This window comes from Panthera pardus, unplaced genomic scaffold, assembly GCF_024362965.1.
Source record: "Panthera pardus isolate Hobbes unplaced genomic scaffold, ASM2436296v1 HiC_scaffold_12, whole genome shotgun sequence".
In the NCBI taxonomy this organism is placed as follows: domain Eukaryota; kingdom Metazoa; phylum Chordata; class Mammalia; order Carnivora; family Felidae; genus Panthera; species Panthera pardus.
Window position 1 is genome coordinate 25,955,385 of NW_026526677.1, and position 123,505 is coordinate 26,078,889.

The 123,505-nt window shown below is 43.2% G+C and overlaps 1 protein-coding gene across 4 annotated transcripts; it reads right to left on the bottom strand.

Moving 5' to 3' along the window:
- Positions 1–589: 589 nt before the first annotated feature.
- Positions 590–110,742, bottom strand: TRIM44 (tripartite motif containing 44). 4 transcript variants are annotated; one of them, XR_008421160.1, is made up of 6 exons: positions 109,709–110,739; positions 87,742–87,819; positions 65,344–65,583; positions 53,831–53,850; positions 8,961–9,144; positions 590–5,216 (listed from the first exon to the last, which is right to left on the bottom strand). XR_008421160.1 is itself a non-coding variant. In XM_019470117.2 (5 exons), exons 1-5 carry the CDS (start codon positions 110,375–110,377, stop codon positions 5,189–5,191), a joined length of 1,035 nt encoding a protein of 344 aa, XP_019325662.1. In that variant the 5' UTR covers positions 110,378–110,736; the 3' UTR covers positions 590–5,188. The 4 variants fall into 4 exon arrangements, 2 of the variants coding, with proteins under 2 accessions (XP_019325662.1, XP_019325663.1); XR_002086062.2 differs by lacking the exon at positions 8,961–9,144 and adding an exon at positions 17,400–17,603 and having other exon boundaries at positions 109,709–110,737; XM_019470117.2 differs by lacking the exon at positions 8,961–9,144 and having other exon boundaries at positions 109,709–110,736.
- Positions 110,743–123,505: the final 12,763 nt, after the last annotated feature.

Below are 123,505 nucleotides of genomic sequence, written 5' to 3' on the forward strand. Positions count from 1 at the left end.
AGCGTCCGACTCTTGATCTCAGTTCAGGCCTTGATCTCAGGGTCATGAGTTCAAACCTGTGTTGGGCTTCATGCTGGGCGTGAAGCCTAAATATATATACATATATATAAATATATATACATATATATATCTCTCTCTCACATGTATAGCTCCAAGGTTCCACAAAGATGTTTTTGCTGGCCTACCTGTAATTTTCTCTACAAAGATTTTTTATTTCTAGAAAATATAAAAATTAAAATCTGATGTGCCCCCTGGTTAATCCAAATTGTAAAGCTTTAATATTACTTGAAAACATCATTCAGGATCAAGTATTCTTTGGGTTATAATCTAACTCTGCTCAGAAAATTTAACCTAGGCCTGGATTGTTTTACTTTGAGGAGAAAACATATCTGTAAATAACGACTTTAAGTGTATCCGCTTGCCCCTTCCCAGAGATCTCCAAAACCACTCTGGAGAAGTCAGGAGTAAATGAGCGTCCGTATCTAATAACCACACATCACCGTCTCCAACATCCCCACAGTTAAGGATGGAGATCATCATGAATATTTACACCTAGCAGGCTCCTTTGTGCACAACTCTCAGAGACGAATGGTATTTCCAGTAATAGTTTATTGATTTCCAAATGCACAGGGGCGCTGAGTCCAAACATCCTGGGATAGCGGTAAATCTCTCTTACAAAATAATTTACAGTATGAAAATGATATACTGAAACATTAACTCAAATGTGTAATTCCCTTGGAAGAGCGAGTGTTCCCTTGTTTAACGTGAAGGGTGGAAGGAGAAGGTAAGGAGGGAATGTGACTGTGCACAGGAAAACAGGCAGAGGACAACGGATTCGTTGCTTGTCCCCACCCATGCAGTATGGCCTGTCACTGTACAAAGACTGGTCAGGTTTGATTCCTGTTAATATAAGTCCACTGTCCCCTCAAGGTCCTATCAACCCCAGCATGGGCTCTGTGGCATGTTTTGCACCTTTATACCCACAAGTGTCTCAATTTGTTTTCATTTTCCTGCCCCGGCACTCCTTGTGCTGCTTCTGGTGTGTTTTCAGTTCCAAATGCTACTCTTCCACCAGGCAGGCCCCCTGGGCCTGAGTCTGGGAATGGGCTGGGTGGGGGCTTCAGAGCACTGCTGGGTGTAGGCCATATTAATGAGATCTCAAGTCTCTTCTCTCTCTCTTAAGTCTGGGCTGTGTCATCCCTAAAGAGATTTGTGTTTTCAACGAAAGTCCAGATGGGCTAGGCACACAGCAAACATGCAACCAATTTTCTGATTACGAAGCATGTACTAAACAGCCATTATGTGCGTATGAAACTTCAGGTGTTGGCAAGAGAACACTTTCTGGGTGGGGGGAGGGGAGGACTTCCTATACCCTGCCACCAGCACAAGTCACAAACTCTGTAGCTGTGCCCTCAGTCCGGACTGGAGTGGGCAGACTCCTGGGTCCTCAAAATGGCTGGGTTATCGTTTCCCATATCGTTAGACATCTCGGAGCAGGGCTGGAGCCCACCTTGGCCCTGTGCTTTAGGAGCCGACAACCTCTGCCAAGGAGCTGTTCTTCTCGTGAGCACCTTGTAAGCAAGCTCCTGAGCTCCGACTATGTGGTGACACTTGTGATCGGGGCTGGCAGAAGCCTCCGCGGTGGTGCTGTGGTACACAAGATCAGGAGGGGGCCTCCCCGGTCTCCCCTGAGTTCCCCCACTATGTGTGTGTGAGGGTCTATGCATGTACCCTTGTCATTTACATAAACATATGTACTCAGTGTGTGTGTGTGTGTGTGTGTGTGTGTGTGTGTGTGTGTACACATGTCCATAGCAGGTATCAGCAGGAAAGTCTAGATTCACCGAACTTTGAGTTAACACATCGTCAAAGAGCACAGGACAGGCTGGGCTAAAATAGGAAGACTGCCTTCTCTGAGGCAGTGCAGCAGCAGACATTTTCAAATAAACTTAGCAGAACCCTCTTCACTTGGACCATTTCTAAGAACTTCTATACTCTTGAAGGCCTAGAAAAACTCTCATTTCTGGGGGATGGCGCCAAAAAGGAAAGGCTCCCCCAACTCCTGGGGGCAGGCTCAAGTTAGCAATGTGGACTTCACGTATCTGCTACAGTGGCAGAATGAGGCTACCTCGATGCCATTTCTGAGCCCAAAGGATAGCCGTGAAATGTAATTTTGGAAAAGAATCCATAAAGTGGGATGGTCGGATTGCAGTGGGGGGGGTCTGAGGCCTCCTCCTCCCTCTGTATCGTCGATGTGCCACCGACCACCACAAAGTGAGGGAGAGCTGGGCTCAAAATCTGGCTCTAATACTTCTAACTGTGTAACTCAGGGCAACGGGGTCTTCCACTCCACATCCGTTTTATCAGCTGAGAAACTGGGGCCTAGGGCAGGGCCTGGCTCACAGCTGGTCCTCAATATAGGTCACTTCCCCCCCACAGCTGAGACTCTAAGGACTTCTTAGAATCGGCCTGGATTCAATGATATCAAATCAAAGGACAAACCCACTCTCAGCCTCCAGAGAACCAAAATTTGGAAAGCAGCCAGGGATCGCTGTGGGGACCCAATTCGTTCTGGACACACTCGTGACCTGCCTCCCTCGGTGACTTCTCCCCGGGGATTTCTGCAACACCCACCCCTCCCCCCACAGCCTGCAGTCGGTCAGCACACACTTTCGAGCACTCTGTTACTGACCTGGCAGTAAGGCCTCATCCTGCTGGGGCTTGAGTCTGAGCAGCGTGCTCTGGCTCCAGGGGGGGGCTGGTGCCACTGCAGGAAGCATCCTCGTTCTTACATTGATAAATGCTGCTGGCAGGAACTCAGGAGCCTGGGCAGAAGCTGTTGCACCATGTTTAATGCTTCCCTGGTTAAAGTTTTATCAGGTGCTGAAGACAGCAGGAGCCCATCGAGCAAATCTGAAATCCTAAGTAAAAGCAAAAGTGCTTTCCTTGAGGATTACAGAGATATGATAACATACGGAGATAGGCTGGCATGTATTTTTATACTTCTGTTCGTATCTACCGCATACATGCTCGAGTTCCCCAGAAACTGACTTTAAGTAATAACATATAATCAGGTATGGAGGAGCCAATGGTCTGTCCATTGCTAAGATAAGGCTACTACTTGGGAGATTCAACAATAATTATTGGGGAAAGACAAACACAAGCATCCAAATCCTCAAGTGTTCTTAATCTGTTGGTTTTTAAACTCTTGTAAGAGTGGCCCCTGGTCCTTTTTGGGGAGTTCTGTTGGGTGAGGCTGGGGGTCGTCATTAGTGGTATGCCAAATTCTCCAGTCTTTGCAGGCAGGTAGGGAAAGCACCAAAACTGTCTTAGCCATTTGTTGACCACCAGTTTGAGAGAAAAAAAATATATATATATATATTATTTTTTTTTAACTGCCCAAAGGACTCCTGGTCCCAACATCCTAACATATGTAGTGAGTCAGGGTAATCCTAACCCAGAAGCAGATATGCCCAGTAGCTTCCTGGCCTCAAAGAAATAGTTTCATAGCAAACACAGGATTGGACAATGACATAAATAGGCTTCCTACAGTAAGTATTGCTTCGGCCTCAAACCCGCCCCCCCCCCCCCCCCACACACACACAAGCCAGCTGGCCCTAAAGCTCTGTGATAGGTACACAGGTCACAGGCAGGCAGGAGGAGAGGGATTTCTCCAGGGCAGATGCCTTCAGCTCTGCTGCGGAGGCAACTAGAAGTCGAGGCCCTGAGTCAGCTGCGTGGATACGGTTCCGATTGTACTTCTCGGGAGTGGACACCAAAATACCGCTAAAGGCAGAGGACAGGGAACACATACATCCCACTCGCAAATAAGAATTCCCTGGGAAGTGTCCCATTTTACCTTAACTGCGTGTACGAACATTCTATTTCATAATTAACTGTTTTATCTAAAAGTAAGGGCATCCCCTAACTCCAAACCATAAACTGATGTCTGAGAAAATGCAGGTTCTTTAGCTTGCAGGTTTGCACTCCCTAGAAATCATGGCTTACTTGGGAATAGAAAACCTGATGGTAAGGAAATGTGACTCGGGAGTGGGGAAGGGCTGGAAGGGCAACCACGGTGTGCCTCTGCTCATGGTACTCGAGAGGGGAGAGCCTGGCTGCAGGAGAGGGTCCAAAGGCCGGTGGGTGGGATGCCATGGGAAGAGGGGTTCCAGCTGGAGTGAAAGGTGGGTGCACCTGCTGGGAGACGGGGCTTGACTCAGCACACCAGAGCGATAAGAACTCTCCCTACACTGCATTTAAGCCAAATGAGGCCACGAGGGTTGGGGCGAGGGCACCAAAAACCTACACTGAAAAATTCCCACTTTGCAATATACATTGCAGACTTCATGTTGTGACAAGACCCAGAAAACTGGCAGAATTCACCCAAATAACTCAGGCTCCATCAGATCCTTTAGTGACTATTTTGGAAACTCAGGCAATTTGAGTTCAGAAATACTGATTTCAACTTTTAATCAGATCTCTTTGGTCCCTTTTTTTTTTTTTTTTAAAGTCATTTCCTTTCCACCTCTTCAATCATTTTTTTCATTTCCACAGCACTGAATTATGGATCTGAAGTGCTGGATAACCTCATATACTAAAAATATCTCTGTATTTCAAACTTTTAACTCTTTCTCCAACCCCATCTTCAGGCCACCCATCTCACTTCATGGAACCACATTTTCACAACTGTATAATGGGACTTTCAGAAACTATCTACAGAGCCCTGCTTTGCCCCTCCCCCATTATTTCATGCTTCAGTATAAATAAAGTGGGGTTTTATTCGCAGGTAGGGAAAAAGTTCTGACTGCCCTTCAAGATTATTCCAGATCCTTCCAGATGAAGCGATGCTGTCTGGGTATACGATATTCCAAGGGCTGGCTTTCCTGAGTAAGTTCAAAGCAGCCATTGAGGGACTACCTGAAGGACGCTTCTTAATTAACTGCTCCTGGTTGATCACAGGGGCACTTTTCCTTGACCTACCATGACAAGAGAATGACAAGCACAGTCAGTGACAATAAAGTTGGTCATCCCTTGGACAGATGTGTGCCTGCTGTGGACCTGGGGATGGATCCGGTGGAAGGACGTTTGTTGCTGGGCAGCTTTCACAGAAATCAGAAGCCGTTACATACACGCCGTCACATACACACAGGGAGAGGGAGGAGTTTCCACTGGGGACAGCAAGCCTTCATGTGTCCTCGTCTTCACTGGCACCGCTGCAGAGGAAAGGAGAACCAGGTGAGTTACGACCTCACAAGAAGGGGGGTAGCCTAGTCTACTGGCTGGGGGCACAGGCCCTGTTCTCAGACCCACCTGGACCCCAGTCCTCAGCTACCACCGATGGGCCGTTGGCCATGGGCAAGTTAGTTAGCTTCTCTAAGTTCTGATTTCTTTGACTACAGGGATAACTTTGATGATAAACCCTGCTTTACTGGGTTACTGGAGAATTAAATAAATAAGATAATATATGTAAAGTACACAATGCCTGTACACAGTAAGTGAATAGCTATAAAGGCGCAGGTGAAGGTCGTAATATTTTTTAAGCTTACTTGACAAAAAGCTAGTAAAAATCAGCAGTTTGACTTCCCCTAAGCCTTAAATCCTCTATTGTTAGGAGAGAAAAACAAAGAGAAGCTCTGTCTCTGCACTGGCCAACAGCACGTCTCATTTGGAATCAAGCCAATGTGTCAAGTCGCGCCCCAGGACAGTCACAGGGCTCAAATGTCACCTCTTCAGGGAAGGTACTCCCTCTATCGAAGTCGGATCCCCTGGTCATCCCCCCATTTTATTTCTTTAATTGCCCTTATCACATCCTATGAATTGTCTGCTATTTACTCTCCACTCTACCTCTGACTGGAGCCTACAAGAGTAGCCACACTGTTTCTTTTATTAGCACGATCTAATATTTTATTAGCAGTATCTAGCATTGGTATTGTGCTAGGCACAGAGAAGTGCTCAAGAAATAGTTGTTGTCAAAAAGGGAGTGAGAAGTAAAAACAACAGGAAGGGAGGAAAGGAGGGAGCTGAAAGGAATACTTATTACTGCCCTGACCAGGTGGTCCTAAATGTCAGTGATATTTCAGGCACCAAAAAAGTGAGCTGTGAGTCCCAGAGGCATGGCTAGGACCTCGGGCGCCTGAGGTTAGAGCCTCCCTGGCTCGGTCCCAGAAGGGAACACTGTTGATATAGGGACTGGGTAAGAAAAGGGCAGGGACAGAAGTGAGCCCACTACAAAGGGCATAAGGAGCAAACTTGCCTGGTTTCTCCTCCTCTGTTTCTAGAGGCCACTGTCCTTAAAATCAGACGAGTCAACTTGATCATGTGCCTACTGTGTGCCAGGGACCCTGAGCTAAGCGCTGCTCATGATGATCCCAGAACATAGGGACGGATGGCGTTATCCCCACTTTGCAGATGAAGAAAGTGAAGCTGAGAGGTGGAAAATCCTCAGTCACCAGTGAGGTCTGTGTCCTTAAAACTTCATGATTAGTATGGGCTGGATGAAATCTGAAGTAGTGAAGTGGGGGGTGGGGGGTGCTTACAAGGGCAGAAAAAAATCTTCCTCTGGTAGAGATAGGAGCTGGAGAAAAGGGAAGGTCTGGGGTGCATCCACTCCCAGCTATGACCTAGAAATGTTTTATCTCGTGACAGATTATCTACGTCCATATAAAATCCGTGCTTTCTTGCATCCATTTGGGAGAGAGGAAAATATCCCAGGCAACAGACTTGTAGTGCTTCCGCTAAGAGCAAAAACATTTCGAGACACAGAGCCTGAAATTAATGTAAGTGTACTCTAGGAGCCAAAAACTCAGCAACCTGCACTATCCAAAACTCTGCCTTATTTCTCCCCTTTTCCTGCCTGTGGTCCAATCACAGGATGAAGGGTGCACGCTAGGAAGGGCTGGACAGTGGACTGTCATTCAGGAGTAGTGTTTGGTGGCATCTGTCCCAAAGGGAACAAAGGGTCTTTTACGAAAGTGTCTCACCAGAAACGAGGCACGGCTGGAACCGGCGCCATAGTCTCCCCTTTGGTACTATATCCAAAGCAAGCTCTTATTGTTCTCTTGTCAACTTTCCTTCAAATATGAGAGGTCTAGCAGGGTGACTGTGCCCTTTCCTTAAGCTGCATTTCACTCTTTAGCATTCTTAACTTGAGATGCATAGTTTAAAGGTTCATGAACCTACTTAAATTGTACATCAAATTTTGTCTGTGTGTTCCTTTGTTTCAGAAAGGCCGTAATTTTCATCATATTCACAAAAAGGTCAACAACCCTTCCTCCCAAACTGAGTATAATAAAATTAAAAATAAATTGAGTGCTTTTCTAGTTGCTAGGTTCTTTATTCTAAGACTTGCAGGGTTGGCTTGGGGAAAGGATCAGAAGCCCTGACTGACAGAATCTTTTCTCATGACCCTAAAAGAGATCTATTCTGGAGTCTGAAAGATATAGTTCATCTCCTAGTTTAGAAGCATGAGATCTTAGATTCTGGCATATCACTGATTCTTTCATTTGCTAAATACTTATTGACTGTCTACTATGTGTTAGGCATGATGCTAGGCACAACAATGAATGATGGACACAGTAGCTGTCCTCATAGACTTTACAGCCTTGCAGATGAGGGGCGGGGGGAGAGGAGGGAGAGGGGAAGGAGAGAAATGTGGGGAAGGGAGAGAGAGAGAGAATTTTTGTATCTTCAAATACAGTATATTTATTTTCACCATTAACAAACAAGCTCTTTTTCACAATAATGAAGAAGAAAAAGGATCTGAAGTGAATCGGCGACACAGAACTTTGCTCACTTTGTGTGTGGTCTCTTCTGGAAAGTTACACAATCCAATTAGTATGAGATAGCATCTCCTGAACGCTTCTTCACTTTGTATATAAGCTGGTATGTGTTCATAAGACTTTATCTCAAACAGTCTATGAAAGTCTTTACTCTCTCCTAGGGAAGTAACACAGCCTTCTACCTCAGCCACTTAACATCTTCCTCTTGAAACATCTGCTGATCACATTTAGATTTAGATTTATAATTGGATTGGTACTTGCATGTTACGGAGATTCCTCCTACTGTCCGCGTTGTTACTGATGTCATTGTTGTTGTTTTGAGAATGAACTAAGGGTGTTAGAAAGACAGCCCGTTCACGTGAACTACTCCAGAATAGTTAAATAAAATAAATAAAATACTTAATTAAAAAAAAAAAAAAAGGAAAGACAGCCCACTCTATCGTAGGTATTGACCAATGGGAGAGGCAGCATTACAGGACTTTGAAGTCACCAAGACTGAACTAGGTTCAAATCTCTGCTCTGGCACTAATGAGCTGTGGGCTTGGGTGAGTTACTCAACCTCTCCGAGTCTGTTTTCCTCATGGTATTTCTATCTAATCTTACAGGTTTATTGTGAAAGTTCTATGTATTTCATGTAATATAAATGATTAAAAACGTGGGCTCCCTTCTTCAACCTACCTTCCTTCTGTCCCTGAATCAATACCTCCCACCTCCTCCTAACTCCTTCAATGTTCCTGGTCCTGGCATCTGAAACGCTACACTCCGGAGCAAATGTGTCCCTATCTGCAAATGCCCTTACGTTTCTGGAGAGCGACAGTGCCTTTCTTTGCTTGTTTGAGGAGTTTTGTTTTTATTTTAATGACAGCTTCAGACCTGACGAAATACAGGTACTGAATAGAAAGAAAGGCTGAGTTCTGTGGTTCTGACCCTTCCAGCTGACAGGTCTCTGCCAAACAGGAGTGAAGACAAATACCGAGTGAAGCTTAGTTCACTGGCTGCAGTCACAGACTGACGTAGTTGGAGAATGCTGTTGTAGCTAAAAGCAGGGGTTTTAAACTGGGGCACACATATCCTTGTGGTACATAATGATTCTCCAGGGGGTATGAGGGCATGTGTGATTTTTAAGGAACTCCAGGTCTAGATCCTTAACTTCCATGTGTACTCTTTCTTAAAACTCACTTGTCGGGGCACCTGGGTGGCTCAGTCGGTTGAGCGTCCGACTTCAGCTCAGGTCACGATCTCGCGGTTCGTGGGTTTGAGCCCCGCGTCGGGCTCTGTGCTGACAGCTCAGAGCCTGGAGCCTGCTTCGGATTCTGTGTCTCCCTCTCTCTCTGCCCCTCCCCTGCTCATGCTCTGTCTCTCTCTGTCTCAAAAATAAATAAAAACATTAAAAAAAATTTTTTTAAACCCAACAAACCTCACTTGTCGAAGAACGTGCCCGTGATCTCTTAAGTCCCCACTGTAGGCCACTCCCGCCTGCACAATCACCGTCCTGCCCTTCAGAAAATAAATGCACGCCTCTCACCCTCCTGACTCTTACCAGGGGACGATTTTCAAATTCCTTGCCTCTAAGAGAGTCCTAGGAGAGCAAGGCAAGACACAATCAAGGACACAATCCTTCATTTTGCCCAGGCGACAAACTCTTGGCCAGGTTGTGTGCTCCTGTCTGTCTGTCCACAGACCTAAGGGTTCACATTCAGAAGTCAGATGCTTGTCACGATGTATGTACTGCTATTTGATTGAAAAAGGTATCCAACTTGGATCTGACAGAAAGCAAGACTGATCTGGCTGGACGGTTTGACCACAAAGACCTCTGCCAGTTAGATTAGGTAGCGAATCTTGCCCGTCAACTTCATAGGCAGTGCCAGAGTTTTGTCAAAAACATGGGCAAGGCTCATCCCATGTCACATGTCAGATATCACACCCTTTGAACTATCTATACTTGATGTGTAATTTCAGGAGTTAACTTTAAACTGGACAAGGAGGCACGTAAGTTTTCTTTTTTGAGAGAGAGAGCGAGAGAGCGAGACAGCACGAGTGGGGGAGGGGGCAGAGAGAGAAAGAGAAAAAGAATGAGTGGGGGAGGGGCAGAGAGAGCGAGTGAATCCTCAGCAGACTCCACACTCAGCGCGGAGCCCAACACGGGGCTTGAGCTCACCGCCCTGGGGGCATGACCTGAGCCAAAATCAAGGGTCGGACGCTTCACCGACTGAGCCAACCAGGCTCCCTGGCACCTAATTTTTTCTAAATAATTTTAGCAGGTAGGAGACACAGTTTCGCTAAGGAACCGAGAGCCCCTAAATCCGGACTGGGAGAGTGGCATGCCATCTGGCACACCCCTGGCCGGGGAGCCAGGGTCGCGGCGGGTTGGGGCTGGGATGGGACTAGGAAGCCCCAGCCAGCAGAAGGCCGTGCCCCCTCGGTCAGCCAGGCACACTGTGGAGGAGGGATTGCGTGAAATCGAGGGATCTACCAGGGGTACAACACAGCCCCCGGCACACGCAGCCCCTGAACACCTGCTGACAAGAGTGGCGATTCTTCAGGCAGTCCACACAGATAGGAGCTCAGCCTCTCCACTCGTGTCCCCGGAGATGGCAGCTTATGAGAGGACGTTAATAAATGAGGTGTGCGGCACTCTGACCTCGCGAGTTTAATAGCTTCTTTTCCTGAGAATATAATACAACTTAATTTGATTTGGCATCGCTCCTATCTGCTGAGTCCTTGGCTATTTATTAATTCATTATTGCCGTAAAAGGATTATTCAACTCGAGAGGATAGAGAAATTAAGAGGTATCAACAAGGGAGGAAGGTTAGATTTGAGAAGATAGATTTAGTAGTCTCCGAGAGTGAAGCCACACAGGCATCGTCACGGAGCTCACCGGCAGCCTCCATTAGCCACCTGAGGCTGTGGCTGCCCAGTTCCAGTAAGCGTGTGGCCGGTCTGGCTTCGGGGGTGGACCGCACGCCCAGATCCAAGAACACTCCTCCACCAGACGGAGCAGGACAGCCACATCTGTGCCCCTTGTCACCTGCCCTAGCCTGCCAGTGAGCAGGGGTCACCGTGCTGTAAAGAATTAGAACTTCGATTTTTAGCCGCTGCCTATGGAACTAAGTGAGGTATGAATATAACAGGAAGTGAAATGTCCTCAGTTTATCCCGGGTTAACTGAGAAAAACACGAGAGGACTTCAAAGTTTTAGTCCTGGCTTTGCTGGGGGACTCTGGGCAATCAGGATGCATTGCGTTCTAAGTGAAATTTAGGAAAATTCCAAACCGGACAAAAGCCAAGCTCCTTTCTGACACACAGGCTCGCTGAGCTAATTAACTGGCTCTCATTTATACTGTTTTCTCTCTTGCTTCCTGTGTACGTCCCTCTCCAGCTCAATCTGAAGGCTGGCCTAAATGTTCCAGGTTCCTTCACCTCTTTCTCTGGCGGGGTCCAAACAGCAGGTTGTTGAATAGCACTGCTTGATTAGGACCCACTACAGAGAGCCAAGAACTAAAGCCTGGTGGGAGCAAAAGCCCTCTGACTCGTCAGTTCATCATGGCTCTTAAAAAAGTCTCAGGTGGCTCCAGCCTTGCTGTATCTTCCTTCTCAAATCACAGGAAAGACGGGGAAAAGGATCCTTCTCCCCAGATCGCATTCTACTTTATCCCATGAACCTTCTCTTCAATAATAACCATTATTCACAGAGCATCAACTTAATGGTCCATGCGCTGTGCTAAGCAATTTATACACACAATCTCACTAAACCCGAATAGTAGCTTTTGGATGGGTATTATGATCTTCATTCTACAGATGAGAAAATGGAGGCCAAGCAAAGGTACATAACTTCCTCAGGGTAAACCCAGTTGGTAAATGGTGGATCTAGATTATGCAGATTCCAGAACCCTGAGATATGCAACTGGGCTTGGGTAAGAGGTGTGACATAGGCCTGTATCTTTTAACACCCTGTTATGCAGTCAGTAAGTGATAGCCATGAAGTCTTCTGAGGCTTAATTTTTTTCCCCTGAAAAATGGGATGATACCTACTTCCATGGGTTGTTGTAATACGATGGAAGGTACACGCAAATTCTTTTTAAGACGAGACAGTGCCAGGTAAGGGTAGGATTACTACAGGAGGAGAAGGCAACAGACACTGGGTTTGCATCTCAGCCCTCCAGCTGCCTCTGCCTTTACAGACCAGTGTGGGCGCCTCTGAGAGAGGCTTGGGTCTCCAGCCTGGCCTCGGGTCCACCCTCTGACCACAATGCCAGCTCTGATCTCCCTGCACCCTGCAACCTGTGTGCTGTTTTTTATAGGTGGCTACCCTTCTTACACTCCACAGGGGCTAGTGGGTGGTGGCCTGTTTCTATGGGAGCCAGGGCGGGGCGGGGGGGGGGGGGGGGGGAGGGGGAGGGCAGTTCCAGCAGGTCTGTTCAGGTGGTGCATGTCTGTAGGGAGACACTCACTAGCCTGCCAATGCCCCACCTACTCTCAGAACTCCCTTCTTAGGATGGAGTCTCCTGTTGCTGCGGCTGGATTTATAAAGGAATCATTTCCAGCCTTCTTTTTTCTTTTTTTTTTTAAATTCAGAAAGTAACATTTTACTTTTTGCTGATCTGTACTTTCTGTAACAAATACTGCTTCCATGAAAAGAAAGAAAAATCCATAGCATTATGCATCAGTGATAATTACCTTTAACACACTGAAAGGTATTTATCTTTACCTCTTCATGCATATATAAAAATACATGCTTCACAGGCTCTTTCAGAATCTGCTTTTTCCACTCAACTAGCAATCATAAATACCTTTTCTTATCAAGAAAATATATATCTAGGGGCGCCTGAGTGGCTCAGTTAGTTAAGTGGCTGGCTCTTGGTTTCGGCTCAGGTCATGATCTCACCATTCTTAAGGTCAAGCCCCGTGTGGGCTCTGCCCTGTCAGCACAAAGCCTGCATGGGATTCTCTCTCTCTCTCTCTCTCTCTCTCTCTCTCTCTCTCTCTCTCTCTCTCTCAAAATAAGTAAATAAACTTAAAAAAGAAAGGAAATACATGTCTATAAGATTGTGATCCATGACTGAATTGTATGGATTTACTGTACCTGGACATTTAAATTATTTCTAATCCTCACTTGTTATCCCACACCTCTGTGACACATATCTATGTGGATGAATCTGCAGGTTCATCCTTAATTATTTCCAAAAGGAGAAGGAAGGGAAACACCTGGGTCACAGGGCATGTTTTTAAAATAAACTTTATTTTTTATAGCAGCCTTAGATTTACAGAAAAATTACAAAGATAGTCCCAAGGGTTCCAACATGTAGTTTTTCCTATTATTAACATCTTACATCAGTAAAGTGTGTTTTTTACAATGAACCAATATTGGCACACTAGCACTAAATGAAGTCTGTATTTTATTCAGATTTCCTTGATTTTTCTCTGATGTTCTCGTGCTGTTCCAGATTTTACCCAAGTACCACATTTCATTTGGTCATCATGTCTCCTTAGTCTCCTCTTGGATGTGACAGTGTCTCAACTTTCTTATCTTTGACAACACTGGCAGTTTCAAGGAGTACTGGCCAGGTATTTTGTAGACTGTCCCTTGGCTGGGATTTGTCTGATGTTTTTGTCATGATTAAGCCATGGTTTTGGGCCTTTGAGAACTATAGAGACGCCTGTTATTCTCATCACATATCCAGGTCGCCAGCAATAGGACTTAGCACTGCTGATGCTGACCTTGATTGCTTGGCCCAGGCTGTGCTTGTTAAGGTTTTTCACAGGAAAGCTACTCTTTCCCTACTTCCCATACTGTACATTCTGGAAGGAAGTCACTATGAGCAAACCACACCTACGGAGTAAGGAGTTGTTTTCTCCCTCAATCAGGGCAGAGTGCCTGCACACATTATTGTAAATTCTTCTGAACATGAGATTTGTCTCTTCTTTCTTTATTCAATAGTTTCTATCAGTATGGACTCATGGATATTTAGTTTTACACTTTGGATTATAAACCAATAAATACTACTCTGTTTATTATTGGTCAAATTGTTCAGCTCTGGCCTTTGGGAGCTCTTTTCATAAGCTCCTATGGCCCCTGACATGCCCTCATCAGTGAGGGGTTTGCTGGGGGTTTGTTTTGAGCACTTCCTTACTTTCTGGCACTACAAAATGCTCCAGGCTCATGATGTGTATTTCCTTCCCCAGTCCTAGAATCAGGTATTTCTCCAACAAGCAAAGAAGATGTACTTTTAAAGGCATTTGATATACGATTGTTACATTGTCCTTCAGAAATCATCTGAGGCTGAGTTACAATCATTACTCATATAGGTATGAGAGTGCCCCTTTCCCTACACTCTTGCCAACACTGGACAGTTGCAAAGTGTCTGAGAATGGGGGTGTGTGTGCACACAGCGTACATGAGTGTGTGTGTTTATCTCGTCTCTGAAATGGCTTCCATGTTATTATTCAGTTTCCCATTGAACTTCAAGAGGAAAATGCCATGGGGGCATTTCTCTGTCTTTCTGTGGGCCTCCCCCAGCCTCCCTTTCTTCCCCCAGCACAACTGGATGTCACATAACTGATGACCTCCAGTGGTGGGGACTGGAAGGGAACCTTTCCTAAACCCCTATTAGGAGCCAGGCAACTCTAGAGGGTGGGGTGGCTGGAAGCAGAAAATAGCCCAAGGGCTTACCTTCCCTGCTCCCTGCCCCTTCAGGAAATCCCCCTGACCCCATTTTCTCATCTTTTCTTGCAAGTGAATAATGGAAACCAAATCTCACTCAAGCAGCTTCCTTCCACAGAAATCTTAAACATAAGATTTCATAAAACGCTGGACTTCAAATTTCCTGTTGCCTCAGCTGCTGTATCTTACAAGTTACCAAAGGGAGAGGGAGAAAGGATCAATAAATAAATACATACTTGACACTAATCTCTAATCTCTGTATGAATTGTGGGCTTTTTTTTTTTTTTTTTTTTAAGTATTCCAGATTAGTTCTCAGTAGTTTTGAGTCCCACGGTGACCTTGAATTGAGGTCCGGAAGTTGAAAACTGGAAGCAAACCAATTCTCAAGACCCACTGTGGCTTCTTATATCACAGAGGGTTATAAATGTGGATTTAAGGGAAGAAGCACCTAGGTTTGAGTCACAGCTTTGCCATTTACTAGCTGTGGGATCGTGAGCTCAGTGTTCCTACCTGGAAATGGAGAACAATTTAGTGCTCTCCTGGAAGAGTTGCAGGGAAGATTAAGCGGAGATGAGCATATACAGAGTGCTTGGCGTGGCATGGTACCTGGCACACAGAAAGTGCTCAATACGTTTCATAGTTCTAGATGAAGAAATCAAGCCTAAGAGAGGCTGACGCTCATACAGTGAGTTGATGACGGTGAGATGAACTGGAAATCAACATTTCTGGTTCCTGAATACACTGTCAAACTTGCAGGCCCTGTTTTCTCTAAGAATTCCATCTATTAACAAAGAGAAGAGCCAACATGGACGTCACACATGTGCTGTAGGCGTCATGCCATCATTTGAATGGGTTCAAGATTCCTTGAATTCCGGGCCTGTTCCCTTGGTGTCCGGTAACTGGCCATTTGTCAATGATGGCAGCAAACAGCTAGAGCCTATTAAGTGCATCATATGTGCTGACCGTTGTGCTCAGAACATTAGAAGCACCCTCTCCTTATCCCATCGAGTCCACCAGCAAGTTCTGCTGACTTGCACTGCAGAATCCATCCCATGCTGGTTCCCTCTTCTTCTCCACGGCCACCACCACCTCTTGCTTGACCTACTGCCCTCGCCTTCTGACTGGTCCTCCTACTTCTACCCTTACTTCACTACTGCTTAGTTTTCAAGCTGCATTCAGAGTAATACTTCTCAATGTGCAACAGATTATGGCGCTGCCGCACTTAACTTAAACTCCTTAATGGCCTCCCATATCCTTAGAAGAAAGCCCACCGTTCCCAAATCCCTGAACGATTTGGCCTCTGCCTCCCTCTCTAACCCGTTTCAAGCCACCTGCTGGCCACACTGGCTTTGCCTGTTCCTGCAGGAAGGCTTTGGCATTGCTCTTTGATTCCCTAAGTTCTTCCCTTCATGGCTTGGAGTGACTGGCTCCTTAACATTCAGGTCTTGGCTTCAATGTCACCTTCTCAGAGGCTTCCCCTGACCAAGCAGTCTAGAGCAGCCACCCCAGCCCTGCACAATTACGTCAGACTGTTGTATTGTCTCCATGGCACCTGTCACTACCTAAAGCTACTCTAAGATGCTAAGCGGCCTTAAGTATTTTGTTCCCTGCTGTATCACCAGTACCGGATAATGTGCCTGACACCAGGGAAACCTCACCAAATATTTTTTGAATGAATGACCCAGTGAATTATGAAAATAACTCCTTGAGGTATTATTGTTCTAGAAACCTTCCAAGCCTTCCCAGGTTAACTGCGGGCAGCTTGCCAGTCTCAGAGAAACTTCCCAGGAATCTCACAGACAGCTGATTTCTACAGGTGAGCCCGAGCTCTATCTCTTTTCTGTCACTGCAATCACTGGGCACACAGAACCACAAGGGGGTGGGGGGAGGCACCAGGTGTGGCTGAGAATGCTGTATCAGACATGGTTACTCTTACAAATGACTAAGCCTTACTGGTAAAGGATGGGTATGTCCAAGGAATGCTGTGTCACTGAGGGCAAAGCAGAAGCAAGCTCAAGTCCAGTCCTCCCCAAGCAAGGAAATCTGAAGGGCCAATTCCTCCGCGTGAGGAAATGTTCTCATCTGGCCTCCTTATAAAACAGCTGCATGTTTGGCAACTTCCAGCCCTCCACAATCCAGCTGTGAGCTGTGCTCAAGGCAGGTCTGGGTTCTCAACTTTAGCTATCCTCCCTTCCCCTAATGGTGTGCAGAGGGAGAGAGTCAAGCAGGCCAAGGTGGAAGTAAAGGGGGCCTTATTCGTGGTTCTCCTCCCTCCCTCTGTAGAAACACCAGCTGAGGCATGGGTCCAGAAGTGGGAGAGCAGGGATAGCCACTGTGATGGTAGGGACGGTGGGAAAAGCACACAGCTAAGAACCGGAGACAGGGCCTCAAGGCCCCAGTCCACACACATCAGCATGAGACCGTGGGTGGGAGGCCTCTTTAAACCGACGTCTCCACATCTGTGAAATGAAGATAGTGACACGTGTAAGGACTCACTAAGTGGACGCCATCGTTATTATCTGCTGGGCACTGAACTAATCCCTCTCCAACATGTTCACGTTCAGTTTTTGTAGCAAGAGCCCTAACAGCACTAGCAGTCCATTTTACAGACGAAGAAACACGAGGAACAGAGAAACGAAGTGACATCCCCAAGTCCCACAGGTAGGTGGAGTTGGAACTGCGACCAAGGCTGGGCAGGGGACTCGGTGATGGGTGACAGCGGCACAGGAGGGTGCACGTGAAGTCAGCCTGGCTGTGTTCCTCGCTCCCAGTGGCGCGGGCGGTGAGCTCTGCTGACCGCTGAAGATCTGTCCAAGGTCTTGGACACTGACACTCCAGTTTGGACATCAAAGACCAGAAACCTTCCTCCCTGCTGTAAGGCATCCCGACAGTCTCTCCGCCTGTGACCTCCCTGTAGGACCCTGGCTGCAAGTTCGCTATTTCCCTCAGATGCTCACCTTGGTTCTTGTGGGCTCCAGCCAACAGTCGTGCCAAAGGGCCCGCCACCAAGACACCGTCCCGGGGACTTAGGGCAGGATGTCTCTGGGTCAGACACTGGTTTCAGTTTCAATCCTGTCTGTCCTGAGGTCAGAGGCATCCACCTCTTACCCTTTTAATTAGGATGCTCCTTTCAAGGTTTCAGCCGATTTCCGCTCTACCCCCTAGAGGAGAACATCTGAGTTAAGCTGGGCTGACACCCCCTTATCTGCCTGCAGGGAGCCAGTGATGAAGGTGGTCTGACAGATCTCTGCTTCTCCCCCACAGCCTCCAGGGGTTCAGGGATTCAGCGCAGCCCTCATGCGGTTGTATTATAAATGTGTCTTTGCCACTTGAGCTCCTGGGAGGCTGAATCTGTTTCTCATTCGCCATTTTATCCCCGGTGTTTAGCAACACGCCTGGCACTTAGGAGGCATCTGACGGCTGGCACACAGCACCTCACACAACCTGCACTGGCCTAGGAGAAAGGATTTAGCAGGTAAAGTGGAAGATGGGAAAGAATGGCCTTCAAGGCAGTAACTGTATCCAACAGAAAAGCAGACTTTCTCCTAGGAACACGAAGATCTGTCTCCTTGGAAAATGCCTAACGAAGGTCATATCATCTGTGAGGATCGTCCACTTTGGAATAAAACCAGGATTCCCATCCAAGCCCTTCTAAGCTGGGTGACTTTGGCAAAGCTATCTGATAACCTCTCTAAGCCTTAATCTGCTTATCTGTGACACGGGGCGTCTTCATTCACTCCTTTGCTCTTTCAGCGAACAAACGTTCCCCAAGCGCCCACGGTGTATTAGGCACTGTACTAGTGCTGGCATTGCAGCAGTGAGCACGACCGACAAGGTCCCCATTCTCATGGAACTTCCTGTCTGGTGAAGGAGACAACCGAGAAACAAGGAAACAGATCGTTTCAGATAGAGGAAAGTACTGTGAAGAAGGTAAGCAGGACGCTGGGGCAGAGAATGACGGGCGCATGGGTGCCGGAGGGCAGCTCAAGAAGGGAAAATACCAGGATCTCCCTTCCAGAGTTGCCAGGAGTGTTAAATGAGGTCATAGGTAGGGCGTTTAATGTACTTACTGACAAGTAACGAGCACTCAACCGCCTTCAACAGTTTTCATAGTACTCCTATCCCAAAGCCAACTGCTTCTATTTCATCTCACGGCGGCTGAGCCCCTACTGCCTGCCGGTGATGGAAAAACAGGGGGTTTGGCTGGAGCTCACGGACTGGCAAAGAATGCAGCCTATGCGCTATGAGACAAGGAAGAGATGGTAAATTCTGCTCACAGAGACCGAAAAGACCGCCACTCAGTGCTGACAGATGGACTGGTAGTTTCCAGGAAGCCTACGGGGCCAGAAGGAGGGCACCCCAGGTGGAGGCAACAGCCTGAACAAACTCCTGAAGATGTGGAGCAGCTCGGCATGTCCAGGGAGCTGTGGGAGGTTCCCAGCGGCTGGAGATAACGTGTGAGAGGGTGCATGAGGGAAAGAGCATCTCAGCAGCAGCTCCTAACACTTATCTTCATGGGTCATGTTCAAAGCATCTCTCAAGAAGATGGGAGGGATGTGGGTGGGGAAAAGCAGGAGACAAGAAGGGGGTCAGGGCTCCACATGGCGTCTGCCACACGGCCAGCACTCCACAACGTGAACCAGGGCTATGTTTAGAATATTCAGCCTGGGTTCCGTGTGACACTCTCCAAGGCAGCGCAAGCAGAATTTTAGGGGAAAAAACACACCCAGCAGTAACTCAATATAAAGCCTGCATGGGGGCCAGGCAGGCATCAAGCTGCTCACATGTGATTATGCACCATTAGAGCAAGTCCAAGACTCCCCTTGGATGGACACTACAGTTGCCAATGTATGATGCTGGGGGTCTGGAGTGAACAGACGCTTGCTCCCAAGCAGAGCCCACGACTCCCTCTTTGCCAAAGCCAGACTCACTTGTCCAGGAGTCGAAGGCCTGTGCCAGGGACAGTGAGGGGGCTCTGAAATAGGGAAACAGTAAACTACAAGGTGGTGTCTTATGCCTAATGAACAACTCAGGCATCTCCGGCCAGCTTATATTCTCTGAAATGAGCATAACTAAGAAGAGGTTTAGAAAAAGGAACCCGTCAGACAGAGGCCTGGCTCCCTGCCTCTTTATTACTCTGTCCTATCCCTGCCCTTGCAGTAAACACTCTTGCTAGGAGTCCCCCCGTCCCCCAGGAAGTGGAGAAGGTAAGAAAGCTATCCCTACCCCAATGTTCCAAAAGCTCACGGTACAGCCAAGATCTGGACTGTAGGAATCTGCTCCATTGATGCAGACAGACAGCCAAGGAGAACATCCCATCCAATTTACGTTCGGCGAATCCTGCAAGAGGCTCTCCCCAGGTTCCATGTCAGTGCCGTCAGATGAGAGAGGGCACCAGTCTGGCCAGGAGAGAGGAAGATGACCCAAAGCGCACGGACACACCACACCGGAGAGCCAGACCAAAGAGAGAAAAGAGGAACGAGTGCTGCAGGTCTCCGCTCTTTGCATGCCATCACCCACTCTCAAGGCTGAACAAAGCCCACTGCTCTGAGTCAAAGGGCTGCCCTAGGCACCGGGGAAAGTCACAGGTACCCAACACGACATCATGGAAAAGGCAGCTACGGCCCCTGTCATGTTCAAAAGATCTCCCCATAAGCCACTAAACCTGAAGACCTTATCGACGTTGTTCCTTTAGTCTGAGGTACGACACTTTTGGCTGAGTCCCTAGAGTGAAAAACTTAGTAGCTATTGTAAGACAAAGGTAGGTCATGGGACCACTGCATGCCACTTGAGCACAGATGAGTTTCTGGGTGAGCCAGCTGACATCTTAGAAGCTGACGGGACAAGGTAGCTGGTTAAGTTTTGTGAGAGAAAGAGAAATTATCATCTTTTACAGGGCCAGGACTAGGGTGTAAGCGCAGGGTGCTGAAGGATGCAGATAAAGATTATTAAAGGCATCTTCTGCCTTCCTCCTGTTTTCTTTCTGAAGTCAGCTCTGCTGTAACACTCAAATGACACAGTCCCACCTCGTCAGACCTGTTCTATCCATCTGCAGAACATCTTGATTATGGCCCAACATAAATCAGATGTCGGAACATTTATTCATGATACCTGAAAAGCAACTGTTCTCCACTGGGGCCAGCCAGAACAAGATAATCCAAATGCCCCAAAGCATCAGGGGAATGTTCCCCTTAGTATCAAGGAAGGCCCAGTCACCCTCCAAAGCTGCAGAGTTGAGGGGCATCTGTCCGCAATCTAGATGGCTCCCTGCTGTCAGACTTTTTCCACCCTGGCTTTCACACTGAGAGGAGCAGGAAGGACAGAGAAATCAGGGTTTGAATTCAGTCGTTCCACTTATTAACTGGGTCCCCTGGGCAAAACTTACTCCACTGGGCCTCAGTTTCCTCATTTGTAAAATAGGACCGATGATTCCAGGTCCTTTATGAATGTAAAAGCATATGGCACATGGTAAATGCTCATTAAGTAACCGCTCTTCTCAGGAAACGGTGTGCAAGATAGTGCCTGACCTAGCAGACTTTCACTCCACGTTGCTCCGTTCCCTTCCTCCTTCCTGGATCAGATGACAGCTCAGGCTCTCACTTCTGCGTCCCAATCAGAATTCTGTTTTGTATAGGATAGTACACATGTCTGATGGCTCTTCTACACCAGCATGAGACATTACCAGGAAGTGTAGAGAGCTTGTGCTTTCCCCGCCCACTCACCCACTCACTGTTTAAAACATTCCACTGCGATCTTCACTCCACCCGGCACTGAGGGGTGGAGGGAGGGAATGACAATGAAATAAATATGCCAGCTAACCACTTTGGGGAAAAGATGAGAGAATTCTTTCAGGGCCTGTTTTTAAATTAAAAAACATTTGCTGGGAGACAATAAAGCCACTCCTCTCTAAAAACTATTTTTAGGGCCCTTGACTGAAATATACACGAGAAAGAAAAAAAAAGGTTAAAAAAATGACAATTCTGTAGATAGAGTTTCAGCAGAGCCTATGGAACCACTTGCTTTATGCTCAGCTGGAAGACAGTGCTTTCCCAAACTGCTTCCCCAAGCTCTCTGGAGTCTGGTCCCCCCCCCGCCCCGCCCCAGCTTTATCGAGATATAATCGACACGTAACACCGTGCAAGTTGAAGGTATACGCTGTCATTATCGGGCACGCGTAGATGTTGTAAAATGTCTGCCACAATGAGGTTAACCCATCCTTTGCCTCTTGTTGTTGCTCTTATGATGTCATCTGATGTCCGACAGGCCTTGGAGCCCTGCGGGGCCGGAGGACTCTGGTGGCTAATCACATGCCTCTTCCTGCCCAGTGGAGAGGATGGCAGACCAGGCTTTGGAAACGGGGTGAGATTATCTGTAGGGGCCTAGCAACCACCGCGGGAACCACGGTCCATGTTAAAGAAAAGATGATCACCCACTTAGCTCTTACTCATCTTAACTGGAATGAACGGTCATATCAAGGCTTTATAAAGGGCACTCCTGCCAGGGGTTAAGACCAGACTCTCAAATCAGGCCTACCATAGGAATGCAAAAACTGTCTGGGGGAGGAGTGTAAAACTCCATGAATCTGACATAACTCTGCACTAGAGGCTTTATTTTCTCCTTCGTTCCAACCTCCCCCCTTCCCTTGCCCTCCAGTAAAGAACAGTAATGGCATTGAAATCCACAGATAATCCTTAAATCTCTGTGGCAGCTCCAGTTCTAAACTCCTCCTTCACACTGACGGCTTTAACAGCTGTTAACAAGTCATAACAAGGGCCTCTCTTGCTCCAGCCTGGAATAGCAATATCCTCTCCCTTTCCCTGCCCAAATCAGAACCAGCCTTCCAGGCTACGTCTTCCATGCAGGGTGTTCCGACCCTTCTGGCCTGCACAGGCCATTCAGCATTCAGCTCTCGGGCTCACAGAGCCTGGGACTTGGCGGTGACCCTGCTCACGGTAGGGGGGCGGGGGGTGGTACAAATGTAGAATCCCAGGGGCTGGTGAGACCAGCAGACCTAGGAGCAGCCTGCGTGGGGAAATATGCATGAACAACTGCCACGGACGCAGGGCAAGGGTCGGAGCTGGCAAGAGGGGCAGAGGGACAGCCTTGAGTCGTGAGCCAGGTCCATGAACAGGACAATCCATTACAAGGTCCAAACTTCAGAAGGTCCAGGAAGGCTCGGGAGTGGACAAGGTGAGCAGGGCTGAGAGGTCAGGAAGGAGGCTGTGAACAGTGGTGGGCACAGAGGCCTCTTTATAAAGTCCTGGCTGTGTGGCTTAGGGCACAGCCCAGCAGGTACAAGAGAGTCACACACGACTTAATGTGACATCTGTTTCCCCGGCACTGGTCGCTGGCCACCACACGTGTCTCTTGGGGTGGTATTAACCCCGTATGATACTTGGCTTTTTCTCCTCTAGACAGTGAGCTGTTGCTCGAGGGCACGTATTATGACTAACCGCTTACAACCCTGTTTAGCAGCTGTGTGTCTATTTGCGAAATGAAGACACAAGGGATTTGCATTTTTCCTCCATTTCTTGCACCTCATCACCTTCCCCTTGACGAAGCCAGTCATACTGAGAAGGCTAAAAAAGAGTGGGAGGCAGTGTGGGCCCCCAGGTGGCAGGCGGTGGAATAATGGCTGGCTGGCGCTGGCGACTGCAGATGACCCTGAGGACACCGCACCGCTCCTCACAGCGCCGACCCAGAGCCACCGCGGAAATGTACTTCCAGCAGCCCTCTGTGCACTGTTTTTGTTTTTGCTCTGTTTGTGGCTGGTGTCAAGAATGTGGGGGTCTACCCATACCATAATCCTCTGCCGAGGACACTTCCGGACGTGCAGGAGAGAGGTGGCAAAGGTGTGAAGCAAATGTCTGCGGCCATTCCTCCAGCTGCCTGCCGGCTGCTCAGGGACCCACCACCCTGCTTTGCTGGAGCAGAGCCTGACTCCCTGCTCACCCCCCACTGCTCTCCCAGAGGTCAGCCGCAAGTTCACATCAGCAGCCATTACAGATGGAGTGCCTGCTGGGAATCTCTTTCTAGTGTCAAGCGGCCATTAAAAGCACTTAAGGAAATCACAAAAGGGAGGTGGGAGAATTCTTCAGGGAGGGTATAGGATAGAAAGGGCAGGAGGGAAGGCTTCAGCCTACCTCCCACCTTGGAGGGAAAAACAGGCCATAAAAATTAGAACTGGTTCTGAAGAATGAACCCGCCTCTGGGGAAACTGCAGAGCACTGGATCGCACCATTCTCCGGCCGGGGCCAAAACGCTTCAGGGTGCCTGGGAAACCTTCTGTTAATACACAGTAAAATGACATTTTAAGCAACCATGTATTTAAAAAAATTTTTTTCTAATGAGGGGCACCTAGGCGGCTCAGTTGGCTAAGCGTCTGACTCTTGATATCAGCTCAGGTCATGATCTTGTGGTCATGAGACAGCCCCACGTTGGGCTCCATGAGGAGCATGGAGCCTGTTTGGGACTCTCTCTCTTACCGCCTCCCCACCCCCCCTCCCCGCCCCTCCCATGCTTGAGCTCCCTCTCTCTCAAAATAAATAAATAAACTTTAAAAAAATTATCCAAGGAGCACGCATTACAATTGGCAGCGACATACACTCTCCCATCCCATTTGGACCACATCTCTGGGAAGAAGGCATTATGATGCCCTGTTTCACAGATGTGGAAAACTGAGACTCAGAGAGGCCAGTGACTTGATCACCTCTGGGGCCCGGATTTGCCCAACTGCAAAACCAATGTTCTTCCCACCAAAAAGAATGTCGGGCGGGGCAGCGACCCTCGCCAGGTGTGCATTGTGCTGACCTACCTGTTGGTACCTGTCACCCCTGGGTTAATTAGCTCTAGCACCATGGCCTTTCCTGTCCACCTGATTAAAGTAAGAGGAAACCTATCTATCTTAAGTGGGCTAATAGAATCTCTTTGATGACATCTTTCTTCACTCTTCTAGTTGGCAATAACCATCTGAAAGGGAAGGACTGGGTTCTGAAGTAAGTAGATACTAGAATCTTGGGAAAGTCACTTTCCTCTCTGCGTTTTAATACCCTCCTGTAAAATGGGTCCAAGAACCCCTACGTCGTAGAGTAGTTGTGAGTACTAAATAAAATAACTTATTAAAGCCCTCAACATGTATCTGGCACAAGGTCCATATAAATGATGGCTATTATTATAAATGGTTTTATTTCAGTGAACAGTTTTAGAAAATACAAAGATTTGGTGTCAACCTGTTCTTATTCAGTAGGTGCCACTTGTTGTTGAGGAAAAATGTAAAGACCCTGAATTTGTTTCATGGCTAAGGACAACTGTAACCAAAGGATGGCAGTGGAAGTACAGACAACTTAAGTCCAGGGAAGAGGGAGCCATAGTCTCTGTGGGGCCGGTCCCCCGGCTGTCCAATCATCTTAGAGTGGACTACGCGCACAGCTATTTAGAGACCAGACGCTTGTGTCTGCATATGGCAGGAACCTTGAACATTTCAGGAGGCAAAAGACATGTGTAGGATGAATTAACGCAAATGGCTCTGCATCTGGTTATATGGTCCCCTGAAGGCACATTTGCTAGAGGAACTCTCTTAAGATCAGCAGCTCCCCCAGAGAGCAGTTCAGGCTGCTTCTCGGGCTTGCCCGCCAGCTTAACCGAGCAGGTAGCAGCGAACTGAAGAGAACCAGGCTGATACTGTGTCCTCACCCCCGCTCCTCACTCTGGCCCCACAGCGGTGCAGAGACCCAGAGGTTCTTGGGCTTCGGTCTCCTACACTTCAGATTCCAAAGCGCTCTGGTGGTAAACTGCAACTTCTTCTGCCGTCTGTCTGAGGAGGAGACGTGAAGCCATTGCTCTAGGAGACAGCTTCTATCTGCACCCTCATTTCTGCACTCCCTTCAGATCAACCCCGCCCCCGGGGCAGAAGTGAAATCACTGCCCCTCACCTGGGTGACTCAGTCAGTGAAGCCTCTGATTGCTGATTTTGGCTCAGGTCACAATCTCCCGGTTTGTGAGTTCGAGCCCCATGTCGGGCTCTGCGCTGACAGCGCGGAGCCTGCTTGGGATTGTCTCTCTCCTTCTCTCCCTGCCCCTCCCCTGTTCTCTCTCTCTCTCTCTCTCTCTCAAAAAATAAATAAAAACTAAAAACAAAAAACAAAACAAAAAAACAAGTCACCACCCCTGAGGAAATGGTGAGCAATGGGGCAGACTGCCCAGCCTTGTGGCTCTGAAGTGTTCGCCTCTTGCTGTGTTCTTGGAGAGGATGCGGCGAGCAGTATGGGCATTTGACTTTGTAATAATAGAGAATGTGGGACTCAGAGATTCAACTCAGAGCTGGTACGTTCATGGTGTTTTCTTTTTTTCTTTTTTAAGTGTTTATTTATTCTTGAGAGAGAGAGAGGCAGAGTGTGAGCAGGGGAAGGGTGGAGAGAGAGGGAGACAGAATCCGAAGCAGGCGTCAGGCTCTGAGCTGTCAGCACAGAGCCTGACATGGGGCTCGAACCCATGAACTATGAGATCATGACCTGAGCCAAAGTCGGACGCTCAACCAACTGAGCCACCTGGGCGCCCCAAGGTACATTCGTGTTTGAATAATGTATTTGGTCCAACAGAATTTCCTGTAAAATGGAATTTTCCATAGAGGACAGTGTTAGTAGATTTTTGTCATCAAGGAAGTAAAGAACAATAACTTCTTTAAGATTACTGCACTGGTCTTCTCTGGGTTCGTATTTCTAGAAAGATTTGGAAAAACTAGTTCTTTCGAGTCTGTGTTCTAAGTATTGACAGAAGAGTCAGGTGATGAATTGTGCAAAAATTAAGGCTGCAGAAACTTGGAGGGGAAAGCACTGCCTATGAAACAGAAAAGGACAAATATTGAAATGCTACAGTCTAGATTCTGATAGATTTTCTTTTTTAGCAATAAGAAGCTAGTGAGATTTAAGATCACTTAGATATAAAAATGTTGCTCTCCCCCACACCAAATTTTAGAAAGGGTCTTTCCCTTTTTTGCTAAAAGAAAAACATTTCCAGACCCCCCAATCTATGTGCATACTGTATATACATGCGTATATGAAGTCAGGAGTCCTGAACTGAGCACACAACTTTTACTAAAGGGCAACTGGAATAGGTGTGATATAAAAATGTGGGATTTGACAGAAATTTAGGCTACTCTTCTGTAAACCACCAAGTCAGCTTCTTTTGAATTCCTAGAAGCCCTGAATGAAGATTCCTAATAATGGGGCTCACATGCTATCTTCCAGGGTGCCCTGTAACCACCTCAATACCAAGCCTTGGAAAGGGTATGTTTGGCATAGATGTATCTGAAAAGATACCACCCTAAGTATCCCCAACAGACAGGTCCGATGTCTAGAGACTTATGGCCCACATATTGTTTCAAACGTAGGGAAAACCATTTCTTGGACAGCTGAATACTTCAGCCTCTCTCCACAAAGAAGCCACACTCTACCACAATTTGGCATTTCAAACTCTATGCCTACCATCATCCCTCCATCTCACAGATAGTCTCTCAAGGTAAGGATCAGTTCACACAACTAGCCCCGAACCAAGCACCTTCTGCTCCCCAGTGGGCCTGTCTCATTACTCACCCTCAATGTCAAAAAGGCTATAACAGTGTGTGGCTGGCTGATGGGGTGATTTGTTGGCACTGAACACATCAGCAACCTCGCAGGCTGTGCACATGAAGGCAAGCTCTCGGGATACCCCAGGACCTGGATCCCTCAATCAGCTAAGCTTTCACTCTACCCTTTCTAACAAAATCTGACTATAATTTGTGTCCCTTCAGTAGGCCCAGACACTCATTCATAGAGAAACCTGCTTGCACAGGTTTGCCAATAGGCACAGCAAATTACCTCCAGTGTGTCCTTCCAGGAAAGGGCCAGACTCATTTCAGGCACACAATTCATTCTGACCAAAACATTCTATCTGCTGCATGAATGCAAAAACATATGCATACACACCGGGTGTCCCTCATTTCCTCTGGAGTAATGGGAGCCTGGGCAATACTTTAAGTATTCATTTTCCAACATAAATTAGAATGGAGCATCGAAAACACCAGTGACATCTGCACGAATACAAAATGTACTCATTATGGTCGGTGCTATTACAATGAAAGGAAATGCATTCATAATGGCAGAACATTTGAAATAATGTGTTGCTGGATTCTCTGTCCATAAAGGCAATAATGAAGAAACAGGAGTGGCTCAAATAAATTAACAAGACTAACAGGGGCATGGGATGGCTTCAAGGGCTCTGGGCAATGTCAGTGAGATGGCACATTTACTGGATCCGTGGGGAGAAAGTTCGGAGAGTTTCCAGGTAGAAGAGGCAAGAAGAGCATTAGGAGAACTGAGGCTGGAATCCCGGCTCTGCTCCAGGCTAGCTCTGTGACCCTGTGCAGGTTATGTCAACATCTTACACCTCAGACTGCTCATCTATCAAGTAAGGAGAGCCTGCCTCTTGGGGCTGCGAGGACGAAATGAGAGAACAATGTAAAGTGCTTCGCATAATCTGGTGTGTAATAAGCACACAATCAACATCAGCCTTCATGCTGTTGTTGTTATTGCTAAATAAAGGTACAGCTCTGTGATTTCACGATCTCAGTTTCTTCTTCTGTGAAGTGGAGCCAAGAACACCTGCTTCTCCTACTCTTGAGCTTATCATGAGGAAAAGTAAAATGAAATGTGTTTGGCAGACCACTGTTTGGTTGATCTAGTCATTGCTAACTTGCTTCCCTTGCTGGTTTCCACTCTGGAGGGTGGAAGGGTTAAGTATGTGCATACACTGCAGGGCGAGGCGGGGGAAATGTAGCCTGGTCTAAGCCCATGACACAGAAGAATAAGTCTTCTGCTTTGGGTGGGGGATGTTCACTTTTCTGATTAAGACAGACATGGCCGTTTTTCTGACCCCTTTTTCATGCTTGAACACAGATATGATACCCAAAGCCATAGCCCCGTTTTGATCGTATGGCAACAAGTCCAGGGAGTCTCAGAGACATGTGGCAGACTGATATCATTAGCTACTGAACCAAAGCCAGCAGTCACCTCCCTCCAAACGTAATACGTGTGACAAATAAACCTCTGTTTGCTTAAGCTACTGATACCAGAGTTTTACTCAAAGCCCGATACAATTCTGATACAATGCATAAGCACTCTAGAGAATTAAAAGCCTTGCATCTAAGTATATGATCCTCCCAGTGCCAAGAATTTCATTCCCTTGGACCCATCTGGCTAATTTATATACGTCCTTTAAACTTAGATTTAGTGATCCCTCCTCTAGGAAGCTTTCCAAGACCCTATGGCTAGCATTTGCCCCACTGTGTGGACTTCTCAAAGCACTCCATAAACACCTCTATCAGTACATGTTATAGTGCTTTGTAATGATCCATTTACTTGTCCCTTTGCTCTCCAGACGCTTAAAATGTCTCCACAGCAAGGATTCTTATTTTAGTCATTTAAAAAATTTCCTAGCACTTCGCATACTACCTGGCACACAGTGGATAACTCATTAAGGATTTGCTGCAATACGGAAGGAACCAATGTAAGAGTGACCGAAAAGGGCGCGGAGTGAATGATAGCCTGTCTAACCTTATTAGCCATTCATATTCCTGAAACGCTGCAAATAGCTTTCTAATTCCTATTACTACGTTCAGGGTGTAGAGGCTGGGAACACACTGGTCAAGGCAGTGATTCTTAATGTTTCGGAAGTTATTCCACTTGAACCTTTTTGAGTTCATGGCATTCCTTCTACTTCCTAAATTATTTTATGCTCTGTATTTAGTCCACGCTTTCCTAACAAAAAAAAAAAAAAAAAAGTGTTTTTTGTTTTAATTTCCTTGTTGTTTTAGAATTTACCCATTGGGATAACCAAAAACATCCCGGGAATGACCTCGTTTGGTACCAAAATAAGTGTTCTCATCATCCGGCGGCTCCCTTCCTAGATGTCCGAGTGCTGTCTGTGTGATAGGGGCTCCTGGAGGCCTCCCCCTGATCCTGCCATATCTGGGTCCTTACCATCCCCGAATGCAGTGTGACACTGTCCAGGCAGAGCCTAAGGTATGTGGGTCTTTGCCAGGAAACAGAGGTGTCTTCTTCCTACAAACCAGCTTGTGTCCCTGACTTGTATAGCTCACAGGCTTTTTAAAGTAAGTTTACTAGGCCCACTGCCGAAATATCTAGAAAAATAATATCAAATAATATAATATTGTCATTCAAATTATAAATCAGAAACATTGCTCCACTGTTAAGCACATTACATTAAAAGAAAAAAAGTCTAAAAGGTGAAGTGGTCTTCCTGTGACAGTCCCCGGAGGCCGGCCTCTAATCTGAACTTCCTGTTCCCTTTGCCTGCAATGCTCCCCACGCCCATTTGTGCTTGACTGGCTCCTTTGTGCAGCCAGCTTTCAGCTCAGAAGTGACCTCCTCAGCTTTTCTTTGAACACCTTATCTACAGTAGTGTCTTCTCCCCAGTCCTTTTCAATCAAATCCCTTCTTTCCTTTCCTAATACTGACATCTGAAGTTATTTTATTTAGTGGTTTACTAGTGTTTTTGGTTTTTTGTCTGCCTCTTCCCACTAGAGTTAAGGAAGGGACCTCCTCTTATCTGGCTTGTTCACCCTGTATCCTCTGCAACAGCAGCTATTCCTGGCATAATGTAGCTGCTAAATAATCATGCGTTGAAAATGAGTAAGAAGAAAGTGAGCAGTGTGTATTCACTTAGTAAATCTACTTTGCTGGCCTTTGCTTGAGCTTCCTTTTGGGAGCAGGGATGAGAATGGGTTGGATGGCCAGAGTGAACCCTTAGAGATGGTGAGGTTGGCTCTGAGAGGCTCTGTGCGGTTATGGAAAGAGCCAGAGTCCTGTCCTGCCGCTTACAAGATGTATGAGAATTGGAACGTGTCTCTTAATCTCTCTGAGCTTCAGTTTTGTCATCTGTATAATAAACTGTTTCACAGGATCAGTGTAACAGTTATATGAGACAGTAATAACACAGAGTAAATAAGTCCATTCCCCTCTGCCTGTCCCTTAAGGCTGTGAAAAAGAGAAGCAAGCAGTCCAGGAGCCCTGGGAAAGTGGCCTAATGCTTCTTCCCATTCGGGCCGTCACCTTAGCAACCACGATGCTTGTTCACAGAGATAATGTCAACCTGCTGTTTCGGGGAGTCTTAGCCTACAGGCCAACTCTGAAGTCCTGGGTACATTCTCAAAACACTAAGCACAAGTCTACCTTGCAAGATTACTGGAGATTTATTCCTCTCTTCTCAACTTTGTATCACCTTGTATTAACCTGGGATTGATATTATTCCACAGAGGTAAGCTTATAAATGTGTTTTACCGCAGTTTGGGTGCTGATTCTGCCACAACATGCACTTTCTCTAGGCTCATTAAAACCAGAACATTCAAAGCCATCAAAAATCTGTGGTTTCCAGGCCTGCCAGAGACACTTTTGGTGACATCATCCTTGACAGCTATTTGCCTGTTTAAACACATTTAATTCTTTACACTTTATTCCGCCCACTCACTTGTTAATTCAACAAGCATTAATTGAGTGCCAACTGCATGTCTAACCCTAGTAATCAGAGTCACCATACACTGGCAGTTATTAAATGTGAGGCACCATGCCTAACCCCCGATGACCATCAGGTCATTCAATCTGCTTTTCACCCCACAGGCACCAAGATTATCCCCATTTAAGAGACCAGAAAACTGCAGCCGAAGAGTTTACTTAAATAGCTTAAGTGGGCAATAAATGGCAGGTCAGTGCTCTGACCTCAGTCTTTCTGAGGTCATATTCTAGCAAGTAGGTCTTGAACCCACACTTTGTACATACCAAGGTGATAGGTACTTTAATGAATTAAAAAGAGACGATGCTGAGCTGTGATATTCCTCAAGGTAGGACCTCCATTTTACTGTTCTTTTCATTCCCAAACCCCCAAACGATGCCAATGGTGTTTGCTGAACTGAAGATGACAATGTGGTTCCTGTTCTCAAAGACATAGTAGAGCCAAATAGACAAGTCTAAGGTCTTTAAGGCATGAAAGACCTTAAAATAGCAGCATAAGAAGGCCAAGACACATGGGGCACCTGGGTGGCTCAGTTGATAAGTGTCCAACTCTTGATTTCAGCTCAGGTCGTGATCTCACGGTTCATGAGTTCGTGCCCCAAGTCGGGCTCTGTGCTGACAGTGCGGAGCCTGCCTAGGATCCTTTCTCTCCCTCTCTCTCTCTGTCCCTTCCCTGGCTCATGCTCTTTCTCTCTCTCTCCCTAATAAACTTAAAAAAAAAAAAAAAAAAAAAAAGACCAAGGCACAAAACAAATGAATAAATTGGGCCAGGTGAACACTGGTAAATTGGAAAGCACCTGCCTATCTAAGAAGCCAGCTGGTCAACATCATGGAAAAATATGGATCTAGTATTGTCAGAACTTTTGAATTTCCAAAAGAAGCTTTAAAAATCTGTTTTCTTTTGGGGCGCCTGGGTGGCTCTGTTGGTTAATAAGCGTCTGGCATCATCTCCATGATCTCATAGTCCGTGAGTTTGAGCCCTCTGTCGGGCTCTGTGCTGACAGCTCAGAGCCTGGAGCCTGCTTCGGATTCGGTGCCTCCCTCTCTCTCTGCCCCTCCCCCACTCACACTCTATCTCTCAAAAATAAAATGTTAAAAAAATGTTTTAAAAAATTTTGGGTTTTTGAGGTAAAATTGTCCAAGTTTTAAATGCTCATCAGTAATTCATAAAAGTATTCATAAAAAATACTTTAGGAGCCAAACAAAACACTTCCTTACAGTAGATTTGGCTGATGACCCATCAGTTTGCAGTCTTTGGATTAGACTATATTTCACAATCGTTTTAACCATCAATGACCCCTATATACCTTTCAGGAGCTTCAGAATCTGAAACTCTTTGTCTAACAAACAGCATTTTTGAAAATTTAATTAGTTTTCTTGTATTAATTAAATAATCAATAACTGACAAATTAGGTCAGAAGGAGGGGAAATAGCTAACATAACTCAAAATCCTGTTATAGTTAAATGTTAAGATTTCCCATTACAATTTTATTTCTATCTTCATAGATCCTCTTGGATCTGAGAACCCCCATTAGAAATCACTGGATTAAAGTGGGCTCTAAGATCTGGTGCCAGTGACACATAGAAAAATGTGGGAATTTGAATCAGATGAAACTGGACTGAATCCTAGCTCTTCAACTTACTACTTGAGTGACCTACGACTCATTGTTTCTTTTACTTGTTTGCAAAACGGAAATAATTTGTGATCCACGTTTTTTTCCTCACCATCACCATCTGATTAAAAGCAACCCAGATAATAAAAGCACCTCAGATAACAGTCCATGTAATACCATTGTAATGATTAAAACAATTCCACCTCCGAAATGAACAAAAGGCCCTCTATCATGACCAGGAACCATGATGATATGCACACCGATGAAGAAGCATACACCTATTACCTCTCATTACACCTTTCATCCAACGAACTCCAAGTGGTTCACGACAGCCCTGAGACTTAAAGGTGGAGAGCCAGAAACTTGATGTTTAGGGATCTTGCCTAAAGCCACGACCTTCCCTGGGTAAGCAAATGACAGACGGTCTATTCCATAGCACCTCATGTTAAATGCCAAACAAAAAACTGTATCTTTGTTCCCATCTCTAACATAATTTATTAATACCTGAACTCATCTGTATAGTGTTTTACTATTCACAAAATTATCCAACACACGTTTACCATGAGCTCCTCACAGAGCACCCAGAGAGGCTGGTGAGGAGCAAGTCAACCCCATTCTGTGAATAAGGGAACAGAATCTAAGAAGTTGGAACTAGTTCACAGTCACCAAACTAGCAAGAGATGGCAGTAACTCCCGTGACTTCAGATTCATAGTTTTTATCATATACCCTGGCTTGCAAGAAGTCACAGCAAATGAGAGACAGGGGTGCCATTAGGACCCGTATGTTGGTCGAGTGTTTCATTCTGTGAAACAGTTAGGTGAATAAGAAATGGAACTTGTCTGCGATGGGCACTCTGTTGTCTAATTATCAAAAACCGTGTTAGGGAAAGCTAAATTGTCATCCTACATTATGCACTAGTTTGTCTCTCTAGGGGAGCATAGCAGAATTTCATTCAATCGTGCCTCCCTTCCCCAACTCACTCTGCTGCCCTGCCCCCTCCTGTGGAGAAGCCCTACAAACCACACGTCCTCCCCTCCCCCCCACCCCCTTTGTTACTGAAGCTGTGTGGGTGAGGTACGGCCACCTAACTCGAGGGCAGATAATTAATAGACATGAACTAGCTGGGTCTTCTCTCGAGACCCGTGATGAGGCAGTACTGAATCCTGCATCAGAAAACTGCCATACAGCTGGGCCCACAGTGGCACCAGGGTGAGCTGGAATTACAAGGGAAGAGGAGGGACAGAAGCAAGCACAGGAGGCTGCTCTGTCAGGTGGAAGGTGAGGCAGGAAGAAGACAGGGACGAAGAACAGAGACGGAGAGTCTCGACCAGCTGACACTCCCGTCTCCACCAGGCACAGGAAGACTTCCTTCAATCAGGTTCTGTGAAATGCCCCATGTCCTTGCCGAAGCCGGCTGTGCTGTCTGAACTAGTTTGGGTGGTTCTGTTCATTACCAACAGTCTCACTTAGGAAGCTGTGCTTACAACACAGAACTGCTGAAAGAGGAGGAGACCGTTAAAAGGAAACTAATCTCCTTCTTTTACATTGCACAGAGAGGGAGAGAATGTGCGAATGGATGAATGAATGAATGAATGAATGAATGAATGAAAGTTCCAAAGTGAAAAGGCCCCCAAAATAGCTTCGAAATATGCCAAGTTTATTTCTATTATGTCCATGCTCTTTTTAGAATCAGAAGGATGAACGTTGGCAAAACTCTCTTCTCACGGAATAAAGCACAATGCTTACCAAGGGCTTAAATCATGAGATAGCCAACATCATGTCAGGACTTAAATATCTGCCAGTTAAAAGGCATATTTCAAAACACTGCCTGGTGCTAGGGATAGGAAAGAGGCTAAAAACCTCAAAGTTGTTAGGTACAACTGTCATCCTTGGTGAACTTAGACTGCACAATAAAGTCAATACTGAAAAATCAAAGTAGTCATTTAACTGAAATGACCACATGAAAAAAGTAGCAAACTCAGCATTTTGGCCGAAGTGGTTAAAATGCCAGATACAGAGCTGGACTAAGCTTCCTAGAAACACAGCTTCCGGGTCAAGCAGACACTGGCTGATGGCCACTCAGCTTCATAAACACACTACTTGCTGTGATGCACGGTGACGAGCAGTCCCCTCTCTTAACAGCTGCACGTGCCCACTGGAAAAGCTGAGGAAGGGGGTCTGAAAGCTCTTACCAACCGCGATATGATGCCAGAAAGTGTTCTGTGGAAGGTCATGGTGCCGCTTCTTCACTGTATTCTCATTTCAAACAAGGACAGCAGGGACTTAAGGAGCTAAGTTGCCATCAAGGTGCTACTTTTGTTAATGGAGACCCAATTAATAAAGTTCCGTGCTGCCTGAGACAGACCCGTGTCTGAGGCTACACAAAGTGCCTCCTGCCACCAGGCCACTATCTCAAAGTTACCTGAATTGTAGGGCAGGAGTGACTCACTCATCTAGTCACCACAGATAGGGAAGCTGGAACAAAGACCTATCTGCGTCCTTGAGAGGCAATTCCTTCCTAATCTGCTTACCACAAAGGAGAGCAGAAGAGCGAGGGATCCCCATCCTGCCTGAACCAGGTGAACCGAGAAAGCAAAAGAGAAGAGAGAAAGATATGGCCATGTTGTCTTTTCAGTGCAGTGACTGTTAACATATTCACCCTGCACAACACAGAAGAAAAGCCAAATGACCGCCAGACTCTTGCCAGTCAGACAAGTTACCCCTCTTCCCAAGGGCAGGGGCCAGTAGAAGCTAAGGGAGGCAGAAGCATGCCCTCAAGAGGAAGCGTTGGCAGAAGTTTCTCGCCGTGAGGATATATGGGGGAGGAGGCAGTAAGTTTTCTCCCCAAACAGACCCCCAGGCTGACATGGTGAAGATGTTCTCATAAGATGAAATATGCTGGAAGAAGCGTATAAAGATGCCAGGATACTGGAGAAACACTGTACACACGGCTACATAAGTCCCACGACCTCAGGCCCTGTGTGTCCACAGATCCCACTCTGGAGATGAAAAAAGAAATCCTATCTCTTGTTTTGGATTCACAACAAAGCCCAGGAGAAAGTGAAGATTATGAGCAGAGAGGCACAGTGGAAGGCAGAGAACCCAGGGAGCTGAGACACATGCAAACTGGAGTTCTCACAACGTCTTCCTTTCCAAACCAACTTTCCCTGCCAACAGCCTGGGTCCCCACAGTCTGTGGCCTCCTGAGACAAAGACCTTGTAGTCTTAGAGCCACAGAGGGACAGAGCTGGAAGGAACCTCAGGGGTCACATCAGACTCAGGTCTCCCCTTTTATTAAAGTTCACACTCCAGCACCGCAAGCCAGCAAAGCTCAACGACTTGTCTGACTTTATGTGAGGAAGCCGTGGCAGGGCTAGGCGTGGAAGCCAGGGCTCCCGATTTAGCTCCCTCTTCCTCCTTTACTCCTCAAATACGGTCATTTGCTACGTCCTCTCCACCTCCCCAGCCCATGCTGCCCCATCTATCCTTTTCTCCCCACTGCTCCTGTTCTTATCCAGGCCTAGAACTTCGAGATCTTTCACCTAGATCCCTGTGACGATGCTTGGGCCATCAGGACCTAGATCACTGCAACAATGCTTGGGCCATCAGGACTCTTCTCTCCGTCTGAAATCACTCTGTGCATTGCCCCAACGGTGACCCCCTGCTCTACAGGGGTGGGGGTGCACGGTTTTGGCATTGCTCTTTTCCCTTTGCGTGCATGTCCCACATGGGAGCTGCTCCTTAGTTTTGGCCTTAGAATGAAGAAGGGAGCAGAGTGAAAGCTGATCCTCCATGGACACAGACTATGAGAGAGAAATAAACACCTGTGTTGTAGCCACTGGGATTTCAGGGACATGTGCAAACTCCATACACTTAGATGCTGCCTTGCACAAAGAAGGCACTCAACAGCCCTTTTTTGTTAACTGAGTAAATATATCATCTCGTTAATCCTCGCAGCGACCATATTTTAGACACTATTAGCATCTCCATCTTGCAGACGAGAAAACCAAGCCTAGGGAGTTTAAATGAGAGGACTAGGCTATATAGGGCACTAGGTGTATAAGGCTAGGAATTCAGACCCAGAACCTCTGATCCCAAGGTCGTAATTGTTTAACGAGTACATCTTGCTGATTCTAAGAACTCTTAAAACTGTGAGAGTCTAAAACACACATTTGGTTTTTTTTTTTTTTTTTTTTTTTTTAATTTTTTTTTTCAACGTTTTTTATTTATTTTTGGGACAGAGAGAGACAGAGCATGAACGGGGGAGGGGCAGAGAGAGAGGGAGACACAGAATCTGAAACAGGCTCCAGGCTCCGAGCCATCAGCCCAGAGCCTGACGCGGGGCTCGAACTCACACACCGCGAGATCGTGACCTGGCTGAAGTCGGACGCCCAACCGACTGCGCCACCCAGGCGCCCCCACATTTGGTTTTTAGTCTGTATTATCTCACTGTTGTTGTCTAATTACTTCGTATATTCCAATCTTGACTATCCTCCCCATTTCCTCTTGGTTGTAAGCAACCCGCATGCTACCACAAGCCTAAGCACCTGGTTAAGACTCAGTAAAGACCTGTTTCCTTGACTGACGATGGTTGATGCAGGGCAAGAGCTCACTTTCTCGCTTCTGGCCCCGTGGGAGTCAGAAGTCTGGCCCAAGCACTGCTCACCTTGACTCAGAGCCCCAGAGGCCACAACTTAATTTTAAACAACTTTCGGGTCTGGTGGAGATATAACCTTTGAAGGAGTCGATCACTTCCTTCTTCCCAGATGTCAGCCCTATTACCCAAAGGCAGGAAGAAGAGAAATGCCTTCTAGAAAGATTGTTTTAAAAAAAGAAAGAGGAAACAGCCAGGCCTCAGCTGGAAAAGCAGGAGTCAGAACAAAAAGTCTGTTTATTTTAGGAACTATCTTGCGATGATACATCTGAGATCGCCCCTGCTTTTGCAGACAGCAGCTTGCACGGGGGCTGGCTCAGATAGGCTGCTGCTCTCCAATCTCATCATGCACAAGGCACATGGGTCTGAAGCCGAATGGGCGGCTACGGTCATGCTAGCACCTCTGTCGCCTGTTACTTGCCAAGGACAGGAAAAGAGCACTGCCCAAACCTCTCCAGGGGCTCTTCTGCCACAGTCCTGGGAACACAGTTTACTCCCTCCAAAGCTCTCCCTGCCGCCTTGCTGCCCTTCCCAGAAGCTGAAACACAGCAGACAGAGCAAGTGTGCAGCTTTAAGTGAAAACAGCAAAGGAACTAGCCTTGAATAATTAGGTTAAAACCCCTCATTCGAGTAGATGTGCATGGGAGAAATTTCATTTACTTAATATTTATTTGCTAAATATTGAAAATTTTTGTTTATTTATTTCAGCGCAAGCCTACAGTGGTGATTTGAGAAGGCAATCGAGACAGGTGGGTGTCCAGATGGCTCTGGTTCAAACCTTAGTTCTCTCCCATTCACTGGCTGCGTGACCTTGGACAAATTATTCCATCTTTCCATGTTTAATTTTCCTCGTCTGGAAAATGGGGACGGTAGCAGCCTCTACCCCTAAGGGGCTGTTGTAAGAATTAAATGAAATCATGACACATAACACCCTCAGAACAGAGGGTAAGCCCTCCATCAGTGTCAGCTATTATGGCCATGATCATCATCATCCAAGGGATGGCCAAGGGCTCACCAGTCCTGGTCAGTCACTTTCCCAGTCTGGAACGTGGCAAAATCCTGCTCAGGTATAGCATTAGCGAAAAGCGTAACAGACCTGCTACGACTTCCTGAGAGAAAGAAAAATAAAGTACAGACGTTGCCATTCCAAAGCTCACAGGCTGTTGGTATGACACAGCACACACGTGATTACAAACGGAGGAGAAAGTGGTAAGTCCAGAAATGAACCATAAAAGCTGGAGGACCACAGGAGGATTCAAAAGAAGGAACTGATTTGGACCCTGAAGGAAGGGTAGACGCGGTACAGGGTAAAAAGCAGACAGATGGCGGAGTCTCCGTAACAGCCGAGCCCTGGAGGGACGGCAAGAGAAGCTGCTGCTGAAGAGGTGGCCCGGACACTGGCCACGAGGGTGGCACGAGGTCCAGAATGGTGTTTCCACGAGGCCTGTAAGGAGGCTGACTGTTGCCCGTGCTCTTTACTTACCGGCGCATCTTTACAAGAACTTCTTAACTAACTACTTAGCTCTCTTTTATGCACCCGAAAGATGACCACTAACACCAAGCCTGAAGGCTCAGGGCAATGTTTACACACAGGCAGAGCGCTTAGTGCTTACTAGGCACTTACTAAGTATTCAGTGAGTGGATTCTATTACACTGCTACTATTACATTGACCTAGATCTAACATTTGTAATCTGATTCAGGTCAGGAAGAACAAAAGAACCCAAAGCGCAAGGAGGAAGGCAGGATTCTCAGCTCCGCACTTTCGAGAGGCAGCTTCCTCTCCTGAAACTCCTCCTGGGACTACAGTGTGTCCCCAGCCATCAGGCTGCCTCCAGGGCCTGCTGCAGAAGCAGGTAACGGTTCCTCCCCATCTATACTTCTTCCCCTCAATCTGGGGTGCTAGAAGCAGCAGCTTAGGCTCTGAGAACAGTCCGGTCCTTCCTCTTCACCCACAAACCATCCCCCTGTCCTTTTATGTGAACAACTAGATTTTATTTATTTGGTAAGGCCCTTCATTGCTGCAAGACTCATGCTAAAAGTGTCAGCACAACTTACAGTAACTAGAAATTTCACTGCATTACCAGTCAGCTTCTAGTGAGAAAGAAATGGTTCAGGATGACAAGTGCCTATATCGGTCGGAGGGTGAGCGAGACGGCCCCTTAGAGGAGGTACGAGGAGAAGGAGGCTGGAACCAGACACCACATTAAGGCTGAGTGTCCAGGGGCAGAAAAACAGCAGGGTATGGGTCTCCAAAAGGAGTCCTAGCCCCCTGTGGTGTCGACACACAGTGTTACGACAGGAGGGTCAGTTCCTTTAAATCGATTTGGTAGCTGCAGAGGATGAGGCCTTCCCGTTCCAAACCGCATAAAGGTTAGATCTGGTCTGAGAAGTGACAGTGTTACTCATCTATTTAAACACAGGCATGTTCAGGGAAACAAAATAAGACTGAGTATAATCAAGAGAAGATTTTCCCATTGTTAAGGTAGCCCCGTGTAAGGAAAACTGCCCCTAGATACTTTAGTTATCAGTGGGTTGTAAGCAAAAAATTATGATGCATAACCATTATTTTGCATCGTCATTTGGGAACCCTATGGCTTGGTGTTCTTTAGGCAGGGTTTGAGGATGAATGAGAGGGCCTAGGCTTACGATTTTAGCGTTGCCAGAATAGTCTCTGCCAAGCCTTATGGGTACAGAGCTCAAGAGCTCTGAAAGTCACATAAGGGCTTTCTCTTCCACATCTTTTCAGAGGATGCATACACATTTGCTCGTTTCATCTCCACCTACTCCTCCCACTCCAGATTCTATGACCTTCTTACGCTCATTCTGTGAAGTTTTGTGGATAACAAAAGCAGACTCACCAGTAAGAGCTGATGGTGAATGGCCTGCCAAGGTGATAGACTGAAAATGCCTTCCAGTGAATCTAAGGGTTTCCTATTCCAAACCAGGGTTCCCACCACAACTCAGAACATGGATTTTGCACAGCTATTCATTTTTTCAAAACCTTAACTGTGTGCCTAGAGCGTTCTAGGCACTGAGAATGCAGTGGTGAGAAAGGCAAGGCTTTTCCCCTTATGACCCTTATTGTACAGTTAGGACGAAAGAAAGTAATAAGTTACATACATAACATATTTTCACGTAGTGATAAGTATGTGCAGAAACCCAAAGCTGGGTAAGGAATGGAGGTCTCAAGAGGCCTACATAAGGTGAGAGAGTGAGCTATGTATGAAGATCTGGGAATGAACATTCAGGCAGAAGGGAACACCACACAGAGGCCCTGAAACCAGAAGGAATGCCACACGTCACACCTGTTTGAAGAAGAGTAAGAATGCAGTGTAGTTAAAGCGAGCCTGGGGTGAGCGGCAGGTGTGTGGGGACAGAGAGGCAGGTGGGAGCCACGTCTTGTGGGACCGTACAAGCTCCCTTTCCCCCAGTTACTCTGGAGCAAATTGCAGACACGACAGAACTCACACTGGAGGACTCTGAGTGGACAAAACCGCATGATCTTCACATCCCAGAAGATCATTCTCGGCTCTATGTGAAGGGTGCAGTTGGAGGTAGAGGGGAAGGACAGATAAGGATGGTGACAAGGGGAAGGCAGGGGGACTCTTGGAGAGAAAGGATCTGGTTGGAACAGGAGGTGGGCTGGTAGTGAGAAGTCCTTGGATCTGATGTATACTTGAGGGCAAATCTGACAGGATTTGCTGACTAATTGGATATGGAGTGTGAAGAAAAGAGAGATATTGAATATTATTAAGTTACTGCCTTGAGACATGATGATGCCATTAGCTGAGAAGGTGAAGTCAAGGGCAGAAGCACGTTGGAGAGGGAGGAGAAAACAAGAATTATCCTTTGAACCCAAGTAGCTGTGAGAGCAAAGATACAGAATACAGAACAAGAAGGCCTTCCTTCCAATAGCGCGGACCCTCTCCACTACCAGCTCTAGCTGGGAGACCCTGGACAAGTCACTTACTCTCACTCAGTCCCCTCAATCTGTAATGTGAGGACAGCAAAACCACCTCTCAGGCTTGTCAGTATAAGGAAATGAGATGTCTGTGCATACCCCGTAAGTTGTAAAGGTGGTGAATCAAGGTCAATCTTCTTGTTTCCTTCATTACTTCTGGTAAATGTTTATTTATTTATCCTGGTGTTTATTTAAATGACTCATATACGAACCTCAAGTTGTAAACACAATTATGTCTTAACAGATACCATTATACAAAGACTTCATCTTGTACCATCCAATCCTATTGTGCTTGCTTCACGCTTTATACTTCTGAAGGGCACAGAGCATCATTCTCATTTCTTATCTGCATCTCACATACTATCATTCACATATATGCTCACTTGATTCTCAATACAGACAGAGAGGGTGCCCTTAGAAGGCTGAGGAGAAAGCGGATGGGCAGAGGTTCTCCCGAAGGCTTGACATCTGAGTCCCGTTGCCAACGTCTCTTAGGCCTTTAAGTCAAAACGCTGCGATCCTGATGTATAATCCATCTGGCATCAGTGCTTGGTTATATCAGGGAAATTTCTGAGACAGAATGCTGAGCACTTCCATAATCATTGGTAAAATACAAAATACACCTATTCCCTGGGTGAAGCACTTAACAGTTTGCAAAACACTTTTATATATGTTATTTTCTTAGTTGCTCCTAAACTATGATAAGCACATGACTGCTACTGGATATAAGAGGCACCATCATGTGATAAAAGGGCGGGCCCACTTTATACACTGACTTAAAGCAAAAAAACAAACAAACAAACAAAAATAACCTTGTTGTGGATTATTCTGTGTTTAGTAATGTCCCTTATCATTGTCTCATTCATTCATTCCTTCACTCAACCAACATTTAAGGGTCTACTCTGTTCTAGGCAAGGTGCTGGGTGCTTGGTATGCACCGGTATCACAACTTTTTTGTTGTTAAAAAGTGAAAGGAAATACATTAAGATGAAAAGAACAAAAAAAAATTAGTTATGATGGATGTCTTATTTTTAACGGAATTATGGAAATCCAGGTTTTATCTTTTTTCATGTCAATTAAAAAAAAAAATCCCAGTGGCCCTTCCTAGGTTTCTTTTTCCCAAGAATGTATATCAGCTTCAATTATTTGTACCCCTGATAACTACATTTCCAATTGTACCGGAAATAAATCACATCAGTGAAAGCAGTTCAGAAATCCCAGTTATTTGACATGAAGTACAATGAGGGGGAGATTTCAGCCTGAGAGATGTACACTCCTAATATATCGCCTTAGGTCTCCTGCCCTCTTTGAGTGGCCAATTGTCAGCATCCGGTCTCATCGTCTAGTGGAGACTGAGCTGCATTCCTCCAGGTGAGGAACACTGTTCTGGGGGATATTTATGTGATAGGAGTTAAAAGAGCCTTATAATCAATTAGTTTGGGAACGTTTGGTTAAACAAGGAGGCAGGTCTCATTATCACAAGGCTGCTCGAACTCCATCATACCATGCACGGTACTTGTGGAGCTCCGAGATAAACGGGTAGCACGTTCCACACTTACTGGACGTGGAACTCTACCTTAGAAGAGTAAGTCAACAATTCAAATTAGCGTTCAGTCCACTATATCTGGGAAGCCTTGCACTGGGGGATTTCCATTTACAATTGCACATGACATGCAGTTTTTTAGTAGGCTGCCGATTCTTTACGCTTGCAGAGAGATGAGCAGACAGAGCAGATGTACGCCCCTGAAATGCGGAGGAGAGACCGACCACTGTACGTAAACAAGGGCTGGTTTTGATTTTGACTTCTACGACAGCTCCAACATCTAGCACTGCCTAGGTCATAGCAGACACTTGGTAAAATCTGCTCAACAAATGGGTAAAGGAATAAAACTCACAGAAAGGAAAGAAGGTTATGTTGATTTCAGTATGAGTGGCCACACTGTTTTTCTGTCTTCAATGATTTCAATTTCCATATCTAGACTTCTAGACAGTGCTTAATTTATTTTCTTAGAACAAAAGACTGAGAATTGTTCCCACAGCCTTTTGCATCATGACCCTGTACTAATCTAATAAGAGAAAGGTTACACTGCTCTTTGTTGATGAGCAGCACATTAATGAGATCTTCTTGAAATAATCCCACCTCTATTATGCAGGCAAAATTACATTTTCCAGCATAATTATTGTGTCAGTCGAACTCCCAAATTTTGATATTAATTGTTTCACTTACAAAGGCAACATCAACTTAGGAGAGTTTGTCAAACTTCTGGAAAATCGAGGGGAAGCTCATAGTTTTAAGTGGTGATTATCAACATATACTTCACTTTTATTCTATTTTCTGCATATTTTCCTCCCAGTCAGAAGGACTGGACAAGTTTGACTTCCTATAATTGGTTTTAGGAGAGAGTCTAATGGATTTATTTAAAATGTGTTTTTAAATTATACACCACTTTCATTTCACAATCCTTACTTGAGAGTCTAGGATATAACCTCATTGAGGACATGAACCTTGAATGTTTTGTTGGCAACTACACTCCTAGCACCAAAGACAACACCTGGAAGCAAGTAGGTGCTCTAAAGATACTGCTGGATAAATGCTAGGTTTCTCTTTCCACTGAGACTCATCACTTTAGTTGTTGTCTCATAAGTAATCTCTACACCCAATGTGGGGCTCAAACTCATGACCCTGAGATAAGAGTTTCATGCTCTACTGACTAAGCCAGCCAGGTGCCCCTGAGACTCATCATTTTAAAGCAAAATTTTTCTCTCCCTGGTCCTTTCTCCCTCTCCACCCACCCCCATCTCTCTCTCTCTCTCTCTCTCTCACACACACACACACACACACACACACACCTCTCTCTCTCTCCCACACACACACACTCACAGAATACAGGAAAGTCTTGCTATACAGTATGACATTTTTTCCCAATGAAAAATACATAAACCAAGGAAGTTTGACTAAAATACATCATTAGGTGGGCATCTATCTGGGTGGCTCAGTTGGTTAAGCATCCGACTTTTGATTTCAGCTCAGGTCATGATCTCAAAGTTGTGAGATCAAGCCCTGCGTCAGCTCTGCACTGGGTGTGGAAGCTGCTTCAGATTCTCAATCTCTCCCTCTGCCTCTGCCCCTCCCCCACCTGTGTGTGCCCAGTCTTTCTCACTCTCTCTCTCAAAAAAAATACATCAGTGGGGTGCCTGGCTGGCTCAGTCAGAAGAGCATGCGACTTTTTTAAAAAATTTTTTTATGTTTGTTTATTTTTGAGAGAGAGAGACAGAGTATGAGCAGGAGAGAGGCAGAGAGAGAGGGAAACACAAAATCCGAAGCAGGCTCCAGGCTCTGAGCTGTCAGCACAGAGCCCGATGCAGGGCTCGAACCCACAAACTGTGAGATCGTGACCTGAGCCGAAGTCGGACACTTAACCAACTGAGCCACCCAGGCACCCCTAAAGAAGAGCATGTGACTCTTGATCTTGGGGTCATGAGTTCGAGCTCCACATCTGCAAAAAAATAATCTTAAAAAATATATAACAAGTTAGGAAGGAACCATGACTCACACTTATTCCCCGATCAGAACTGGAGACACAGGGTTAATCTGTGAGATCTGTGAGCTAGGAGTGTGACAGATCTCAGAAGCATGACAGGACATTCTCCAATATTTCTCATTCAGTAATTTTTATTTTGTAGCTCACCTTACCTCCACTAAAAAAAAGTATTTTCCTTTTTACCGTAAAGTGTTCATATCTACTTAAGTCTGATTCTTCCCTATAGAGTAATATAGGTTTTATTTTATAAATACAAATCAATAGGACAATAGGATTCAGCACAGTGACTTACTAGCTCTGTGACCTTGGGCAAGGTACTGAATATTCAAATTCTTTTAGGAGAATAACAAACACCTTCACGCTAGGCGGCTATAAGGATTAAATGAGATGGATAATCCATGTGGAATGCTTAGCTTACTTTCAATGTTACAATCTCTGAGGGTTTACAGACTAACAGCCACAATGATCAAGCACCTCAACAAGTCTCTTGTTGTCTCTTGTCTCTACAAGTCTTCCTTTTACTCTCTATGAAGCCGCTGTCCCTCATTCCATACATAGAAGTACAAACTCAAAACAGGTGTGCTTTATGGGCCCTGCTTTCTCTCCAAGCACGAATTCTTCCCGCAGAGTTCAGATGGCATTTCTGGATTGCTTCTAGACGGCCGCCGTCATTTAGGGTAGTCATTCACCTGACCCCCTGAATTTCTCTTCCCAGCCTATGTAACGTTCTTCTTTCCTCATCTGGTTCCTTAAAGTGTCTTGGTTGGCTGGGGACGAGTTATCAAAACTTCCTAACCAGAGGGGATAGGCACTGAATTCCAGGGGCATCTGTGTCTGGCCTTTTCATCTATGCAGCTTGCTGGTAATTGCTAAGTTTTCCCTCCTGAAACAATTATCCCCCCATTCCTCTCCTTACCCCCCTCCCCACCCCCGAGTTAATTATCAGTTCTGGAATTAAACTTGCTCGCCTCTCCTGCCGTTGCCATGACAACAGTTGGCCTGCACCTGCCACTGGGTGAACAGTGGCTCTTTCAGAAAAGGCGATGGCAGTTGCTGGCTCCACAAAAGCCAGGGAGTAAACTCATGTTTACCTGTCTGGGGAGAGAAGTTCTGGTTCGTTCCCCCTCAGGCAGTTTCCTGGCAAGCTCTGCTTCAACTTCCATCTCAGGCAAACTGCTTGTTGCCATTCAACAAAGAAAATGAAAAGTTTTTCTGATAAAAATGCCAAATCCCTGCCGCCTTGTCACTTATTCCCAGCCAAGACATTGGAAGATACGAATCCTGCATCACCTTAGAAAGGCAGTACGGCGCAGTGGTTGAAAGCACAGAATTCTAAGCCTGACAGATCTGGGTTCCAGTCCCGATGGACTCACTTTCTGACGGTGTGACCATGGCTTAATCATGTAACTTCTTGGAATATCAGTTTCCTCCTCTGCAAAAAGAATGGAATAACTCTACCTCACAGAGCTGTGTTCAATGTCTGAGTACGCTATGCAGATCCGGCTCCTGTTTAACGTTCGGCACATAAGCAGGCAGCGCCCCTGCTGCCGAAGAACTGTGAGTCCTGGACAAGCGTGGAAGGCAAAGCCGGCCGCCTGGGCGGCTCTCACTGGTCCTCAGGTGGAAGCACCTGTTCAGGTGTGGGAGACCACACAGCACCCCACTGCATCTCCACCGAGACGCGTCTAGCAGCCAGGGGGCAGCTGAGAGATGCTTCTCTCCCACCTTCGCCGAAGTTCTCACATCCCCTCCTGCTCTGGGCTGTGTTCCTCATGCTCCACCTCACTTTCCTTTAAATAGAACTGATGGAGCCAGAGGGGAAGGAGACGTGTACTCACCAAGGAAACAAATGCTTTTCCACTTTACAACCACACCACAACCTACGGGGAACAATCGGCAGCGGTGCGAAGCAGTGGGGGGAATGAGACATTTATATAAGAAGGTGCTTTTCTTCCCCGAAACCCCTGCTTGTGGCTAAGGAAGTATTTCTTTTATGAACATACACACGCTCATAGTTAGGTCCTAGGTCCAAACAGGCACATACATGAACACTGGTCCTTGGCAAAGACCTCACCATTTAGGGTACCCAAGTTTCATCTTGGCCTTCAGCCACCTCTTACTGTCCTGAAGCTACCTCCCTGGGTTTAAAGAGACCTACGCTTATTAACTCTTAACTTCACATCATCTTTGAAGGAGAAAAGAAAACAAAAACAAACCAAATCACAAAAACACACCAGCTTCTGCTCCCAGCATCTGTCATGGATGCTGCGGGTTTCTGGGTAAAGAGGTGAATGCAGTTCAGGCACACGGAGCTACAAAAAAAGGAAAGATCCTTGGAAGCTGTTGGGAAAATGGAATTATTGACCTCTTATATGCCTCTCACTGGGAGCAAGTGAGAAGATGCTAGAGCTTGGCAGGTTTCTTCTAAAATGAAAAAGACACCACTAACGACAATTTTACAATGGCTGCCCCAGGAGGGGGGCACAGGCAATGACATCCAATTTAGTTATTCTTAAAACACAGACTGGAGTTTTGTGACTTCCTCAAACGAATTATGTTTAATTGCTGGTCCAAAATGGCTATGAAGACAAACAAGGAAGAAGAGAAGTAGGCTCCAGCCAGACTCTTCAGCACCGGATCTAACTCAGGGACAAATGTGACATCGATTTAATTCTTTGACAAGGTTTTAAAAAATATCTTTAGTCCTAAATCTATTTGGAAAATGTCGGGGCTTTAGTACTCCTTTTCTCTATTAATTTGGAACTAGATAACTACTTTCCAAACCCGATTCTCAGTTTGAGGAAGGCAGGAGATGTCAAAATAGGGTTATAAGACACAAATCAAACAATTTCCCTCTTCAGCTACTTTAGCTCAGCTGCTTGTTCTTCCATCTAAAAAAAGAAACCCAAAAGAACACACTTTCAATGCTTCACGGCAAACTTGTCTTTAAGTATAACAGGATGTGTTATTTTGATGGGGAAACTGAGGCACAAGAGAGCAAACAATTTACCCATAACAAATCATGAGATACAACTACAGGAAGAGACCCGCAAGATTTAGAAGTCTGTCCACTTCTTCTATAGTAAGGACAAAGCGATAGTACAACCTTCTGGCATCCCAGCATAGCGCACAAGACCCTCTGCAGGGCGAACCCACCCATCTGTTAGGCCCACCTCCCGCCACAGTCCGGTCATGCAGTGGCTCACCATTCCTCACACAGCACATGCGTTTTTCCTCCGAGCCTTGAGACATGCTGGTCCCTCTGCTTGGATGGCCTTTCTACCCTCCCCACCTGGAAAAGCCTACCCATACCCATTCTTCGAAGTCCAGCACAAATGTTATCTTTTCTGACTCTCTGCTCTGCGTTGGCTGTACCCTACTCTACATCCAACATACTTCTTACCGAGCACTGTGACGGTGCAGTGGTTAAGAGTCACATGTTCGAGTCAGACTACTGGAGTCTGAACACCAGTTCTACCGTTTTTCAGCTGTGTCACCTCACGTAGGTATCACCTCTCTGCAGCTCTGGATAATGGATTAGCCACCTATGAGGACTGATATGAGAAATAAATGAGGTAACATACGTAAATGTTCCCAGTAAAACCACAGTATGCAAAGGGACACCCGGGCCCCTTCCCACTGGGGCTCTTGCTGTTGCTAGCAATATGCACAGCCCAAAAAGGCAGGCAGCTGCTCCTGGCCGGCATTTCTAGTGTGAGGCCGATGGAGGTAAACCAGAGGCACCCTGGCTGAATTTTCCAGCTGTGCCTGCATCCTCTGGTTGTATACCAATATGCATAAAATAAGATAAAGTGACTATCATGGGTAAATATCTGAAAATCAATTACGTTAGCTTCTATTACTGAGAGGCAGCATAATGCACAGCAGAACTCCATCCCTCACCTGGGAGAGTAGGGGATAAACGATCCACATCAGCAGGGGAAAGCAAAGTCAACCCAGGTTCTGTGACAGGGAAATGCGACAGTTAAGAGATTCTCTGTACAGGAGGCCAGCTTAGATGCTGGGACCCCACTTCTGTATAATAAGCAGCCCTGATCACTCCATCCCATGTCACAAGCATCTGAGCCATTTTCTTTGGCTTCGAGCTAGGTCTTCTGAAATGAAGACAGTGCAAAACCAAGTCATGAATTTGCAATCAGAGGACAAAAGAAACCTACGTGTATCGCTGATTTAGTTCTCTTTTATCTCTACAAACTAAGTTGTCAGGAGGAGAGATGTCATGTCTAAGAACATACGGTTATTATTTTGGGGGTGGGGAAGAGTACCTTGTATACAGCCCCAAGAAGATTTTTAAAGAAACAAAATTCAGAAGATTTTTTTAAGAATCTACTAAATTACAGAATCTCTAAGAAGCAGATTCTTTCCACTCCATATGTAATATAAGACTGTATTTCTTCACACAACCACAACCCCAAAAAACTGGGTGGAGAGCAGGGGGAAGAAAGGCTAGTGTTTACAGAGAAATAAAAACAGACTACACAGAGGCAACGAGGTTGAATGACTAGCCCAAGGTCACGCAGTCAGTCTCAGGCAGACCAAGAATAGAAGGCAGGTCTGCTGACTCTCCTTGAGCTCCTACTTCTTCAGAACTCGCTGCCTGTTTGATCACAGAATCGGCACGGGTCAGATTCACACTGATCTCAGCGGGAGCTTTTTGCCTGAATAAGAGCCAGCTCTGAAGATGAAATATTCTACAGAAGTCCCAAATATGGTTGTTACTATTAAAAAGCCATTTTCCTCTATGTTAAAAAAAAAAGAAAAAAAGAAAAAAATCACAGAACATCTCAATAATAAATCAAGATTTCATATTGATCTTGCTCCTTTTTCCTCCGAGCACAAGAGTTTCGGGGTCCTTCCCTCTCTGACTTCCTCCCACTACAAAACAGCTTTAAGGCAGCAGCATCTATTGCCACCCCCTCTCCTGGAATATATATCACTTCTCAGCGGGCTCCAGCAGGCGCTGAGGAGCCGATCTGTGAGGGAGTGAACACAAGATCTCCCGTAATAGCACAGAGAAGACAGAAAATTGCTGCCAAAAGTGTAAATTGCTTTTTTTGCTTGGAAAAAAAAAAAATCACTCTGGGCTTCAAAGACACCCTCTTAAAAGATGACTCCACGATGGGTAATATCCATGTTGTACACATGAGGACTTTTGTTCCTCCACGCCCTCCAAGGACCCTCACCATCTATGTAGCCATCACGTGGATTTGAGGAGTAGACCACCAGATGCAGGGGCAACATGCGGCCGATTCTGCGGGGGCGGGGTGGGGGGAGCGGGTCAAAGGAAGGCCTGGCCGCCTGCTCCCCAGGGAGTCTGAAAGGGCCCCGTTTGCTGCTGACCCTGAAAGGGCACTGTGTGCGGGTAAGCGAAGAAATATCCTTTTAGGATGACAGAGGCTAAGGAGGGGAGAGGCAGCTTGCAGAAAACAGAGGCCCCAGCAATTCAGTGTCAAAGCAAGTCAAGACCTCCCAGGTCAGAGGAACAAGAGCAAGGTGATCCCCCGAGGAGTAGGCGTGAAGCCTCCGGGCTCTCACAGCTTTCGGGGAGGAAAAGCAGTGCGCTGGCTGATGAGGGCAGATAGTCCAAATGGTGGTGGAGGGTATGAACCCTGAAGCCAGACTGGATTCAAATCCTAGCTCTGCCACTTACTAGCTCTGTGATCTAGGGCAAGTTCATCCTTCTGAGCATTAATTTCCTCATTTTACAAGTGAGATAATAACCACATCATAGGCTTTACATGAGGATTAAATGAGGATATATATAAAAACACCATACGTAGTAAACCTTCAGTAAGTGACAGCTATGATTATTACTGTTATTGATTGGTAGGACAACTACACAATAAAATTCAGGGCAAGGAACAGACAGGACCAAAAGTACAATACTGAGACATGTCATGTCAAATGGCTTGGGGAGTCAGAGGGAAAGGAGGAAGAAGGCAGGGAGACCCCAGGTGAGAGGGGACACACACAGTTCTGTTACAGACAGAGACGTTTCAACAGGACAGGAAATCTCCTTTGTTCCCGCCACTGTGGAGAGAGGCTGGACTTCCGTGCAGACAGTGGGGAAGCGGCTGTACGGAAAGAATGCCAGCAAAGGAGACACAGGTATAACCATCCAAGAGACCTGGATGCAGAGACTGCCGATTCATTCCTCTTCCATCCCCTGTGCAGGCAGACCCGCACTTCCTTTCTGTCTCCCTCACACATCAAACTCTCATTTAATACTGTCAGCAACACAGGAGCCTTTGGAACAAAACTCGGTTTGGTTTATTGGGATGGTGAAGTGTATATCATAAATGAGAGAAATTTCAGATCAAAGGCAATCCGCCCTGAAGTGTTAATTGGAATTAACTGAGCCAAATGGTAGTTCAACACAAACTGAATGGAACCAACGAGTATAAATTTAAAGTTTAAGAAGAAAATTTGACTCCTCTTTTCTCTTTCTGCCAAATCAGAACATGTTCTTCAAGTGCTCATCGTACCACAAGAGGGTTCTGTCGAGTCCCGGTCCAAAAGAATCCCTGCTAACATCCATGACAGCCTCGCTTAGGGAGACAGCTTGACTTCGTGGCTGCTCGTAAAGAAACTATGCTTCACGACTGTCTTGTCAAAATGACACGAGGGTATCTGCAATTAAACTCTACAACCAGTATCTTACACTAAATAGTATCTTGGAAGTGAGGTAATCTCTTCATAAGGTCCCTGTATTCTTCTACTCAACGTGCCTCTGACATGTACCCATAAAGACAAGACGAGTGTGTTCATCCTAATCAGGCTCCTCCAAGCCACATTACCTCTGTTAAGGTGTTTTCATTATTTGGTCTTGTCTGAACGTTCTTTCTGGGGACGAAGAAAGTTCAGGGCTGTCCTCGGCCCAGATTTTCAGGAGCTAGAGCTAGTCTTGAGAGGAGGAGACATGGAGTGCCAAGGAGACAATTTAGAGTCTGTTGAAACCGAAGGTCTATGCAAAATGGTAAAAACCCGGTCAATAACTAGAGAAGATGTGCATTTAGGCTCCCAGGCTCTGGTGTTAATCCACTTCCAGTTCAGGCATGCAGGGGGGACTTCCAAAATGCAAATCTATCGGGGTCAATTCCCATTTACAATTCTTTAATGCTTTCTCACTGCTGGCAAGCTAGTGCTCAAATACCATAGGTGGCCTCTAAGGCCCTAAATGATCTGGATTCAGCTTTCTTTGCTCCACACTTCTCTTATCTAGAGCTTTCCCACAAGTTGTTCTCTCTCCCTAGAACAACCCTACCCCCTCCTCCTCCTTTGCCTGCCTTCTCATCTTTTAGATAAGCTCTGTTCATATATAACCTTTTCTGGAAAGCCTTCCCTTATCCTCCAACACCGACTTAGGAGCTTTCCTAAAGCAGCCTAAACTTCCCTTAATCATAGCACTTCACCCACAGTGTAGGGGCCCGATTATACACTTGTTTCTCCCACAAAGATAGGAACCATGTCTGTCTTAGTTATTAGTGTATACCCAGTATGTAGCATGGTGCCTGACACATAGTAGGTCATAAGAAAAGAAAGGTGGGGGGTGGCGCCTGGGTGGCTCAGTTGGTTAAGTATCTGACTTCGGCTCAGGTCACAATCTCATGGTTTGTGAGTTTAAGCCCCGCGTTGGGCTCTCGACTGTCAGCACAAAGCCTGGAGCCTGCTTAGGATTCTGTGTCTCCCTCTCTCTCTCTCTCTCTCTCTGCCCCTGCCCTGCTCCTACTCTGTCTCTCAAAAAGTGAATAAACATTAAAAAAAAATATTTTTTTTTTTAAAGAGAGGGAGGGAAAGAGGGAAGCAAGGAGGGAGGGAGGAAATAAGTGAACCACAACACAGAAGAAGTCTGTTCCTGAGAACAACTGGGAAGAGGAGTTTGAAGAAATTTCCTGAGGCTCTGCAGTTTTAAAGCCAGGGCGCCTGTGGCTTTAGCCACAGTAGACAAGGAGCTAGATCTACGCTGAGAAGCACAGTTCCAAAGCATTAGGAGAGACAAGATGTGCGGTAACATGGCACCGAGGAAGAGGCTCAGGATATGGGGACAGAAAAAGAAAGAAGAAGAAACTTTGTTTGTTTATAAATGAAACCAAGGAGGGACCAGACGCTGATTCCAGTAAGGTACCTTGGACAAGTCATTTAGCTTCTTTCAATGAGAAATTTGAACTAGATAAGTGATTTTCAAACTGAGTTCTGAGGAACCCTAGGTTTGTACATTGGGATTCTACTTAAAAGCTCATTTGAAAACAAGGGCACTTCTTCTAAAACTAAAGCTTGAATAGCAGTGGCCTAAATGAACTTCCTGGTATCTCTAGCCTTAACAGTCCTTGTTGATCCTATGTGACACAGGGGACCCATCTGGACGTTGTATTTTACTTTGCACAGAAGCCCCCTGATTGTGTTGATGGCCAAGCTGCAGCATTTCCGAGAGCCCGTTCTCACCATCTGAGCAGCAGGACAGCAGAGGTAAGTAAACCAAATTCCAGATTTACTGCAAGGCTGAGGCAATCATGAAACACGCTTTCTAATCTCATGTGATGATATAGAAGCAGAAAGGATTTTTTTTTTTCCTAAACGAAGTTCCATAATATCATAGGATTCATGGTATAGGTGTCTGTAGTCAGACACAAAGATGTTATAGATCAAAAATAAAGAATATTGGATCCAGAGCCCATTAAAAAAAAAAAAAAAGCAATCCAATTCCAATCAAGAAAGAACAATTCAAAAGTTTATCTAGGCAGTCCACCTGAGAGCCTAATTACCATTCAAATATAGTGCCTACTCTTCTTAACAAGGTATTCTGAAGTTACTGTCATTACATACTTTAAAGTCTACCTTTATCTGAAGGTTACAGGCAGATGGGGAGGGAGATGGGAGCCGTACAAAATAAGATCTTCAAAGCCCCGGCTTAAGATGTGGAGCCCTTTTCTGTGCTGTTCTTTGGCTGTCCATATTTCATGGGGCATTAAAAGGCCACAAATGTCACTCTACTTCATTTCTGAGAACAGACAAGCAGCAATAATGTGATCTTACCTGGGTCCTTCCTCGTCACCCTGAAAGAAACAGAAAGAAACAGCATTAGAAATCGGCATTGGTAGAGACAGATTTATTTTCCTTCTTTTCCCTCTCCTCTGGCAACGCAGAAGCATGGCTTGTGCATTTATTTTAACAGAGACATACCCAGTAGATGTCCAAGGGCTAAGACAAGGGCTAATATAATCCTATGCTCGAACTGCCCAGCAGAGATGAACTGATAATTTGCCCTTGCAAGCAGATAAGTGAATGCACAGACCTAGGAGGCCTAACTAATAGCCTTGCCTTTTTATTTGTATGGCTGGCAGTATTTAGTTCTGAGCAAACTGAGAGCCCAAAAATAGCAGCAGGTCTTAGGCAAAAGCTGACCAGCTCCAAAGGCATCAAGCTGTTTCCTTCAAAGACTCATTTCTGCCTTGGTCCAGCATTTTTTCTCCAAACATGAACATAGCAACTCTAATATAGAGCACACTATGGTAGAAAGGGCACTGAACTGGGACTCAAAAAATGGGGATTCTAGGCCCAGCTCTGTTATTTATTAGCTATGTGCCCTTGGGCAAGTTAATTAATGAATCTGGACCTTTGGTCTTCTCCTTTGTAAAAGGGTAGCTCTGGCATTTGATGATCCACAACATCCTTCAGCCCAACACCGGCTTTTCTCTTTTTCTCATCCCTGTCTGCAAAAACAGTGTGTGAGGGTTATTTGTCCGGGTACTGGATTTTCTGAACCTAACTTTACCAGTGATCAGAACAGAGTCCTTTGAGCCTCTTCTTGCGAATAAACAAAATTTTTCAAATGACTCTCAAGCCTTTTCCAAGGGACCTCATTCATCCTTTTGGTTATAGGGTATTTTACATGCTTCTCTTTAGCCATTCAGGGTTGGTCTCAATAGAGAATCTATCTCCTAGTTGTTGGTAAGTCCCCAGGGAATGTATCAGATTGACTGTTTCTGTCGGTATAAAGGAATGAACTCTGGAGTCAGACACTCTCAAATCTTTACTCCATCCACTTGTGTCACCCTGGTCAAGTTATTTTGCCTCACTTAACTTCAGTTTCCTACTTTGTAAAACAAGGCATAATACAGTATACAAGGAGTATGAGGATTAAACAGGGAAATATTTATGTATAAACATCAAGCACAGTGCCTAAGATATAGGATGCACTTAATAAAGGTTAGTATCAATATCAGTAATGATTCAGTATGATCATTAAGAAACTACTACATGTGGGCACTGAGGGTGAAAGATAAATGATGATCTAACCTAGGAGCTCCCATTCAGGAGCAGGGGAAACAGACAAAAAAGAGACAGAAAATGAACTGTGTCGAGGGCTCTACCAAAGAAAATAGACAGACTGCTTTAAGAGTCAGAAGGGAAGTGACAAACACTGCCTCTTCTGGGGAAGGGGGAAGGGAGGGCTTCACAGAGAAGGTGACATTTATATTGGCCCTTGAAGGATAAGCAGGATTTTCCCAAGTTGACAACAGAAGGTGAGTGGGAAGGGCACCAGACTAGTAAGAGCAAAGGCATAGCGATTTAAAAAAAAAAAAAAAAAAAAAAGTATTTTTAAGGAATTTCGAGTTTAATGAAAGTAGAGAACGGGGACGTGTTTGTGTGTGTTCCAGGCAGGGGAGGTGGCGGTGGTGTGGGGCTGGAGGGCTGCGAGTGCAACTGAGGTCAAGGGGGACTGCCAGGGCACAAGCCTAAAAGGACAGTTGTAGCCAGAAAGGTGATTTAATTCAGATGATACACTGGAGATTGGAGAAGGAGGGCATTTTTAGCAGACTGCTAAGGACTTGCAGTCTTAGTCAGGGCACTAATCATCCACACTCTAACGAGACAAGTGGGGCGAGCGGTGGAAGGAGGGCATAGGGGTGTTGGAAGCTTTCTTTGCATTTTGATCGACTAGCAGGTCTTATGGGAACTATAATCTAGTAAGAAAAAACTTCATAGAATTTAAATTGAATATGAGTTACATAACTATCAATGACTTAATTAAACCTCAATACAATTTTTCAATTATCTTTGGATGTTCAAAGTAATTGTCTAGGAGAATCTTTTGGAAAAGAGTAGCCAAACTCTCTCCCATGATTTAGAGTCAGTCCTCCTCACAACCCTGTATCTTGGCGCAGCAGTTAAGAGATGGGGTTTCTGACTTAGAGAAACATGGTCTCAAATTCGGGTCCGTCAATTCCAACAGTGAAGCTTTTGGCAATTTGCCTTAACTCCCCAAGGTTCAGTTCCCTGCTCTACACATAGGGATCCTAATTCTTACCTCACAGGGTGGCAATACGGGTTAAAATAAATGAGAAAACATGTAGAACACTGAGTAAGTGTCTGGTACATTACAAGTGTTCGACAAATGGTGCCCATTATTGTACTTTCCCTGAATTGATTAATAACGTCTCTAGGGAGAGTGGGAAAGGACAGAGAAGATGGGGCATAAGACAGTGCTTTTACATTCATTCATTTCTGCTTATAGATATGTGGCTTTTCAGAAGCAATAATCACGCTCACAAAGCATAGAGAAAGACTAGGGTGAGCGTTTCAACTGTTGAAGGAATGAATAAGGAAAGAACAAACACACACACACACACAGGGCAATTCTGAATAGGTCAGCAGACATCCAGAAGTTTGCAAATCTTCCTTGTAAGAGTGTGCATGCTAGTCCCTCCTATTATGAAAGCCTAATTCCTATCCATCCTGTCAGATCAAGCCTCACTTGGAAATTTTCCCTCACTGACAGATTGAGCGAGGTAATCCTACTCTGTCCTCCACATTTTTATGGCTCATACTTCTGGGCTGGTTCTAGCAGAAAACCAACAGTGACAGTACCATACAGTAGCTCCCTCTTTGGATTTTAACTCCTTGAGAACAGAAACTGTGTGTTGTTAATCTCTTTATTCGTTGCATCTAACACAGCACAATGCGTGTTAATAATTATTCAAGAATGGGAAGGAGGGAAGGCAAGATGTAAGTAGGAATTAAGATTAATTTCTACCCCCATTGCGAGTGAATTTTGGTGTCAGAGAGTATTAGAAGTGAAAGCCTGCAAAACAACAGCTTCTCTTTAAATGACCTGTTAGATTAAGCAGTGCTTTCCAATCCCTCCATCAAATATCCTGTATGTTCTTGGCTGGTCAGCTACTTTCTAGTACCTACGACCTCTTGTTTCTCCTTCCACCAGAGGAAATGTATGTTCACCAAGCATCAAGCAAGTTTGTTGCTAAGCCTGTTTATGTCAGCTGAACTTGTAATTAGGACAGCACATCTTACTAAATAGCAAAAAGTGAATGAAGGAGGGTACTGCTGCTTCCATGAAAACTAAGTTGAATGAAGAGGAGTTACTTAAAAACTGCTGTCAACTCTGGTGTAGGTGAGACACATGCAGAATATTAGAAAAAATAAAATATACAAGTCTAGGGTTCTACATTCAGTTTGCTTCAAATGTCATCCTGAAATTGGGCCTTATAAACAGTGCAGTACGGATGTGGTTTATGCCAGGAACATGATGCTCCACTCCACGTGGCAAACCCATGTTCTTAAAGAAAAGAACCTGATTGAAAATCAAAGAAATATACAGATATGTATTTCAAGTTTAAAATAAATGTTTAGGGTATGCACGTATCACTTTTAATTATTTGCTCATTGGAACTTTTTCTAAAATTATCTCACGTTGCTCAGTACTCTTCTCTCCCAACTAGACAAGAGATGGAAGTACTCACGACATGCAAATAAAAATACTTGAAAAGTACTTGACTTTGGCAAAGAAGTTGATAAAATTCAGGCAAAAAACGAGAGACTGTCAAAACTGATGATGAAAATCTACACTGATGTAACTGTTCTATGGACAGTTTACAAATAGGTACAAAAGCCTAAAAAATGCCCATACTTTTGACTCAGTAATTACTTATGACTTATGCCCTGTAATGTAATAAATGGTAGTCAGAAGTCAGAAGTAACCTAAGATTAAGTAAAGTTTGTATCATTGAGATTCAAACATTATGCTTATGAAGAATTTCTAATAATATGAGGAAATTTAATATATAATGTTAAGAAAAAAGAGCATGAGGGGATGAATAGGTTAACCAACTTTATTGTGGTAACAACCATTTTGCAATATATGTATGTATTAAATCATGACACTCGTACAACTGAAACTTACATATATGTCTATTTATCTCAATAAAGCTGGGGGAAAAAACATATACCAAAAAAAGAAGAAAAAAAGGAAAAAAATGCCCAATGATAACTACCAATTTAGTGCATTTACTTTCTGCTCTGTCTATAAGTTTTTAATATTCTATAGTGATTAAGAAGGAAACAACTTTATTTAGTTAGTTATTTGAAGAGGGGAAAGAGCACCTCCCATTAGACCTATGGGAGTGGTACTGAAATTCCTCCCGTACCCTATATTCTATAAGAGGACCCAAAAAGATTTACTAGAAATGCATTTTTAAAAAGAAATGTCACTAAAAAACCTTGTCATCTCTGGACTTCCTCAACCAGAAGCTCTGTGATTCTACTTGGCCTAATCAAATTGATCCTACTGAAGATTTCTTAAAACAGGCACACTGTGTTAATGGACGGGTTTTTAAATAATCTTCATAAATCAAAGGCAAATGGCACTTGAGCAGGTAGAATATTTACAATTTTTGTTTTTAACAGCTTCATTGAGGTATAATTTATCATACCATAAAATTACCTGTTTTAAGTGTATATTCAATAATTTTAAATTCACAGTTACACAACTATTATCACAAACCTGCTTAAAAACTAGATATATACAGATACAAAATTATCATTTTATTGTCCTTAACTTAAAAAAAGAATTTTATTTATTTTGGGAAAGAGAGAACGTGTAAGTCGGGGAGAGGGGCAAAGGGAGAGTGAGACAGAATCCCAAGCAGGCTCCAGGCTCAGAGCAGAATCCAACGTGGGGCTTGATCCCATAATCCCGGAATCATGACCTGAGCTGAAATCAAGTGCTGGGCACCCAACCGATTGCGCCACCGAGGAACCCCTGTTTTCCTTAACTTCTTTAGAAGCATGTGACTGTTTGATATAAAATTATAACTGCCTTGTAGTGTTTATAATGTAGATTTTTTACATATGACAACTATAACATAAAGGACATAAAAAGAGAATTGGCCTATATAGTTTCAAGGTATTTACATTTTATAAGAAGTGGTACTATATTAATTATAAGTAGACAGAAAATGTAAGGATCTATACATATATATAACATACATTACGTATATCACAATATATGTTATAATCCCCACTGAAACCACTACAAAATAAGAATAAAGTAACAGAGCTAAAAGCCCAAAAAATATATTAAAATGGAATTCAATTAACAGTGAATTCAAAAATCCAAAAGAAGACAGGAAAAGACAAGAGGAATAGAAATAAAGGGATAAACAGAAAACAAATCATGGCTGACCTAAATTTAACCAGGTTAGTAATAACATTAAATGTTAATGGGCTGCATACTTCAATTAAAAGGCAGAGATTATCCGGAAGATGAAAGAATAAGTAAGACCCAGCCATACGCTGCCTAAGAGAAACACACTTTTAACAAAAGATAGACCAAAAACAAATGGATAGAAACATACCATGTATAACAGTAAGTAGAAGACTGGATCAGCTCTACTAATGTTAGATAAAATACACATGAATACAAAGAGTATTGTCAGAGAAAAAGAGGGACTTTTTATAATGATTAAAGGGTCAGTTCATCAGAAAGACATAACAATCATAAGCATGTATTTGCTTGAAGAGACTTCCAAAATATCTAAAGAAATTGATAGAGTTAAAAAGAGAAATAAATAATTCCTTAATCATCCTTAGAAATTTAACCCTTCTCAGCAGTTGATAGAACTGGACACAAAAATCAGTAAAAACATAAATTATTTGAACACTAATTGATATTTAATAGAACACTACAACCACAAACTACAAAACAGGTGCACATATGTATTTACCAAGATAGACCATATGCTGGGCCACAAAATACGTCTCAATAAATCTTAAAAACTTGAAATCATTCAGAACATGTTCTCTGATCATCACAATGGAAAAAGTTAGGAATGAATAACAGTATGACATGTAGGAAAATCCCTAGTATTTGGAAACTAAACAAGACACTTATAAATAATCAGTGAGTAAAGAAAAGATATCACATGGTAAATGAAAAATATTTCAAACTGAATGATACTGAAAATAGAACACAGCCAAAGTTTAGGATTCAACTAAAGCAGTGCTTAGAGAGAAATGTACAGGTCTGAAAACTGACTTTAAAAGGTAGTAAAATCAATGATTCATAAAGCTAGAAAAAAGAATACGTAAACTCAAACTAAGCAGAAAAAAAGGAAATAAAAACAGATATAAACAAAATAGGAAAGAATAAAATTAGCAAATCAAAAAGTTCTTTAACACTAACCAAATTAATAAAATAGCAATTAGACTGCTCAATAAAAAAAAAGAAAAATCACAAGTTATCAATAATGAAAGATAGGTTATCATTCTAGATGCTGTAGTTAAAAAAATAACAAGAAAACACTATGAACAACTTTACAGTAAAAACTACCACTTAAATGAAAACAACAAATTCTGTGAAAATTACAGCACAAATAAACACAACACAACTTAAATACAACACAAATTAAATTTAAATAAACATGAAATCAAAACAGCTCTATATTAAAGAAATTAAATTGGTTATCAAAAACCTTTACATTAAGAAGTTCCAGGGTAGATGATCTTGTTAGTAAACACTACCAAATATTTAAGGGAGAAATAACATCAATCACACACAAACTTTCAGAAGATGAGGAGGGGATACTTCTCAGCTTGTTTTCTGAGGCCAGCTAACCCTAATAGGTAAGCCTGACGATGTTATAAAAATATCAAACTACAGATGAATATCCCTCATTGAACACAAACATAAAAATTTTAATTGAACCCAGATAATAAATACATAATGGCCAAGAGGGAGTTTATCTCAGAAATGCAAGGTTGATTTAATATTATAAAATTAATCAATATAATCAGCCATTACAATAAAATAATTTAAAACACCCATATAATCACTTCGATAGATACAGAACAAATATCTTATATACACCACATTCATTCAAATTATTGTTCCCCATAGCTAATGTGTCATTTCTCTGTAGCTACTTTGCTTTCGAGATTTTTTTTGTCCTTCGTTAGTTTGATTTTAATGTGTCTGGGTATGAATTTCTTGGATTTATCTTGCCTGGGTTCATTCAACTTCTTAAATCTCTAGGTTTATGTCTTTCAACCAAATTTTAAAAGTTTTGAGCCATTATTTCTTCAATTTTTTTTTCAGCCCCACATTCTTTTTGCTCACCTCCTGGACGTGGGTGACATGTATATTAGGTCTTTTTTTATTGTCCCACAGGTCCTTGAGACTCAGTTTTAGTTACTTTTCTTTTTTCTTGGTTGTTCAGATTGGATCTATATCTTCAAATTCATCAATTCTTTCCTTTCTTATCTCCAATTTGCTACTGAGCCAATCCAGTGAATGCTTTATGTCAGTTACTGTATTTTTCAGTTCTAAAATTTTCATTTGGTCCTTCTTTATATCTTTTATATCTTTGCTGAGATTTTTTAGTTTTCATTTGTTTCCAGAGCATGTGTTATTGCTCACTGAGTCATTTTCATTAAATAGTGGCTTTAAAATCCTTTGATAATTCTAAAATCTGTGTCATCTTGGTTGTGGCCTTTTCTCAGAGTTGAGATTTATTGGTTCTTGGTATAATGAGTGATTTTGGACTGTATCCTGAACATTTGAGTATTTCAGAATCTGATTCCTATTTAAATCTTCTATTCTAGCAAGATGTCAACCTATTTAAATTCAAAACATATGTCCTCTTACATTAATGTAACATTGTACATCAGCTATACTTGAATTTAAAAATAAATAAAATAAAATAAAAATAAAAATAAAAATAAATTATGGTTTTTAAAAAAAAGAAGAATCAGAACACATGTCCTAGATCAGGTCTGTGGACTATGGTTCAAACATCAATTTAGTTTAAAAGATTCTGCAGTGCTATTCTGGTCTGCCCCACTACGTGACAAAACTCCATGCTATAGTCAGCACAGTGCTAGCTGGAGCAGGGGCACCAATTCATTACTACCGGGTAAGAGTGGAAGATGAGGTTCTACGCGCTGACCCCGTTAGGGAGGTATATTGTCTAGTCAGTGCAGGGGTGGGGAGGGAGGAGTTAGAACTCCATCTACAGTCTCCATAGGGGAGGGATACTACTTCCTTCCAGATGCTGCAGGGCAGGGGGCTAAGTAAGAGTTCTACCCACAGGCTCCATGGGAGATGGGCACCACTGACTACTGAGAGAGGCAGGGGTGATGACAGAAGCCGGTCTTTCACCTAGAGGCTCCAGGGAAAATCAGGGGAGGATAAAAAATAGGTTTTCACTCCACTGGCTCCACTACTGCAGTGCCATCTGGGGCTGGGAAGGGGTGCAGCATTATTCATGGTGTGTGTTTTCAGAATATGTAAGATGGTCAAAAGCTTTCTCTATAGCCGAAGTGCCCTTTTTCCTAGTCCTCTAACTAAAGAGAGCAGGCTTTTCTTGGAGATTTTCTTTTTGTCTGTGCTCACTAGGATTTCCAGTTTGCAGGGCACCCAGGCCAGGATATACGGAAGCAAGAAAAATCCCAGAGAACTCACTGCCATGAGTCAGGACCATCTTTTCTCCACGCTTTTAAGAGTCTTCTGGTAGGTGATTTAAATATTTTGTTCGGGAATTTTTGCTGTGATTAGTGGAATAAAGTGAAATATGTTTACTCTATCTTGTTCAGAATCAGAAGCTGCAATTTGATTTAAAAAAATTTTTTTTAATGTTTATTTATTTTTGAGACAGAGAGAGACAGAGCATGAATGGGGGAGGGGCAGAGAGAGAGGGAGACACAGGATCAGAAGCAGGCTCCGGGCTCTGAGCCATCAGCCCAGAGCCCGACGCGGGGCTCGAACTCACGAACCGTGAGATCGTGACCTGAGCCGAAGTCGGACGCTCAACCGACTGAGCCACCCAGGCGCCCCGCAATTTGATTTTAAATGCATCAAAAAATAAGATGCATTGAAGATTGGAAGGCTGGAAAGATGGCTATGTATATATCATGATTCAGGTATATTAAAATGTTAATTAAAAAATGTTAATGGTAGAATCTAGGTGGAAGTATAGGGTGTAATCTGTAAAATCCTTTCAATTCTGCGATATGTTCGAAAATTTCTAATAAAATGTTTCAGGGAAGAAATCCAAATGCAGATGATTAAAAAAAAAAAAAAATCTAGAACATGCAAAAGGAAGAAAAGAATTCCTCTGTTGAGTGAAAGAGAGGTACTGGGGATTTGCTCTGATCAATAAGTTACCAGATTAGCTGGAACAAGAGGCTATTAGATGAGAACAGCTCTTTGTAAAAGCCCTAGCCAGCTGAATGCTACTTTTTGTCTTTAACAGCTTATTCTGTCCACAGCCTGGTCCTTAGGCCTTGTCGGTTTTGCATCCCTAGGAGTAATTCCATCAGAGTTAACAAGCACAGCTCAGCTGAGCAGCTGACATGCTTAGAGGGCAGTTAATGCAGGGGAGGGACTAAATTCATTATTTGAAATGAAAATAAAAGAGAGATCTCTAAAAATTAAATCTTTACTTTTGAAAAAGCAACCTAATCAACACACAGAAAAATGTGGGGGTCCGATTTGCAGAGAATTTGGGACAGAGTTAGGTCATTGATCCCTTGAGTTAACTCTGGTTGAATTTTTTGTTTAAGATACAAAGTGAGCACCTCGACACTATAAAAGATCTTAGGAGTGCAAAGCCGTCTAGGACACTAATTCTCTTCATTTTCCCCACATAAACAAATGGGACACTTGGCATACAGCATGCAGTAGGGAAAACACACAGGCAACTGGGACAAGATGGACTTAAATCTGAACCCTGGCTCCATTTTCTACTAACTAAATGATACTGGCTCAGCATCTCTGCAGTTCTCTGTATCTCAATATCCCATCTGTAAAACAAAGATAATGGATGCTGATATAAGAATTAAGTGAAATGATGAATATAAACTGCTCTCTTCCTAGCTAGAAACTTACTTAGGCACACACTTTCTTAATTCTGGGGAGGATAAAATGAAAAGAACAAGACCTATTTTATCCTTTTCACACACGGATGAAAATTAATCAAGAACCTTGGGTGAGTGAAGCAGATAACTGTCCAATAGTCTCTTACATTTTCTGTCAGGTAGGCTCAGACAATACCTGCCTCCTGGATTATACCTTGGCTCTTACGTTGGCTGGTGTCTTCTGTGGCTAGGCTGTCCCGGGCCAAGGCAAGACTGCTAGCTAAGCAGTAAGCTCAGTGAGTCAGCAGCAGTCCTGGAAAGTCCACAGGACTGCCCTAGGTTTTCTTCTAGAAGGGCCTACCCTTCTGGCATAAGCTTGACCAGAATTTTCAACAGTGGCTGAAATATAAATTCCATAATATTTTTTCAAATGGCTGTCTTGAATTTTATTTTACAATTATATTCTAAATGCCAGAATATGTTGTTTGGTAAAATGCCTAAGACCTTTTCTGCCTGTTACAAAATAACAATGAATACAGTGACTAACATCTGTAGTGATTCAACATATACCTTGTGTCCTTCATTCACACCTTTTTTTTTTCTTAATTTTTATTATTTATTTTTGAGAGAGTGAGAGCAAGTGAGCACAAGCCAGGGAGGGACAGAGAGAGAGAGAGAGAGAGAGAGAGAGAGAGAGAGAGAGAGATGTGGAATCCCAGCAGGCTCCAGGCTCCGAGCTGTCAGCACACAGCCCAACGCGGGGCTCGAACTCACGAACTGCGAGATCATGACCTGAGCCAAAGTAGGGATGCTTAACCTACTTCTCCTGAGCCACCCAGGTGCCCCTCATTCACACCTTTCTTGATCCAGTGCCACATGCCTCTCTTAATCCAACAGTTATGCCCCCAATTTATGCAGTTGGCTCCATATAAAAACCAAGCTGAGGCTCCTTTCCACTACTCACAAAATCAGTCCAAAACGTTTCATTCTGGGCTGCTTTATGCCCTACATCCTGACTTACTCTCATTCACCTTGTTGTCATCCCTGTGATGACTTTATTTGGAGGCTCATTTCACAACTGGGAATCTGTCAACTGCCTTCTTCTGTGACTCTTATTTCTCACTTCCCTCCTTAACTGTGATTAGTATTTGCCCTATCGACTATGCTCCTTTAAGTCATCATAGACAAATATTTTGCCAGCTCCAGCTGCCGGGTGTAGGCCCTAGCAGCCAATACTTCCATATTGGTTTATACACCGATCTAAACACTTACACCCTATCTGAGCTTTCAATTCACTCATGTTTAGGGACCACAAAGGAGAATTTCCAGAGCTAACAAACAGGGCAGTCCGTTTCCTCCAACTTCCGCTACGAATAATTATAGGCATTCTCCTTTACCTCCGCCTTTGGCTCAGCTGATTCATTAGAGGTATCATGTTGTTCCTTGGCTTGGGCCATCTGAGTCATCAACCTATCCATGTGGGACTGGATGTCTGCCAGTATCTCAGTCACATGAGCGGTAGCCATTGCTTCCTGGATGTCCACTAGATGAAGGGCCTTCTGCTCCTCATCAGCAATCACTTTCTGAACTTTCTTAAATTCCTGCTGTATAAACACCTTCATCTGGTCCCGGGTTACCTGCAGAACACAGACATGTAAGAATAATGAGTTGGACACACAGAGAAATGGAACGGCAGAGTTGCTACTGTAAGTGCTGGACCGCCCTGCCCAAAAGCATTTCCTATCTGATCCTGAAGTTTTAGGAATATCCCCTAAACAATGTTCGCCTGAGATTGTCGATGAATTTCTTACTAATCTTTTTGCCTTTTTTATAATCTTTATGAAGTAATTCCGTATCCTTCCCGTTTTGCTTTTCCTTTTGTTCATTTTTATACCAATAACACATATTACTTTTTACAATTTAATAGGTAAGTGTAAATTGTAAAAAATGAACTTACTCCTCTCTCTCCATCTCAATACCATTTTTCTCTCTGGAGGGTAATTACTGGTATGTAACCTTCCAGCCATTTCCTATCCAGTTATATACATGTACATATACAATTATGTTCTTTTTATATAAATGGGTCATAGTGAACATACATTATGTGTCTTTTCTATTTAAATTATGTCAGTACATACAGATCAACTTCATTTGTTTTATTTTAAATGTCTGTATGATATGGATGTATACAATATGAATACTTGCATATATAAATAAAAAGTCAAACATACCCATTAAATATTTTCCTTCTTAGTGGAAATACAAGATATTTCCAAACTTTTGCTATTACAAACAACACAATAATGAACATCCTTGGATAGATCTCTTAGTATTTGCATATGAGTTTTTTTAAGAGACTTTTGGAGTCACCGAATCAATTTATATGTACTCTAAAAATACTGACTGATACAGCTAAACTGCCCTCCAAAAAAAGATGTACCAATTTCATTCCCGCAACAATGTGTGAAAGTAAGCATTCTCTACACCTTCACCAATATTAGATCACGTCAAGCCTTAAAATTTTTATCCTCTGATGAGTAAAATTATATTACAGATTTATTTTGCAGCAACCACCGAGCCAACCAAATAAAATATGGCTGCAGGCTATACGTGGCTAGGGCATTAGGTAAACAAAGTGAGAAACTACCAGAACAAGAACTTCTAAACTCTTGTCTCTTACCAGTAACTACACTTACTGTTGTTTCCCAACGACCATGTTTATCTGAGGAGTACTTTCAAACCACTATGCATGGTGAATAGCTAACGTAGGGAATAGGGAAAAGGTGGAGCAGTGGACAGAAGAAAGGCCAGTAGAGAATTTTAGAGCTGAAAGAGAAAGTAGTTGTCACCTACGTGACAACTTTCTTTTACAGATAAGGAGACAGATGCAGCTGCAGGGGACTTGTAAAAGATGCAGGGGACACCAATCTTCTTGTTCCCAGTGGTGCTCTGTTCACTGTAATAGTCTCTGGGAAGGAAAAGTCAAACTGGGAAAACCTAAAAAGTAGACTGAAGAAGAGAAAGTCCAAAGAAGAGGAAAGATGGGGCCATTTTTAATTAGCTCTTAAAAAGTGAAGGAGGCCTGATACTTTAAGCAGCTTTTGTAACACTGCCATAAGAACACCAATACAAAATAAAGCCTGTATGACAGTATCCATATCCTTTCACACATCAAGTGACTAAGTGACATGAGCCCTCAGGAATTCATTATACTCTCTCCCCGTGCTAAAGAAAAGGGGAGGGGGAGTGTTAAATGTTATTAATGTCCCTGCAAATTCTGTATCAGATTTGAGAACTGTGATTTGTGTTTATTTATATAATATCTTTTTATTTTTAGTGTGTTTATCTCAAGGCTTTTCTACTTTATGATGATCTTTTACGAATGAATCTGTAACCTTGAAATAAATTACATCTTCTAAGATCTAAGACCTTCTCTTGGAGACTAAACCTAGAAAGTTTTAGCTAAGAGATGAACTTTTCTGAGTGCCTGAAAAAATCGCTCAACAGTTACAAGTGACTAAAAATGAGAACACAATAAAAACTGACTCACAACCTATTTTACTAGCCCTCACATATACATGTGGTTTGAGTCAGAAGCTGCTATCAGTCAGGAAAGGTGTGACTAGACTGCAGCAGGTGACTAAATCATGGGTTTAAAAAAAAAAAAAAGTCAAATTCTCGACTTCCCATTGCTTTACATAGGTTTTCCAACAGTTTATCTTATACAGACCATCCACAAATAAGAATTGAAGGCAGAATAACCTACTCCATAAAACCTTTATCCTTTTCCCTACTAATTAACAAATAGGTATTCTCCAACCTATTTCAAAATGCAAAGAACAGATTTCTGGGCCATAGCATCCATTCAAATTCAGAGGCCAAAGAAGGGACTCCCGGGGTACCTGGCTTGTGACAGGTTGAGTAGTCAGGAGAAAGGACTCCTACCAATGGCAGGAGTGAAACAACTTTCAAAATTCCTTTTCAAGTTTTATTACACCTCCCTGCCATCAAAACTCCATTCTGCTACAAACTTCACAGTTCTCCAAGAGCAGCAGACTCCTCCTGTCAGCACCTCTACTGACATCATTTCTGAGTGGGTTTCTTGGAACTTCTTCAGCCTCTATCCTATAGCTCCCCAAAGGTGAGAGTGATAGTCTTATATTCCTAACTGTATTACATACAGTGTTAGTAAAAAAGAAAACTCCACATATGCAGAGAAGAGAAGGGTGGGTGTATCACAGAACGGTGAAATTGGCAATGTAAAAGATTCCTTTTTTTATAGGATCTACTAGTAATTGTTAAACTTTTTTAAAGCCCAAAACTTCTCTTACCCCGAACAAAATCTTAATGTAGAACCCTAAAACATAACAGAACCCAAAATAGAACTATTCTGCTTAAAAGAAAAATCTCCTCCTCCCCCTTAAAGTAATTCCTAGGGCACTGGTAGTGGTCTCCAGCATAATCTCCCCTGAGGTACCTGGGTCCTCTACACAAATGAAACCCTAAAAGGATTTTGCTTCCTTTGGTCACCTGGCCTCTAAGCTGTTGAAACTTAAAAGCCATGGGTTACACAAAAGTTGATATATCTTTGTTATGGTTGCATTAGCGTGAGAAACTATGTTATTATTTAAACATAGAATTTTACCAAAATTACTTAAACACAGCATTGTAATTTGAAAAACTTGATGGCTTATTTGTGAATAGTTATAACAAGTGAAGATCTGAGCTCATTAGAGTGGAGTCCAACCTCTTCATTTTATAGGTAATACATACACACATACACACACACAGAAGTGCAGTAATAAAGTCAAGTTTAGAAATCAACTTCCTTTGGTCCACCCCAGTATATTCTGTGTGACAACATTACCGCCTGTAATGATCCCTTTCTGCCTGCTTCAGATCCTTCAAATTTATTTCTTCCTAATTGAGATGTTTCCTTGGTTAACAGGCAGCACTGATATTATCCCCACTGAGATGTTATTCCCCACAAGTGAATCTTGGGATAAAGGATGCACATCTGAAGAGGTAAGTTTTATCCCATGGTACATCTATATGCTCTCATAGTTAATATTTCCAAGCCAGGCTGGACCCAAGAGGCATACAGACTGGCACTTTACACATACATAATTAAACACATAAAACCTTGAATTAAGAGCTTGTACTTAAAAACAACACCATTCAGTATGCTTGACATGGGTTATAAGCCATCAACTCCTAGCTAGCTGGCTTGTAGGAAACCAATGTTTATTTTTCTATCATAGGCAGATTATTTTTTCAAAAGGGAAAAAGCACACTAGCTAGAAAGCATCATAGCTTAAGAAAGATTTGTTCCAGAAAAGTGTTGCTGACGGGAACTGAGAAAGATGGAACACAGTCAGGAGCAAGAAAGCTACACAAAAGAAAAGCATCAGAGTCTATACTGATTGAAGAGTTAGAAATACTTGTTCTACTAGACAAATTTCCTGCAAGTAAGTTTAAAGGGTCTACTCCAAAAATGACCTAAAAAAGTGTGAACTGTATGAAATGGTTTGTGAAGACTCTAAATTCCTCCCCCAAAGGTGAAGAAGTCCACTTTTACTCCCCCTTTCCTTTTCTGAATGACTACAATTCTAAAATAGAAAAATAAAAAAGCACGAAATGGAATTTTTTCAGATGCTGCAATCTGTCTTCACTCCCACCAGCACACTGCCCTTCCCTGCATGCCAGTGTCCATGGAAACTTTCATGTTGGGAATCTCAAAGTTCAGGCTTCTATATAGCCTCTAGTATTTATTCTGGCATTTTGTTGCATGAGAGCACTGTCCAAATCTCTATCAGGCTCCAGTGAGGGCAGGTGAGGGAAGAGCTTCATCAATGAGGAGGATAAAGTCCTTTTTCAGTGTCTTTTGTGTATGAGAAGAATAGCCACTATCTGTGACTAAAACCAATGCTCATTCCTAAGGCTTGGAAAATTATCCAGCAGCCTAGAAACACAGCAGACACAAACTATGAACTACATTCCATTACTCACATTCTGATGAGGTCAAGTATTTTCCTGACAACCTGGTTAGAAGCCTGAATCGATTGGATATTACGATGGGGCACTGAGGAGGGTATAGAAAAGGTAATTAAGGTGAATATTTAATCTCTTCCTTAAACCATTTTTCTTATCTTCATCAAAAGACTCTAGACAAAAGCAGTCATGTATATCCTTACTTTCTTTCATTATCCCATTGTGTAAATACAGCACCATGGGATCTCTACCTCACTTATCAATTAGTTACTTCAAGTATCCACTCAATGAAGTAATAATGATATTTACTGTTTCTGTTATTAATATTTCTATTATAAAAGACAATAAGAGGGGCGCCTGGGTGGCGCAGTCGGTTAAGCGTCCGACTTCAGCCAGGTCACGATCTCGCGGTCCATGAGTTCGAGCCCCGCGTCAGGCTCTGGGCTGATGGCTCGGAGCCTGGAGCCTGTTTCCGATTCTGTGTCTCCCTCTCTCTCTGCCCCTCCCCCGTTCATGCTCTGTCTCTCTCTGTCCCAAAAATAAATAAAAAAATGTTGAAAAAAAAAAAAAAGACAATAAGAAATACACCAAAATGTTGGAGAGTGGTTACCTCAGAGCAATGGGATTAAGAGTATTTTTTTTTCACTTGCAGTCCAAATTTCCTATAATAATGTGTGACACTTTTCTTGAACAGTAATTTTTAAAAAGAAATGAAGCTCAAAGAAAATCCTCAATAAGATGTTAGCAAATTGAATCCAACAATGTTATAAAAAACTTACACACCATGACCAAGCAGGATTTATCTCAGGTATGCAAGGCTGTTTCAACATTTGAAAATCAGTTCATATAATCTATCATGTCAACAGGCTAGAGGAGAAAAGTCACATGATTATATTAATAGATGCAGAAAAATCATTTGATAAAATCTAAGTTCCACTTATGATTTTAAAAACTCTCAACAAACTAGGAACAGAGGGAAACGTTCTTAACTTCATAAAAAACACCTACAAAAAATCTATAGCTAATGTCACACTTAATAATGAGCAACTACAGTTTTCCTACTAAGATCAGGAACAAAGCAAGGATGTGTCCTCTTACAGCTCCTTTTCAACACCATATTGGAAGTCCTAGCTAATGCAGTAAGACAAAAAAGGAAATAAAAGGTTTACAGATTGGGAAGGTACAAATAAAGCTGTCTTTGTTCACAAATAACATAGCTGTCTATGTAGAAAATATCAAAGAACTGACCAAAAAACTCCTGGAACTAATAAGGAATTAAAACAAGGTTGCTGGATACAGAGTTAATATACAAAAGCCTATCACTTTCTTATATACCAGCAATGAACAAATGAAGTTTGAATATAAAAGCACAATACCATTTACAATAGCAACCCAAAATGAAATACTTAAGTATAAACCTAATAAAATATGTATGAGGAAAACTACAAAATTCTAATGAAAGAAATCAAAGGAGAACTAAATAGATCCATATTCATGGATAGGAACAATAAATATTGCCAGATGTCGGTTCTCCCAACTTGATCCATAGGTGCAATGCAATGCCAATAAAAATTCCAGCAAGTTATTTTGTAGATATTGATAAAATGATTCCAAAGTTTATATGGAGAGGCAAAAGACCCAGAAGAGTCAACATAATATCCAAGGAGAAGAACAAAGTTGGAGGATACTACCCGACTTCAAGACTTACTATAAAGCTACAGTAATCAAGACAGTGTGGAACTGGTAAAAGAACAAACAAATATATCAATAGAACACGAAAGAGAGCCTAGAAATAGACCCACAGAAACCCCTTGAACAAAGCAGCACAGGCAATACAATGGAAAAAGAGTCTTTTCAACAAATAGTGCTACAACAACTAGACATCCATGTGCAAAAAAAAAAAAAAAATTAAACTAGCCACAGGCCTTTCATCTTTCACCAAAATTAACTCAAAATGGATCACAGACCTAAATGTAAAATGCAAAACTATAGAACTCCTGAAAGATAACACAGGAGAAAATCTAGATGGCCTTGGGCATGGTGATGACTTTTTAAATATAATTCCAAAGGCATTATCCATGAAATAAATATGTGACAAGCTGGATTTCATTAAAAACTTCTCTGTGAAAGACACTGTTAAAAGGAGGAGAAGATAAGCTACAGACTAGGAGAAGTATTTGGGTTTTTTTTTTTTTGTTTTTTTGTTTTTTGAGAGAGAGAGACACAGTGAGAGCAGGGGAGGGGCAGACAGAGATGGAGGCAGAATCTGAAGCAGGTTCCAGGCTCTGAGCTATCAGCACAGAGCCTGACTTGGGGCTTGAACTCACAGACTGTAAGATCATGACCTGAGCCAAAGTCAGACGCCCAACTGACTGAGCCACCCAGGCGCCCCCTGGGAGAAATATTTGTAAAAGACACATCTGATAAAGCACTGTTATCAAAATATACAAAGAAGTCTTAAAATGCAACAATAATAAAACAAACAACCCAATTAAAAAAGGAGCCAACAACCCGAACAGACACCTCACCAGAGAAGATATACAGATGGCAAATAAGCATAGGAAAGATGCTCAACATCATGTCATTAGGGAAACTCAAGTTAAAACAATGAAGTGTCATTACACACCTACTAGAATAGCCAAAATCTGAACACTGACAACACCAAATGCAGACAAGGATGTAGGGCACGAGGAACTCTCATTCGTTGCTGATGAGAATGCCAAATGGTGCAGCCACTTTTAGAAGAGAGTTTGGCGGTTTCTTAAAAACTGAACATACCTTTACCACATGATCCAGCAATGATGCTCCTTGGTATTTACCAAAGGAGCTGAAAATTTGTGTCCACACAAAAACCTGCAGAGGGGTATTTACAGTAGCTTTCTTCATAACTGCCAAACCTTGGAAGCAATCAAGATGTCTTCAAGTAGGTGAACCGATGAATAAACTGATATATTCACACAATGGAATACCATTCGACGTTAAAAAGAAATGAGCTATCAAGCCATGAAAACACATGGAGGAACCTTAAATGCATCTTATTGAATTAAAGAATTTAATGTAAAAAGGTTACACATTGTATGATTCCAACTACATGACATTCTGGAAAAGGCTATGGAGGCAGCAAAAAGATCAGTGGATGTCAGAATTCCGGGAAGAAGGAAAGATGAATATGCAGAACATGGAGAATGTTTAGGACAGTGAAAATACTCTGTATGATACTATAATGGGAGATAACATATTACTATACATTCATTCAAACCCCCAGATATGTAACACCAAAAGTGAACCCTAATGTATACTGTGGACTTGGGGTGATAATGATAAGTCAATACAGATTCATCAAATGTAACATTTATCTACCGCTCTGGTGTGAAACATTGAGAGTGGAAGAGGCTAAGTGTGTGGAGGCAGAAGGTATATGGGAACTTGGTTATTTTATTATTTTTTTTTTTGCTCAATTTTGAATCTAAAACTGCTCTTTAAAAGTCTATTAAAAAAAAAATTAAACAATTAAAACAAAACTAAATAGCCACTGAAATGGAGCCTAGAGAAGGTCTGGGGGGTGAAGTGAGCATCCAGAGGGCCAGGCCAATTCAAGTTCTTCTACATCTCAGGCACATCAACATTTTCATTCTTTGCCTTCCCAGTTAATAACGGACCCTTCCTTCCTAATCGGACTCCCTTTTCTATAAGAAATCAAAGGGTTTTTTTAAGCCCTTTTCAACTTAAGCCCATTAAAATAGTGGCTTCCGCAACAGTCAAGCACTTAGCACATGCTACTCCCGTCATTTGAAGGTTCTTCCATGGGAGCTTCAGTCCTCCCGAGGCTCCTCAGATGAGCAGGTTTCAGCGTCTTGAAAAATTCTAAAAAAGATCTAACTAACTGATCCGATGAGTAACCAAGTGTGAAGCCACATATTTTAGAGAAGTATCGGGCTCATCAATGAGAAATGGACATCCTAACGATACATCAGGGGGACATCTGCTTCAGGACCTCATATAACCAAGGAGCACTAAGCCTCATGATACTGCTTTTATTACAAAGTGGGAGATGGAGTTAGAAGCCACGCTGGGTGGAAAGAGAAGGTATGCCTAACTTTGGCCTGATTCCATCACTGGACATTCTCGGATCCTTTAATCCATGACAAAGACAGGGCCTTATGAATAATGACAATGAAAATACTAAGAGCTACCACGTGTAGTCAGTGTTCCAGGTGCTGTTACAAGTGTTTCTAGTCTAACTTTCAGGTAGGTAATAACGTTTTCATTTTATGTTAAGGGAAACTGAAGCCCACAGTGATTAAGTCACCTGCCCAGTGTCAGGCAGCAGGTAAGCTGTGGAGCCAAGATTCGCCTCAGTCGCCCCTGTTCCAGGTCACTGCCCTGACAGCCACCCCACAGAGCACCACGCGCCTGAAAAGGAAACTGAGCCCCCGCGAACCAGTATCAGACGACGAGAGAGCAACTCTAGTAGTTGCACAGAGGAGAGCACTCAGGATGAGAAGGCAGAGGCCCTGAGGGAGCCAGTCCTGCCTTCTGGAACCAACCAACCAGGTGACTTGGGGCAATCACTGATGAATCTCTCAGGGCCCCAGGCTCCTGAGCTACTAAGAGTGAAAAGCCAAACGGTGTCCCTTTTATCTCTAAAATGATATAACTGCATCAATTTAACATTCCTGGAGCAGTGCTTCGCCAATTTGGATTTGTCTCTAATCACATTTGTTGCCAAAACTAGAGGGGCTTTTGGGAGACTAGGAATCTGCTATAGAAATTCTGAAGGGGACACAAAACAAGAAGTAAAGAAGAGAATAAAATAAACTTTTCCCTTGACAATGCTGCCCTGTCAAGCAATTACCCTCTCTCCTACCTTTAACCACCAAGCTTATTTAGAAAGGCACCTAAAACCCACTCATGAACACCACTAAAGAGTCAACTAGTCACCAACTCCATTTAACCTCGCTAGTCACCTGTCTGTAGCATTTAGACACCACCGATGTCCCTCAGTCTTTAATTTCCTTCCAGGGTTTCTGTGACCCTGGACTTCTCGGGCTTTCTGTATATCGGCTCCCTCCCTGCAGTTCTACCCTCTCTCTCTAGGTGACTATGATGGAGAAACTCCTCTAACCAGGGTTTTTTCAACCTCAGCATTATTGACACTCGGAGCTGAGAACTCTTCGTGTAGAGGAAATGTCCTGTGCCTCGTGAAATACGTAGCAACACCCCGGCCTCTTCGCAGGAGGTGACAGTAGCGCCGCGCCCCACCTCCAGACATCGTCAAACACCCTCTGGGGTCAAACCACCTTCTCTCCACACCTTCCTCCTTAGTCATTTCATCCCATTTTTGCAATTCAGCTACTGCCTCCACACAGATGGCTCCCAAACCTCGATTTTCTCTTCAGGCCTCTAGTGTCGCAATTGCTTTTGATGTGTGGCTCTACCTGGGTGCTTTTCTGTTACTCAAACCATTAAGCCTCAACTGAGGCCTCTTCCTCCTCCTCAACATTTTCCTGCTGCCTGGTCTGAGTGGCCAGATATTAAGTACTATGGAAGCATTTCACGTGTTTTCCTTCAACTAGTCATCACAATGACGATACCAAGTGGTGGCAGTTATTATTCCATCAACTTTACAAATGAAGAAACTGAGGTCCAGAGGGGGTGAGAAACTCACATAGAGTAAGTGGCAGACCTGGAGTTTGAACCCACATAGTTTGACCACACATCTGCCTTTTAACCACAATATTATTCTTCCATATTCTCCCTTCAGACCTTGTCCTATTCCTCGCCTTCCCCCTTAATGACACCAGGGTTTAGGAAATCAGCCAGGCTCTAAACTCTGGAGTTCAGTTTTATTTTCTCCACCAGAGAATAGGTCTTCTGACTTAGTATCTAGAGGAGAAACGATGACACCTTTGCTTAGGCTCTTGCACAAAACGGTGGTCAATACATTCCGACTAAATGTGAGAAGCCATCCCACATCTGCCTCTCCTCCACCACAGTGGCTAAAGAAGTCTGCCCTGTATCTATGAAAACCCCTTTCTTTGCATTCCCTTCCACGACTCTCCACCAAATACCTATACCCGGTCTCCAGACCCACACTCTTCACTTTAGCTCCAACTGCCACCACCCCCCTCAGGCCCTTTAGTTCAGTCCCACTCTCACTCGTACCTCAAACTTGCTAACCAGAATCCCAAGCCCCAAAGAAATTCCGGCTGATCCTCCCTTCCCTCCTCCTTGGTGTTTAGACTTTGCTTTGTCCTAGGCAGTCCTTGGTTTGGCGTGTACCTTCGATTCAGGTAGGAACCCCGTATTCCAGTCAGAATACTCCAGCCTTCCTTCATTTTATGCTAGAGTGCTTCTTCCTGTGACTGTAAATTTTGGTACCTGAGCCTAAGTACTCTCTTCTTTAACAGCTTCATGCATATGAACCTGTTGTATGCTTCTTCTGAATCTCCTCCTTCATGGTTTTCCCTCCCCCAAATGCAAATATGAACATACATGTACACGCACGCATGCACATACGCTCACAGCATTAGAGGCTCAGGACCGTGCTGCCTAAAGGCTTTGTACTGGAAAGGTCCTAACAAACAACTGAAGTGAATCTGCCAGTCAGCTGTGAAGCAGATAGCAACTGTGTGCCCCCAGTCATCTGAGAGAGACATGGTCACAGCAGACTGATGAGCAGCTCTTACGGTGAGAGACGGAGATCTGGCCACGATGGTTGTGGCATCACCGCCAAGCATCCTCTCCTCCCAGGGCTGCCTGTTCATGCTGTCAGCTGCTATGACTCTATTGCCATGACAACTTGATGTGAAACCCAGGGTCACTGAAACCCAGTGGTGCTGAACTGGAGGCACCGGAGAACAGTTCAACGGGAAGCTAGGCTCACTGAGAGTCCACTCAGTCTACTGCTTGCTCTTTAGAGGCCTTTCTCCTTGCCTGACCCCAGGCTGGCAATAAAGAAAGCAATCACAAACTTCTGAACACAACTCTTCCTGAGTGAGCAGAAAAATAATTGTGAGTGACCTCCCCCCCCGCAGAAATGTGAAAGGAGTCCCCCAGAGACACCCAGGACCTGTAACAGGAGTAAGAGTCAGAGCTTCCAGTTTACCTTGTTCTCTTGCTTTTCTTCCATCTTAACCTGTGCATAAGCTAGAAAGACAGTTCTTGCCTCAGAAATTATCCTGTAGGAGGTGGGAGGTGGGAACTGACACTGAAAGTTTCAGGGGTAACTAAACAGAAATACTGTTTTCAACCCTTTTAGACTTGAATATACTAAGTAGGCCTATATTACCTGCTGAAGATTAAAGCAATTTTAAAATAAGACTTAGCCCTCCTCCTCTATTCCACTTCCCTATTTGAGCATTCTCCTTGCAAAACCACAGTTATTTGTTGGCCATCAAAACCAAACAATGGCACACCACCAAGAACACCGAGGAAAGGGCACGGAGAAAGGGCAAAACAGGTCTCCTTTGCTACATGTCAAAACGGCAAACCTCACGGAGTCTGTTGTGGTAGAGAAACAGGTTTCAGTACTGACTAATAACTGTGTTTCTGAAGCTCAGAAAGGTGAAAGTTTCGTCTGTAGAACGGAGGTAATAATATCTTTCTCACAGATATTTTTTGTGAAGTCTACACAATACACAGAAAGAACTTCGTATTCTCCGGGCACACGGGAACATCAGCAGAACTATTCTGCAGGTGCAGATGACAGTAACCATGAACGTGTATTGTGTGCCTTTTATACGGTACCCACTGAGCTCTCACAGACAAAGAGCCCCCAGTTAGTTTTCTTACAGAAGGAGAACGTACACCCTTGGGAGAGCAGATTCAGATTTCCCAAAGGAACACAGGAGGGACCTTCTCATACAACCTAGGCAGGAAGAGTAAGGATGTCAATCAGGGGCTCCTTGCCTTGGTTTCACAGGCCAGCTGTCAAGGAGCAACGTTTGTCTCTTCTAGTTTGATAAGATCAGATACAGTCTACTTCAGTGACACCAGGGCAAAACACAGCACGCGGAAAGGGTAGGTCACATTCTGCCCCACAGCTCCTAAGCACAGTCTGCCTCAATCTCACAACCTACCTCTACCATATTGTCTCTCTTCTGCAGACTGAAGCCCTATTACACCCCTGGAGCAGCTAACAGTCTGCTTACCCAAGAACCACAGGGTTCTAAGGTACTAAGTACAGTTGCGAAAATACTTTTTCGGTCCCCAAGGCCATGTTTTTTTGTTTTTTTTTTTAATGTTTATTTATTTTAGAGACAGACAGACAGAGCATGAGGAGGGGAGGGGCAGAGAGAAAGAGGGAGACACAGAATCCGAAGCAGACTGCAGGCTCTGAGCTGTCAGCACAGAGCCCGACACGGGGATCGAACCCACAAACTGTAAGATCATGACCTGAGCTGAAGTCGGACACCCAACCGACTGAGCCACCCAGGCACCGCCCCCCCCCCCCCCCCCAAGGCCATGCTTCTAACCATCCTCCATTATTTCTTATCTCCTTCTCAAAAGTTTCCATTTTCAGGGTACTCAGTAATAAAAATGTAATATGATTAGTCCTAGCTTATGGGTGACGCTAAAGGCTCAGACAAATCAAGACAGACAGGTAACAAGTGCCAGAAGGACTCAGGTCATCTGACTCCAAAGTCTGTGCCCTTACGCCACAGAAGTAAAGAAAGCATGTCATACTCGACAGGTTTTTTTTCCCTGGAAGTCTGAACAAACTCTCTATTTGTATACTCTTCCTAACCCATTTCTGTAAGTAAAAGTTAGTAACTTCCTACAACTACTACTATTTCCACATAGCAATCATAAAAAGGCAATTTATTGGCATCATTAACCTTGGATAAGTCATTAAACCTGTTAAATCTTTGTTTCCTCCTCTGTAAAATGGGGATTATACCGTCTAGCTAATCAGGTTGAGTTAGGAATTAAGGATCTATCATAGAATTTATTTCACCAGCCGCAGAGGTAAACAGAAGCTATTCAACAAAGGTTAGTAATCAACTAAATCACTGGGTTTAACTGACCTTCTCTACACAGCCACAGACGGGTTTTGCCGTTTGGCTAAATGCAGTCAGGGGAGAGATGTGGTTCTCAAATTTTACATTTTATATATACACACAAGCATCTACATACAGACCTGAGGTAGACTGAGAGTCGCACTCTGTAACTTTAGCCTTAAGAGATCAAAGAAAACATCTTTTTTACTTGAGCAGACCTGAGTGTTATTTCCTAGCTGAATGAGAGGTAGAACTAACAGGAAAAGGGGAAGAAGGGAGAAAGAAGGAGGCCGAGGCCATTACATAAAAGTCTGGGTGGTTTTTATCGCTATTATCACAATAAAGTTTTATATCTAGGCACCCAGCCTCCTAAATTAAATGTCAAATACAATCCTGCGCTGGCAACATGAAGTGTGGCTGCTCTGGGGGAGCCCTGACAGCCCCACTCCCCTCTCCACACTGGTCACGTAATAAGTCCTTCAGGTTTTGGCAGAGAGTATATTATCAGGTCTCCCATCAGTGCAGACAGGACCTGGAGCAGGGGGAAGAGGACATCACAGTGTATTAATTTTATTAAGCCATTTAAAGCTCAATCCCTTTGCTTTCGAACAATGCTCTAGCCCACCAGGCAGCTCAGAAACCATGCCTACCGTAGTTTTAAATGCCCAGAGTTGATTTGTACGGTACTTCAATTAGGAGCTCTGGTGCTCCAATAGAAAGAGGATGGCCAAAGGGTAAAGCTGCAGGAGAAGGGGGAAGTAGGAAGAGAAAAAGAATCTCAGTGGTGTTTAAAGTCGAGACATATCTCCTAATGTGTTTCTTAAATGTGACACTTAATTTCTTCTGTGACTCTTAATTTATTTTTTTTTAATTTGGCACCAGGCAGTTTTGCTAACTACAGAGTCTGCTCCACAACAATAAACCTAACTGCTTCTATGCATTGATTTCTTATTTCTATTGGGAATATATGGACACACAGCTGTAAACTCCCAAGGCAGAGATATGTGCCTCAACTTGAACGGGCCACGTTGCTACACTGAACTAACGCCAGGCAAGGAGGCCACCGAGGCCTAGAGCCAACCAGCCAGCCAGAAATACCAAGGGGCTCCAACTTGGGAGATTTAACTCAACTTAACCGCATGCCATTATCGCTCAAAAGAGGTAGCAGTGGCCCTTCAAAGTGTCACTAATCCTGGGAAGCGTTAATTGATCAAAGTATAGAATCTAGTTAGGTATTAACAGGTGGCTTACTTTTCTCCACAGGGATCAGAAGGCCTCCTCAACTGTGGCTTGGGACACGGCCCCCACATACCCATAGCCTTCCGCTGGAAGCAGCAGTGGTTCTCAGGACTAGGAGAAAGCTAGCAGTAGCCTTCCTTCACAGGATATTGTACAAAGCACTTTAAATGGATTATCTCACTTAATCTTCCTAACAACCCTATGAAGTATTTACTATTATCCCATCTTTTGCAGCTGAACAAAACAAAAACCTGAGCAATGAAGAGATTAAGCACAGGATCTGCCCTGGGCTGGAAAAGCAGTCGACACTGGAGGTAATCTGACCAGCCGCGGTCCCATCCAGAGCCTGAGTTTCCACTAACTGTAGAATACTGCCTCCCCATGACAGAGGCTGACATCAGGTTTCTGCCCCTCATCCTTGTCTGGGGAGAAAGACAGACTATTCCCTGATGATGCTTTTAAGTGAAGGGCTGAAAAAAGGGACTGGGACAGAAATCTTTCTTCCTCTCTCAGAAGCTTTATTGAGATAGAACTCACATAATCATACAACTCACCAATTTAAAGATGCAATTCAGTGGTCTTTAGTACATTCACACAGTTGTGCAATCATCCCACAATCAATTTGAACATTTTCATCACACCGAAAAGAAACCCCCCAGCCCTTACCAGTCACCCCCACCCCATTTCTCCATCTCCCTCAGCCCCAGGGAACACTGGGTCTATTTCCCACCTCTATAAATCTGCCTGTTCTCGACATGTCATATATACGGGATCACACACTATCTGGTCTCTGGGGATTGGCTTCTTTCACTTAGCATCACATTTTCGAGGGCTATCCTTTTTGCAGCTTGCAATGGGTGCTTCATTTATGTGTATCGCCCGGCAGTATCCCACTGTATGGACATACCAGGTTATAGTTACACGGTCATCCGCTGGGTGGTCTCCACATTCCAGACGGTATGATCATGCTGCTGTGACCACTGGTGTGCAGTGTTGGTGTGGACACCTGTTACCATTCCCCTTGGGTATCTATCCAAGAATGGGCTTGTTAAGTCCTATGGCAACTCTGTTTACCCCTGTGAGGAACTGCCAGACTGTTTTCCAAAGTGACTGTACCATTTCCAATGTTTCTACACCCTTGCCAAGTTGAAAACGTCTCTCTACTGGAAAAACTAGAGCCCTGTAGTCCTAAAAACTGCCAGCCAGCTCTGGCTCTGCTATCACTGCCTGGGTGACCTCCGGCAGGGGGTCCTGGCACCTCAGTTTCCTCAGCTGTTAAGCGGGGGACTGGAGATGGCCTCAGACTTTCCACTGAGCCCTACGTTTATTCGTTTAGTCACATCACGTGAGATACCCTGACCAGTGGGAAGACAGATGCTGTCAAAAGCTCAGCTTGGGGCTGACTACACACCTGCATACCTGACTTCGCATTAACTCAGTTTCCCCTGTACCTGAATAATCTTACACGGTGACTGGCCTGCCTGAAAAAAAAAATTAACAGAATCTGCTTATGCTATTAGGAAGAAAACAGAAATGCCTTACTGGATAAAACTTCCCTTTGGCAATAATGGCATACTGGCCTTTAGGATTTTAGTTTTCCAAGTACCAGTTCAAAGACTGAAGTGGATTCAAATGATAAAAATGTTTATAAGGGATGATGTTAGATGAAAAAAGCAGGATACAAACTATGTATGCATGTGTGCGTGTGTATATATATATGCATACACACACCCACAAATACACACTCACACCAATACATACACATAGATACACACAGGATAACAGCTACACAGAGAGAGACAATAATACTAATTTTCTATTTGAAAGACCAACACCATCAACCAGTTTTCTCCTAGGTGTGTCTTCAAGTGTGAAGAAGTGACCATGTGCACCAGAATCATGCCGGCTGTGTATCACAAGAGCAGTCTCAGAACTACCCAGTTGGATGTTCTGGGTGAGGCTCAAGAATCTGCAGTCAAAAAAAGAGGCACTCGAAGCTTACAAACCAATGCAAATAGCATAAGGCTTTTTCCTTTCTTTTTGATGCTTGTCTGTTTTCCACGTTTTTCTACAGAGAGAATGTATTATTTTGATAACTGGCGGACAGGGAAAAAGGGAAGCTGTCTCGCTTTGTTTTGATAAAGGCAGGGGGACAGTGAAGGAGGATAAAGAACATGCTTCTCCTCTTTCTGCTACTCAAGTGTCCACAGAGGAAGAAAAGGGCCACGTTTGTTTCTCAGTGGATTCTAGGCCTCAGAGCCTAGATCGGACCTGAGAAAGCACAGGCATTTTTCCCACTTGGTGTTCTACATCAATAACAGGCAAATGCTGAAACACCAGCCTGGGTTCTTCATTTAGTCAGGGCTAAATGCTCCGGGCTGTCATGGCTCCTTTGCCACCTCCCCGTACTTGTTGTTGGAAAAGGCCATCTTCCAGTCCTCGGACCCTGGGGCTGTAGGCTGCAGGACCCGGTAAAGGCAGGTAAAAGAAGAATGTGAGGGAAAAATAGTCAGTGAAGAGTCATACTGCTAAGGACGATAGCACATCTATCTACGTTTACTCATCCGTGGGTTCAACAACCGTGTGTGGGGTAAGAACAGGAAGCACCCCAATGTGGAGTCCTGCTCCCATCACTTACTAGCAAGCTATTTAACCCCGCTAAGTCTCAGATTGCTTACCCATAGAACAGGGCAAAGGATAGTATTTCTTTTCATACTGTTGTTGTAATAGATAATGTGTATCTATTACTATGGCCAGGTACCCGACTAGGGCTTGAGGGTACAGAGATAAAAAACACAACAAAACACTTCAAGATTACTACTTACAACTTCCTTTATTTTTTATGAAAAGTGCAGAAATAGGTCAGTAATTCTAATTGCTTTCCAACCAAAGAATCACTTTTGAATGAATCATCTTGATAACTGAGGCATCTCAATTCTCTGCTTCAGTTGGCTGAATAAACACTGTCCCAGTGAATGCTTCTGTCTTAGGGCAGGGCAAGGACCAGCACCGAGACCTGGCTTGACCCTGGTAAATAACAAGACACTAACAACGGGAATTTAAGTTAGATTTTGCTTACATCCATTTCTATTTGTACATGCCAAACCTACCATTTTAACAAGAGTCTGATTAGCACAGTAGAGTGAAGGACTGGGCTCTGTTCCATTCAATGATATCAGCTACTAAAATGGACTGCAAAGTTCTCTTGCAATTATAAAATGCTATGTAAATGCTAACTAAAAATAGGACAATTCTCAGATATATTTAATTTCACGTGGCCAGACAATTCTTTGGTTTCACACTTTAGTACGAACACCTTTAGAAACTGAAGAAAATACAAAAAAACAAACAAAAAAAAACCCCTGTTATGCTTTAGGCAGTCTTAGTATGGCTAGCTCCCATGTTTAATCCCACTCCAGTCTGAAAGGATGTGAGCCATTTGGCTTGAGTTTAAGGCACTTTTTTGAGAATAACTTCTTAAAGATTAGTATGATTTTTTGAGACACAACTGTGTTTTTAACTACTTGTTTCAAGCACACCAGACATAGGAAACAATGAACAGCGCATCTTAGATGGAAAGAAAAGCAATCAATACTAATAGAGAAAGCCACTAATAGAGTGGCTGTTATTAACTGCATAATAAGAGGTTAGTTGGACTGAGTTTAGCATGTTATCCTTTTGGTTCAATGTTTTCTGAGAGGCTGGACAGGGGGAAGAAAGGGAAAGGAATCAATGTGTTTTCTGAGTTTTAGTTTCTTCTGGGTAGACTATGAAAGATTATTGCATAGTCACTTCATAGGAGAGCTGTGAAGAACTCAAAATGTTTTCAAGCTGTTAAAAATCCAGGTGTGGATGGACACGGACACAAGGACACAAGGACACAAGGACACAAGAACACACGGACGGACACACGGACGGACACACGGACACACACACACACACACACGATTAACTACATCTTTTAATTTCCCTGAAGTCTAACATAAATATAAGAAATCTACAGATAAAAATCGTGCTTTGTGCAATAAATGTTTCTGAAAAGTAGGACTGAAAAAAAATTTGTTTGCAAACTGGTTCGTATCAAACACATCAGGATGCCTTATTATTTAAAAGACCACTTCCAATGAAACAAACTAAAGATTGCTTGTTACTAAAAATATTCTCTTTCCATTGTAAACAAAGTTCTAGATCCCCAGAGATATGCACCCTTAAAACAGGGCTCACCATAGCAACATGCATGCACACAACTTAATCGGGTTCTGTGCCTTACTTCCCAACCGCCACTGGCTCTGATTCCTGTCCTCAGGCTCACCCCTAGTGGCTAGAAATTTGGTGTCCCCTGATGTTCCTCTGGTTTTAGAACTCAGCCCACTCCTGTACCATGGCATGAGCCTCCGTCACCCTCTTAAATCCTGACCAGAACTCTTCTCCCTCTTTCGGGCCTTGGTGTTTCTCTGCTGGACATGGTGCCTTACAGGAATCCTGTCCTCTCAGGCAGCCTCGGTGTACCTCCCTCTCCTCTCCTCTGCCCCCTCAGCTCAATTTGTTTGTTTTCTAAGTCTGAAGTTTTATGTATCTCATTTTTTTTTTTGAAGTTGAAATCGCTTAGATTTATTTATAAGGGCTCTTCTGGCCATCTGCTGAAAGGAATGAAAAAAAATCAAAACAAGAGGGAAGGAAAATCACTAAGGTCCACCATAGTCTCTAATCACCACAGACCCACTGAATCAGCAACCATGGGGGGTGGGCCCAGCACTCTGTATTTCATAAGTCCTCCAGGTGATTTTTAAAACATTAAAGGTTAAGAACCACTGGTCTGAAAGAAAAAGGGGCATCGGACAAATATTTAGGACAAAATGAGGCTTCTCATTCAGAATAATTAAGTCTACATTATTGATACAGAAGTATACCCAAGATATTCTGTGTAATAAAACCACAAGTATAGTGTATTTCTTGTAAAAAAATCTTAGAAGTATATTTCCACATGGAAAAACTGTCTAGAAGGTTACACACCAAACTGTTAGTAGTGGTTAGCTTGGGGGAGATTCACTTGACTTTTCCTTTATGGATATCTGTATTTTTTAATCTATAAGCATATATTATTTTATAATTTTAAAAAATGGTTAATCTAGTCATCTTCCACTCCTCTCTGACAAAACTCAGAGGTAAAAATTAACTCAGTCCCCTGTAGATTTCAGTGTCTGGACTAATGAAGCTTTGTGATGCTTTAGGGAATTCTAGAGGAAGTGAGGCAGAGATAGTGCTCAGTGTTCCATGACTCAAATCAGTGCTTCTATGAAAAGCTCCTGTGCCAGGAAATGACAGGTCATAAAGCCTGAGAGATTCTGTCCCTCTTAAATAGGCCACCTTAAAAAAGATATGGTGGAGTTCTGAGGGAAAGCAGAACAAACTAAAAACTTCTCTCGGAAGACGACTATTTATTTGTTGCAAAAATGATATATATAGTGTCCCATTTCCCACACACCCCCCTTAGTGATCTGACATTCATTCTGCAATTACAGTGGTCCTTCTTCAAGCTAGCTCTGGGTCCATATAGCATATGTATACGGGAAACTGGAATGGGGCTTGAAAATAAAATAGATTGGTGGAAATAATCTGGGACAAGATAAAGAGAAGATAAGAGAGGTGAGTGTGTATGCACATATCCAAGATCAAGTCTGGTCCTAACAAACATCCTTTAGCTTTTGATGCATCATGGGAAAATCCTGAGGCTTCCAGGAGTTGCTCCCATGGGACCACTCAATTTTTTCACCTCTGGCAAGCTTCCCATTAGAAGCACTATATGCATCCATAAAGGACCCCAAAGCACTTTACTTGTATTATCATCATGCACAGAAGCCACTCAATGTAATCTGTACACGTCCTCTTGCTCCATCACTGCCCACAAGCATGTGGGTGTGGCAGAAACAGAAAACACAGTTGTCTCCTTCAGGATAGACGTTGCCCCAGAAACCAGAGAAACTCAGTTAAAAAAAAAAAAAAAGCTTTCAGTAATCTTTAATAATTAATTAGCTCATCTTCACTTAAAGAAAACTACTCATACCAGGGGTCTTTCTACTCTGAGCTAAGAAAATTGATGAAGGCCACCCCGATATTTTTCTATCAAGATCCTCTCTATCTCTGGAACCCTAACTATACCAGAAGATAAGAGATATTACCAATGTTCCAATACTGTCGATGCTATATGAAGAGAAAATTATTTTGCAGATTCAGGACCACAGCCACCTTTTGAAAAGCCTGTCATTGTCTGTGACTCTGCCCTGATAGTGTTTCCAATTAGAAAATCGAGGCACAATGTGATTAGAGGATAGAAAGGAGGGCTTGGTCTGCAGCATGACATAAAAGAAAGAGCACAGCTACTGGAGTCAGTATCAATCGCAGCTTTAAATTATACTAGATTCAGGGCAAATGGCCCTAACCTCCCTAAGCCTCAGTGTCTTTATCAATAAAATGGGAATAATAAGCTACTCTACCAGGTTGTTGCAAAAATCACAAGAATTTAATTCAGGGGGAATAAGAAGCGTTTAATGGGCAGAGAGTTTCAGTTTGGAATGATGAAGAAGTTCTGGAGATGGACGGCGGTGGTGGTGATGGTTGGACAACAATGTGAATGTACTTAATGAGACTGAACCGTACAGTTAAAAATGGTTAAAGGGGTAAGTTTCATTATGTACATTGTACCACAATTTTTAAAAAAGGAATGTCAGGCTCCCAGCACAGTGTCTGGCTCCCAGTGGGTACTCAAAAAATGCTAGTCTATTCACCATATGAAGAACTTTAAATAAAAAAAATAAATAAATAAATAAAAAAAGGTAGGGGATACAAAACGTGAAACAAAATTGTGCTCTTTTCCCTATTTAATTGTGAGAGGCTCTGATTGTCAGGAGAGCCAGCTGGCATCGATACCAAGTAGTGCCACAGTAAGTCTCCGGGTAGGAGAAGGGAGGCTGTGTTAGTCATAATCCCTCCGGCATGTTCAGTTCCCAGTCCACCCCCACCCTGGTATGGAATCTCCCAGAATATCAATCCTACAGCTCCTAACATCTTGCAAAGAAAGCTGGGAAGCTGAAACCATTTCCCAGACCAGACTCGAGGTCATGAGGACAAAAGCATTCGCAGTGGCAGCTGGTTCCTGTAAGTGGCAGAGAGACAAGACGCGAGTGCTGAACACCAACTGGAAAAGTCTGGAGCCTGTTCCAGTCCCCAGCATTAAGCTGATCAGTACCTCGGATGCCTTTGGCTGAATTAAATGGGCACAAAGGACAGTAGTCTCAAAGGCCTGTTAAAGGAAGATTAAAAATGCACTTGTCTGCAGTTCAGAGAAAACAATTAATGATTATGTGTTTTAAGTCATAAAACAGAGAAGGGAAAAAACAGATGACTTATCTCTAGGCATATGAGAACAATGCTTCTGATAGGCAGACTTAATTAGATCTTGATGCGACGTTCAGATAGATGATCATTAACATCCCTAGAACTTAGCTCAAGGAGAACGAAATACTTGGAGTACCAATACCAGATCAATTCCAAAACAATACTTACTTTAGGATCTGAGCTCTTGAACTTTAACCTTTCCACCAACTCTATCATAGCCGCCTTCAGTCCGCCAGAGTCTTTGCTCTAGAAGAAAGAAAAGTCAGGGGTCATTAGACAGTGTTTTGTTGCTCTTTCAAACACAAATAGCATTTCATGGGACAATGAAATGGAAAGCAATTTTTTCTTCTTATTAGCCAAGAGAACTAAACGACCAAGGAAAGCTGCACTGTCCCTCTTCCTCTATTGGACAAAGAGGGTCGGGACATAAATTGCCCACTGACCTGAGAGAACTACTGGAATGAAAACTAAATGCAATTTGTACAGGCTGACACATTGCTTCATCTTAGGGTTCAACTGCGCCAGTGCTCACTGAGGGCTGAGGGTCTGAAAAGAGATTTTGATCTGGGATGTCCATTTTATGACTCAGTGGTTTTTATTTTGAACTTCTACATGCCAATTACAGAAGTATGCAGTATTAAATATTCTTGTAAAAATAAAAACAAAGAAAATGCCCAGAGATTTCAAATGGTATTACAGTGTGCTGTTGAGTACAGGCTTTTGAGTCAGACATGTAAGGTTTCAAATTTGGGGTCTGTCATTAACTAGTTGACTAACCTCAGATAAATTACTTTCTCAAAACCTTCTCCCCTTCTATAAATGGGGATAATAAGCAGCATTATTTTGAGACTTCACTAGAACAGTGTAAAGGTATTTGCCCAGTATGTGGCACTTAGTAAGTGCTCAATAAATGTCTGTTATTATTGTTATTTCATTAGAATGATTAGAATAACACAATCCAAGAGAAATGTAATGTAAGCCATAAATGCAAGCCACATATGTAATTTTAAGAGTTCTAGTAGCCACAGGGGCGCCTGGGTGGCTCAGTTGGTTAAGCTCAGACTTCGGCCTAGGTCATGATCTCGCAATTCGTGAGTTCGAGCCCCGTGTCAGGCTCTGTGCTGACAGCTCGGAGCCTGGAGCCTGCTTCAGATTCTGTGTCTCCCTCTCTCTCTCTGCCCCTCCCCTGCTCATGCTGTCTCTCTCTCTCTCTCAAAAATAAATAAATGTTAAAAAAAAAAAAAAAGAGTTCTAGTAGCCACAAAAATAAAGTGAACTTAATTCTAGTATATTTAACTCAGAATACCCAAAATATTATCACTGCAACATGTAATTTCAACATGAGATATTTTATACATATTTTTCATACTAAGTCTTTGAAATCTAGTGTGTATTTCACAAATGCAGCCCAATTCAATTTGGACAAGCCACATTTCAAGTCCTCGAAAACTATAGATAGCTAGAGATAGTGTTGGTCAACACAGACTCAGTGAATGGACTCTACAGGCACACAGCCTGGACTCAAGTCCCAACTCTACCACTGGCTGTGTGACCCAAGGCAACTTAGCCTCTCTACGCTTCTATTTCTTTACCTGTATAACACGAAGCTAATAACAATACTTGCTTCATGGGGTTATATCAAGATTAAATGAACTAGTATACGTTAAGGTGCTTAGAAAAGGACTTGGAACATGGTAAATGCAACAGATACATGAGACACTTTTATTATTGTTGTCTATCTGCCTCATAATGTTTTAAACTCCTTAAGGGTAAGAACTACATCCATCTCTGCATCTATGCCCAGCATCAAGAAGGGTTTGAAAAAGTCTACTGAACAAATGAATGAATATGCAATCTGAAAAAAATGAATGACCTAATTATAATACATGTGTAGCACACTCTAAAATCACATAAATTAGCTTATTTTATCTCAACTCCTTTGTGGGGTACGGTAGGATCATCACCCGCATTTTACCAGTGAAGAAAAGGAAGCATGAGGAAGTAAAATGATGGTCATTTTTATGGGGAAAAGGATAATAAAGAGGTACAATATAAACAAACACTACAAATATCTGTTACTCAAAATTGGTGTCAGAATCAGTGATATTTTCCAAATTTGCAGAACCAATTCCAATTCCTCTAAAACAGGCAATACTTAGTAAGACCCCTTAAAGTAGATTAAAATAGACTAAAGGCTCAATGTTTTTTCCCCTCTAACTCTCTTTCTCTTCCAAGTCTATCCAGTAAAAGCCTGGTGTAATACGACTAGACTGGTATCTGCTTTAGATGTGCTCTCTAAACACAGAGTAGTTGACATTCCCATCCTAGCTGTGGTTCTAAATTTTAATAATTTGTAGTTTTAAAATGATGGTTCACAACTCTCCAAATTTCATCACCAATTTAAATCCTTAATCTCTGTGGTCTCACAGCAGACAGTTGGGAAAAGGAATCCAGAGGTCACATACCAGAGAGTTGGGTGAGACCGAAATACCTAAAAAAGGGTTAAGTCGCCAGACACAATCCTGCTTTTATGAGATGATCAAACAATAAAGCCTGTCTGGTGATATCATTTCTCTAACCTGCTTCTCATTGGCTGAACAAGCAGGTCACTTGTCCCTGGAAAGCTCTCTTCCCCCACATCCCAGCTGCCAGCGCCCAATTTAAGCTCTTAAGCAAGAGCCCTGATATATTATGACTTCCCCCCCGGCTCTAGACAACAGAAAGGAATGCACCAAAACTGTGCCTTAAAACATTCAGAAAAGAAATGGAACGACGAAGGAATCCCTAAGAAGCAGACAGCCCCTTTGCAGGCAGACGTGCCTTGTGTGGAGAGATAAGGGAACCCTTAGCCTTCTCTCATAAAAATACAGTGTGTCAGCAGAATCCTTCCTCCTCTTCACCAAGCATCAGCAGCACTGCCTACCCAGGGGAGAGACAGAGGAAGATGCACAGATATTCTCCTTTCAGGAAATTCACCCATTCCACCCCCACCCCACTCTTTTTGAGAATTATTCTCAGAGATTAACTGGGGTCTATATTGAGCCAGCTATACTCAGCCTCTAAATGGGTGGTGAAGAAAACATGCCCCAATGGCTTCCCCCCACCCCCCCATTAAAATAAGCAGATGGTTAGAAGGGAGAGGCTCCTCTGGGCAGACCTGCCCCCAACAGCTGCAAGGCTGGGGCAAAAGTCCAAGTGGAAGACCCTGTCCCCAGATTCACCTCATTTCTTTCCCCACACACCAGCCCCTTCCTGCACCTGAAAAAGCCTTGTGCACAGATGTGAAAACTAGTGCACCCAAGCTCTGGGAACATCTCTCTCAAGGAGTCACCCTTGGCCACATCTGGGATCTAGTTATACACATTCAGGGGTAGAATCTAACGGCTTGATCCATCTTCGGAGGAACAGACTCAGAAAGAGGCTCTACAGGCCTCGAAAGCAGATTCAAGATATTTCATCAGGTAATTCTTGAGTCCTGGATACTTGGGAGAGTAGTCACGAAGGGGATGGCGAAAGGAAGGGCCCTCTACAGCATGCTACGTAGGGTAGAAACACAGGGTTATCTAGGTCTGAGGTGGCATTTGAATTTGCATGTCCCCAAAGCATAGAGTAGTATGTTTTAGTTAATCATCTGTTTGCAAAAGGTAACCAGGATAGGAAACTATACCCTCATACTTCCCTACTGTGGGGGGAGAGAACTACTGCCTATGAAGCTGTGTTCTATTTGAGAAGTGGACCATAACAGTAAGAATAGGCAGGCTAATTCTAACCCTGTAGATATCTGGTTCCATAAATGGCCAGATTCTACTGTGTCACTCCTGTAGCAGGCATTTTGAGTGGCAAAGTGAGAGTCTCCTGATACTGCTCTCCTCCACCTCCATCCCACCCAATACCTTCCAAGAACACAGGAGTTCAATGTAAGCGTATCTTGTTTACACATCTCTCTCCTTCCCTGAAAGAATGTAGAACACAAAGAGACAATTGCTATGTTGTGACACCCAACTCTTAGAGTTTGATCCATCTGTGGAGATGTAACATCCTTCAGAAAAGTCAGCTCATAAGGGTGAGTCATAATAAAGCCAAAGAAAGGAAAAATGCCTTACACTGGAAGGTGTTCTTTACTCTCCAAAGCACTTTCATATGCTCTTTCATTGGCATTTCACAATAGACTTAAAAACTAGTATACTCACACTTCACAGCCAAGAAAATGGCTCGTGGAAATCAAATGAGGAACCCAAAAATCACACGGCTCATACACTTTGTCAATGGCATTTCACAGTGACACAGTAACTAAGAGGTGCTATGTTCTCACTTTAGAATGGTGAAAAAATGGTTCTGTGGAAGTCAAATGAATACCCAAATGATGCCCCCAAATCACAAAGCTAGTCAGTAGCAAAACCAGGATCAGAATGATTCAAATGAAAAAGATTGAGATATATACATGTATATATATATATATATATATATAGACACACATATACATATACATGTATATATATACATATATATACATATATATGTATATGTGTGTCTATATATATACATATATAACAAAAGAGATTGGTGTCAAGAATACATAAGAAAATACAAAAGGGATTCCTAAAAACAAGTAAAAGTCAAATATGCCCCAGAGAAATCCAAACATAGGATAAGAACATAACAGAAATGTAGAATGGCTAATAAACATCTGAAAAGATGTAAAAGATGCTCAAACTTCTTGCAATTAAGATATTTTTTATTCATCACATTGAAAAAAAGTTCTGGGGGTGCCTGGGTGGCTCAGTGGGTTAAGCGTCAGACTCTTGAGCTCAGCTCAGGTCATGATCTCGTGGTTCAGGAGTCAGGCCCACATCGGGCTTTGCACTGATGGCGCAGGGCCTGCTTGAGAGTCTGTTTTCTTCTCTCTGCTTCTTCTCTACGTGTGCACTTGCTCTCTCTCAAAATAAATAAATAAACTTAAAAAACTGATAATATGAAGCGATGAGGGGCTTTGGTGAAACTAGGAACTCTGCTATATACCTGGATTCAAGGCAAGACATAATGATTTTTTTTTTAAGAACCTTGCAAAAGGAAACATAGTATACCTATCATTTATTTAAAAACAAACAAAACTATTACTTTTTATGGGTGCTATGTATGTATGTAAAAGACCTGAAAGAAACGACTGCAGGTGCTGGTATTGCAGATAGTAGTAGGAAGGGTCTTACATTTAGCTAAACGTATTCCTATTGTCTATTTAAGATTTAGTATCCATAAAGGTGGGAGTGAGGGAGGGAGGATAGGCCTACAGCTTAAGTACCTCTCTACATGAGTTTGCTTAAATAAATACTAGGGCACTGTTCCCCTTATACTGCAAACATATGAATCAGCAGGTACTAGAGAGGTTTCTTTACCTGGTGTTCATGTAACGATTCCAGGGAGTTAGAAATCCCTAAAATTGTATGCAAAATTTGGAATGTACTGCACTTTTCTAGGGAAAGGGGCTTAGTTTTCCTCAGAGCACCAAAAAAGTTTAACTTTCCTAGTGCAAAGACAATTGCACAGAAAGAAAGAAGACCCAGGTTCTAGTCCTACTTCTGCTACTAACCACAGTGTGAGCCTGGGAAAGTCATTTTATATCTTTGGGTTTCTGTTTCTCAATATGTGAATAAAGAAAATGGACCAAATCAGAATCTACAAATTTGTAGCCTGCAGCCTACAGAATTTTTTTTTTTTTTTTTTTTTTTTACTGTTTAGAGTGTTGTCCCACATAGCATACTGGGAATTTTAAATTAGTTGCCAGCATTTAAAAATCAGGAGATAAGCTAGAATCGTGTTCTGTCGAGGACAAAACACAATTCTAGCTTCTTTGGAAAATCTAAAAGACCTGATTTATACTGGGCTTCCATTCTCATACAGCAGCAACCGGCTGAGTAAGGACCAGCTATCTGCCTTCTACCAGGCAAGCTCTCTCCAGTTTGCCATAGTCACCCTCATTGGCTTCTCTCATTTACATTACCTTCCTGGTCCTGCAGACATCTGAAGTGGCTGTCCCTGGAGGCAACACTGAAAAGTTCTCTACCTCTAAGGGTCCTCGTATTTGAACACCAAAAGTTGGGAGGTCTTTCTTCACAGGGGTTGAGAACACCTCATCAACACATGTCCATCCAGTCACCTCCAAAATAAAAAAATAATGTAGCTCATTCTAATGTAAATGTCCTTTGAAAAAGCTTAAGGGCAGAAACAAAGGTGGAATACGGTAGGTGAAAGCGGCATCAGAGCTCAAGAAGTATCTCTTGACTTTTGTCTCTTGACAAGAAGTATCTCTGTAGTTTTATGGGAGTTAGTCTAGTCTAATGCCAATAACCAGCTGGACACCAAAAGAACAATCTGTCAGTAGAAATGCAAATGTTAATCACTTAAACATCCTCAACTGGTTCCTAAGTATTGACTTCTGCATTACAAAAAAATCAGAAGATACCGAGTTCAGAAAGCACACTGGCTGGCTGTTTTGGTTTTTTTCCTATCCCACTGGCTTTGTGTTGGTAACATGCTTTAAAAAAAAAAAAAAAAAAAAAAAATCAACCCAACTTTGTTATTTTTACAAAAAGAGGTTTTTTGGGAAAAACAGTGGAAGAGGGCTAAAGACAGAATATACAACAAGTCCTCCTAAGGAGTCAAATCAGAAAGCAAAGCCTTGTCAAAAGGAAATGAAGCTGAGTTTTTGTATCACCACGCCATGCATAAAAATTCTTTACTGTCTTCAACATGACTTGATTTTCCAGCTCCAAGTCCACTCCTATGTTGGGCGACCACCTTCATACAGTTGCTCAGATCCAAAATCATTTCTTGGTCTAAGGAACCCACCACCAAGTCTTTCTAAACCTAACTCTAGAACATCTGCCGCCTCCAACTACTCTTCACCGTCCACACTACTCCTCGGGCCAAGCAGTAACACCGCCCCCGTTCTCGATACCCTACTGGCCGTTCTCCACACAGACACGGTGGTGAAACCGTAAGAACACAGGCCATGTTGCTCACACCCTTTCTTAAACAGTCTATGGCACTCAATCCTCATCATGGCCTACCTCATCAAGGTAATCAGACCTTATCTGTTACTATTGTTCCTTCATCCCCTACCCTTACTCATTTATTCTCCAGCCATCCTTTTTATCTTCCAGCAAGCTTATTCTGGCCTCGAGCCTCCTCACATTCTACTCCCTCCACATGAACCACTATGCCTCCAGATCTTCCCATCACTGGCTCTAACTCTACCCAAGTCACTACCCTCGAAAAACTCCTCAGATCCTTAAATAGCTTCCCTCTCATTCCCCATCCTGGTCAGTCTCCTCTCCTTCTCCTAGTTTCTTATTCACTGTATTTATCATTATTTGAAATACTATTTACTGTTGAACTTCCTCATGTCTGTTTTGCTCATACAATACGAGCTCCATGAGAGCAGGGACTTAGAACTACTTACTGTTAAATTCCCTGCTGTCCAAAAATACTCCACACCTGATTAAACGAATAGAGCAAAGAAAAAAATCATCATGCTACTAACTTTAAACACTACATAAAAATATCTCAATAAGTACTCTACCTCAAAGAACGGTGATAAAAATTAAATAAGATAACGTGGGAAGCTTATAGTAAGGAACTTAACACATACTAAGTTCTCAATAAGTTTTAGTTACTGTTGTTTGTTATTATTAATTGAATAACAACATACTGAGGGACTAGTAAGTACCAAGTACCAGACTCGAGAAGTGATAAATGGAAAAAAAATGACAAAATGATCTGTTATTAATCAAAATACTGTGTAAAATATCTAAGAGGAAAACTTCAGATAGAAGAGAAAGAACAGTTTTAGAATACTCAGAAAGTATTAAATGCTTTCATACAGAAGGTAAACATCAGAATGTGCTGGTACAACATTCAAGTTTAAATCTAAGTGGGAATAATTAAAACGTGGGAGTAGAGGCAACAGGAGGTGGTGGAAAGAACATGTACTTTGGTATCAGACCTGGATTCAAATGCTAGTCCTCCTACTTATTAGCTAGGTGACCTTCCGCAAAGCTCAAGCTCTTTGAGTATCAGTTTTTTCATCTGTAAAATGAGAACCATAATATAACTTATTGTGGGAGTTGTACCGAGATCAACTGAAATAATGAATGAAAAGCACCTGACCTAAAACCACTCAGTAACTATTATTATTATATTCTCATCTCCAGAAAGAGCCTCAAAATTCAACAGCAGACAAGAGTTTCTAGACCGCCTTAGTTTTATAACCTCAGCCAAAGATTAGCATTTTCATTCTTCGTGCACGTTAAGTCAGAGTCTACCACTCAACACAGGTTATACCCTACCAGGGTTCAGGCTGACCCAAAGAACAGAGAGGAGAGCAGAGGGGTGCCTACACTACCTCTCCCCCTATTTTCTAACCAGAAAGTAAAGGGTGTATTGCCTCTGCCTCCCCTCTGCTTCTATAAAAATTTCCCACAGTTCAGAATGTAAAACAGAATTTAAAGAGGACAACCAGCAAGACTTGTGAACCTAAAATTAGACCTACCAGCTGTGTTTTGGTTAGCTAGTGCATAAGGCACCAGCAGGACACTGAAACATACAGGAGCCTCTTCTCAAAGATAAGGTTTTCACCAGACTATCTTGCCACCAGAATAGAGCAGGCAGAAGGAGCAGAAGGAGCAGAAGGAGAGGAGGCTGAACACTTTTCACCCAAAGAAACTTGGTGTCCAGAACTTCTACTGCTGCCAGACTAATCGGTCTGGAATTGAACTCAGAACAGAACCTTAGATGGCTTTATAATGGTAATAAGAATAAGACCTACCAATTGCTGAGGGCTTATTATATTCCAGGCACTATGCTAGCCTCTCTACATGTATGATCTTTGTTTATTTTTCACTATAACCCAATAAGGAGAAACAATTAATAGCCCATGTTACAGACGAGGAAACCAAGACTCAGAGAGGCTGAATTATCCAACACGACACAGCTAATAAGTACTCAAACGCACAGACTGCAAAGCCAACTGATGCAAGACTGCTTGGCCCTTCATATTTATTGTCCCATTTTCCCTTAGTAACAGACCCCAGCTTTTAGCTGGACACAGCCTAGAGAAAACATCTCCCCTGCAACTAGATAAGGCCACAGGACTGAATTCTGGCCAGTGAAACATAAGCAGCAATGTATACAACTTCTAGAGGGTTTCCTTAAAATGGAGAGGCGTTCCCTTCTTCACCTTCCTGTGCCTGCTATCCTGGAACCTGGATGTGCTGGCTGGAACACCAGCAGTCAACTTGGTCCATGACAATGACTACACCCTAAAAGTAGCAGAGCAGAGCTAGAAACAACCTAGATTCCTAATAACTTCACAGTTTCTCCATACTAGCCTTAGACTGCTTACATCCACATCCCTTTCACACAGGGAGAAATAAACATCTATCTTTTATTTTGGATTTTGCTATTATTTGGGATTCTTCCAAATTATTTCATTATTTTAGATGCAGCTGAATTAATGGAAACACTGATATACTAAATCATGCAATACTGTCTCTTTCAGTTTTTCATTGACACCCTAGGACTAGATATTTCATATCACATATTTACCAAATATTATATGTACATCTACTACTCAACAGGCACTGTGCTAGGTACTGGGAACACAAAGATAAATAACATAGAAGAGTGGCCCTAGAAGAGTTTATAACCCACATTAGACATGAAAAGATATAACACTGATACAGTACGGTATTTAATACCACAGTAAATATGCATAGGCTGTTGCTATGGGAACATAGAGAAGGGGTACCTAACAGTATCTAGTCTGTATTAGTCTGTATCTAGTCTAGTAAAATCCTATCCATCCTTTCCACCTCGAATACCACTTCTGCCAAGAAATCTTTCCTAATTCCATGCTTACAGATGAAGTTAATTTCTCTTTTCTTTGAACCCCCATAGCATACTATTTGTACCTCTCCTCTAACATTTACACACAAACAAGCACATGAAGACTATCTCTCCTACTAGACTATAAGCTTCCTAATGTCAAAAACTTGTCTTTATTCTCAATATACATCATACAGCTCACCAAAATGACTCAAAAATTACTCAGATAAATAAGATTAACTTAAAAATACCAGTCTTTAACAATAAGCTAACTATATGCTGTAGTTTGTACACATTAAAATGAATGTCTTCTTTAATCTTTTACTGAAGTTAAAGGGTTACCCTGCTACCTGATCAAAAACTAAACACATCTGAACTAAGTTTAGCACATAATGAAATGTTGAATAAGAATATGGTTATTTGGCCTACATTATGGAGAGAGCTTTAGCATATTTGAAGAATTTTGTTTTTTTCATTCTTGATTTATTTTGTGACATCTAAAAAGGGTATCAATATTGGTATTTTTTTTCTTTGATGCCATGTTGGCTTGATCCTGATCATAGTGATACACACACACACACACACACACACACACACACCCAAAACAAAACACACATACAAGGGATTTAAGTCTCCTAGGGCCACAGTTCTGTTTCTTCCCCCATTCTCATCTCTACCCCACATATCAGGACTGAAGCTTTCATTTCACCTATTCCTTGTATATATTCTTTCCCCTCTTCTGAGAGGTCCGTGAGCATCTGTGCTTCTTCCTGTCACATACGTTTAGACTCTGGCTCTGGATATTAAAATAACCAACAGGGACAGGAATGTGAAACTGAGCTGGTCATCTCAGGCTGAACTGTTATTTCAAGCAGAAGACACAATGAGCACTGACACAGATCCACCTCTGGCTTCTCAGTCCTGGGTCGGACGCAAGGGAAGAGAAGAAGTGGGTGCACTAGTGAATAGGCAGGGCGACTTCCATGCTACAGGCTGTAGTTAAGAGAAGCTGGTGCCACAGGCACACAGTCCTTAATTCTCAGAGGGGTTTAAGAATTATAAGACTACTGCATCAGCAACCTTACCCTGAAAAGCAATAATCTAAAAATATAAAATGCCCATTAACCCACTCTATTTTGTTTTCTGGTTTTGTTTGTAAAGTTTATTTATTTATTTTGAGAGAAAGAGAGGGAGAATCCCAAGCAGGCTCTGCACTGAAAGTGCAGACGCGGGGCTCGATCCCACGAACCATGAGCTCGTGATCTGAGCCAAGATCAAGTCAGACACTCAACCAACTGAGCCACCCAAACACCCCAACCCATTCTATTTTGACTGAAAGGTCAGGGAAGAGAAAAAAAGGGCACTGGATTCTTGGGAGAAAGAAAAGGAGAAGCCTGGACCTTTTCTGTGAAGAGTCAGCTGTTAAGACTCCTGGCTAAGCTCGCTCACTTTCCAACTGTAGGACTCTGAGCAAGTTATATGAACTCTCTATGACTAAGTTTCACTTTTCTTTAAAATAGAGATAATAATGTACCTCCAGGGTTGTTACAAGGATCAATTTAATATATATATAAAGAGCTTAGAACAGTGCCTGGCACCTATTATATAACTACCAGCTATTAATCCATTCTGTCTCCCAGACACCAACAGTGATAAGTCATCTTGATAGTCTGTACCCTTAATTCTGCGGTCTTCCTTCCCAAAACTACTAACTCCAGTCTAATCATGAGACGAACACAAGACAAATCCGAATAAAGGACATTCTACAAAATACCTGACCATTCCCAGAGATCTTGATTTGATTTAACTGGCTGGGATAGAGCCAATCCAGGTATTTTCTAAACAATCACCTCCACAGATGATTCAGAAACGTGGCACCGAGGTAAGGAACACACTGTTTACTTTGTTGACCTCACCTTCTACTCCTCTTTCACTCCACTCTACTTCATAATGACCTTTTGTTGTCCCTCCAATACCCCAAGTTCACCTCAACCTTGGAACCTTTGCATTCACCATTCCTTCTACCTTAACCACTCTTCTCCCGGAATTTTTTTTAATTTTTATATTACAAGGTATAATTTTCATTCCTTCATGCACAAAAAGTCCATTTCTTTAACAGGACACACTGAGATGGCTTTTTCCCTGCATTTAACCCCGCAGAAGCCCTCCAGGCTCTCTTTAATGAAGCACTGCCTTAGGGGATGTTGAATCCCCTAATAAAGTGTTGTAAAAGGGATCCCCATCAGCTCATACTCCCTCCATAGGGTAATATTTTCTCTGTGCTAACAGAACATTACAACTGCTAGAATAATGTTATTCTTCTTACTTCAAGAGTCAACTATCCCTTTATGAAAATTTATATGAACCAAAGCAATCATATCTGCCACGAATCACTGAACTTTGCAAAAGCAGTACTCAATTGGTAACACAACAGAAGAGTTTCCCTAGATCTCATAAATTCAGGTCTCTGCCCAAATGTCATATGCCCACAGATGCCTTCCATGACTACCTCATCAAAATATAACCCTCTGCTGCCATGCCACTCACTCTTTGACTACTATGACTTGACAAAGATTTCATACTACATACTACCATCCAAAATTACCTCTCTTTCTCCCCAGCTAGAGAGTAAAGTCCATGAAAGCTGGGGCCCTGTCAGTCCTCTTCACTGCAGAACTCCAAGACTTATTACAGGGTCAGAAAGTACATTTTGGAGGACAGACTCATATAGGGAATCCCAGAACTACAGGCCTCTCACAAACTTTTCACAGAACGAACCACTGGGGTGGAACTGGTAGGAAGCCATTCTCTTTACCTTAATCTTAGTTTGTCTTATTCTAAACAAATAAATAAGACACTGAACCACTACACAGCTAATGCTTCATGGTTTTATTAGAAGTTAGCCCAAGGGTGCCTGGGTGGCTCAGTCGGTTAAGCATCCGACTTCAGCTCAGGTCATAATCTCGTGATTTGTGAGTTCAAGCCCCACGACAGGCTTTGTGCTGACGGCTCAGAGCCTGGAGCCTGCTTCAGATTCTGTCTCCCTCTCTCTTTGCCCCCCCCCCCCCCCCGCCCGCTCGTGTGCATGCACTCTCTCTCTTTCTTTCTCAAAAATAAACATCAAGAGGCGCCTGGGTGGCTCAGTCCGTTAAGCATCTGGCTTCAGCCCAGGTCATGACCTCAGGGTTTGTGAGTTCAAGCCCTGCATCAGGCTCTGTGCTAACAGCTCGGAGCCTGAAGCCTGCTTCAGATTCTGTGTCTCCTCCTCTCTCTCTGTCCCTCCCATGCTCATGTTCTGTCTCTCAATAATAAATAAATGTAGGTATAAATAAATAAATAAATAAAATATTAAAAATTAAAAAAAAAGATACCCCAAATCTTTCAGAGAATTAAAAATAATATAAACAGGTCTGTTTCAGCAGACCTTCAAGCTTCTGCCTCCCTACCAGAGCTGCTTCTTATGAGCTGACTGAAGAGCCGGAGTCATGGACCATTATAGGATGTAGCAGTGACCTACCTCCAACTCCAGGCCTTCCAGAGCCACAGCTGTTCTGAGCATATGCGTATATCCTTCTAACCTTCCACTACTAGTGCCCCTTCACCAGCTCTTCTCTGCAGTTGTTCCCAATGTCACTTAACCCAACATTCTTCTCCCCAAATACCCATCTTAAAGACACACTCGAGGGCAGAGGGTGTGGCTTCAAATCCTTTGATCTATCCATAATAAAGCCATGTTAAGAATTCTACAGATGCTCATAAGCACTTGCTGAACTCTGCACCACTTGTCTCAGCCATTTTATAACTTACCTTTTCCTCAGTGATCCTCGAGTGAGCTAGACATGTACTGTTCAAGTCACAGGACATAACCCATTAATGTGCAATACGATCAACTTAGTGGGAGAATCCAGACCTTTTTTGAACAGAACAAAAACAGAAAACATCCTATCTGGTAAGCCATACATGTTCCATTTGAGTTAGTTAAAGGAGTGTGTATGTGCGTGTGTCTAAGCAAGATTACAGTATAAAGCACACTTCCCCTACTGTAAGTTGTGTTCAATTTTTTAAACTACTGGTCTAGAATTCTGAGTATATCTAATTGCACTTCTTTGTTTAACAAAAATGATTCATTAACGCAGCTATGAATGCAAATCCCCTTGACAATATAAGAATTTTCATGTGACGAAATCCATAAGCCAGATCAAGTTCCTTTGTCAGACCCAATGACCCATTTTCAGGGCCAGAAATTACGGTTAAGAAAAACCTGCGTATCTGGACGAGAGGTTATGACCCAGATGAGAGATCATAATTTGGGCTGTGTAACTATATTTCTATGATAAAGCTGGAACACATGTTCAATTCAAATTTGGACCCACAAAATTCTTTGAAGACAGAATCCTCTGGATCCAAATGGAAATAAATACAGCATAGGAGAAAAGGCAAGACTTTAAAAATCACTTCAGGGACTAGGTGTTAATCTTGTCCCTTCAAAGTGTTCACTTTAGTTCTTTTGGCCTAGCCTTCCAATAACCTCTCCTCAGTCCCCTCTTGCTTGACAACCGCCTTGGTTCTCTGTCTATTCTTAAGTTTGCTTTCCTCTAAGTGTCAGCAACCCTTGGCAACAATTTGGCCTTCTACCACCAACACCAGATACTCACAGCCTGGCTAGGCATGAAGCTACCAAAACATATATTATACAAACTCCTCTCAACTCAGAACGTATATTTCACTACATTCCTTATATTAATAATAAAAATAGCAGCTAACATTTGCTGAGAACTTACAATGAGTTAAGCATTGTTAAAGTGTCTTATCACAAGCTAAACCATTTTATTCACATCAAAATCATTTTATTTTTAAAAATGTTTTAATGTTTATTTATTTCTGAGAGAGAGACAGAGTGTAAGCGGGGGAGGGGCAAAGAGAGAGGGAGACACAGAATCCCAAGCAGGCTCCGGGCTCTGAGCTGTCAGCACACGGGGCTCGAGCTCACGGACTGCAAGATCATGATGTGAGCTGAAGTCAGACGCTTAACCGACTGAGCCATCCAGGTGCCCCCAAATCCTATTTTACTTTATTTCATAACTTTATACCCATTTTAGAGATACAGAAGTGTAGCCAAACAGCTTGCCCAATGTCAAAAAGCAAGCAGCAAAGCTAATTTCTGTCCCTCTCTAATCCTGCACTGTTTTATATTTTTCTTTACAACACTTATTACATGTATATTTGCTTATCTGTTTTTCTCTATTTTCTTAGCTGCAACAGATATAGGGGCTTTTTCCACTGCTCACTGCTATATCCCCAATACTTAGAAAGCACCTATCCTTGGCCTATACTCCATAAATACTCGCTGAATGAATGAATGCAGTGGAACATGGATCCTGTTCTCTCACCATCATCATGCAGTGCTACTTTTATAATATTTTTTTAATGTTTATTTTTGACAGAGGGAGACAAAGAGAGAGAGAGACAGAGACAGAGCATGAGTGGGGGAGGGGCAGAAAGCGAGGGAGACACAGAATTTCAAGCAGGCTCCAGGCTCCTAGCTGTCTGCACAGAGCCCGACACGGGGCTCGAACTCACGGACCGTGAGATCATGACCTGAGCCGAAGTCAGACGCTCAACCGGCTGAGCCACCCAGGCACCCCATGCTGTGCTACTTAAAAAAAAAAAAAAAGTTTTTTTTAATCTTTATTCTTGAGAGAGAGAGAGAGAGAGAGAGAGAGTGAGTGAGTGTGTGAGTGGGGGAGGGGCAGAGACAGAGGGAAACATAGAATCCAAAACAGGCTCCAGGCTCTGAGCTGTCAGCACAAAGCCCGATGTGGGGCTGGAACTCAGGAACTGAGAGATCGTGACCTGAGCCGAAGTTGGTCGGTCACTTAACCAACTGAGCCACCCAGGTACCCCCATGCTATGCTACTTTTAATATTCCAAGAGCCTTACTCTCTCCCAATAAGCAAATGTACATTGGCCTCAAAACATCTGAAACCAGAGTGAACTGAAACTAAAGCTGTAACTAAGCTCTGATCAAGCTCAAATATTTACTGGATCAAAATAATTAGCCCTCATCCTAGCTGCCTAGTAGAATAAATAGCATACACCCCTTCTGAGGGACAAAAAGAAAATACTACTGTCCCCAGTTCTTTTAAACACAATATCTAGTATTAGATGAAAAATCATGAGACATGAGAAGAATTATGAAAATGTGACATAAAATCAGACCCCAAAAGATCTTTTACAAGATCTTTTAAAAATAAACAAATAAGCATTCTAGAGTTGAAAAACACATTATAAACTAAGAATTTAACAAATGGGGGCGCCTGGGTGGTCAGTCGGTTAAACGTCCAGCTTCAGCTCAGGTCGTGATCTCGTTGTTCGTGAGTTCAAGCCCCGCGTCGGGCTCTGTGCTGACAGCTCAGAGCCTGAAGCCTGCTTCGGATTCTGTGTCTCCCCCTTTCTCTCCCCCTCCCCTGCTCATGCTCTGTCTCTCTCTATCTCTCAAGAATAAATTTAAAAAATATTTTAAAAGAAGAATTTAACAAATGATATACGACGGAGTATATGTACCTGTAAATAAATAAACAGATTTATCTATTATTTCCCAGACATACTAAGTAAAAAAGCAAAGCAAAAGAGATAATTTATATCCTCCAAAACCCAATTAATTCCAGTTTCACCATGTGAAAAACATCAAACAAATCCAAACTAAGAGACATTGCACAAAACACCGGACTAGCACTCCTCAAAACTATCAAGGTCATCAAAAGCAAAAAATGTAATGTGACCACAGGATCCTGGTACAAAAGTCATTAAAGGAAAAACTGGTGGAACTGTAATAATGTCCATAGTTTAGTTAGCAATACTCCAACGTTAACATAAGAAGAGTACAGGAAGGAGCTCTTGTTTTTTGTTTTATTTATTTTGAAAGACACAGAGACAGTGTGAGTGGGGGAGAGACAGACAGAGGGGGAAAAAGAGAATTCCAAGCAGGTTCTGTGCTGCCAGCACAGAGCCCGACCCAGGGCTTGAACCCATGAGATCATGACCTGAGCCAAATCCAGGAGTCCGATGCTTAACTGACTGAGCTACCCAGGTGTCCCTGGGAAGCAGCTCTTGATCTGAGCACATTCACTGATCCGAAATAAAATGGGTTGTACATTTGACTGGGGGTGCAAAGTGAGGAGAAGGTAAGAGAAAGCAAAGTTGATGACATGCTCAGAGTGAGATTTTTTTTTATTTTTATTTTTTAAAGTAATCTCTATACCAACGTAGGGCTCAAACTCATGACCTTGAGATTAAGAGTCAGATGCTCTACCAACTGAGCCAGCCAGGTTTCCCCCAGAGTAAGACATTTAAAAGAGACCCTATCCACATAGACCTGAGATGCTTTCACAACTGCCAAAGAGTAAAATCCTAGAGTAAAGACAAACTGAAGTAAACCTTTCACTATCTCACCCTCCAAAGGGGACTGTGGGAGTGTTGCCTTGGAGCTGAACAAAAGGGGGTGAGGAGCTGTGGGAATGGATGAAAGTAGAATCTTTAAGAAGTTGTAAACGTGGGCAGGTACCTCCTAAAAATTTGGTCCAGGAAATCTCAAGCAATTAATTTAGTTTAAGGGGGTTCTAAACAAATTGTACCCTCAGGCCTTTGCACAAGCAAATTCAAATCCTCTTTCGAAGAATATAGCTTCATGCCGAAGAATACAGCTTCGTGCCAAGGCTTGGGAAATCGCCACAAATAATTTTTCAAAGGCATTGAGAAGCTATGCAGGCATAACAAAGCACAAAAGGAAATAAACATGAAAAACACCATCAAAGTGTTCACATACTGGATCCACAAAGTCTTCACATACTAGAATAATCAAAAACAGATTATGACCAACATATTCACTGTTCTCAAAGGAATAAAGAGAATAGTTACAATATGAAGAAAGACAATAAGAGCATATGATTCACAAATTTATATTAATACATTTAAAAAGTGAGACAAAATGGACAAACTTATGGTAAAATGTAACTTTTCAAAACTGACCTGAGGAAAAACAGACAACTTGTACAGACCTATTATCATTAAAGAAATTGAATCCATAATCAAAAATACCATAGAAAGGGGGCATCTTGGGTGGCTCAGTTGGTTAGGTGTCTGACTTCAGCTCAGGTCATGATCTGACAGTTCATGGATTTGAGCCCTGTGTCAGGCTCTGTGCTGACAACTCGTGAAGCCAACATAACTTTGATTGCAAAATCTCATAAGGACAGTACAAAAAAAAAATTTATAAGCTAATTTCTCCCATAAATATGTGAAAAAATCCAGATAAATTATTAATTAGCCAAATTTAAAAACATAAAGATATTTCATCATGACCAAGTTGTGTTTCTCCCACAAATGCAACGTTGCTTTAATTGTAAAATATAATAATAATGACATGAAGGGATGGAAATAAGACCATATATATGCACACCCCTGTGTTTTTGTGTACAAATACAAGAACTTTTGAAAACTTAGCAAGAAACTAATAGAAGTGGTTACCAATAGTCATGGGCGGGGGGGGCACCACATGAAAGGTACAAGGGTGAACAAGAGACTTTTGAGACATGTGAACATATTATTTTTAAATTTAATTGAAAAAATCAATTCATATAATTCACCACATCAACATAGTAAAAAAGTAAAATCACATGAACATCCCAATAGATGCAAGAAAACCATTCAAAATTCAGTATCCATTCAATATTAAGAAAAATTTTTAAACTAGGATTAAAAAGGAACTTTCTTGGGGCACATGGGTAGCTCAGTCGGTTGGGCGGCCGACTTCAGCTCAGGTCATGATCTCGCAGTCTGTGGGTTCAAGCCCCGCATCGGGCTCTCAGAGCCTGGAGCCTGCTTCCAATTCTGTGTCTCCCTCTCACTCTGCCCCTCCCCTGCTTGTTCTCTGTCTCTTTCTCAAATAATAAACATTAAAAAAAAAAAGGAAAATTTTTTAATCTGATGAAATATATCTGTGATATATAATATATAAATATATTACCACACTTATTTGTGAATGTTGTAAATTATTCATCAATTAGAACAAGACCACAATACCCACTATTACTTACATTCAACATTATATTGGAAGTCCTATCTGAAGCAATAGGCAAGAAAAAACACATATAAGGATTGGAAAGAAACAAAAAGTGTCTCTCTTTGCAAATAATAAGGTCATGTATGTAGAATAAATCTACACTTTATTAGAATATTTAAGAGATTTAACAGACATTTTAACACAAAAATCAATACATAAAAGTTAATCATACTCCTATATACAATTAGAAAACAAGTTTTGGGGGCACCTCAGTTGGTTAAGCATCCAAATTCGGCTCAGGTCAGGATCTCACAGTTTGTGAGTTCCAGCCCCGTGTAGGGCTCTGTGCTGACAGCTCGGGAGCCTAGAGCCTGCTTTGTTCTATGTGTGCGTGCGTGCGTGCGTGTGTCTGCCCCTCCTCCTGTCATGCTCTGTCTCTCTCTCTCAGAAGTAAATAAACATTTTTAAAAATTTAATTTTTTTACAATACTATAAAGTTTTAAGTGTCCAGGAATAAATTTCACAACGAGGTACAAGATCTTTCAGAAAAAAAAAAAACTATAAAACTTTATCATGAAGCAATTTAGACCAAAATAAACATACCAGAAGACTTTATCTTGTAATGATGTTAATTCTTCATATATTGCTTTATACACTAAATGCAATACAAAAAATGTCCTGCAGGCTTTTTTGGATTCTTTTGATTCTTTTTTGGATTTCTTTTGATTCTAAGAAATATAAAAGGCCAAGACTGGCTGAGATACCCATCTAGAAGAACAAAGTGGAAGGACTTGCTCTAACAGATATTAAGTCTTGTTACAAAGCTATGATAACTAAGAAAACATGTTTTTCACACAGGGATACACTAACAGATCAATGGTACAGAATAGAAGACCCAAGAAACACATTCACACACATATAGGCAGGTAGTATAGCAAATCCGTGTAGAAAAGGCAGACTTTTCAATAAATGTTGCTAGAGCAATTGGCTACCTGTATAGAGAAAAAATGAAATGGAGTCCTTACTTCCGCCACACAGAAACCAATACTAAGTGAAATAAAACACAAAAGCACTAACAATAAAAGCAATTATTGATAAATTCTACATTAAAATGAATTTCTACCCAAGACATAATTTAAAAAACAGAGAAGATATTTGCAACCCATATAAACAAAGAAGTCAAAGAAATATATGAATACGCCTATAAGTTAATGAGAAAAAGACAACCTAATAGAAATATGAACAAAAAAACTGAAAGGGTATTTCACCAAAGGAGAAATACAAAAGATACACAAAGTCCTCAGTAACTAGAGGAATACAAATTTATTTTTTTTATTATTTTTTTTTAATGTTTATTTAGAGACAGAGAGAGACAGAGCATGAGCAGGGAAGGGGCAGAGAGAGAGGGAGACACAGAATGTGAAGCAGGCTCCAGGCTCCGAGCTGTCAGCACAGAGCCCGACGCGGGGCTCGAACTCACGAACTGTGAGATCATGACCTGAGCTGAAGTCGGATGCTTAACCGACTGAGCCACCCAGGCGCCCCGAGGAATACAAATTTAAACCACAAGAAGATACTATCACATATCCACAAAATTGACAAAAATTTTAAATTCTATAATAGTAAGTCCTAAAGATACAGAACAACAGGAATTTTCACATATTCTCCCTGGCAATGTAAATTGGTACAACCACTTTAGAAAATAATTGGCAACATCTGGTATTATTTAAGATATGCACAGTCTGTGACCAGACAATCTAACTCCTAGGTTTATATTCCATTTAAGTATATGCAGATATGCACCAGGAGATTTGAACAAGAATGTCCATACCAACATTGTTTACGATAGGCAGAAACTCCAGAATTTCTAAGTCAAATTTCCATCACTGACAGAACAGGTAACTTGTGGCACAGTCATAAAATGGAATTCTACACAACAATGGAAACGAACAAACCACAGCCACCCACGGGACAAATCTCAGAAACACAATGTTGAAAAAATGAAGCATAACTCAAAAGAATGCACAATAACGATATATCAATTGTGTCAAGTTCAAGTAAGTTTAAGAATGTGTGGACAGATGGATGGATGGATGGATGGATGGATGCATGGATAGATAAGCAAGGAAATACCACCTCAGAAGTTGGATAATGGTTACTGGGAATGGGAACTGGTTATAATTGGAAAGGACACTGGGCTTCAATATTGCTACTAATATTCTATGTCTTAATCTGGATAGAGGTCACATCAGAATTTGCTCTATAATGACTTGTTAGACTGTGCACGTTTTCACACACTGCATATTTTACAATAAAAAAGGGAAAATCTCAATAAAAGAGATACTCATTAACCAAGTATTTGTTATTCCATTGCCTGCAATTGCAAGGTTGCTTAAGGAAACCAGTCATCATAATATGACAACATTCACTAATAACTTGATCATTCGGTTTCCTCCCTAGTTAACTCCAGCGATTTCTCTCACTGGCTGTAAATAACCACAATATAAATAAAAGGCAAATCACTTGCAAATCCATTCGCCCAGCAAATATTGATTAATGTCTACTACTTTCCAAACACGTCCAGGGGACTAGCAAGGTCCAAAATAGAAGGCCCTGCCCTCCCATCAAGACGGAGCACACAGGGACTCCCACTTGCATTCCAAGTTTGCCTCCAACCTCTCATCTTCCTTTCCAAATAAGTATCACACATGAAGAACCTAAAAGAAACTCAGGGTGCGTATGACCTTAATAGGATACCACCATCTCCGACGGTCTCCTCACTACAGAGGAACTACCTGGACTCATCTGGCCAAACCACAGCTTCCCGTGTTTTCAAGCAGGCAAAGAGACTGACTTACCAAGTCAAGGCACTATGCTCAACAGGGTGATGTTGTGGGAACTGGCTTACACGGAGTCAAAACTCCCAAGGAATGCTTCACCTGGGATCCAGGGACCAGTGGCTTGCAATTTTCCAGAGAAAAGTGTACACTAAGCTTTGTGTGTACATATATCTCCCTTGGGTCAGAGTCCAGAACTTTCATCTGATTCTCAAAGGAGTTCAACCAAAAAGGGGGAATACGCACTGCTCCCAACAAGTTGCATAGACTGGCTTTTTAGGGTTACGGTGAAAGCGAACGTTGACACCCAGGTGTCCTGACCTCTAGACCTATGCTCTCAACTCCCAATACTTACTCTTAGTTCCTCGAAGGCTTCATCTAGGGTGGAGAGCTGGTGGCCCTGGTGAGTCCCAATGACCGGACACAGGACACAGATAAGCTGCTTATCTTCCTGGCAATAGGTGCTCAAATCGAGCCCATGGTCCGGACACTTCCTCTTGGCCACTCTCTCCGCTTCCATTTCTATTTCTGGGTCAAATTCGCTTTCTGCCTCCGTTTCTCCCTCGGCCTCAGATTCTCCTTCTTGGTTGTCTTCCTCTGCTTCGCTCTCTTGCTCATCCTCCATCTCTTCCTCACTGTCGTCTTCACTGTCTTCATCGCTCTCATCCTCACTCTCTTCCTCCGTCTCGCTCTCTTCTTCGGATTCACTGTCTTCCTCGGACTCGCTCTCCTCCCCCACCTCGCTCTCTACATCCCTCTCATTCTCCACCTTGGCCTGGGCATCTTCCTTCGCGTCGCCCTGCGCGGGGGCGTCCGCGGTCCAGGCCGGGGCGGCGCCGTGGACGTACTGGGCCAGGTGGTGGCTGGGGAACTTCTGCCTGTGCGCCTCGGCGTGGCGGTGGCAGTAGCAGAAGGCGCACTCTCGGCACACTTCCTCGGCCCCGGGGGCCTCGTCTGGCTCGCACTCGTCACACGTGCCGTCGTGCGGCAGCTCCTCGAAGGCCGCGCCCACTCCGGAGGCCATGTGGCTGCGGTGACGCGGCCCAGGCCGCTGGGCCTCCGAGCTCGCCGCGGGGCCTCCTCCCGTCCTCCTCCCCGCAGGGGTCCCGTCCCAGGAACTGGCCGCGCCGGGTCTCGGGACAGGCCTGGGGCCGCGGCGCCACCGCCGCCCGCTCGCGCCAGGCGTAGGAGCGAGGGGCCTTCCCGCCGGCTCCGCCGCTCGGCGCCCGCTGCGCTTCCTCCCGCGGCGCGGGTACTTCCGGCGCGGCGGCCCCGCGCCCCCGTCGGCCCCCGCGCCGCGCGCCTTCCTGCCTCGCGCAGCCCGGGGCGAGATCGCCGCGCCGCCAGCCCCGCCGCCCCGGTTCTGCTTTCCCTTTCCCTGTCAGCGGTCTCTTTTCACTTCCTGAGTCATTTAAAGTGGCAAGGGCCCTTTTCCGCGTTCTATGGGGGGAGCTCGGCAGCCCCGGATGGAGGGGGAGGATGGAGGAGGTCTCCCGCTCACTCCCGAGGCGGGAATCGGGCCCCGCCTCCCAGGGTCCCTCCCTGTAGGTGTCAACCTGACTTTTCAAGGCCGCTAGGCAAGTGTAAGTGGGTATTGACTGCAGTCTCTGTCCTTCCAGTTGGTCGCCGCCCGTCCCAGTCCCCACCGCCCCGTGTTCCGCCAGGTGCTAGGACTGAGTGTTGTTTACCAGACCGAACCTGACCGCTTGGGATTTTATGAGGGCCCCCGGAAGGGTTGTGTTTGTTCTTTTAGGCTCAGGGAATTTCAGAGTCAGGCTGGGCAAACAGACACTTTCGATCCACAGCAATACTATACTTTGTCTATTTGTAAAGTCTATTTGCATTCCTGCTTCTCTGGGGCTCAGAATCTCTAGGGTGGCAACCTGAATGCCTTTTTTTTTTTTTTTTTTCTGAGAGCTTCTTGCCTTGGGTTTGGCTGAGATGTCAGGTGAAGCAAGTGAGGAGAGAGGATTTGTCCAGTGAGAGTTCCAACGTGCAGTCATTTTGCTTTATGTTAGGAGACCGCCCAGATCCAGATTGGGATTCAAGAGAAATGAAAGGGACTGTTATTTATTAACCGGTTCTGAAGTGCCAAGAATTGGACCAGATCTTTTTGTGTCATTTTAAAAGCTAGTTTTGGAAGATCCACTGCCGGGGGACTCCCAATTCTCAGTACTACAACTTATTGGCTTTGTGATCATGAAGAAGTTAATTGATCATTCTGTGTTTCGCTTTATAAAAACATACATAAAGTGGAAATAATGGTAATCTCTACCTGCTGGGGCTCCTTTGTGGATGAAATGTAAAGGTGCCTGTCTTGTAGAAGTATTCACTACATTTTAACTATTATTATTGGCTCAAATTCTATTTAGTTGCCCATATTTGAAGGAAGTTTTAACCATATTTTTAACGCACTAGGCATTATTGGCTAGATGCTGGTAGTATAAGCACCCCCCCCCTTAAACCTCTACCCCATATCTAAGTCTCTCCAAGACTAAGAGCTTTTGTTTTGTATGTAGGAGAGGAAAAGGACATTTTGATCTAATCCAGGGAGAGGCTGAGGTATGGTTGAACAGAATGGAGGGGAATGGAATGGTGTTTGTTTTCTGTTGATTCACTTCTATAATTTTGAGCTGGGATTTCCATTTGAGTTTCACAAAATGCCAGGGCATGGGGTGAGGTAAAAATCATTTAAAATCATTTTTAATATCTTCACATATGTAATGTATGCTTCATTTGTGTGCAGCTTTTGTCCAAGACTTATGTTTTTGAAATCTTTTTTTTTTTTAACCTCAGAGTAATTGTATAGAATTTTGGTGGGGGTAGGGGGGGATCAGAAGGAAGGTTTGTTTTATTCCAATTCCATACACATTTCTACTTTCTCCAGTTCATTTCTTTGGAAATTATTTCTGTGCCTGCATTTGAAACAGGGATTGATGCATCATTCTGAAAAAAAAAAAAAAAAAAAAAGTCAACAAATGTCAACTCAAATATCAGCAATAGTATACCTAGTGAATAGTGTTTCCTGCTTGCTAATTTCCACCACCCCAGGCTTAAAAGAAACAGCAGCCTATACAAACATAATGTTATCGCAGCTAGAAAATATTTTTTTCAGTGAAAACAATTTTTTAATGTCTTAAGAGAACATTTCTGTGTCCAGGGTCTTTGGTGGAGAGGGACGTGTGTCTTTTGTTGTCATTATTATTGTTGTTTGTTCTTAACTTTATCTGAGGGAAAGTTAAAAGATCATACTGTGCAGTTCAGTATCTAACATTTCACAATCTTTCTTTGAACTCTCTGCGATAAGAGGATCTTAGAGGCAGAAGTTGATGGAATTGTTAAAAAGGGACTTCATAAAGTTCTGGTAATGGGGTGTGGTTGACTCCATGAGATGGACCTTCTGTCCCCCTCAGCACAGAAATCAGAATGGTCTGATTCCCCAGGAATCTTTGGGAGCATCCAGAGATAGAAACTTTGTTATATTAATGTTTTTGCTTAGAAAATTACATCAAAAAGTAGCAGCTTAAAACAGTAAGCATTTATGATTTCCTACTTTCTGTGAGCCAGGAATATGGCAGTCACTTAGCTAGGTGGTCTAACTCACAGTCTTTTAAGAGATTTCAGTGAAGATGTTGCCTGGGGCTGTAGTCACTTAAAGGCTTGACTAGAAATGTTAAGATTTGCTTCGAAGACAGCTCACTTATTCGGCTGTTGGCAGGAAGCCTTACCACTTTCAATTGGGCTGCTTGAGTGTCCTCATGACATGGCAGTTGAATTCTCCCAAAGCAAGTGATCCGAGAGAGGGCAAGGTAGAAGATGGAATGTCTTTTATGGCTCTAAGCTCAGAAGTCACACATCATCATTTCTGACATAGCCTGTTAGTTACAGAGATCAGCCCTATTCATTGTGGGAAGATACTACACAAGGGCATAAATATCAAGAAGTGAGGATCTTTGGGTCATTTTTGATGCTGGCTACCATGTGCTACCGTCGGACCCCTAATGATTCACATCTCTCTCAAATGCAATTCACATTCACTTCCTCCCAAGGTGCCCAAAAGTCTCGACCCATTACATCATCAGCTCAAAGTCCAGAATTTTATCATTTAAATCAGGTGCAGCTATGGAGGAAGCTTCTAGTGTCTTAAATGCAGCCCTCAAGTATAGTTCCCCTTCATCTGAATAATTATGTTTCTGCACACTGCCAACTTAACGATGGTGGGACAGGCTTAGGATAACTGGTACAGACACTCCAGTTCAAAAAGGAGAAAAGACAGGAGACACAAAGGAGTCACTGGTCCACAGCAATCCTATAATCCAGTTGGACACATGTTAGAAATTCTTTGATTAGAGCTCAGTCCTACTTATGCCAGGGAATGGCTCTCTATGGCTTTTGACTTTACCCTGTGGGCTCTTCATTCCACTTTCTGAGTCATCTTAACTTTTCTCTGAAAAGTAGCCCATGTGTGCAGCTAAGTAATTTATCAGTCTGCTTCCTGCGAGTAGAATTTAGGGGGCCGAAAGACCCCTTTTCATTTTGTACTGTCTCTGTCCCCCTAGTCCATGCTGGCAGTATTTCTGTATTTCCCAATACAACTCTTTTAAAATGTTGTGAGTTTCCTATGAATGTAATTGAGGCACCACTCCATTGGACAGAAGCCATACCCATACCCTTCTCTTTGGGATAAGCCGTTCTCTACTCTGGAGAGTCCCTCTGCTAAAACTGCTGAGGCACAACACTCATCAGCTTCTTTGAATCCCTGTTGTTTGTCTGAATGATTCTCTCTGAGTCACTGCTGTAGATCTTTTTGAGGTCTGAACAAAGGGTTTTATAGCCACACTGTCAGATCCATTATTTGATGATGTGCTCCTTGAAGTATCCTAGAGTTTATTTTTGAGTGGAAACCATTTCTTCATCTCAGCATTATTCGTCATCTAGAGAAGATGGGAATTTTCTAGTCTACCAAGTTCTGGGCTTCTTTTTAGTCCTTCTTTAGATTTTTCTCCTTCTCACATTTTGCTATAATAAGGAAGAAGACATCAGTCAGCACCTTCAACACTCTACCTGGAAATATACTGAGCTAGAACACTCCATTAATTAGACACATTTTGTACTTTCTACATCCCTCCAGATGACAGTGTTGCTAAACTTCCTGCCACTGTGTTACAAGGACCCCTCTCCTCCAGTTTTCAATAACATTTTCCTTATTTCCCCTAAAGCCTTCATCTACAGCCTTCTCAAAGGCCATCAGGATTGTACTCACAGATTCTTCAAGACTTTAAGGGCTTTCGCTGACACTCTCTCCCAAGTCCTTCCAGCTTCCCCCACTGTCCAGTTCCAAAGCCACTCCAACATTTCAGGTTTCTCTTACAGAAGCACCTCACGCATCATAATAAAATAATGCATTCGTTGTTTACGAGTGTATAATAAATTACCCCAGAACTCTGAATCATCTTGAGGGCTGACTTACTGGCTTTGGTGCTGTCTTCCCAATGTGGTTAGCAACACATGGAAGGCATCTCCAGATGCAGAAGACACTCCTTGCTACTCCTGTGGAGGACACGGAAGCTTGCATTTGAGACCATCCTGTGTGTGTGGGACTTGTAGAAATAAATGTTGTATTCCTAGAAGAAACAGGTGTCTCTTAATTACATGGGTGATAGCTCTTCAATTATTAGACATTTGAACTCTACACACATGAGGAAACCTATGTGCAGAGAGGTGAAGAAACCTGTTGATGTTTACCCAGCCGGAAGTTGGCCTAGTTGGGATTCAAACTCCGATCTAACTCCATCTCACCAGACTCACCTGTGGTATAAATAGGTGATAACTGCTTCCCCATAACCTCACCTGTCTTTCCCTTCCACCTGTGACGTCAACTTCTATCCCCTTCACCTGTTCCAAAGAGACAACCTGGGTTTAGTAAGATTCATACCATAGTACGTTTCATTTCAGAAAAACATCTAGAAGTTGAGAGGGAACAGTGTAGAATTTCTAAGTCCACTGCTTCGGGTAAGGTTTTTGCACCCCCTCAGCTGGTCCCATTCTTATATCATTAGACTGTCATTTTAGTGACTGGTTTCATTCCCCCTGCCCCAAGCCCCTGAGATCACCTAAATCTCCTCTCATGCTGTTATCGTATTAGCCAACACCTTATCCTATTAAAGTCAGCGCAGTGAAATATGTTATCCCCTGGCCAATCCCAACCCTACCGAAGTATAAAGAAGAAAGCCTCTATGCCTGAGCCTCTTCTTTTGCTCAGAACTCCATTGAAGATGAATACCAAAATGGTGCATTGGCCCAACACTCTTCCGAATATTTTCATTTCATCCAGTTCTTACGAGTGATTCACTGCTTACTGATACTGGAATGCTCTAAACACCTCTCTCCTTTAAAAAAAAAAAAATAGTATGTGTAAGGACAACCCCAGACAAGCTCTGACTGAGCTATTTTAACTACATTCATTTGGTATTTTACTTGCTTAGTAGTGTTAAATAACTCCAATAGCCACAACAAATAATAAAAATACCTCATTTTCTTTTTTTCTTAAGTTTATTTATTTATTTTGAAAGAAAGCATGAGCAGGGGAGGGACAGCAAGAGGGGGAGTGAATCCCAAGCAGGCTCTGTGCTATCAGATCAGAGCCTGTCGATCTCATGAACCACAACATCATGACCTGAGCCGAAATCAAGAATTGGGTGCTTAACCAACTAAGCCACCCAGGTGCCCCCAAATACCTGATTTTCATAACCACCATGCCCTTCACACTCAGAATTCAAGATTCCATAGACACTTGTTTTGGTTTTCTTCAGAGGCTTTCAACAAAGTCCCTGACAGTGGATGTCCCCGTTTTAACATGTGGAAATTAAATGCCAGGCAAGTTATTTACAAGAACATGCGGTCATAGGGGCGCCTGGGTGGGTCTGGCAGTTGAGCGTCTGACTTCAGCTCAGGTCGTGATCTAGAGGTTCATGAGTTTAGGCCCCGCCTCAGGGCTCTGTGCTGACAGCTCAGAGCTTGGAGCCTGCTTGGGATTCTGTGTCTCCCTCTCTCTCTGCCCCTCCCTCGCAAAATAAATATAAACATTAAAAAAACTTTTTTAAAGAACATGTGGTCACAAAAAAACAAAACAATTTCTAAAAAGTGTGCATATGCGATATGCTACTCACAGCAATAAACGATGAAAATTTAAAAAAAGAAAAAAAAAAGAATATCCAGTCAATTGTGAGTTGATCTCTGACTTCCTGTGTGGTCTTCAAGCCAGCTCCCTAATCCCTGGGTGATGCTAATTCTTTTTTTTTTTTTTTTTGTCAAAATTATATTTTCAAACTTCTCTCCTTGGAAATGTTTTCGTAGGGGTGGTCTTGGCTTTTATCTGAGTGGGCTGCAGGGAACAAGGGCGAACACTTAATCATCTGTAAGAGCAGTACTTGGGGAGTGAGAAAAATCCCCAAATTTGCCTTCCGTTACTCCAGTTGGAAAAGCAGTCACCTATGGACAGGAACTAATTAAAGACTTTGTGTTTCAGCAGTTAGCGCGCTACCTTGTAAATCAGAGATTATGAGGGGAAATCTCCCCGAGGCTTGTTCTCTCCATTTATTTATTTATTTTGGAACTCAGGTGCAGATGAGCTAATCACGCTACACAGATCACAATCCACCTTTAATCTGTGCAAGAGAGCTTTCTTATTTCATTTCATTTAGTTTTAACTTTATTTTATTTTCCCTTTCTCCAAACCTCACTTCCATTCCCCCAACTTCTTCTGACAGAAACTCTCTCTGTGTTCAATAAATGTCCTTGAAAATGTATGTATCTTTAAAAAGTATTCTATTGTTTTGTGTATGTGTTAAACTTTACATACACAGGACACTCAAGAATTCTTTGTTTCTTTTTTTTTTTTTAAGTTTATTTATTTACTTTTGAAAGAGAAAGAGAGCATGAGCACAAGCCAGGGAGGGACAGAAAGAGAGGGAGAAAGAGAGAGGGAGAGAGAGAAGAATCCCAAGCAGGCCCCACAATGTCAGCACAGAGCCCTATGCAGGGCTCGAACCCACAAACCATGAGATCACAGCCTGAGCCGAAATCAGCAGATGCCTAACCAACTGAGCCACCCAGGCGCTCCGTTTTCTTTCTTTCTTTCTTTCTCTTTCTTTCTTTCTCTCTTTCTCTCTTTCTTTCCCCCCAATGCTGTGATTGTTAAAACCTTGGATATCTACTCTTTGACATATGGTATTTTCTAAATTTCTAATTTTCTTCTATCTAATGGATATTAAGTGTTAACTCATTGTCGTATTATAATTTGCATTTGGGGGGTTGCTAACAAAGAAGAATAGCTCTTTATACTTTTGTTATATGGTGTCAAATGACAAAACTAAAACAGTGTTGTAGTGAATTCGATGTCCTTTATTCAAGGGAAAACAATCCATGGATTGGGTGAGTACATGCCCCATAAGCAGTGGAACACTCTTCCCGAGGGATTTTGGGCAAGAGCAGGTTATTAGAGCATTGGAAGCAGCAAAGCAGAAACAGGGCACGATTGGCTGGTGTTATATATCTGGCCTTATTAAAAAAAAAAGAAAGAAAGAAACAAGGAAATAAGTATAGAACCCAGAGTTGACTTGGTGTTTGGAGATTAGCTAACTGGATATATTCCATTTCTGGCCAAGTGAAACATTTACAGGAGCACAAAAGTTTGAGGACGTGGCATCCTGGGCAGGAACGGCTCCATCTTGGGCCTGAAAACTTATTTCAACAATGAATAACCTATCTTTAGCTTTTGCCTTGTTTTGATTAAGTTATCTGCCATTTTCTTATTTTTTTGCAGGGTTTTCTTGTACCTTCCAGATGGTATCCCTGGTCAGTTTTAGACGCTGGGAATATCTTCTGATCTGTCACCCATCTACTAACATTGTCTATAGCCGTGTCCTTTTCAAATAGAGATCTAATGTTTTGATGTAGTCAAATCCATCTTGTTTGAGAAGTCCTGTCTGCTGCAAGATCATACAGCTTCTACCTTTGTTTTCACTTTTCACATCAAGGTCCATCTGGAGGACACCTTTGTATACAGTTTGACGTACCGATCCAACTTTATTTTATTCTCTAGAGTGAGACAGTTTTCTCAATATCTGTATTCAATTTCTAAGCCTAACCAGGAATAAAGAAATTTGTGTTATGGGAGGTGCCACAATGAAGTGACTAAGAGTAGAGGGTGATGGGCAAGTAACGAGGTGACTTATTGCCCTTAATATGCTCCCTAGAAGTGGTACCTTTCCACAAAAGTTTTAAGGTAATATATTGGCATAGTAGTCCTTGAGACTTTAATGATGAGACATCAGAAGAGTGGAATTGGTTAGAAGAAGGGGCTCTGGTTGGGAAAGACAGATTAAACCAGAAGGGACCTAGGGTCAAAAGTGGGAAAAGCCGTCTTGAAAACTCTTGAGGTAGCCTCTTCTGATGAGGGTGAAATGTGGAGTAAAGACAGGTAGTTTTAGAGTGGGCCATTTGTTCATTCACTCATTTATTCATTCACTAAGGTGTTTTTTTTTTAAGTTTATTTATTTTTGAGAGAGAGCATGCATGTAAGCAGGGGAGGGCAGAGAGTGAGGGAGAGACAATCCCAAGCAGAGATCAGTCAGCACAGAGCCCAACACAGAGCTCAAACTCACGAACCGTGAGATCATGACCTGAGCCGAAATCGGGAATCTTACGCCTAACCAACTGAGCCACCCAGGTGCCCCCCCACCCCCCCCCCGCCCACCCCTGAATCCTTCACTAGGTTTTGACTGCCTTCCCTGAGCCGGGTACTCTTCCAGCCTCTGAGGATGCAACCACAAAATGAGATTGACAGGATTACTGCTGCCAGTGCACTTGTATTTCTGTCATAAATTGACATTCTTACATTTCTGGGCCCCTCTCTACATTACCACCCACATAATTCTTCCAAAATGCCAATTTCATTAAGATACACTGATCTTATGAACTTTTATCAGATTTCCATTGCCTGCTGCAGACCTGGCATGTAACCCAAGGTCATCCGTGATTTGACCACTTGCCCAACTCTCCCACTTCACCTCTTGCTGAGCTCCACAGGCTGGTCTCCAGTAGAACAAACCATCGCATACACTAACCTCGGGTGACCCCAATGTAAGGCGATTCCCCCATCTTGTCATGACACGAGCACCCCAAAAAAGTTCTAATGGCCCGCTTGAATGTACAAATGTTTGGGGATATCGCTGAAAAGCCTAAATAGCTACCAGTAATATTTAACATATTCACTTAAACAACCAGGAGATAACCTGATAAAATGAAAGACTTTGGAAGAAATCAAATATAAGATGGCCCCTTTCCAAAAAATACCTGGGAGGAGCATCTTGCCTTACAATTTGGCCGTGAGGAGTGATTGCTTTCTATGGTTCCCTAAACCATGCCGTGCCTTTCCAAACCACCACGTCTTTGCCAATATTCCCTCTTCCCATAATGCACTGCCTCGGCTCTTTCCCCCAGCTGCTACCTACCAGTGGGCCCTGTAGCACCATTGTTACTGTGCTTCACACATCAAAAAGCTGTTACATGGCTCCCACACACACCGTGGACTCCTTCAGGTCAGGGGCTGCGTCTTTTGACCCTGGTGTCCTTGGCATCCTTCATAACATCTAGTATCCAGTACTCTTCCACGAGACCTGATGGGGTGGGCTAACAGTGAACCATGATTGAGGGGTTCACCGTGTGATGTATTATCCAAACCGGACACCCAGAGAGTGCAAACGAGCACTATTGACGATCCTGCCAGGACACGAGGAACGGACCCAAACTGACGTGGGTACACTGGGTGGTGCAGTCATCCTAATAAGGTGACGAGGGCAGGCAGCCTTAGGTTTCTCAGCCCACAATCATCGGCCAATATTTTTACCTTTCACCCGTCCAGCTTCCTTCCCGCGTATCCCCTCTTTTCCATTGCTCTTTCCTGCCTTACTTTCTCTGTCCTTGCTCAGCAAGACTCATACAAACTTGCTAAACCACAACACTACAATTTTCATCCTTCCCTTCACGAGGTCATTTAAGGGCGAGAAGAGCACACAGAATCCTGACGTCGTGTGTATGGCGCGTGGGGGGCAGGGCAGCAAATGCCATGATTATAGCTCTAGGGAGGGATCAAATCTCAAGACCTTTTTTTTTTTTTATTTCTCACCTTAAAAGGGGTCTTAGTGACCCGAGCAAATGCCCAGTAAGTAGAAACTCTTAGAAGGAAGGAAACACATGTGCGCTGTCTTCGTCCTGAAGTCCATCATGACCTGGAGGCACAGTTAAGACATGAAATGCAGAGTCAGGCCGAAGGGCGTCACTGCATCATGCAAGAAAGAGAATCTTGGTAGGTTGGGAAAACGCCTTTGTGGGTCCGTGCAAGCCGTGTTCCAGGACAGTGATAAGAGCAACACTTCAGAGCCTGCTAGATCTAATTTTGAATCCTGATTGCACCTCCTGCCTAGCTGAGTGACTGTGAGCAAGTTTTATTTATTTATTTTTTTTATCTTCTTTAAACTTAGTTATCTTATTTTTTTAAATGGAGGGTTACATCAGACCTACTTTGTGGGCTCATGTGTGACGATTAAGTGAGATAATGCATTTAGCACTGTGCCAAGCATATAATAAACACTGGCTCAGTGCAAGCCGTTACATTATATGCACATCAGCAAGAGTTGCAAATGCACTCGTTTTGTCTGTATGAAAACAGTTATGCCGGGTTTAATGATCGGTGACCTGAGAAAGCAGAAATCCGGGTGCCTACCATGCGTCTGCCACCATGGAGCTAGGAGGCTCTTAGGTAGTTATTTCACTTTGTTGGTTGTTTAGTCTCCTCTGCAAAATGTGTGAACGGGAAATGGTTCCTGTTTCAATTACCCATTGCTATGCCACACCACCCCGAAACGTGTTTGGCTTAAGCCAATAATGATTCAATCATTCTCAGGATCTCGTGAATTGCCTGGGCTCGGTTGGGTGGTTCTTCTGCTTTGTATGGCATAGGCCGTGGTCGTTCAGGCAGCTGCTTGCAGCTGGGTGCCCACCTGAAGCTGGAACATCCAGAATGGTGTCAACATAGTTGGCAGCTGTGTTTGTCAGCTTCGGTTCTCCGTCATCCTCCGGGGCCATTCTCTCTCTCCACGGCCCTCCAACCAGATAACTGAGACTCAGGACGTGGCAGCAGGCTTCCAAGAAGGCAAAAATGGATGCTTCAAAGCGTCTTCGGGTCTGGGTCACGTGTCACACAGTGTTATTTGTAAAATATTTGTCAAAGCAAGTCGGAGGCCAGCCAAGATTCATGGGGGAAGGAAGAGACTCCTCCTGAAGACTTTCAAAGTCACATTATGAAAAAACGTGCAGGGTGGTACCGATTACTGTCACTCCTTTTCCAAGCAATCGCCGTAATCCCTATGGTTCATGTTGGCTCTGACCCTCCATATTTAAACCTAAAGTTTCAGGGCAATCCCACGTCTTGATTTGGTTTATGGACTCCATGAATTCCCCAGGGAGCATCTAGGGGGCTCCAGGATTTAAAACCTTCTCTGCTCTCAATTTAGCCCAAATAGAAATCCATTGTTTTTGTCAACCAGTATCCTCTCTGCTTCATTCTGGTGACCAAAATCCAGGGACCTGGTGCAGACACAGCTGGTTAACCAAAATGTCACCCCCCCATTCTTCCTGATCCCCCCCCCCATTTTTCCAGTTACTTACATGTTAGTATCCTCAGATATGAGGCATGAACCTTCCAGAAGCTAGACATGTGACCCAGCACCGCCCAATGAGACATCAAGGCAAATCTCATGGGTGAACTTCGGGAAAAGATTCTCCTTCCCAAACAGAAGTAAAAGACTTGTAGGGAGAGCTCTGTCTCTTCTTTACTGATTTATGATCTCGTTGTGTGAAACTGGCTGTGGAAGCCACTTTGTGATCATGAGGGGTAACCCTAAAGGACCACAGAGAAGTGCCTAGACCCCTGACATGTTAAATTCTGGATTTATCCAATCCTGAACTGCCTACCACTGAACTTCCTGTTACATGAGATAATAAATGAGTCCGTTACCTATGCTCAAAAGTATCCCTCCCCCACCCCTCTGAGTGTATATGTTTCTAGTGACGTTGACTCCACTCCTAACTCCAGGAAGAACACAAAACCCATTACTAAGCAACTAGCACATGCCTTCACGGGACCAAGTAGTTACTTCACAGATGGACCAGGGACTCCGGCAGAGCCAATGAGGGGCAATGCAATTTATCTGGGGACCTTTGGAAAAAGGGCTTTTTATTCCTGATGCACCTAAAGGCTGATAGGATATAGCAGCTAGAGCCACTGTGACTGTTCTACCATCCCATGGACTTGAAGACTCAATGAGGAAGGCAGACTCAAGAAAAAAAAAGAAAGAAAACAGATTCTCGACAAGATCACGGAAGTTCTGCATCCAGCCATGCCTGAAGCCCTCATCTTGCATTTTTTCCAATTTATTTGACCCTCCCTTTCTAGAATAAGCTGTCCTGGTGGGCTTTTCTGTCATTTGCAAGGAAAAGACTCCTAACTGAGGAAGTGTGGCTATTCATTAAGAAACCACCCACCGAGTCTCCACGTTGATTTTAGGGTGTTCGCTGCAACTTTTATCTTGAACCTCTGTTCCTCAGCCAAGTTCGTCTACTCCTATAGGTATTCTTGCCACCACCTGTAATTCTAGGGTCTAGTCATTAAGAGTAAGGCCTTGGGACTTGGCTTGGCCTTGGGTTCAAATCCCAGCTCTGCTACTGATTGGATCTGTGACCTCGGGCAGGTCATTTAAGTCCCATTAAGTTCTTTAGCTTTGGCATGTTTAAAATTAGGATAATAATGGTGCCTGCCCCCTCCCAGGGTTATCGTGAAGATAAAAGTAGGGAATGCATGCAAAATGTTTAGTCAGCATAGTGTGTGGCACATATGAGGCTCTCACAAATGTTTGCTATTTTCAATGAAAACATTATCTAAGGTGACAGGCAGAGTAATGAGCCCTACAAAGATGTCTCTGTCTCAATCCTCAGAACCTGTGAATATGTGGTTTCACTGCAAAGGGGAATTAAGACTGCAGATGGAATTAAGGTTGGTGATCAGCCGACCTTATAATAAGAAGATAATCCC

Bases quoted from the DNA above. Each gene is read 5' to 3' on its own strand.
- TRIM44 (XM_019470117.2), bottom strand. From the start codon at position 110,377: ATGGCCTCCGGAGTGGGCGCGGCCTTCGAGGAGCTGCCGCACGACGGC. The intron at 87,820-109,708 runs GTAAGTATTGGG...TCTTTCTTCTAG, and splicing joins AAGCCTTCGAGGAACTAAGA to AGCAAAGACTCTGGCGGACT. The intron at 5,217-53,830 runs GTAAGATCACAT...TTTCCTCTGCAG, and splicing joins GGTGACGAGGAAGGACCCAG to CGGTGCCAGTGAAGACGAGG.